The sequence below is a fragment of the Cherax quadricarinatus genome, chromosome 7 (assembly GCF_038502225.1).
Source record: "Cherax quadricarinatus isolate ZL_2023a chromosome 7, ASM3850222v1, whole genome shotgun sequence".
NCBI classification, from domain to species: domain Eukaryota; kingdom Metazoa; phylum Arthropoda; class Malacostraca; order Decapoda; family Parastacidae; genus Cherax; species Cherax quadricarinatus.
Genome location: NC_091298.1, coordinates 15,692,047 through 15,836,225, shown reverse-complemented (window position 1 = coordinate 15,836,225; position 144,179 = coordinate 15,692,047). Strand labels below are relative to the sequence as shown.

Genomic DNA, 144,179 nt, shown 5'->3' with positions numbered 1-144,179 from the left:
TGCGTTCTTCACAATCAAAAGGATCCGGGTTCAATTCCCGGGTGGGTCCAGAACGGAACTTATAGACCATCTGTCGTTTCCTCCATTAAGGAAGAGAAACTTTGCTTACCGACACTGACTGGTTACCTGGAGTATAACTAGATGGTATTCCGCGGCCCGGTCCATGACCAGCCCTCGTGGTGGATCAGAGCCTGATCAACCAGGCTGTTACTGTTGACCACATGTAAACTGACGTACAAAGCACAGCCCGGATGATCAAGTATTGGCTTTCGGTGCCTGTCCAAAGCCTTCTTGAAGACAGCCAGAGGTCTGTTGGTAATCCCTCTTATGTATGCTGGGAGGCAGTTGAACAGTCTTGGGCCCCTGACACTTATTGTGTTGTCTCTTAACGTGCTAGTGCCACCCCTGCTTTCATTTGGGAGATGTTGCATCGCCTGCCGAGTCTTTTGCTTTCATAGGGAATGATTTTCGTGTGCAAATTTGGTACTAATCCCTCTAGGATTTTCCAAGTGTATATAATCCCGTATCTCCCGCCTGCATTCCAGGGAGTACAAGTCGAGGAACTTCAACCTTTCCCAGTAATATAGGTGTTTTATAGTACCTGTGGAAAATACTGTATATATTTTCCGGAAATACGGTAATTTATAGGTAAATAGATGCCCTATATTGTATTTTTAAAAGAAGTATGTTATCGAAAAAAGTAGAGACACTCGCCATCTTGGTTTTGAATTTTGTACAAACGTTTACCTGGAGAGAGTTCCGGGGGTCAACGCCCCCGCGGCCCGGTCTGTGACCAGGCCTCCTGGTGGATCAGAGCCTGATCAACCAGGCTGTTACTGCTGGTTGCACGCAAACCAACGTACGAGCCACAGCCCGGCTGGTCAGGAACCGACTTTAGGTGCTTGTCCAGTGCCAGCTTGAAGACTGCCAGGGGTCTGTTGGTAATCCCCCTTATGTATGCTGGGAGGCAGTTGAACAGTCTCGGTCCCCTGACACTTATTGTATGGTCTCAACGTGCTAGTGACACCCTTGCTTTTCATTGGGGGGATGTTGCATCGTCTGCCAAGTCTTTTGCTTTCATTGTGAGTGATTTTCGTGTGCAAGTTCGGTACTAGTCCCTCTAGGATTTTCCAGGTGTATATAATCATGTATCTCTCCCGCCTGCATTCCAGGGAATACAGGTTTAGGAACCTCAAGCGCTCCCAGTAATTGAGGTGTTTTATCTCCGTTATGCGCGCCGTGAAGGTTCTCTACATTTTCTAGGTCAGCAATTTCACCTGCCTTGAAAGGTGCTGTTAGTGTGCAGCAATATTCCAGCCTAGATAGAACAAGTGACCTGAAGAGTGTCATTATGGGCTTGGCCTCCCTAGTTTTGAAGGTTCTCATTATCCATCCTGTCATTTTTCTAGTTAGTTTAATATGTTTATTATGCACTCCATACCCATCCTGTGGGCGGTAGTCAAAAGATTACAGAGGTACATAATTGGTCCAGGGACTGGACTCCAAAGTTTTGATAGCTGAGCAAGTTACAATGGTAATGAACTAGATCTGGTCATAATCATGACCAAGTTACAAAGGTAATGAGCTCCAGGTAGAGCTGGTCACACTCATGAATAATTGCAAAGGTAATGAATCATAAACACATTAATCATGAGAATTTACAAAGGTAATGAGCTCCAGGTAGAGCTGGTCAAAATCATGACAAGTTTCAAAGGTAATGAATGATAAACACGTTATCACATGATTACAATCATAGACAAATTACAGAGTAATGAGCAGTTAACAAACATAGCAGGGAATTCATCCATTGCCCCAACAACAGATGTTGCTAGGTGCCTGTCTTTCCTCGGTAGACAGCCATTGCAAACAGCAGCAAGTTGCCCCGGGATCTGCTGCTTGCACGAGCACCATCGACCCTCCCCAAGAGGTCCAAGAAGCCAGTGACTCCGTTAGCAGCCCGATGGAGAGCTGTCCTAGGGACATGTCAGCGTCCTGGTGGACGCCAAGTTGACTGAAGATCCCAGGCCCTCGTGTGCACGGATGTTGAAGCTTGAGGAACTGAGTACACACTGCCTGTGGCACACCTGACAGCTGCCTCGCGGTCGAACTCCACGATGCTGTCCCTGTAGTGGAAGTTCCTGTGAGCCCGGCACTCCCTGCAGTGCCATCGCTGACATCGTGGGTTAGGGGAGAAGTACCCTCTACAGATGGGGTGGCGCTGGGAGTTGGGTGGGTGAGGCGGGGGAGACGCGCAGGTGTGAGGCGTTATGAGAGGGTCACTGTTTACTACACACGCCCTCCCCCCCAGCGGAGAGGGGGGGAGGCGCTGACTGGTCCTGACTCGACAACACCAAATCCTCTGAAACTGCACAACACTTCAACTATTTACGCTGAAACGATGCACTGGGATGTCCGTTCGCTGCTCTGGTATCTTCTCAAAGCATTCACACTGAGTTCTGTTAAGTAGGGACCTGGTCAGCCTCTTTGACCAGGAGCTATCCTTGAAAATCCCGCAGCTAGCCCGCTACACAACCTGCCATGTCGGCCATGTTGAGCCCTGCATTTTTCTAGCAGATGCGATTGATACAATGTTATGGTCCTTGAAGGTGAGATCCTCCGACATGATCACTCCCAGGTCTTTGACGTTGGTGTTTCGCTCTATTTTGTGGCCAGAATTTGTTTTGTACTCTGATGAAGATATAATTTCCTCGAGTTTACCATATCTGAGTAATTGAAATTTCTCATCGTTGAACTTCATATTGTTTTCTGCAGCCCACTGAAAGATTTGGTTGAGGTCCGCCTGGAGCCTTGCAGTGTCTGCAATGGAAGACAGTGTCATGCAGATTCGGGTGTCATCTGCAAAGGAAGACACGGTGCTGTTTATCTGGAGTTTACCTGGAGAGAGTTCCGGGGGTCAACGCCCCCGCGGCCCAGTCTGTGACCAGGCCTCCTGGTGGATCAGAGCCTGATCATCCAGGCTGTTGCTGCTGGCTGCACGCAAACCAACGTACGAGCCACAGCCCGGCTGGTCAGGAACCGACTTTAGGTGCTTGTCCAGTGCCAGTTTGAAGACTGCTAGGGGTCTGTTGGTAATCCCCCTTATGTATGCTGAGAGGCAGTTGAACAGTCTTGGGCCCCTGACACTTATTGTATGGTCTCTTAACGTGCCAGTGACACCCCTGCTTTTCATTGGGGGGATGTTGCATCGTCTGCCAAGTCCTTTGCTTTCGTAGTGAGTGATTTTCGTGTGCAAGTTCGGTACTAGTCCCTCTAGGATTTTCCAGGTGTATATAACATGTATCTCTCCCGCCTGCGTTCCAGGGAATACAGGTTTAGGAACCTCAAGCGCTCCCAGTAATTGAGGTGTTTTATCTCTGTTATGCGCGCCGTGAAGGTTCTCTGTACATTTTCTAGGTCAGCAATTTCACCTGCCTTGAAAGGTGCTGTTAGTGTGCAGCAATATTCCAGCCTAGATAGAACAAGTGACCTGAAGAGTGTCATCATGGGCTTGGCCTCCCTAGTTTTGAAGGTTCTCATTATCCATCCTGTCATTTTTCTAGCAGATGCGATTGATACAGGCTCGGTGGCCTGGTGGCTAAAGCTCCCGCCTCACACACGGAGGGCCCGGGTTCGATTCCCGGCGGGTGGAAACATTTCGACACGTTTCCTTACACCTGTTGTCCTGTTCACCTAGCAGCAAATAGGTACCTGGGTGTTAGTCGACTGGTGTGGGTCGCATCCTGGGGGACAAGATTAAGGACCCCAATGGAAATAAGTTAGACAGTCCTCGATGACGCACTGACTTTCTTGGGTTATCCTGGGTGGCTAACCCTCCGGGGTTAAAAATCCGAACGAAATCTTATCTTATCTTATCTCTTATGGTCCTTGAAGGTGAGATCCTCCGACATGATCACTCCCAGGTCTTTGCCGTTGGTGTTTCGCTCTATTTTGTGGCCAGAATTTGTTTTGTACTCTGATGAAGATTTAATTTCCTCGTGTTTACCATATCTGAGTAATTGAAATTTCTCATCGTTGAACTTCATATTGTTTTCTGCAGCCCACTGAAAGATTTGGTTGATGTCCGCCTGGAGCCTTGCAGTGTCTGCAATGGAAGACACTGTCATGCAGATTCGGGTGTCATCTGCAAAGGAAGACACGGTGCTGTGGCTGACATCCTTGTCTATGTCGGATATGAGGATAAGGAACAAGATGGGAGCGAGTACTGTGCCTTGTGGAACAGAGCTTTTCACCGTAGCTGCCTCGGACTTTACTCTGTTGACGACTACTCTGTGTGTTCTGTTAGTGAGGAAATTATAGATCCATCGACCGACTTTTCCTGTTATTCCTTTAGCACGCATTTTGTGCGCTATTAAGCCATGGTCACACTTGTCGAAGGCTTTTGCAAAGTCTGTATATATTACGTCTGCATTCTTTTTGTCTTCTAGTGCATTTAGGACCTTGTCGTAGTGATCCAATAGTTGAGACAGACAGGAGCGAAATTTTGTCAAATTTACGTTAATATTTATGTTACAAAATTATTAAATTATATTTTTCCTAATATTTAGTATTAAAATGCATAAAAATTTATATATTGCAATGAAAAAAGACAAAAAAAATAAAAAAAAAACGCAAATTTATGGGGATTTCCGCAAACAATTACAGTGGAACCTCGGTTTTTGTATGCCTTAGTTTTCGTACAGTTTGTTTTTTGACAACTTCTTTTGTCAAAATTTTGTCCCAGTTTTGTACATCGCTCGGTTTTCTTGCAGTTGAAAACTGTCTATACCAAACTCGTCCGCTTGCTCGTGTGACTTGACCACTCATTTCCTGGAATCGAGCACCAACACAAAGCATCCCTTGCATACGTGATTTTGAAGGGTTTGAGGCTGACCCTGATGACCCTATGCCTGTTGTGGAATCTGATTTGTCTTTGGGGAAGTTCATGGGGTTGGATGTGAGTGGCCAAGATGTGGAAGAGTTGGTGGATGACCACAGGGAAGAGCTAACCACTGAAGAGCTGCAAGACCTTCAACTAGAACAGCAACAGACTGCAGCTGAGGAAATTGTTTTGTGGAGAAAATATCACCCTAACAAAGCTGTTGCAAGCCGTATCTGCACCATGCTCAATGACAGTGCCTTGTTCCATTTTAGGAAAATCCTAAAGAGATGCCAGAAACAGACCTCTCTGGACAGTTTTTTTGTGCAACAGGGGTCCAGTGACTCACAAGCTCGTCCTAGTACCAGTATAAGACAAAGAAGGTATGGAAAATTTTGTAGGGTGTTACCTGTATGTACCTCAACATTACATGCATAAAAGTAATCTCATTGGGAGACAGCCATATTGTTTACCGTAGTCACCCCGTGTAGACATGTGAGAAAACTTAACCACCCCTGGTCACGGCAGGTGGTTCCTTCGACCTCACAATCTTATCCATATCTATCCGGGACCAGTATAAATTGGATAGCACCCACAAGTACGGCGCTACTAATTAATTGTGGACTGTATAGATTATATTAGTTTAACTGAATGATGGGGGGATGGGGTAGGTTACAACTGGATATATCCATCAAGGAAAAACACTTGTACATAATCCCATCACTTACCAGATATTCTCTGGTGGTCACTTGATGTAGCTGGATCACCCATAACCTATCCAATTACAACATACCTAACTGGCCAGTACCAGTCTGCTATAACTGGAAGGGTTACTTAACTGTGGGCGATTGATACTCCTATTTCCTCCATTCACCATCTCATTTCGATGTCCTGCTACACCGACACAGTTCTTATTCCAACAGGACGAGGTATTCGTTGGTTTATCCCGGTTTAGAAGTCGTAACTCCATAAAACCTTCACTATCCTCGAGACAGGAACACGAGATAAACAGATGCTCACTCTGAGAACGGCGACTCATTTCACTTCACATATTCTCTTAACTTAGTGTTATTATCACTGATTACATTACAATTCACAAGATGATTTAATGTCTCATAATTATTATACACATTAGAGGTCACTCCATTAAGATCTGAGACCGATGAGTGAGGATTAACTCACGGGTATTTCCCCTGGACACACACCATGGCCACGCACCAGTCACCCCCGGTTGAACCATTATTCACTAATTTTACCACCCTTTTACGGTGGTCCCATAAATCACGTTACCTCACTCTTCACCAGGAACAGTTACGACACTTCCTATTATGAAGAGAGGCCTATATTATTCCTTAGGCCGCCGTGAACGCCAATTTCCTGGTCCCATGTTTTCACAGCCTCCTCACTACATTCAAAACACTCCCGCCTCTCTCTGCCCTGACTCAACCTCTCTCCCCCGCACATCCGCGCAGGCGCAGGGCGAACCCGGTTGGTTCTATTCAAAATGCAATTTAGAACAACAGTAATGCATTAATCATGTATATTTACATTATAAAAATATATACAGTATATGGGAATTTATTTTCCACAGAAGGGAAGTAACCCTGGATAAGGCCTTAATACCTGAATTCCTTATGGACGGGGATTCCCCTTCCAAACAAAAACCTCTACTCCTCCCTCTCCCCTCCTTGCCATCTTCCATATGCCAACAAGAGTCTTCAATAAATGTAAAAGTGATATTAAATGTTCATTTTCCATTTCATTAGTCATTTATATTAATTTCTCATTGTTTTCTGTATGTAAAACTATAGTTATTCTCTATAAAATATATCTTTTGTTAATATTTTTGGGTGTCTGGAACGGATTAATTGGATTTACATTATTTCTTATGGGAAATATTACTTCAGTTTTCATACAATTCGGTTTACGTCCGACTTTTTCGAACGGATTAATCACGAAAACTGAGGTTCCACTGTATCAGTTAGGTTCTAAGGAAAAATCTGTGAATTACTGAATCCGCGAATTTGGAACCACGAATTTGTGGGGGTCCACTGTATTTGGGTCAGTTAATGTGTCTGGTCAATTACAGCAAATGTAAACAAAGACACTCCAGTTACATTTCTGCTGATGACAGATTGTTAGGTTCTGCTACTTGAAGTTATGTTGGATTATATAATTTTAGGTAAAGTTTCATTAGGCTTTTCCAGTTGCACAGTACCCACTTAATATTGGACATCTTAAACTTTATTTCATCACTAAAGATCAGCATTCACTTATTACCCTGAATGTACTAAGTATGGATACCTAGGGATACACACATCCACACTTACAAATGGGGCACTTCAAATCAGTTAAATTTTTAGTTAGTGAGTTAATTTTACAAACTTCTCCTTTACTCTCTTGTACAATTTATTTCCAATAAAAGAATGTGGGTGTTTGGATGAAGAATAAGCAGAGAATACAGCCAGAGTTTATCATGTTTGTCAGTCACATGTTCCAGATGTATGAAGCGAGGCTTGACTGAACTGGCCAGATGCCTGGCCATTGCCCAGGACCTGTCCAGTGTATTGTGCCACATATGCCCCCTTTCAGCTGGCATAGTACATTTTTTGTTAACTAATAAACTTTGGGTAGGCAAAATACATACTAACTGGGTTGACTTTCTTTTCCTCTGCTGTACTCTTCTGGTGATGTTGCAATTATTGGGCTGTCACTCTTTAGCTGTGAAAGTTCACCTACACCTGAAACTGCTTCTGTTGTCCCACAATGAATATAGTAGGCCAAGAAGCATGTGTGGGCTTCAGATAACGGAAATTCTTGAGTGTGATTGTATACTACCAGAACTTTGCAGCCTCAATAATCACACCTGTCCTATGCCAATATTGATAAAATTTATTTATATGAAAAAAAGCCCATATTTATAAAAGGCAGCATGATCATATTTCTCTTTGATCTCATGGCCTCCACCATCTATGCCTCCCTACAATGCAGTGTTATCCTCCTGTGTTGGTTCACACTGTGGTACTGCCTTTCAGTGACAACAGCTGGCTTGGGAGACTTGTCTATGTATTGCAGGTGTACCGAGGTACTGCAGGAACAACTTGGAGACTGAGTCAGTCAGTGGGTTGCCTTTTTCCTTGTTATTGTCATGGACTTTCCTCTTGTCGCAGAAAATATCCATTAGACTGAGGGTAATGGGCAGTTGTTAGCCTGATGGTGAAACCTCACTTCTTGAGAAATTCATGCATTTTGGCACTAGGAAGGTTGGTACTTCCATCTATGGAGGCATCCTTGGGATACCTTCACCTGGTAAAGTAGCCCCTCAGCTTCAGAATGAAAGTGGCTGATGAGGTACTACTGGGCAAATGTGATACCTCCACACAGCCTGTCAGCCTACTCACACAGGCAATATACACCTGACCATCAAGCTGGAAAAGGTCTCCCACCACCTGATGAAACTAGTATACAGGGGATGGAGTTTGGAGTAGTGGCTCCTAGTACTAGGAGGTAGCATGCAATTCACATCTCACAAGATGACCAATGGTACTGCAAATCAACTTCCAGTCCTGGTCAAAACGCTTCCTGCCATATTGCACATATAGTCGACTATTTCCTGATGGCCTGTATGCAGGTTGGTTGGTTGCAGCAGTTCTGGGATAATCAGGTGTACACTCCCTTGCCCATAGGTGTAGGTCAACAACTTGTTCACATTGCCCAACCTACCCCTCAAGCAAAAGGGCTTGAGGCGGGTCAGCTACTGGGTCTGAGCAATGAGCTAGTCACCTATCCTGACTGTTTATTAGCAATTAATATTCAGAGTGAGCTGCTGCTGCACTCACCACCATATTCTAATCAAACACTACTCCATTCTCCACTGCTATGGGTACAATAGTTGCCAAAATGGGGTGACTGCTAGTTCTATTTGCACAGGGGCATTTCAGCACAGGATAATGAGACAGGGTGTCTGGTGACCAGTTCTTTTTACTGGGAAGATATTTAATATGTAAGTACTATGGCATTGTCTGCAAGCAAAACAGCCTGGGGTTTGCAATATTGTTTAATGCCTTGTCCCCAAACCAAGCTAGGGAGATGGCAGTCAGTCACAGGTTGAGATTTGGACATACTAGCAGGAAAAAGAAGTCCTTCCTTAAGCCCCACATTACTGCGAGTGCCTCTCCATCAGCTACCTGCCTCATCTGACATTAAATGGTGGCTTCCACACAGGGCCAGCAGCCAACTGCTTGGGGAAACAAAATGGAATGTTGACCGTGAAGAGCAGTGCCATTTCAGTAGCATGAATCCAATGCTCTCTCTACTCCAGTCAGTGACTTCTGCTGTTGGTGATTTTCTGTTGCAGCTGCTCATTCCAGTAAACCTTTCTCATGGGCTTTTTCAGAAAATCCCTGAAGGGTTTCCTGACAGGTGCTGAACCATGAACGATCCAAGCTGGTTGACCAGCCCACACCATGATGGCAGAAAATCTGTACCCTATAGTATGGATATAATAATAAAGGGGGAAGCGCTAAACCCGTAGGATTATACAGCGCCTGTGGGGGGATGTGGAAGGTATTCAGGTTTAATTCAGAAAACTGGAGCACAGATCCAATTCCCTTGATCAAGAGCCCCTCACCAGCATCAAGGAACCTTCCTTGAGGAGTCCCTAAAGCATGGAATCCTTCCCATGTTAGGTGGAAGCCTACAGTTCCACTCCTCACTGTCAGAACTTGGAACTTCACTGGCTGTAGCGTTAATCCATTTTAGCCATATATCTTGAGGAAGTCTTATGTACCCAAATGACTGCTGAACCCAACATCACAGAGTGGTGTATCAACATCATTTTACTTCCTGGTGATTCCCACTGAGCCTCTTTATGAGGTCAGTGGGAATCATCAGGAAGCAACACAATTGCCCATATGTGTGCAGCAATACTGATATTTTTCCCATGGAATAGTGCCTGTCAAATGCCAACTTGGCCTGTCCACCTCCACCTGTTGTGACCCCGAATATGCATCAGTTACTGTTCTGTATGTGGAGGGAATGTTGTAGACCATGTTGAATAGTGCAGGCATATAGTGGGGTTGGCAGTAGCAATAAGCATTAAATAACTGAATATCTATGATTCACTGGGGCTAACCCTTTTTTTCTTAGGGACCACCCTCATCTTGGCACACTACAGTCTCTCTTCACTTAATGACAGAGTTCTATTCCTAAGACCACATCTATATATGAATTCATCGCTCAGCGAGGAGCATACTATAATGGTAGTGGGTTTATGTCAAACATCTCTGATATTATTTTAATGTTACCTTTACACCATTTATAAAACTTTTAGTATATTTTTAAATGCTTATACAGTAGTGTACTGTACAGTGGAACTTCTACTTACGAGTGTCCCAACGTGCGAGTTTTTCAAGATACGAGCAGTTGCTCGGTTGATTTTTTGCTTCTGGATGCGAGTGAAATTTCAAGATGCGAGCAGGCCTCGAGGGAGGTTCCATGAGGTTGGTGAAGGGCTCTTGCTCTTGATCTAGGGAATTGGATCTCAGTTGCTTGTCGGACTATCTTACTGAAACTTGGGCAATATATGATGGAAAGATGCTTCTTAATGTATACCAAAATTGAAAGAAATCAAACCATAAATAACTAGAGTTCACTTCACAGCCATTAGCCGCCTGTTAGCGGTATATTTTCGTATGGTTTTTATGGTTGTATTCTCAGTTTTTTGGTCTCATTTGATAGAATGTAAGATATATTACAGAAATATATTACTGTACATTAATGGCCCCTTGAAAGGGGCCGTTAATGAACTTGCAAAATCCTAGAGGGACTAGTCCCAGATCTGCACACAAAAATCACTCCCTATGAAAGCAAAAGACTTGGCAGTTGATGCAAAATCCCCAAATGAAAAGGAGGGGGTGCCACGAGTACACTAAGAGACAAGACAATAAGTGTCAGGAGATCAAGATTGTTCAACTGCCTTCCAGCATCCATAAGGGGGAATTACCAATAGACCCCTGGCTGTCTTCAAGGAGGAGCTGGACAGGTACCTAAAGTCAGTCGGTACCTGAGCAGCCAGCCTGTGGTTCATATATCGGTTTACGTGCAGTCAGCAGTAACAGCCTGGCTGATTAGGCCCTGATCCACTGCAAGGCCTTATCATGGACTGGGCCATGGGGGCACCGACTCCTGAAATCCCCTTCTCCCCATTCCCGAAGAGTAATCTCATACAAATATTCTCAAGGATAGAACCTGGTTCATGAAACTACTTGCTGGCTAATTTCAGCCTCTTTTTCCACAAATGAGATTAAAGAAGTGTTATTCAAGAGGTCAGATGTAAGCACACCAACTAATATGCCTAGCTGCCCATCAGTAGAACAATCACACTGGTAGCAGCTCCACACAGTGCATTGTAGATGTCTCAGGCACAGGCAGGAGACCACTAAGGTACACCTTTCTGATGGGCAGTACCATGAGGGGGCAAGGGGGCTAAAGCCCCCAAAATTCCATTAGCCCCAATAAAAAAATAATCCTCTTCCAATCAAACTGCCCCTTCTGAGCCCCTCCTATGTGGAACTTCTAGAGCTGCCCCTAATATGTGCCAGTAGTTGAGAGAAAAAGAGTTGAAGAGAACATGCAGCTCATCAACAAAATTATCAAATTAAAGAATGGTAGAGCGGCAAGAAAATTCTTATAATCAAGGGGAAACTAAATCTGCATGGAACTTGGTGTCTGTGTAATGGGAGGCTCTCAGGACTGATCCAAGGAAGTAGAGGCCAGCTTCACTTATTTGAGCAAGTGTCCTTTGCCAGTTGCAAGGCATTTCACCTCATTTGAAAAGTGTAGTATGCAAAGAGTTTTTAATCTGTATGTGTACATTGCCACAAAAGCAGTGATGAAGTCTGGTATAGAAGTGGGATGCAATGATGGAAAAAATGGTCATGGTTATGAAGAACAGTTTACAACTGTCGAACCGAGTTTCAGTGCTTTGCTGACTTTATAAGTGAGTACATGTCGGCCATCGGGATTCAGGGAAACCGGCAGGCCGGACTTGAGTCCTGGAGATGGGAAGTACAGTGCCTGCACTCTGAAGGAGGGGTGTTAATTGCAGTTTAAAAACTGTAGTGTAAAGCACCCTTCTGGCAAGACAGTGATGGAGTGAATGATGGTGAAAGTTTTTCTTTTTCGGGCCACCCTGCCTTGGTGGGAATCGGCCAGTGTGTTAATAAAAAAAAAAAAAAAAATGTCGGCCATCACTAATCTGGCAATCAGTAATCCAGTTCCATCAGTAATCTGACACTAATTTCAGCTAGCATCATTTCAAATTTCTGGGATTGCCACACCAACCTGCTGCTACTGTTTGGTGGTGCTACTTGCTGCACAAGTCATTCCAATTCCTTTTTTTCCATTTATTGTTAAAACCTGCTCACTTTTAGCCCTAGCCATAGTTCCAATGAATAAAAGAAATCCTTCTTGTTGTGTAAAGCACATACACCGTACATTGTCCATAAAAGATAAGGTGGCTTTGAAGCCACTGTTGGTCGCCATGAGCTCAGCTCAGCTCAGGTAAGCCGTGACCGGTAAATTTGGGCCTACATATAAGAAAATAGATCTGTGTATTAAGTGTGCACTAAATAAAAAAAATCCTCCAGCATGCAGTGCATAATGAGAAAAAACTGAGATCGAGTTTTTGGTGTAAAACAGCAACTTTGCGGTGTATTTTTGTATGGGTTTTATGGATGTATTCTCATTTACTTGGTGTCTTTTGATAGAATGGAAGATACATTACAGAAATAAATGTGATTTTGATTGGTTTCACAATGGAAAGTACCCTGAAACTGAGCCCAAAGTAGCAGAAATGTTCGATTTTTACTGATGTTCAAGAGTAAACAAAAACGTCACCGTCCAATCCATGTCCAACTGGCTAGTCTAATATGCAGTCGTAAATGGGTTGACATTATTTATACAATTATTACAATAATGCAGTAGTCTGCATAACAATAAATCTTCTATTTTTTGTGTGAATAAAAATTCAAAATGGAAAGCAAGTGTAATATAAGAGAGGCCTGGAGACATGATTAACGAACAGAGAAAATGTTATTTTAGTGCCAAGAATGTCTGCATTGTTTATTCTGGACCCTATTTTGAAATTGGCATCTCTTGAAATTTGTGTGAAATTGCCCAAATTACTGAATTCTGACCACTTTATTGGGTAGTTGAAATAGGTAAATGGATGGTTTCTTGTACTCAATCAACAGAATAGAAGGAATATTAGGGAAATAGCTGAGTTTGGAAGACTGGAACAATGAAATGGGCCAAAAATAGGGCATAAAGTGAGTGAAATCGCTGATGCATATCGCCGTTGGGTTAAGTGTATTCTAACCTAACCACTCTGTAATCTTGGTAAATCACTAATCCGCCACCCTTCAGGTCCCAATGATGCGGGATTAGTGATGGTCAACCTGTAGTATGTTTGCAATTTCACTGGTTGAGGGTCAAGAACTTCGACAGTGTTTGTGGGCAGCTTACATAAAAGAAAGAAGATTGTGTCCAAGGATGGAGAGGGTTCCCTGGATTATAATGATGAGGCCGAAGATCATGAGTGGTGTTTCAAGCAATTATAAGAAGACGATATAAAAAAATCACCCCTGCATTGAAAAATCATTACGAATATGTATTTATAAACCACAGTAGACCCTTATATTATACGGATTTATTTGGCACATTTTGGTTATTGCACTACAGCCTCTCTTCACTTAATGACGGAGTTCCGTTCCTAAGACCACATCGACAAACGAATTCATCGCTAATGGAAGAGCATACTATGATGATAGTGGGTTTGTGTCAACCATCTTTCATATTGTTTTAATGTCACCTTTGCACCATTTATAACATTCCTGGTATATTTTTAAATGTTTATACAGTAGTGTACTGTATATTGTAATAAACAGAATAGAGGAAATCAGCTCTAATATACATTATTTAAGTATGCATACTGGTCAGAGAGTGCGTCGTAAGTCTGAGTCATTAGTAAACGAGTACGTTGCTAAGTGAGGAGAGGCTGTATTGAAAAATGTGGCATAATTTTATACAACACTTCATAAAATTAATTTAACACGGTTAAGTTTGTGGGAGGGAAAAAAATTTGGATGGACTCTAACTCAACCTGGCAGTACCAAGCTTCTGGAATAAATTTAACATTGAAGATGCCATCAGCTATACTAGAAGTGCATGGAATGAAGTGCCCCAATCAACATTAAATGTAGGCTGGGGAAAGTTATGGCCTTCTGTAGTTAATTCTTTCACTGGTTTTCCCTTGCTTGAGAGTCAGGCTCAGGAAATTGTTCAGCTAGCAAGGAGATTACCAGGTGATGGCTTTGAAGATATGAAGGAAGATGTGGATGAGCTCTTAGAAGATGATGATGAAGACAGGAGTCCAGAGGAAATGTTGCCAGAGTTCAATGCACAGATACAAGGGAGCCAGATAACAGATGATGATGATGAAGAACCTGAAGAAAAGCAGTTAACATTGCAGCAGTTACGTGAGAAGTTCTGTGTTGCTGCTAAACTAGCAGACTTTTTCACTGAAGAGGACATTGACAAATCTTGAAGCAGTGCTTTGAAATGGGGTCTAGAGCAGCTGATGATGCCTTACTGTCAGCTGTATAATGTACTGCAGGGTACAAGATGCCAGAGATCCACTACAGAATTCATGCACACTCCAATGCAACCATCAACTTTAGTACCAGAACCTCAACCATCCACTTCTGCCAACAACCAACAACCATCCACCCCAGCCCAGTAGGACCACGCCATGCATCTCCACTCTTTTCACAATCACTGACATACACCAGTAACCACAATTTAAGGTAAATAATATTTTTTCTGTTGCATTTGTAATCTTAAGCAACAAAAACATTATCATTTTTATTTTTGCAAGATCTGGATGTCTAAAAAAAAGTTATTTGGCTTTTTTGGTGGGCCCTAGGAATGTAACCCTATATTCCCCCACAAGTTCTTCAGTTTATATAAAACGGATTTATCTAACATCTCATTTTCAGGAACATAACTAGTGTAATATAAGGGTCTACAGAAACCTGTAATTGTTTTACATGATGGTAGGATTGCTGGTGTCTTTTCTGTCCCATAAACATGCAAGATTTCAAGTACATCTTGCTACTTCTACTTACACTTAGGTCACACTACACATGTACTACACACTACACAAGCATATACGTATAGGAGGGGTGTTAATGTTGCAGTTTAAAAACTGTAGTGTAAAGCACCCTTCTGGCAAGACAGTGATGGAGTGAATGATGGTGAAAGTTTTTCTTTTTCGGGCCACCCTGCCTAGGTGGGAATTGGCCAGTGTGATAATAAAAAAAAAATAAAAAAAATATATATATATATATATATATATATATATATATATATATATATATATATATATATATATATATATATATATATATATATATATATATATATATATAGTAGGTTGGTAGACAGCAACCACCCAGGGAAGTACTACCGTCCTGCCAGATGACTGTGAAACAAAAACCTGTAACTGTTTTGCATGATGGTAAGATTGCTGGTTTTCTTTTTCTGTCTCATAAACACGCTAGATAACAGGGATATCTTGCTACTCCTACTTACACTTTGGTCACACTTCACAGACACGCACATGCATATATATATATACATACATCTAGGTTTTTCTCCTTATTCTAAATAGCTCTTGTTCTTTTTTATTTCTTCTATTGTCCATGGGGAAGTGGAAAAGAATCTTTCCTCCGTAAGCCATGCGTGTCGTATGAGGCAACTAAAATGCCGGGAGCAATGGGCTAGTAACCCCTTCTCCTGTATACATTTACTAAAAAAGAGAAGAACAAAAACTTTATAAAACTGGGTTGTTTAAATGTGCGTAGATGTAGTGCGGATGACAAGAAACAGATGATTGCTGATGTTATGAATGAAAAGAAGTTGGATGTCCTGGCTCTAAGCGAAACAAAGCTGAAGGGGGTAGGAGAGTTTCAGTGGGGGGAAATAAATGGGATTAAATCTGGAGTATCTGAGAGAGTTAGAGCAAAGGAAGGGGTAGCAGTAATGTTAAATGATCAGTTATGGAAGGAGAAAAGAGAATATGAATGTGTAAATTCGAGAATTATGTGGATTAAAGTAAAGGTTGCATGCGAGAAGTGGGTCATAATAAGCGTGTATGCACCTGGAGAAGAGAGGAATGCAGAGGAGAGAGAGAGATTTTGGGAGATGTTAAGTGAATGTATAGGAGCCTTTGAACCAAGTGAGAGAGTAATTGTGGTAGGGGACCTGAATGCTAAAGTAGGAGAAACTTTTAGAGAGGGTGTGGTAGGTAAGTTTGGGGTGCCAGGTGTAAATGATAATGGGAGCCCTTTGATTGAACTTTGTATAGAAAGGGGTTTAGTTATAGGTAATACATATTTTAAGAAAAAGAGGATAAATAAGTATACACGATATGATGTAGGGCGAAATGACAGTAGTTTGTTGGATTATGTATTAGTAGATAAAAGACTGTTGAGTAGACTTCAGGATGTACATGTTTATCGAGGGGCCACAGATATATCAGATCACTTTCTAGTTGTAGCTACACTGAGAGTAAAAGGTAGATGGGATACAAGGAGAATAGAAGCATCAGGGAAGAGAGAGGTGAAGGTTTATAAACTAAAAGAGGAGGCAGTTAGGGTAAGATATAAACAGCTATTGGAGGATAGATGGGCTAATGAGAGCATAGGCAATGGGGTCGAAGAGGAATGGGGTAGGTTTAAAAATGTAGTGTTAGAGTGTTCAGCAGAAGTTTGTGGTTACAGGAAAGTGGGTGCAGGAGGGAAGAGGAGCGATTGGTGGAATGATGATGTAAAGAGAGTAGTAAGGGAGAAAAAGTTAGCATATGAGAAGTTTTTACAAAGTAGAAGTGATGCAAGGAGGGAAGAGTATATGGAGAAAAAGAGAGAGGTTAAGAGAGTGGTGAAGCAATGTAAAAAGAGAGCAAATGAGAGAGTGGGTGAGCTGTTCTCAACAAATTTTGTTGAAAATAAGAAAAAGTTTTGGAGTGAGATTAACAAGTTAAGGAAGCCTAGAGAACAAATGGATTTGTCAGTTAAAAATAGGAGAGGAGAGTTATTAAATGGAGAGTTAGAGGTATTGGGAAGATGGAGGGAATATTTTGAGGAATTGTTAAATGTTGATGAAGATAGGGAAGCTGTGATTTCGTGTATAGGGCAAGGAGGAATAACATCTTGTAGGAGTGAGGAAGAGCCAGTTGTGAGTGTGGGGGAAGTTCGTGAGGCAGTAGGTAAAATGAAAGGGGGTAAGGCAGCCGGGATTGTTGGGATAAAGATAGAAATGTTAAAAGCAGGTGGGGATATAGTTTTGGAGTGGTTGGTGCAATTATTTAATAAATGTATGGAAGAGGGTAAGGTACCTAGGGATTGGCAGAGAGCATGCATAGTTCCTTTGTATAAAGGCAAAGGGGATAAAAGAGAGTGCAAAAATTATAGGGGGATAAGTCTGTTGAGTGTACCTGGTAAAGTGTATGGTAGAGTTATAATTGAAAGAATTAAGAGTAAGACGGAGAATAGGATAGCAGATGAACAAGGAGGCTTTAGGAAAGGTAGGGGGTGTGTGGACCAGGTGTTTACAGTGAAACATATAAGTGAACAGTATTTAGATAAGGCTAAAGAGGTCTCTGTGGCATTTATGGATTTGGAAAAGGCGTATGACAGGGTGGATAGGGGGGCAATGTGGCAGATGTTGCAAGTGTATGGTGTAGGAGGTAGGTTACTGAAAGCAGTGAAGAGTTTTTACGAGGATAGTGAGGCTCAAGTTAGAGTATGTAGAAAAGAGGGAAATTTTTTCCCAGTAAAAGTAGGCCTTAGACAAGGATGTGTGATGTCACCGTGGTTGTTTAATATATTTATAGATGGGGTTGTAAGAGAAGTAAATGCGAGGGTCTTGGCAAGAGGCGTGGAGTTAAAAGATAAAGAATCACACACAGGGTGGGAGTTGTCACAGCTGCTCTTTGCTGATGACACTGTGCTCTTGGGAGATTCTGAAGAGAAGCTGCAGAGATTGGTGGATGAATTTGGTAGGGTGTGCAAAAGAAGAAAATTAAAGGTGAATACAGAAAAGAGTAAGGTTATGAGGATAACAAAAAGATTAGGTGATGAAAGATTGAATATCAGATTGGAGGGAGAGAGTATGGAGGAGGTGAACGTATTCAGATATTTGGGAGTGGACGTGTCAGCGGATGGGTCTATGAAAGATGAGGTGAATCATAGAATTGATGAGGGAAAAAGAGTGAGTGGTGCACTTAGGAGTCTGTGGAGACAGAGAACTTTGTCCTTGGAGGCAAAGAGGGGAATGTATGAGAGTATAGTTTTACCAACGCTCTTATATGGGTGTGAAGCATGGGTGATGAATGTTGCAGCGAGGAGAAGGCTGGAGGCAGTGGAGATGTCATGTCTGAGGGCAATGTGTGGTGTGAATATAATGCAGAGAATTCGTAGTTTGGAAGTTAGGAGGAGGTGCGGGATTACCAAAACTGTTGTCCAGAGGGCTGAGGAAGGGTTGTTGAGGTGGTTCGGACATGTAGAGAGAATGGAGCGAAACAGAATAACTTCAAGAGTGTATCAGTCTGTAGTGGAAGGAAGGCAGGGTAGGGGTCGGCCTAGGAAGGGTTGGAGGGAGGGGGTAAAGGAGGTTTTGTGTGCGAGGGGCTTGGACTTCCAGCAGGCATGCGTGAGCGTGTTTGATAGGAGTGAATGGAGACAAATGGTTTTTAATACTTGACGTGCTGTTGGAGTGTGAGCAAAGTAACATTTATGAAGGGATTCAGGGAAACCGGCAGGCCGGACTTGAGTCCTGGAGATGGGAAGTACAGTGCCTGCACTCTGAAGGAGGGGTGTTAATGTTGCAGTTTAAAAACTGTAGTGTAAAGCACCCTTCTGGCAAGACAGTGATGGAGTGAATGATGGTGAAAGTTTTTCTTTTTCGGGCCACCCTGCCTTGGTGGGAATCGGCCAGTGTGATAATAAAAAAAAATAATATATATATATATATATATATATATATATATATATATATATATGGGAGCAAGGGGCTAGTAACCCCTTCTCTTGTATATATTACTAAATTTAAACGGAGAAATTTTCATTTTTCCTTTTGGGCCACCCCGCCTCGGTGGGATACGGCTGGTTTGTTGAAAGAAAGAAGATATATATATATATATATATATATATATATATATATATATATATATATATATATATATATATATATATATATATATATACGTATACATACATGTACACGTTTATTTATACACACTCATCTGAGTTTTCTTTGATTTTATCTTAATAGTTCTTGGTCTTATTACTTTTCCTTTTATATCCATGGGGAAGTGGAATAAGAATCTTTCCTCCGTAAGCCATGCGTGTTGTAAAAGTCAACTAAAATGCCGGGAACAATGGGCTAGTAACCCCTTTTCCTGTAAAGATTACTAAAAAGAATAAGAATAAGAAAATTGTCAAAGTGGGAAGTCTGAATGTGCGTGGATGTTGTGCAAATGATAAGAAAGAGATGATTGTGGATGTTATGAATGAGATGAAACTGGATGTCCTGGCTATAAGTGAAAGAAAGCTGAAGGGGGTGGGAGAGTTTCAATGGAGAGGAATAAATGGGATTACCTGGAGTTTACCTGGAGAGAGTTCCGGGGGTCAACGCCCCCGCAGCCCGGTCTGTGACCAGGCCATCTGGTGGATCAGAGCCTGATCAACCAGGCTGTTGCTGCTGGCTGCACGCAAACCAACGTACGAGCCACAGCCCGGCTGGTCAGGAACCGACTTTAGGTGCTTGTCCAGTGCCAGCTTGAAGACTGCCAGGGGTCTGTTGGTAATCCCCCTTATGTATGCTGGGAGGCAGTTGAACAGTCTCGGGCCCCTGACACTTATTGTATGGTCTCTTAACGTGCTAGTGACACCCCTGCTTTTCATTGGGGGATGTTGCATCGTCTGCCAAGTCTTTTGCTTTCGTAGTGAGTGATTTTCGTGTGCAAGTTTGGTACTAGTCCCTCTAGGATTTTTCAGGTGTATATAATCATGTATCTCTCCCGCCTGCGTTCCAGGGAATACAGGTTCAGGAACCTCAAGCGCTCCCAGTAATTGAGGTGTTTTATCTCCGTTATGCGCGCCGTGAAGGTTCTCTGTACATTTTCTAGGTCAGCAATTTCACCTGCCTTGAAAGGTGCTGTTAGTGTGCAGCAATATTCCAGCCTAGATAGAACAAGTGACCTGAAGAGTGTCATCATGGGCTTGGCCTCCCTAGTTTTGAAGGTTCTCATTATCCATCCTGTCATTTTTCTAGCAGATGCGATTGATACAATGTTATGGTCCTTGAAGGTGAGATCCTCCGACATGATCACTCCCAGGTCTTTGACGTTGGTGTTTCGCTCTATTTTGTGGCCAGAATTTGTTTTGTACTCTGATGAAGATTTAATTTCCTCGTGTTTACCATATCTGAGTAATTGAAATTTCTCATCGTTGAACTTCATATTGTTTTCTGCAGCCCACTGAAAGATTCGGTTGATGTCCACCTGGAGCCTTGCAGTGTCTGCAATGGAAGACACTGTCATGCAGATTCGGGTGTCATCTGCAAAGGAAGACACGGTGCTGTGGCTGACATCCTTGTCTATGTCGGATATGAGGATGAGGAACAAGATGGGAGCGAGTACTGTGCCTTGTGGAACAGAGCTTTTCACCGTAGTTGCCTCGGACTTTACTCTGTTGACGACTACTCTCTGTGTTCTGTTAGTGAGGAAATTATAGATCCATCGACCGACTTTTCCTGTTATTCCTTTAGCACGCATTTTGTGCGCTATTACGCCATGGTCACACTTGTCGAAGGCTTTTGCAAAGTCTGTATATATTACATCTGCATTCTTTTTATCTTCTAGTGCATTTAGGACCTTGTCGTAGTGATCCAATAGTTGAGACAGACAGGAGCGACCTGTTCTAAACCCATGTTGCCCTGGGTTGTGTAACTGATGGGTTTCTAGATGGGTGGTGATCTTGCTTCTTAGGACCCTTTCAAAGATTTTTATGATATGGGATGTTAGTGCTATCAGTCTGTAGTTCTTTGCTGTTGCTTTACTGCCCCCTTTGTGGAGTGGGGCTATGTCTGTTGTTTTTAGTAACTGTGGGACGACCCCCGTGTCCATGCTCCCTCTCCATAGGATGGAAAAGGCTCGTGATAGGGGCTTCTTGCAGTTCTTGATGAACACAGAGTTCCATGAGTCTGGCCCTGGGGCAGAGTGCATGGGCATGTCATTTATCACTTGTTCGAAGTCATTTGGCGTCAGGATAACATCAGATAGGCTTGTGTTAACCAAATTTTGTGGGTCTCTCATAAAAAATTCATTTTGATCTTCGACTCTCAGTCTGGTTAGCAGCTTGCTAAAAACTGAGTCATATTGGGACTTGAGTAGCTCACTCATTTCCTTGCTGTCATCTGTGTAGGACCCATCTTGTTTAAGTAGGGGCCCAATACTGGATGTTGTTCTCGACTTTGATTTGGCATAGGAGAAGAAATACTTTGGGTTTCTTTCGATTTCATTTATGGCTTTTAGTTCTTCCCGCGATTCCTGACTCCTTAAAGATTCCTTTAGCTTGAGTTCGATGCTTGCTATTTCTCTGACCAGTGTCTCCCTACGCATTTCAGATATACTGACCTCTTTTAGCCGCTCTGTTATTCTTTTCCGTCGCCTGTAAAGGGAGCGCCTGTCTCTTTCTATTTTACATCTACTCCTCCTTTTTCTTAGAGGAATAAGCCTTGTGCATACATCGAGTGCCACCAAGTTAATCTGTTCTAGGCATACGTTGGGGTCTGTGTTGCTTAGTATATCTTCCCAGCTTATATCAGTTAGGACTTGGTTTACTTGGTCCCACTTTATGTTTTTGTTATTGAAGTTGAATTTGGTGAATGCTCCCTCGTGACTAGTCTCATTATGTCGGTATGGGGCTCCATGCATACATATCTGAACCTCAATTATGTTGTGATCTGAGTATATTGTTTTTGATATGGTGACGTTTCTTATCAGATCATCATTGTTAGTGAAGATGAGGTCTAGTGTATTCTCCAGTCTAGTAGGCTCTATTATTTGCTGGTTTAAATTGAATTTTGTGCAGAGATTTAAAAGCTTGTGTGAGTGAGAGTTTTCATCAGAGCTGCCTCCTGGTGTTGTTACTGCAACAATATTATTTGCTATATTCCTCCATTTTAGGTGCCTTAAGTTGAAATCCCCCAGGAGCAAGATGTTGGGTGCAGGAGCTGGAAGATTTTCCAGACAGTGGTCAATTTTTAACAGCTGTTCCTGGAATTGCTGGGATGTTGCATCCGGAGGCTTGTAGACTACCACAATGACTAGGTTTTGGTTCTCGACCGTTACTGCTAAAACTTCCACTACATCATTTGAGGCATTTAGCAGTTCTGTGCAAACAAGTGACTCTGCAATGTACAGGCCAACCCCCCTTCCCTTTTTGCCTGTTCACTCTGTCACATCTGTATAGGTTGTAACCTGGGATCCATATTTCGTTGATCAAGTGATCCTTTATGTGGGTCTCAGTGAAAGCCGCGAACATTGCCTTTGCCTCTGCAAGCAGTCCACGGATGAAAGGTATTTTGTTGTTTGTTGCTGGCTTTAGACCCTGTATATTTGCAAAGAAGAATGTCATCGGACTGGTGGTATTGTTGGTACTGGGGGGGGGATTTTTTTTCCGGCATTAGTATCTGTATCTGTTGGTTTGGAGTGGAGGCCATCGACTGTGGTTCCACTCCAGGAATGACTGGATTTGGAGTACGATTTCTGCCATTTCCTGCCAGTTTTTTTTCCTTCCTGGCACTAAAAAACCTCTCCCTCTTGAGTGGCTGTGGCTACCCAGGTTTTCCCATGGCCTGGATGTTTTGTATCTTTTTGTACCCTTTAGATGGTGCGCCTGGCAATTTAAGTTATAGCACAGTCTTTCCTGTACTGAAGAGGTACACATTTCAGGGTGAAAAAGCTTACAGGAAGGGAGTTTGCATTTTCCTGTTGTCATATGGGCATGGCAATTTCTAGGGTGGTCATAGTTGCACGTCCCGTCTGTTTTTCCAGATTTCCCATGTCTGCAGATACCAAGTGCATAGTATGTGCACAGGCTTGGTTTCCGTTTGCCTTGGGTTTCTGTGACTGTATTCCCTGTTGGTGCATGTTTCCCTGTCTTATTCCTATCCTCCCTAGCACCAACAATTGAGCTCCCACCAGTTGTTTTTGGTAATATATCCTCACTATAGCTAGTGGAGTCCTCTTGTTTGCTATTTCCTGTGGTATTTCTAGTTTGCAATATTGGTTTTATCTTATCTTTGACTACACTTGTTTCCCCACTACGGTTCCTGTCCCCTACGAGGTCATTTATATGTATTCCTTCCTGCGTATAATTCCTGACTACCTGGCCAAAATCTCCAGCTTCACCATTACTGTCTCCCAGGACAGCACCTCCAGCTTCACCATTACTGTCTCCCAGGACAGCACCTCCAGCTTCACCATTACTGTCTCCCAGGATAGCACCTTCAGCTTCACCATTACTGTCTCCCAGGACAGCACCTCCAGCTTCACCATTACTGTCTCCCAGGACAGCACTATCAGCCCCACATTTACTGACTACCAGGACATCACCTCCAGCCTTACAGTTTCTGGCTACATGGCCAGTATCAAGGGCAGTACCATTCAGCCCAGACTTTTTATGTTCCCATCAGGGGTTTCAAATAGAGTTAGAGCTAAAGAAGGAGTAGCAATAATGTTGAAGGATAAGCTATGGCAGGAAAAGAGGGACTACAAATGTATTAATTCAAGGATTATGTGGAGTAAAATAAAGATTGGATGTGAAAAGTGGGTTATAGTAAGCGTGTATGCACCTGGAGAAGAGAGAAGTGTAGAGGAGAGAGAGAGATTTTGGGAAATGTTGAGTGAATGCGTGGGGAGTTTTGAATCAAGTGTGAGAGTAATGGTGGTTGGGGATTTCAATGCTAAAGTGGGTAAAAATGTTATGGAGGGAGTAGTAGGTAAATTTGGGGTGCCAGGGGTAAATGTAAATGGGGAGCCTTTAATTGTGCTATGTGTAGAAAGAAATTTTGTAATAAGTAATACATATTTTATGAAAAAGAGGATAAATAAATATACAAGGTATGATGTAGTTTGTTAGATTATGTATTGGTCGATAAAAGGTTGATGGGTAGGCTCCAGGATGTACATGTTTATAGAGGGACAACTGATATACCGGATCATTATTTAGTTGTAGCTACAGTTAGAGTAAGAGGTAGATGGGAAAAGAGGAAGGTGGCAACAACAAGTAAGAGGGAGGTGAAAGTGTATAAACTAAGGGAGGAGGAAATTCGGGTGAGATATAAGCGACTATTGGCAGAAAGGTGGGCTAGTGCAAAGATGAGTAGTGGGGTGGTTGAAGAGGGTTGGAATAGTTTTAAAAATGCAGTATTAGAATGTGGGGCAGAAGTTTGTGGTTATAGGAGGGTAGGGGCAGGAGGAAAGAGGAGTGATTGGTGGAAAGATGAAGTAAAGGGTGTGATAAAAGAGAAAAAGGTAGCTTATGAGAGGTTTTTACAAAGCAGAAGTGTTATAAGAAGAGCAGAATATATGGAGAGTAAAAGAAAGGTGAAGAGAGTGGTGAGAGAGTGCAAAAGGGGAGCAGATGATAGTGGGAGAGGCACTGTCAAGAAATTTTAATGAAAATAAGAAAAATTTTTGGAGTGAGTTAAACAAGTTAAGAAAGCCTAGGGAGAGTATGGATTTGTCAGTTAAAAACAGAGTAGGGGAGTTAGTAGATGGGGAGAGGGAGGTATTAGGTAGATGGCGAGAATGTTTTGAGGAACTTTTTAAATGTTGAGGAAGGGAGGCGGTAATTTCATGCACTGGCCAGGGAGGTATACCATCTTTTAGGAGTGAAGAAGAGCAGAATGTAAGTGTGGTGGAGGTATGCGAGGCATTACGCAGAATGAAAGGGGGTAAAGCAGCTGGAACTGATGGGATCATGACAGAAATGTTAAAAGCAGGGGGGGATATAGTGTTGGAGTGGTTGGTACTTTTGTTTAATAAATGTATGAAAGAGGGGAAGGTACCTAGGGATTGGCGGAGAGCATGTATAGTCCCTTTATATAAAGGGAAAGGGGACAAAAGAGATTGTAAAAATTATAGAGGAATAAGTTTACTGAGTATACCAGGAAAAGTATACGGTAGGGTTATAATTGAAAGAATTAGAGGTAAGACAGAATGTAGGATTGCGGATGAGCAGGGAGGCTTCAGAGTGGGTAGGGGATGTGTAGATCAAGTGTTTACATTGAAGCATATATGTGAACAGTATTTAGATAAAGGTAGGGAAGTTTTTATTGCATTTATGGATTTAGAAAAGGCATATGATAGAGTGGATAGAGGAGCAATGTGGCAGATGTTGCAAGTATATGGAATAGGTGGTAAGTTACTAAATGCTGTTAAGAGTTTTTATGAGGATAGTGAGGCTCAGGTTAGGGTGTGTAGAAGACAGGGAGAATACTTCCCGGTAAAAGTAGGTCTTAGACAGGGATGTGTAATGTCACCATGGTTGTTTAATATATTTATAGATGGGGTTGTAAAAGAAGTAAATGCTAGGGTGTTCGGGAGAGGGGTGGGATTAAATTATGGGGAATCAAATTAAACATGGGAATTGACACAGTTACTTTTTGCTGATGATACTGTGCTTATGGGTGATTCTAAAGAAGCATTGCAAAGGTTAGTGGATGAGTTTGGGAATGTGTGTAAAGGTAGAAAGTTGAAAGTGAACATAGAAAAGAGTAAGGTGATGAGGGTATCAAATGATTTAGATAAAGAAAAATTGGATATCAAATTGGGGAGGAGGAGTATGGAAGAAGTGAATGTTTTCAGATACTTGGGAGTTGACGTGTCGGCAGATGGATTTATGAAGGAAGAGGTTAATCATAGAATTGATGAGGGAAAAAAGGTGAGTGGTGCGTTGAGGTATATGTGGAGTCAAAAAACGTTATCTATGGAGGCAAAGAAGGGAATGTATGAAAGTATAGTAGTACCAACACTCTTATATGGATGTGAAGCTTGGGTGGTAAATGCAGCAGCGAGGAGACAGTTGGAGGCAGTGGAGATGTCCTGTCTAAGGGCAATGTGTGGTGTAAATATTATGCAGAAAATTCGGAGTGTGGAAATTAGGAAAAGGTGTGGAGTTAATAAAAGCATTAGTCAGAGGGCAGAAGAGGGGTTTTGAGGTGGTTTGGTCATTTAGAGAGAATGGATCAAAGTAGAATGACATGGAAAACATATAAATCTATAGGGGAAGGAAGGAGGGGTAGGGGTCATCCTCGAAAGGGTTGGAGAGAGGGGGTAAAGGAGGTTTTGTGGGCGAGGGGCTTGGACTTCCAGCAAGCGTGCGTGAGCGTGTTAGATAGGAGTGAATGGAGACGAATGATACTTGGGACCTGACGATCTGTTGGAGTGTGAGCAGGGTAATATTTAGTGAAGGGATTCAGGGAAGCCGGTTATTTTCAAATAGTCGGACTTGAGTCCTGGAAATGGGAAGTACAATGCCTGCACTTTAAAGGAGGGGTTTGGGATATTGGCAGTTTGGAGGGATATGTTGTGTATCTTTATACGCATATGCTTCTAAACTGTTGTTTTCTGAGCACCTCTGCATAAACTGTTGTATTCTGAGCACCTCTGCAAAAACAGTGATAATGTGTAAGTGTGGTGAAAGTGTTGAATGATGATGAAAGTATTTTCTTTTTGGGGATTTTCTTTCTTTTTTGGGTCACCCTGCCTTGGTGGGAGACGGCCGACTTGTTGGAAAAAAAAAAAAAAAAAAAAAAAAAATTATATATATATATATATATATATATATATATATATATATATATATATATATATATATATATATATATATATATATATATATATATATATATATATATATATATATATATAAACACCCTCTGTGTTTTCTTCTATTTTCTTACTAGTTCTTATTCCTGTTTATTCCCCTCTTATTTCCATGGGGAAGTGGAACAGAATTCTTCCTCCACAAGCCATGCATGTTTTAAGAGGCGACTAACACACCTCTAAAGTTAAAAAGAGAAACTTTTGTTTTTCTTTTTGGGCCACCCTGCCTTAGTGGGATACGGCCAGTTTGTTGAAAGAAGATTTATAAACTAGCATATCCTTACCTATCACTGAGCCAAAGGCACTAAATGCAAATTAACAGCTTCAGAGCTAATAGAGAGATATACACGATATACACAGGTGATCAGCAGCAGCCAGCTTGGTAGCACTTACTTGATCAATAAGATCCCCAGCTAATGTTTGTTTCACCCTATCATAATAGCTTGTTTCACTGCAGACTTAGTCCAAGTACCCTTACCATTCAAATAAGCTTGATATCCATAGGGTAGACAGCTAAAACCCACGAGCAGAGTCTTGGTAGCAAAAACACTAGGGGACCAGCCTGAAGCTCACTGCCAGAAAGTTAGAGAGCTATGTAAGACCAAACAACTGATTCAGCCAGGCAGGCAGAAACAAGACATATATACAAGTCTCCATGCATGGTAAATACAAAGGGGTAGCATACTGTTAAAGGAACTGCCATTAGGGGATCTAAAAGATTTAGAAACTGAATACTGCTGTAAGGCAGAGGTGAAAAAGATGGCAAAAAAAAAAAAAAAAAAAAAAAAATTCAAGGGGAAGGTGAGTGGTGGATGTACTGAGAGGATAACTGCACAAAGAAAGGAAGAAGGATCACAGGTGATGTAGCAACCCAGAGGCAGTCTGTATTAAAAGGAACATCAGCAGTATCAGAGGCAATAACCAAAAAGAAATTTTGATAAATTGGGGAAATGTCCTCACAATTTAGGCAAAAACAACTGAAATGAGTAGAGGTATTCAATTGCCATAGTGCTTTCTAAAAACAACTAATATAAAAACTAAACTATTATTATTATAATAAAAAAGAGGCACTAAACCACAAGGGCTTATAAAAACTAAGTGTTACCCTAATTACCAGAAAAGTGCCTGCAGAGCACAATTTTTATCAATGTCAAAGCTTATGCAGGTATGAAGTAAATAATCTTTTCTTACTTTCAGGATAGGACATATTATCAATAGTCTTGAAATAGCCAGGGAGGACCCAGTGTAATTCAGACAGGTCATTTATCAGAAAACTATATATGAAATGCTTATTTTCATGACTATTATTTTAATTATATTCACAAAAAACCTATGTAGTAGGTTGGTAGACAGCAACCGCCCAGGGAGGTACTACCATCCTGCCAAGTGAGTGTAAAACAAAAGCCTGTAATTGTTTTACATGATGGTAGGATTGCTGGTGTCCTTTTTTCTGTCTCATAAACATGCAAGATTTCAGGTGCGTCTTGCTACTTCTACTTACACTTAGGTCACACTACACATACATGTACAAGCATATATATACACACCCCTCTGGGTTTTCTACTTTCTTTCTAGTTCTTGTTCTTGTTTATTTCCTCTTATCTCCATGGGGAAGTGGAACAGAATTCTTCCCCAGTAAGCTATGCGTTTTGTAAGAGGCAACTAAAATGCCAGGAGCTAAGGGCTAGTAACCCCTTCTCCTGTATAAACTACTAAATTTAAAAAGAGAAACTTTCGTTTTTCTTTTTGGGCCACCCTGCCTTGGTGGGATACGGCCGGTTTGGTGAAAAAAAAAAAAAAGCGTGCAAGATTTCAGGTATGTCTTGCTACTTCTACTTACACTTAGGTCACACTACACATACATATACAAGCATATACATGTATATACACACCCCTCTGGGTTTTCTGCTATTTTCTTTCTAGTTCTTGTTCTTGTTTATTTCCTCTATCTCCATGGGGAAGTGGAACAGAATTCTTCCTCCGTAAGCCATGCGTGTTGTAAGAGGCAACTAAAATGTCGGGAGCAAGGGGCTAGTAACTCCTTCTCCTGTATAAATTACTAACTTTGAAAAGAGAAACTTTTGTTTTCCTTTTTGGGCCACCCTGCCTCGGTGGGATACGGCCGGTTTGTTGAAAAAAAAAAAAATCACAAAAAAGTGGGTAAGCTCGCACTGGTCATTCAGCACTATGTTAATGTGGCCAGAAAATTATCACTTGCTGAGAATAAGGATTATAACCAAGTATATGGGCATCATAGGCTTCCATTCCCATTGCAACTACAATCAATGCCATGAAATTCCAATTTAGAGAATTTTGGGTCCCTAATGAGGCTAACAAAGCATTTGCCAATAGACATGTTCTTTATCTTTATACCTCTTTTTGTCACATATGCTTAAATGTTTAATTATAAATGTTTCACACAGTACACCCAATGATATAATACATTTTCATATTACTTTTGTGGTTACTGAATAAAGATACACAGATCTAGCTTTGTAGAATACTGTACTAGTACTTCAGTTTCAGGGAGGGCCGTTGGAAAACAATAAGTGCAGTACTTGTGAACGATTAAGTCTCACAAGAGCTCTTGGAAATAGGAAAAAGGTCTTTTCAAATGTAAATGTTTCAAGTGAAGCAACATGAATACAAAATTTCATGAACATCAAAATGGTATACAATACCGACAGGTTGGTAGGTAAGACACATAGGCAACAGTTAGGCAACTTTATTCCGAAACGTTTCGCCTACACAGTAGGCTTCTTCAGTCGAATACAGAAAGTAGATAGTTCCTGACTATGGAACTGAACTTCTCCAGGCCGAGGGACTGACAACCTCAAATTCTACGACTTCAAGGGTGATGGACTGATTACATCGTCTTCACATCTCTACTGTTCCTGCCTACTTTCTGTATTCGACTGAAGAAGCCTACTGTGTAGGCGAAACGTTTCGGAATAAAGTTGCCTAACTGTTGCCTATGTGTCTTACCTACCACAAAATTTCATGTACTGATATCTGACTCAACTGATTACTTTAGGTTGATACACCTGATATCAACAAGTTTGCACATTTAATGCAAGGCTTGGATATAAAAGTTGATCAAACTATGATTAGATCTTGCAGTCCATTTAGTCCTATATTAATAACCTTGTGAATACTCACCTAAGTTAAGAAACTTATGGTATTTTTTTTTTATTTAGAGTAATGATACTAAAACATGTTATTGCCTTTAAATTGTGACCTAATTAAATCTTAGTGTTTTCCATTTACTTCCAATGTAAAGCACCAGAATTCAGAGCTACACACCATTAATTATTAAATTTGTTTTGCACATTGTTGTAAGTGGTCTGAAAACCTCATTTTCACATAAAATATCTTTAATTAATATAATTAACAATTCTTCTACACAAAATTTTACAAGATAAATCTAGTTGTAATTAGTAAAACATATCCGCTACCTATTTAAGAAATTTACAAATAACTGTACAAATAGGTAAATACAACTGACTTTCATCCCAGGGCACCGTACCTTTAAATATCTGCCAATAATTCCTAAGAAAATTGAATGCAGCAGCAATTATACGATAGCCCTATCTGACTCAGTAGGATAACTTTGAGGAACAACTTATTTGTCACAAAATCACAAACCTCAAACTTTCCAATTAAGGTCAGGCACATGAGAAAGGTGTGTGTAGGGCTGGGAGGCAAGGAATGACTGTCTCGTATATTAACTTGTGTTACAAAGCATTTGGGACAGAGCAGGCACTATTGCCCTCACTAACAAATCTTGGAAATAACAGTAATACAATATACATTGCTAATTACAAGAATAATACAGATGAAGTATAGAAAACCTATAACCCCCTTTTTTCCCCATCCCCAGTTGGAGCTATCATGTACTGTGTGAGAGATGGTTTCCTTTAGGAACCTGTCTAACTGTAACAGCAGTATGCAGTTGACAAGCTTGTGGGATTGGTTGGTCAGATTTAACTTCAACAGCGGTATTCCTTAAGGCGGTCAGATAGAAGACTCCTAAGCTGTATGTGCCAGGACTAGTGATCAAAACACGAACAGGAACTGTACTGCATCCCCAGGGTAAGAGGGAAACCTTGCGTACAGTTCCTCCTACATATAACAGCTGAGTACTGGCTTGTGGTGAATACACATGGTTACTCACACCTCCATTACTGAAATACAAGAACAATTTCAATTAAATTAGCTTGATTTATGTTTTAATTATTTAACTCATCTTTCTTCCCACTTTTTTCTCTTATTCATACATACCCTTTCTTAGCTTTTCTCTAATATTCATTTAATTCACTCTCTTCCTTAATTTTCATTTTTTCATTATTTTGATATCCAGAGGCAAAACTTGCAGCTAATCCCCTCCCCCTATTCCCTATTATTATTATAATCAAAAAGAAGCGCTAAGCCACAAGGACTATACAGCCCCCTATTCCCTAAATGCATATTACCAGTGACACTGAATAGCCTTCAAGTACAGTTTCACCATTACTTCCTGCTAATTTTGTGAAACTTACCCTCCCAAATATCACTTATCTTTACCTATTCAGGAACTGTTGTTGAAATTTAGCAATATTCTACTTTGCAGAATGGAACAGTCTCAAACTGATGATTTGACAGTAATAATTAGCATCTAAGAGTAAGAACTGTGATGTAAAAAGAAACCAGTTCAAAGGCTCATTTATTATGAACTTCACTATTCCACAAATGACCCACACTTTTGGAAAAAAAAGCTTTAAATAGTGTTTTCTTCATAGTGAACCATTATTAAATGACCCAATAATGATCCAGGACACATCAAAATGACTAAATTTTCCTACGTAAATTATTGATTATTTGTGAATTCTTCCAGCCATTGTATTGTGACTTATTCTTCATGAAAGGGATGATTTATACACTGAATTGTGAGTTTATCTAACAATTTAGTTACTGATATGCAGCATATATTTAAGAATTATTAAGGTTATTATAAGCTTAATATGAAGCTTTGTACATTATGTAATTTATTTTACAGAAAGCACTAAATATGTATACCCTCAGCCTGTAAAGATGGATGAAATGAAAGGACGTATTTTTTTTTCTTTTAACTCAGCGACCATCACACAGCAAGAAGGGTGACCCAAACAAGAAAACACATTCACCATCATTCATTCAATTGCTCTTTCCAGAAGTGTGCTGACATTACAATCAGATTACCCTCTGACTGCAACATCCCATCCCTCCTCCAAAGTACAGGCATTGCTCTTCTCACCTCCAATAAACAACAGAAAGAAATTTATTTTCCATTGTGTATGGCTGCTACATGATCTATTTACAGTAAATCTCTCGCCTTTTAACACTTCACATTATCTCCCTCATCTTCATTCAGTCACTTTTCAATAATTATTATTCTTCCCTCCTTTTTTATTATATTTTGTTAATAATGTTACACAATTACTTCCACTAAGTAAATGTGTGACAATACATAGGAAAAGTCCTGCAAATACTGTGACTTTGGGTATTCAGAGTAACATGAATTTTATATCCCAATACTTGCTAACTTCTCTCTCTCTTGCATTTTAGTCTTCAATGAAACAATATAAATAGTAGGTCCACCTCCAAATAGGAAAAAATCAAATGAAAGTAAATCTTATATAAAAAAAAAATCAAGTTGCAAATTGAGAAAAAGTGGAGCCAAAAGGATACTAGAATTTTTTCTTCACAAATAATGGTTAACTAATGAAACAATTTAAAAGAGAAGGTAGCAAGTGCTATAAGTATAGGAAATTTAAAAAATAAATAAACAGTGGACTCCCGGTTTACGATCAGCTCCCAATGCGACCAATTATGTAAGTGTATTTATGTAAGTGCATTTGTATGTGTATGTTTGGGGGTCTGAAATGGACTAATCCAATTCACAATATTCCTTATGGGAACAAATTCGGTCAGTAATGGCACCTGAACATACTTCTGGAATGAAATAATATCGTAAACCGGGAGTCCACTGTACAGTGGACCCCCGCATAACGATTACCTCCGAATGCGACCAATTATGTAAGTGTATTTATGTAAGTGCATTTGTACGTGTATGTTTGGGGGTCTGAAATGGACTAATCTACTTCACAATATTCCTTATGGGAATAAATTCGGTCAGTACTGGCACCTGAACATACTTATGGAGTGAAAAAATATCGTTAACCGGGGGTCCACTGTATATGATTAATTACTGAAGATGGACACCATGAGCATAGCTTTTTTTTTTTTCCTGTAGCTACAAATAGTTAATTGTATCTCTGCAGCTTACAGTATTTCAATACATCTTACCTGCCAGAGAAGCCTTCTGGGCACAGATTGAGAAATGTTGTAAGTTGGCAGGAACTACAGTTGTGCAAACACAGCTCATACTCGAGACTGCATAATCTGCTGAGCAAAAATGATATTCACTACTTCTTAAATTATAAAGCCCGGTATGGCAGCAATATTACTAAATAAAACCACAATAAATCCATCCCACAATGACACAGATCAAGGCAGGCAAATTAAGACTATGTTATTTCTTAACAGCTACTCTGAATTATCAGTAACTTTCCAATTCCTATTCAACTTAACTTTTATCTGCAGTTCTTCTCCACAGTTTGTAATCTCTATACTCTTACTTATATAAACTACCGATATTCATTTTTTTAAACTCACTGGCTGCCTCCCACCGAGGCAGGGTGACTCAAAAAAAAACAGTCACCATAATTTACACTATCACTGTCTTGCAAGAGGCGCACAGATACGACAGTTTAGGCGTCACTCTAAACAGCAAATATCCCAAACCCCTCCTTTATAGAGTGCAGGCACTGTACTAATTTAGTTCAAGCTAATTTTAAGAGGTGGGAAGTACAATGCCTGCACTTTAAAGGAGGGGTTTGGAATATTGCCTATCTGGAGTGACATCTAAACTGTTGTATCGGGGCACCTCTGCAAAGACAATGAGTATGTGTGAATGATGGTTATAGTGCTGAATGATGATTAAAGTTTTTTCTTTCTTTTTTTGGGATCACCCTGCCTTGGTAGGAAACGGCCGACGTGTTAAAAGAAAAAAAAATAGTATTTTAGCCTAGAACTTTTAACACATTCACTAAATTCTTTTATCAGTTTAATGAAATTCCCCATAATAGATAGTTTTCAAGTGATGCTTCAAATAATTAATGTTTGCTTTCTCTTTCCACAGAGGAAATTAGTACATATACTGTACTGTCTAGTGGCAACTGTTTACTGAAAGAGCCAAATCAGCCATTAGTTTTTTTCAGTAAATGTTTAAAATACATATATACCATACATACCTTTTCTGTGTACTACTGTATATATATTTATTGACACTTCATTACATCAGTTGGTCCAATTTGTAAAGGATTTGCCTAATGTACAAGCTTCTTCACATATCCTACAGACCTATGACCTATGGGTGTTGAGCACATATGAAGGAGCACTCAAAACATTTGATAAAGATTTAAAGATATTCACTGTCTTAAATACAAATGCAAAGTTCAAAGAGTGTTCACACTGAAAAACAATTTTATGTTTGGATAGGTTAAAGCTACTTGTTGTACAAGTGTAGGTAAAAAAACACAAGACTGGACACACATCAAAGAATAAGTCTCACAAGTGAGAAGTGCAGCAGGCAATTATATGCGGTGAGGAGCACAGTCACAGAAAAGACACATATTGAGTGAAAGAAAATATTTTTCCCTGATTGCTTATAACAACATTTAACAAATTTTGACATACCTTTAACTGAATTTATGAACAACTTAATTTCTTTTTTTTAAACACTTTGGCCGTTTCCCAACGAGGCAGGGTGACTCAAAAAGAAAGAAAAAACTTTCATCATCATTCAACACTTTCACCATCACTCATACATAATCACTGTTTTTGCAGAGGCGCTCAGATATGACACCTTAAACATCCCTCCAAACTGCCAATATCCCAAACCCCTCATTTAAAGTGCAGGCATTGTACTCCCATTTTCGGGACTCAAGTTTGGCTAACCGGTTTCCCTGAATCCCTTCACAAAATATTACCCTGCTCACACTCCAACAGCTCATCAAGTCCCAAAAACCATTCGTCCCCATTCACTCCTATCTAACATGCTCATGCATGCTTTCTGGAAGTCCAAGTCCCTTGCCCACAAAACCTTTACCCTCTCCCTTCAACCTTTTCGAGGATGACCCCTACCCCGCCTTCCTTCCCCTACAGATTTATACGCTCTCCAAGTCATTCTACTTTGTTCCATTCTCTCTAAATGACAAAACCACCTCAACAGCCCCTCTTCAGCCCTCTGATTAATACTTTTAGTAAATCCACACTACATGTTAATTAGAAGAAGGTTCGAAATTACCAAAACTATTATCCAGAGGGCTGAGGAGGGGTTGTTGAGGTGGTTCGGACATGTAGAGAGGCTGGAAGAAACAGAATGACTTCGAGAGCGTATAAATCTGTAGTGGAGGTAAGGCAGGGTAGGGGTCGGCCTAGGAAAGGCTGGAGGGAGGGGGTAAAGGAGGTTTTGTGTGCGAGGGGCTTGGACTTCCAGCAAGCATGTTAGATAGCGAATGGAGACAAATGGTTTTTAGGACTTGACATGCTGTCGGAGTGTGAGCAAGGTAACATTTATGAAGGGATTCAGGGAAGCCAGCAGGCTGGACTTGAGTCCTGGCGATGGGAAGTACAGTGTCTACACTCTAAAGGAGTGGTGTTAATGTTGCGGTTTAATAACTGTAGTGTAAGCACACCTCTAGCAAGACAATGATGGAGTGAATGATGAAAGTTTTGCTTTTTCGGACCGCCCTGCCTTGGTGGGAGATGGCCGACGTGTTAATAAAAAAATAAAATAGAACTCTCTGCATAAAATTTACACAACACACTGCCGTTAGATAGTGGCATTGCTAGGGTTGGTGTCGCCCAGGGCGGTATCTTTGGTGTCACCCCCATGAAATCCAAGGGTGGGGGAATGGAGGGAGTAAACTCCCAATACATCACTACTGCATGCCCAATGACTAATGTTTAGCAATGAGAACATTTAAGGGCAATAAACCTAACAGGAGAATACTTCTCAACTTTATTAATGATAAAATAAATAATCATAGTAATATTGAGGAAACAAACTCAAATACCACTTTGAGTACAGGCAACAACAACAGATCTTACATTTATTCATCTTCAACAACGCAAAAAAAAAAAAAAAAAAAAAAAAAAAAATTGAAAAATAAAGAAAAACAGCAATATCAGAGAAACGCTAGTTTCGATTTGACCTTAAGTGCAGGTAACATCTCAGTGAATCAGATCTTACATTTGCTTGCCTTCAATCCTGCAGAATCATCTATCACATCATCACAATCAATGCTGTCAACTGACCCATTTTCTATGGATAACGCTGCTAAGTCAGAGATTCTGGATTGACTTATTGTGGACTGTAAATAGTTTTTAATCAGCTTCAACTTTGAGAAACTTCTTTCACAAGAAGGCACAGAAATGCATAGTAAGGAACAACCTCAGGCAGAGTGTGAGAGTTGGGAGAGATTCAATGAAATTCCATTCAGTTATAAATGTTAGTTCATCCAATGCAGTGCAGTGCTTAACTTTTTCAAGATCAACATCAGCAGCTTGCAGGTGCCTCCTTAGTCTTGGTATTTCAAGCATGAGCTCATTCTTGTATATTTCATTATAGAAGACTGAGTCTTGAAGCCATCACCTCTAATTCTTCTTCAGTAGCTTGCACAAGATCCTGCACTTGAATGACCCCAAACATGGCTGCCACATCCTTGATTGTTATATATAAACAAAGGATTTTTATCTTATGTTGCTGAAGCACTGTTTTGAGCATTAGTGTCACCTTCAGAGGCTCTATGGTGTCACCCCTTGATGGTGTAACCCAGGGCAGCCCCTCCCTTAGGATGCCACTGCCCTTCAACACATCTCCACTGCCTCCTTGCTGCAACATTTACAACCCATGCTTCACACCCATGTAAGAGTGTAGGTACCACTATATTCTCGTACATTCACTTTGTCTCCATAGATACCTCAATGCATCACTCACCTTTTTTCCTTCATCAATTCTATATAGAGGTTAACCTCGTCCTTCATAAACCCATCTGCTGACAAGTCAACTCTCAAATATCTGAAAACATTCACTTCTTCCATACTCCTTCCCTCCAATGTGATATCCAATTTTTCTTTATCTAAATCACTTGATACCCTCATCACCTTACTCTTATCTATGCTCACTTTCAACTTTCTACCTTTACACGCCCCCCCAAACTCGTCCACTAACCTTTGCAACTTTTCTTTAGAATCCTCCAAAAGCACAGTATCATCAGCAAAAAGTAACTGTCAATTCCCATTTTGTATTTGATTACCCATAATTTAATCCCACCCCTCTCCCCAACAACCTAGCATTTACTTCTTTTACAACCCCATCTATAAATATGTTAAACAACCAGGTGACATTACACACCCCTGTCTAAGACCTACTTTTACTGGGAAGTAATCTCCCTCTCTCCTACATGCCCTAACCTGAGCCTCACTATCCTCATAAAAATTCTTTACAGCATTTAGCAACATACTACCTATTCCATACAGTTACAACATCTGCCACATTGCTCCCCTATCCACTATCATATTCCTTTTCTAAATCCATAAATGCAATGAAAGCTTCCCTACCTTTATCTAAATACTGTTCACATATACACTTCAATGTAAACACCTGAGCTACACATCCCCTATGCATTCTAAAGCCTCCTTGCTCATCTGCAATCCTGCTCTCTGTCTTACCTCTAATTCTCTCAATAATAACCCTACCATACACTTTACTTGGTATACTCAGTAAGCTTCTTCCCCAATAATTTTTACAATCTCTTTGTCCTCCTTCCCTTTATATAAAGGAATTGTACATGCTCTCTGCCAATCCCTAGATACTTTCTCCTCTTCCATACATTTTTTTTTTTTCAACAAGTCGGCCGTCTCCCACCGAGGCAGGGTGACCCAAAAAAGAAAGAAAATCCCCAAAAAGAAAATACTTTCATCATCATTCAACACTTTCACCACACTCACACATTATCACTGCTTTTGCAGAGGTGCTCAGAATACAACAGTTTAGAAGCATATACGTATAAAGATACACAACATATCCCTCCAAACTGCCAATATCCCAAACCCCTCCATTAAAGTGCAGGCATTGTACTTCCCATTTCCAGGACTCAAGTCCGACTATATGAAAATAACCGGTTTCCCTGAATCCCTTCACTAAATATTACCCTGCTCACACTCCAACAGATCGTCAGGTCCCAAGTATCATTCGTCTCCATTCATTCCTATCTAACACGCTCATGCACGCTTGCTGGAAGTCCAAGCCCCTCGCCCACAAAACCTCCTTTACCCCCTCTTTCCAACCCTTTCGAGGACGACCCCTACCCCTCCTTCCTTCCCCTATAGATTTATATGCTTTCCATGTCATTCTACTTTGATCCATTCTCTCTAAATGACCAAACCACCTCAACAACCCCTCTTCTGCCCTCTGACTAATGCTTTTATTAACTCCACACCTTCTCCTAATTTCCACACTCCGAATTTTCTGCATAATATTTACACCACACATTGTCCTTAGACAGGACATCTCCACTGCCTCCAACCGTCTCCTCGCTGCTGCATTTACCACCCAAGCTTCACATCCATATAAGTGTTGGTACTACTATACTTTCATACATTCCCTTCTTTGCCTCCATAGATAACGTTTTTTGACTCCACATATACCTCAACGCACCACTCACCTTTTAAACAAAAATACTAACCACTCCAACACTCTATCTCCCCCTGCTTTTAACATTTCTGTCATGATTCCATCAGTTCCAGCTGCTGTACCTCCTTTCATTCTACATATTGCTTCACACACCTCCCCCACTCACATCCTGCTCTTCTTCACTCCTATAAGATGTTATACCTCTCTGGCTAGTGCATGAAATTACTGCCTCCCTTTCTTCATCGACATTTAAAAATTCCTCAAAATATTCCCACCATTTACCTAATACCTCCAGCTCCCCACCTACTAACTCCCCTACTCTGTTTTTAGCTGAGAAATCCATTCGTTCCCTAGGCTTTCTTAACTTGTTTAACTCACTCCAAAATGTTTTCTTATTCTTAGCAAAATTTCTTGACAGTGCCTCTCCCACTATCATTTGCTCTCCTTTTGCACTCTCATTACTCTCTTCACTTTTCTTTTACTCTCCACATACTCTGCCCTTCTTGTATCACTGCTGCTTCATAAACACCTCTCATAAGCTACCTTTTTCTCTTTTATCGCACCCTTTACCTCGTCATTCCACCAATTGCTCCTCTTTCCTCCTGCACCTACCCTCTTGTAGCCAGAAACTTCTGACCCACATTCTAATACTGCATTTTTAAAACTATCCCATCCCTCTTCATCCCCTCCCCCCCACTACCCATACTTACACTAGCCCACCTTTCTGCCAATAGTTGCTTATATCTCACCTTACCTTCCTCCTCCCTTAGTTTATAAACTTTCACCTCTCTCTTAATTACGGTTGCCATTTTCCTTTTGTCCCATCTACCTCTTACTCTACCTGTAGCTACAACTAGATAATGATCCAATATATACATTGCCCCTCTATAAACATGAACATCCTGAAGCCTACCCATCAACCTTTTATCCACCAATACATAATCTAACAAACTACTTTCATTATGTGCTGTATCATATCTTGTGTACTTATTTATCTTGTTTTTCATAAAATATGTATTACTTATTACCAAACCTCTTTCTACACAAAGTTCAATTAAAGGCTCCCCATTTTTATTTACCCCTGGCACCTCAAATTTACCTACTACTCCCTCTACAACATTTTTACCCACTTTAGCACTGAGACACATGAGATCCCCAACCACAAGTACTCTCACTTGGTTCAAAACTCCCTATGCACTCACTCAGCATTTCCCAAAATATCTATCTATATCTCTCTCTCTATCTCTCTCTATCTCTATCTCTCTCTCTCTCTATCTATCTCTCTCTATCTCTCTATCTATCTGTCTATCTCTCTATCTATCTCTCTATCTATCTATCTCTCTATCTCTCTATCTCTCTCTCTCTCTCTCTATCTCTCTCTCTCTATCTCTCTCTCTATCTATCTATCTATCTCTCTATCTATCTCTCTATCTATCTCTCTCTCTCTCTATCTCTCTATCTATCTCTCTATCTCTCTATCTCTCTATCTATCTCTATCTCTCTCTCCTCCAGGTGCATAAACACTTACTATAACCCACTTTTCACATCCAACCCTAATTTTACTCTGTGTAATCCTTGAATTTATACATTTACATGCCATCCTTTCCTGCCATAACTTATCCTTCAACATTACTGGTACTCCTTCCTTAGATCTAACTCTATTAGAAACCTCTGACCTAATCCTATTTATTTCTCTCCACTGAAACTCTCCTACCCCCTTCAGCTTTGTTTTGCTTAGAGCCAGGACATCCAGCTACTTTTCATTCATAACATCCACAATCATCTCTTTCTTATCATTCGCACAAAATCCACGTACATTCAAACATCCCACTTTGATGGTTTTTTCTTTTTCTTTTTAGTAGGCTATACAGGAAAAGGGGTTACTAGCCTGTTGCTCCTGGCATTTTAGTTGACTTTTACAACAAGCATGGCTTATGGAGGAAAGACTGTTATTCCACTTCCTCATGGATATGAAAGGAAAAGTAATAAGAACAAGAACTATTAAGATAAATCAAAGAAAACTCAGATGAGGGTGTATACAAAAATGTGTACATGCATGTGTAGTGTGACTTAAGTGTAAGTAGAAGTAGCAAGATGTATTCGAAATCTTGCATGTTTATGAGACAGAAAAAAGACACCAGCAATCCTATCATCCTGTAAAACAAATGCTGTACAGACTTCCGTTTTACACTCACTTGGCAGTACAGTAGTACCTCCCTGGTCAGTTGCTGTCTACCACCCTGTCATCCTTAAATGAGTCATGACCTTAAACGAGTCATGAAATTATATAATCTAGGTAGTAGGTTGGTAGACAGCAACCGCCCAGGGAGGTACTACCGTCCTGCCAAGTGAGTGTAAAACTGAAGCCTGTAATTGTTTTACACGATGATAAGATTGCTGGTGTCTTTTTTTTATCTGTCTCATACACATGCAAGATTTCAGGTATGTCTTGCTACTTCTACTTACACTTAGGTCACACTACACATACATGTACAAGCATATATATACACACCCCTTTGGGTTTTCTTCTATTTTCTTTCTAGTTCTTGTTCTTGTTTATTTCCTCTTACCTCCATGGGGAAGTGGAACAGAATTTTTCCTCCGTAAGCCATGCGTGTTGTAAGAGGCGACTAAAATGCCGGGAGCAAGGAGCTAGTAACCCCTTCTCCTGTATATATTACTAAATGTAAAAGGAGAAACTTTCGTTTTTCCTTTTGGGCCACCCCACCTCGGTGGGATACGGGCGGTGTGTTGAAAGAAGAAAGAAATTATATAAATTGATATATTAACCCTTTCACTATCAACGCCTCCCAAATCGAAAGCCTCTTTTTGGCCAGTATTGTTCAAAAATTAATAATTGTATCCTCTAAAATGATAGAGAATCTTTAACCATCAGTAATAACACCAAAAATGGTAATCGTTATGTAATAATTATGGAATAATAGAGGAGCAAAGTTTGAAGTCAGGGAATACAGTGATTTCCCTAGTATACCTTCTGTACTATACACTGATTGCAAGTAACTGCTCATTCAATTACTGGAACCACCTTAAAGTTAGTAATTTGGTGAATTTTACACTATTTTCAACAAACTCCAATTTAAAAACAGAGCCCAAAACAAATACTGTTGGGATTCAGCCACAAAAGCAACCTTCCCTCTGTTCATTAATTACATCCCCAGGCCTCTTCTATACAACACTTGTGTTCCATTTTGGATCCATTACCACACAAAAAAATCAGTGTACATGTATATCCCTATTTCTTTGCTAATAATATATAACCAAGAATTCCTAGTTTGTAATTGAAGCAAATCCCCCCCCCCAAAAAAAACATAAAATGGACTGGATGGAGGCCTATTTCAGGTAACATCCAGTCTGAAACTGGCCAAGTTCTTTACCATTTCACTAACACATCTACTGGTCTATCAACTGGCACCAAGAAACCGCCAATAAAACTATGAAAATAACTCTAGAGAACACCCCCAAAGTCACTATTTTAACCCAAACACAACGTTAAAGGTTAGCTGTTCCCAACGTGCATTGCATGGGGAAGGATTTTTTTTTATACTGTGCAAACCCTTAAGGACTCATTCTCTTATGTCTAGGCCAAAATTTGTTGCTCACAACATTTTTGAGGTCACTATGATTTACATATAGAGTTATTTCTACAACACCGATCCAACCAACTTTGATCTACGTGAGTGACGGTAAAAGGGGTTAATTTTTTAACTCGATGGCTGTTTCCCACCAAGGCAGGGTGATCAAAAAAAAAAAAAAACTTTCACTGAATCACTGTCTTTACAGAATTGTTCTGACATCACAATCAGATTGCTCTTCAGTTGCAACATCCCCACTCATCCTCCAGAGTACAGGAACTACTCTTCCCACCTTTCCATTTTCTCTGAATCCCTTCATAAGTTACTTTGCTCACACTTCAACAGCATGTCCATTAATAACCACCTGTCTCCATGTATTCATACCTATCATACTCACATATGCCTGCTGGATGCTCAAGCCCTTCAAGCTCAAATCTTCTTTTACTCTCTCTCCAACCATACCTGGCACAACCCCTTTCCCTCCTACTTTCCACCTAAAATTTATACACCCTCTTTGTCAAGCTATCCCTCTTCATCCTCTCTACATGCCCAAACCAACTCAACAAGCCTTCCTTAGCCCTCTGAATTATACACATCACCTTTTAATTTCTGTGCTCCGAATACTCTGCATGATATTCACACCACGCTTTGCTCTCAAACATGACATCTCCACTGTCTCTAGCCTCCTTTTTAATCCAACATTCAAAACCCCTGCCTCACATCCATATAAAAGTGTTGGTACCATTATACTCTGGTATATTCACTTTTTGCCTCCAAATATGCCACTGCACATACTTCAACACAGCACTACCCTTTTTTCCATTATCTATTCTATGGTTCACGTCATTTTTCACAGACCCATCTGCTGACATGTCCACTCCCAAATATCTAATTACATCTGCTTCCTTCATACTCCCTCCTCTTAAGTAATATTCAGTTTATCAATGCCCATGACTTTTTATTATTCCCTTCACCTTACTCATTTCTAGATTTAATTTTAATTTCCTTCTTGTACATGCCCTTCCAAATCTGTCCAACAACTTATGTAATTTGTCTTCAGAAAAGAATTGTGTCATCAGCAAAGATTCCATAATTTGTCTTACCTACTGAGTCATGAAAGACTAGTAATCATGGAAATCCAAAATCATGCCCTCATCTCCATTCGTTCATGAATATGCATTACTAAATGCATATACTAGTTTAATAAAAAAAAATCTTTCCACACCTCATAATTTAATAGATAACAGTAATCATACAAAAAAATTTCAATTACTACACTTACTGCAATATTATGAAATGGACATGAAAAATAACAGAACACCTTTCAATATTACATAAAAAGGCACTACAGTGAAAACTGACAGCTTATACATAGTTTCCCAAATTATCAGGTGACAAAATCCTAATGCATTACATATCTGCAAGCAAACCCTGAATATCAAACAAAATACTTATATTCATTTATATTTATAATATGAAATTTCCTTTAACCCTTTGACCGTCGCAAGCCCCTTTCTGAAATTGTCATTCTATGTCGCAAAATTTTTTGGGGGGAAAAAAAAACTGAAATGATAGAGAATCTTTTCCCGATGGTAATGACACCAAAACTACGAAATTTGGTCGAAAACTCGTGGAATTATGCTCCTGCGAAGTTAGCGGTCTCGGCGACATATACGTATCGGCGATTTCGCCGACTCTGAGCCCTGTTTTTGGCCAATTCCGTTGTTCCAGTTGACCAAACTCATAGCTATTTCTTTAGAACTCCATTTTTTCTATCAGTTGAGTACAAGAAACTGCCCATTTACCGATTTGAACTACCCAATAAAGTGGTCAGAAATTGCCAATTTGGCCAATTTCACACAAATTAAAAAAGATGCCAATTTCAAAATAGGGTCCAGAATAAACAATGTAGACATTCTTGGCACTAAAATAACATATCCTCTGTTCATTAGTCATGTCTCTAGGCCCCTCTTATATTACTATTGCTTTCTATTTTGATTTTTTATTCATACAAAAAATACGAAATTTAATGTTATACTGCATTATTGTAAAAATGGTATAAATAATATCAGTGCACTAGTGAAAGAATCTTAGACTCCCCAGTTGACGTGTATTGGACGTGTGGTGTGATTTGCTTACTCCTGAACACTGGTAAAAATTGAACATTTCCGCTACTTTGAGCTCAATTTCAAGGTCGTTTTTGTCGTGAAACTAATCAAAATCATCTCTATTTCTGTAATATGTTTTCCATTTTATCAGGCGAGACCATGAAAACGAGAATACAACGATAAATACTACACAAAAATACACCTCAAATTCAGCGTTTTAATCCAAAAAACGGTCAGTTTTTTTTTTTCTCATTATGCACTGCGTGCTGCAGGATTTTTTTTATGTGGTGCACACTGACCACACAGACCCATTCTCTCATATGTGGGCCTACCAGCTTTCTCCTGCTTGATTTGAAGCCGCTAGAATTTACGCGTATAAATACGTCCGAAACAGTGGCGCGTAAGACGTATATATACGACCAAAACAGTCAAAGGGTTAAAGAAAGTAGCAGGAGACAGAACCTATGGTACATTTAAGGGTGTAAATGTAAAAGATATCATTTACTTACCTATTAGAAATAAAATCATGTTCCAAGCATTTAGGAAACTGAGCAGAGATCTTGACTAAGTGTTTTAGCTTGGAAGCTTGAGGAAGAGGGGATTGCAATGGTTGTAGGGAAGTTTCTGGAATGATTCTTATAGGGGGTTTCTCCTCTTCTCCAGCTTGACACAGAGGTGAGCTAGGTATGCTCACACCATCTCCAAGATTTTTCAGATAAATGCTATGTTGTCCCCATATTTCCCGTCCACCTCTTTCACCCTGTCACAAAAAAAAAAAATCAGATTTTAAATACAGGTGTATAAATGGTGCAGAAATGTTTTCAGTAAGAAATCAGACATGATAACTCCCTTTGCAGATTTGCATAATTTGGTAAATCATTAAATACAAAACAGGAATCTGGAAACAAAATAAGAACCAAAAAGAATAGATTATAATACCCTAATATCCACTAAGTCACTATTTACATTGTCATCAATGAGACAGTCACTAAGAAAACATTATGACAAACTTTTAATACTATCATTCAATTGTCCTGCCCAATTGTCATAGCTTCTAGGTTTGTAGGACATAAGTGATGTTTATATGACAGAAAGTGGTATTTACTTTGTACAGAAAGAAACAATGAGCACACTCTTGACTGAACTAGAGGAAGTGTTCTGGATGAGGTAATTTCAACCTGCTACTGCAGGTCACAAAGCTGTGTGTACTTGTTGACAGGAATATAATTGAATCATTGTTTCACAAAAAGCACCACCAAAATTCTTTTTAGTGTTGAATGATGAAAGTATTTTCTTTTTGGGGATTTTCTTTCATTTTGGGTCACCCTGCCTCGGTGGGAGATGGCCGACTTGTTGAAAAAAAACAAAATGAATATATCTTTTGTCTTATATACATTAGATTCACTTATAATTAATAATCTACTGTACAACAATGATATAATTCTTAGTGTTAAGTAATCAACAAGCCAATAATGTTAAGTCGGCCCATAATGCCTAGGCATAATAGAGGCTCTCTTTGCATTGCAACCCATTATTGTAAATACATGATCTCAATGTACTATTTGCAAAGACATAAATAAATAAATAAATAAATAAATAAAATAAATAAAATAAATAAATAAATAAATAAATAAATAAAGTTGACTGTTGTGGGTTGCATCCTGGGCGAAGAAGATTTAAGGACCCCAATGGAAAGAAAACACAGTCCCCAATGATGCACTGACCTCAGTGGATTATCCTGGGTGGCTAACCCTTCAAGTTAAAATTCCGCTCTTGATGCACCTAACATAAAAAGATACATGAAAATAAATAAACCAACACTCACTCACTAACTTACTTTCTCTAACTCTCTCTCACACTGGCCATTGCCCACTGAGGAAGGGTGACCCAACAAAGAAGAAAACACTTTCAGTATCACTCAATCAACCTTGCCAAAAGGGCACCAACATCACAATTCAGTTGACCCTCCAAACTGATATATCCCCAGCTGTCTTTCAGAGTGCAGGCCCTGTACTTCTCACCTCCAGACTTAAGTCCAGCTAAATGGCTTTCCTGAATCCCTCATAGTTCTTAGCTTAATAACACTCCAACATCAAGTCAAATCATAAAAACCACTTGCCTCCATTCACTCTTATCTAACAGGCTCACACTAGTCTGTTGGATGTCTAAGCTCCTAGCACTCAAAACCTCCTTTACCCCCTCCCTCCAACCTTTCCTAGGATGATTCCTATCCCTCCTTCCCTCCATCCTACATTTGCAAGCTCTCCTAGTCATCCTATTTTTCTCCATCCTCTCTAAATGTCCAAACCATCTCAGCAACCCCTCCTCTGCTCTCTTAATACTTTTGGTGACTCTATATCTCCTAATCTCCAAACTCTAAATTCTCTGTATAATATTCATGCCACACACTGCCCTCAAATACGACATCTTTACTGCCTCCAGCCTCCTCCTCATTGCAACATTTAAAACCCGTGCTTCACTCCCATACAACTATGTTGGTGCAGTTATACTTCCTTCACACTCTCTCCAATGTAGTATCCAATTTCTCACTGCCTATATTTTTTTGATACTCTCATCACCTTGTTCTTTCCTATGTTTACTTTTAATTTCCTTCTTTTACATACCTTACCAAATTAGTTTACCAACCTTTGCAACTTCTCTTCAGAATCTCCCAGAAAACCTGTGTGGAATCAGCACAAAGCAACTTTGACAACTCTCACTCTGTACCAGATTTACTCTTTCAATCCCATACCTCTTCCTAACACCCTAGCATTCACTTCTTTTACAACTCCATCTGCAAATATATTAAACAACCATGGAGACATCACACATTCCTGTCTAAGACCTGCTTTTACTGGAAACTAATCTCCCTCTCTCTTACACATGCTAACCTGCACCTCACTATCCACATAAAATCTCTTTACTGTTCAAGTAACCTACCACTTATTCCATACATTTTGAACATCTGCTACCATGGAAACAAGTGGTTTTAAACCATACCACGGGCGGGATTTGAACCCGCAGTCAGAGAGTCTCAAAACTCCAGACCATCGCGTTAGCCACTGGAGTTTTGAGACTCTCTGACCACGGGTTCAAATCCTGCCCGTGGTATGGTTTGTTTGCAATCGTGTCATTACGATTTCGTGAGTCAAGTGGTTTTAAGGCAAAGAACATACTACAACCAGACAACTTGAATATTTTATTAATTGATAAGGGCTTTTCTTGGGCTCTTCTCTATGAAGGCACTGACAAAACAGGTAAAATCTAGTTTTCATGCCATGTCACAAACGATGTTCAGCACGATGAGTCCATTCAAATGTTCTTATTCCATAGTGGACTTGTGATAATTCTTTATCTGCTTCAACACATTTAAGGTGCATTCACCTGAAGCCCTAGATGCTGGTGAACTGACAAAAATACATGATGAAATTCTGATACAGTATTAGAATATATCAGCTGAGAATTCAAGACCAGGCATTTCTTGATACAAGTCCTCTGATTTGCATTACAATTTAATGTTTGTTGAATATATTTGCTTGAAGATGACATTTTCACTGAGACCTCCCACTGCTGTAATGTTACAAACTGTTCAACTGCTAAGAGTAATCTTCATTACTCAGACTGTTGAACTGCTAAAGAAACATAAGAACATAAGAAAGAAGGAACACTGCAACAGGCCTACTGACCCATGCGGAGCAGGTCCATGTCGTCCCCCCCGGATTAGACCAATGACCCACCCACCCCAGATTAGCCCAACGACCCACCCAGTCTGGTCACCTCCACTCAAGGATGGAGCACTGCACCAGACCCAGTAGAACAAGCTAGTCTGAAATAATAGTCAAGGATTACAAAGACACTGTTCCTATAATACTGCTCAGTCTCAGAATCAGTAGGTAAGTTGCAGTTTGTTGAAAACTCAGATGAAATTCTGCAATTCTGCCCTACCATCTTGCCAATAACTTCATCCAACAGTACAGAAAGCAATAATCATTGTAGAGATTTAGACTAGAGAAATCGTAAAATCATGCACAGTAAGTGTACCTCTGTGGTTATCAATGTGGCTTGATGTCCAATATGGCTGACAATATAATATTCAGTAACCTGTGATGTCTCATGTAAAAACCTCAATAAAATGGCACGAGGGCCTTCAGGCCACCATATACCTTTCCATCTTCTCTATATATTTTGCTTCCTATTAGTAGACAATATGGCTGTTGAATGAGTGATGGTGAAATGAGTTTCCTTTTTTTTTATGGGTCACCCTACCTCAGTGGGGGATCGCCTGTGTGCGCTAAAAAAAAAAAATCACAAGATTTACCACTCCTGCCATTTAGTTTTCATATTCACTACTAATTTCAGACCTAGATATTCAAGTGTACTGTTGATTAGGACATGTGCCAGAAATGTTTTTTCCTTGCACAGAGAACATCACTAAGACTGCTGACTTTGTTGTAATGACTAACTGATCGGAGTCCAAATTGTAATAAGTGGACAGGAGATCCAGCCTCCAACACTCCTTGTGCTGAAAGGCACTGATGGGTTTAAACACTTCATGAAATGTAATAATCACGTCCATGTTTTAATGTCTCTCTCTCTTCCAGATGGTAAGGATGAAAAGAAATAAAGCATAAAATTTTTTGATAATTATTAACTTTGCCCCATATATTCTTTTTTTTTTTTTTTCAACAAGTCGGTCATCTCCCACCGAGGCAGGGTGACCCAAAAAAGAAAGAAAATCCCCAAAAAGAAAATACTTTCATCATCATTCAACACTTTCACCACACTCACACATTATCACTGCTTTTGCAGAGGTGCTCAGAATACAACAGTTTAGAAGCATATACGTATAAAGATACACAACATATCCCTCCAAACTGCCAATATCCCAAACCCCTCCTTTAAAGTGCAGGCATTGTACTTCCCATTTCCAGGACTCAAGTCCGACTATATGAAAATAACCGGTTTCCCTGAATCCCTTCACTAAATATTACCCTGCTCACACTCCAACAGATCGTCAGGTCCCAAGTATCATTCGTCTCCATTCACTCCTATCTAACACGCTCATGCACGCTTGCTGGAAGTCCAAGCCCCTCGCCCACAAAACCTCCTTTACCCCCTCTTTCCAACCCTTTCGAGGACGACCCCTACCCCCTCTTTCCTTCCCCTATAGATTTATATGCTTTCCATGTCATTCTACTTTGATCCATTCTCTCAAAATGACCAAACCACCTCAACAACCCCTCTTCTGCCCTCTGACTAATGCTTTTATTAACTCCACACCTTCTCCTAATTTCCACACTCCGAATTTTCTGCATAATATTTACACCACACATTGCCCTTAGACAGGACATCTCCACTGCCTCCAACCGTCTCCTCGCTGCTGCATTTACCACCCAAGCTTCACATCCATATAAGAGTGTTGGTACTACTATAATTTCATACATTCCCTTCTTTGCCTCCATAGATAACGTTTTTTGACTCCACATATACCTCAACGCACCACTCACCTTTTTTCCCTCATCAATTCTATGATTAACCTCATCCTTCATAAATCCATCCGCCAACACGTCAACTCCCAAGTATCTGAAAACATTCACTTCTTCCATACTCCTCCTCCCCAATTTGATATCCAATTTTTCTTTATCTAAATCATTTGATACCCTCATCACCTTACTCTTTTCTATGTTCACTTTCAACTTTCTACCTTTACACACATTCTCAAACTCATCCACTAACCTTTGCAATTTTTCTTTAGAATCTCCCATAAGCACAGTATCATCAGCAAAAAGTAACTGTGTCAATTCCCATTTTGAATTTGATTCCCCATAATTTAATCCCACCCCTCTCCCCAACACCCTAGCATTTACTTCTTTTACAACCCCATCTATAAATATATTAAACAACCATGGTGACATTACACATCCCTGTCTAAGACCTACTTTTACCGGGAAGTATTCTCCCTCTTACCTTCCATAAAATAGAGACTACCATGTCTAAACTATTTGCATCAATTATGTGGTTTGCATCTTGCTGAGTTGGGGTTGGTGGTGGAGGGATGTGCTCTGATGATGGGTTTGGAGGAGAAGGATCAGCCACAAGGTCTTGAAGATTTATACGTTCTCTTAGTGAAAAGCGCCACCAAGAGTTCAGAGGTACCTTGAAAATATTAAACAATGAAGTACTGTATATCACTATTACTGCAATATGCAACTCTATATTGACAAAAGTAATTCACTCAGGACTCTGTAAGCTTTTCTCATAATTCACAAACTAAATAATAAATAGTACAAGGGTCATACAGCTTTGCATTAATTTTCATAAAAGCAAATGTTCAGAAAGAAATGAATGTACTGTCTATTTTATTTAAACTAGGCATACTTAAGAATCCTGGTATTTACACTATATACATAATCAGTATTGCCCAAAGTCCATTTTTTTTATAATAATTATATACTAAAGCTTTAATTTTAACAGTTCTCGAGTCACATCCAACAACATGATTTCAACAAGATAAATATTCACACCAAATGACTATATTCAAACTTAGCATTTATGCATCAGCTTACCTGGCAACTTCCAAAGTGAAGCTGTGAAATAATCAGCCCATGTTTTTGTGTGTTCAAATGCTGAATGCATTTAACACAAAGATGGCAAGACTCTCCTGATTTGAGCTGTAGACCTTCATCAAAAAGTAAAACCCAGTTAGAAATTCCAGTATTCTCCAATTTATGTCAAATTTACAAATAAAAAATTAATATGCAGCTTGCCTGATAAAAATTGCACTGTTACCAAGCTTGAAATATTACATATATATTGGGGTGAAAGATATCATTCCAATATTGATAAAATCTTGAGGTAAGTAAATTAATAAAAGGAAGAAGCAATTATAATAAACAAATTGGCTAAATGAATGCAAAATATTTTATTAGAACAATAAGGGTAGAAGTACAAAAATCCAATCATTCACAACTTCAAGTCTTTGTTCAACCCTTCCTCTAATTTAACTGTACTGGTCATATTCTGCAATTATTATAATTTAATTTCAATTGAACAGTTCCTAAGACAGTCTACATTCTCTTGTATTCACTGTAAACTCACCTAATGACCATATGTACAAATTTACTTCACTATTATTGCCTTATTAATCTTAAGTTTGCCCAAAATGCTCTGCATATAAAGGGGCTCTTGGCATGTACACTAAACTGTTAAACTCCTTTGTACAAACATGTATCATGCTGATATAAAATTCTTATTCTTAATAGTTGCTTAGCTACCAAAATTTAATATCGTTCACTCAATATGGTAGCTGTCTTGAAAGAATGCACAGATGTCACAATTAGAGTGACCCTTCAAACAGCAACATCCTCACCAATCCTTCAGGGTGCAGGTACTATACTTCTTTCCTTCAAGACTAAGTCCAACTAACAGTTTTCCCTGAATCCCTTCATAAATGTCGCCTTGCACACACTCCAACAGCACTTCAAGCAATAAAAATTACAGTCTCCACTACTTCAGTCTAACATTCACACAAGCTAGCACCTAAAACCTCTTTTATCTCCTTCCTCCAAATCTTCCTAGGATGACCCTTACCTCTTACTTTAACAATCAGATTACTCCTTAGTCATACTTTTCTGCTCCATCCTTGATTTTCTTTAATAAAAAAAAAAATCTAAGAAATATGCAACTGGCTGTTCACTTCCATAAAGAGATTTTTGCAAGGTCTAAACCTTCAAGTTATTTATGGCCCTTCATGAACTGTTTATTGTAATATTTAAAAATTACTTAGTAATATCATTTATAATTCTTTTTGTTTTAAATAAAACTGAAGTGTTTAATAATTTATTGTGGTACAAAGCATGTCAGATAACTAAAAAAAAAAATGGATTAAGAATTACAGCAATAGCCATCAACAACTCTAGAATTAAGAAATATTTATTCTCTCCACTTACTGCCATATTTCTTTTTAAATAACTAAGAACAAAAGTGTGAATTTCTTAATCTGAGTTGTTTCAACTGGCAATAAACATGCAAGACAGTAGATGCAATTACAAGTGCCTACTTGGTTAACACAAATCAGACCTCTTCTTACACATCACTAATGGACCAAATGGCCCTTGATATTCAGTTATCATACAGGAATACTGATTGTATAGCAAGGTTTACTCTTAATAATATTCTTCTTTCAACAAACCGGCTATATCCCACCAAGGCAGGGTGGCCCCAAAACAAAAACGAAAGTTTCTCTATTTAAATTTAGTAATACATAGAGAAGAGGTTACTAGCCCTCTTAATAATATATATAGTACATATACTTTTTTTTTTTTCAACAAGTCGGCCGTCTACCACCGAGGCAGGGTGATCCAAAAAAGAAAGAAAATCCCCAAAAAGAAAATACTTTCATCATCATTCAACACTTTCACCACACTCACACATTATCACTGCTTTTGCAGAGGTGCTCAGAATACAACAGCTTAGAAGCATATACGTATAAAGATACACAACATATCCCTCCAAACTGCCAATATCCCAAACCCCTCCTTTAAAGTGCAGGCACTGTACTTCCCATTTCCAGGACTCAAGTCCGACTATATGAACATAACCGGTTTCCCTGAATCCCTTCACTAAATATTACCCTGCTCACACTCCAACAGATCGTCAGGTCCCAAGTATCATTCGCCTCCATTCACTCCTATCTAACACGCTCATGCACGCTTGCTGGAAATCCAAGCCTCTAGCCCACAAAACCTCCTTTACCCCCTCTTTCCAACCCTTTCGAGGACGACCCCTACCCCTCCTTCCTTCCCCTATAGATTTATATGCTTTCCATGTCATTCTACTTTGATCCATTCTCTCTAAATGACCAAACCACCTCAACAACCCCTCTTCTGCCCTCTGACTAATGCTTTTATTAACTCCACACCTTCTCCTAATTTCCACACTCCGAATTCTCTGCATAATATTTACACCACACATTGCCCTTAGACAGGACATCTCCACTGCCTCCAACCGTCTCCTCGCTGCTGCATTTACCACCCAAGCTTCACATCCATATAAGAGTGTTGGTACTACTATACTTTCATACATTCCCTTCTCTGCCTCCATAGATAACGTTTTTTGACTCCACATATACCTCAACGCACCACTCACCTTTTTTCCCTCATCAATTCTATGATTAACCTCATCCTTCATAAATCCATCCGCCGACACGTCAACTCCCAAGTATCTGAAAACATTCACTTCTTCCATACTCCTCCTCCCCAATTTGATATCCAATTTTTCTTTATCTAAATCATTTGATACCCTCATCACCTTACTCTTTTCTATGTTCACTTTCAACTTTCTACCTTTACACACATTCTCAAACTCATCCACTAACCTTTGCAATTTTTCTTTAGAATCTCCCATAAGCACAGTATCATCAGCAAAAAGTAACTGTGTCAATTCCCATTTTGAATTTGATTCCCCATAATTTAATCCCACCCCTCTCCCAAACACCCTAGCATTTACTTCTTTTACAACCCCATCTATAAATATATTAAACAACCATGGTGACATTACACATCCCTGTCTAAGACCTACTTTTACCGGGAAGTATTCTCCCTCTCTTCTACACACCCTAACCTGAGCCTCACTATCCTCATAAAAGCTCTTTACAGCATTTAGTAACTTACCACCTATTCCATATACTTGCAACATCTGCCACATTGCTCCTCTATCCACTCTATCATATGCCTTTTCTAAATCCATAAATGCAATAAAAACTTCCCTACCTTTATCTAAATACTATTCACATATATGCTTCAATGTAAACACTTGATCTACACATCCCCTACCCACTCTGAAGCCTCCTTGCTCATCCGCAATCCTACATTCTGTCTTACCTCTAATTCTTTCAATTATAACCCTACCGTATACTTTTCCTGGTATACTCAGTAAACTTATTCCTCTATAATTTTTACAATCTCTTTTGTCCCCTTTCCCTTTATATAAAGGGACTATACATGCTCTCCGCCAATCCCTAGGTACATATATTTATTAAACAAAAGTACCAACCACTCCAACACTATATCCCCCCCTGCTTTTAACATTTCTGTCATGATCCCATCAGTTCCAGCTGCTTTACCCCCTTTCATTCTACGTAATGCCTCATGTACCTCCACCACACTTACATTCTGCTCTTCTTCACTCCTAAAAGATGGTATACCTCCCTGGCCAGTGCATGAAATTACCGCCTCCCTTTCTTCCTCAACATTTAAAAGTTCCTCAAAATATTCTCTCCATCTACCTAATACCTCCCTCTCCCCATCTACTAACTCCCCTACTCTGTTTTTTAACTGATAAATCCATACTTTCCCTAGGCTTTCTTAACTTGTTTAACTCACTCCAAATTTTTTTCTTATTTTCATTAAAATTTCTTGACAGTGCCTCTCCCACTCTTTCATCTGCTCTCCTTTTGCACTCTCTCACCACTCTCTTCACCTTTCTTTTACTCTCCATATACTCTGCTCTTCTTATAACACTTCTGCTTTGTATAAACCTCTCGTAAGCAACCTTTTTCTCTTTTATCACAGCCTTTACTTCATCATTCCACCAATCACTCCTCTTTCCTCCTGCCCCCACCCTCCTATAACCACAAACTTCTGCCCCACATTCTAATACTGCATTTTTAAAACTATTCCAACCCTCTTCAACCCCCCCACTACTCATCTTTGCACTAGCCCACCTTTCTGCCTATAGTCGCTTATATCTCGCCCGAACTTCCTCCTCCCTTAGTTTATACACTTTCACCTCCCTCTTACTTGTTGTTGCCACCTTCCTCTTTTCCCATCTAACTCTTACTCTAACTGTAGCTACAACTAAATAATGATCCGATATATCAGTTGCCCCTATATAAACATGTACATCCTGGAGCCTACCCATCAACCTTTTATCCACCAATACATAATCTAACAAACTACTTTCATTACGTGCTACATCATACCTTGTATATTTATTTATCTTCTTTTTTCATAAAATATGTATTACTTATTACCAAATTTCTTTCTACACATAGCTCAATTAAAGGCTCCCCATTTACATTTACCCCTGGCATCCGAAATTTACCTACTACTCCCTCTACAACATTTTTACCCACTTTAGCATTGAAATCCCCAACCACCATTACTCTCACACTTGATTCAAAACTCCCCACACATTCACTCAACATTTCCCAGAATTTCTCTCTCTCCTCTACGCTTCTCTCTTCTCCAGGTGCATACACACTTACTATAACCCACTTTTCACATCCAATCTTTATTTTACTCCACATATACATATACATAATATATACATATATACATATACATAATACATTTATCAAAAATGTATTATGTATTTTTAATTTCTCAGCTAATAAAAGACTACATTCCTGGTATTTCAACTTACAACTATAATCTCTCTGCTTCCACTTGCAAACTACTGCATTCTGGTGTTTCAATTTTAAAGCATGTTGCATTTTTTTTATTAACAAGTCGGCCGTCTCCCACAGAGGCAGGGTGACCCAAAAAGAAAGAAAATCCCCAAAAAGAAAATACTTTCATCATCATTCAACACTTTCACCACACTCACACATAATCACTGTTTTTGCATTTATAGAATGCCAATGTGAAAAGGATATACCTTTGAAGAGTTTCGAGAGTTTCACTACTCTTGGAGCCCGGCCATGGGCCAGGCTCATCTGGTGTTTGCCTGTCAACCAGGCTGTTGCTGCTGAAGGCCTGCTGCCCCACATATCTATCACAGCCTGGTTGATCTGATACCTGGTGAAGATACTTGTCCAGTTTCCTCTTGAAGGCTTTTGGTTATATTTCACACACATTTGTACTGCAAATCAGCTGTTGCAAAAATTAAATTGTTTCGTAACTGCCCCACTCACAAGTGCCAATGTTTGTAACTTGGAGACTTCTTGTACACTGACCTTGCAAACGTGAATGAGGTACAACTGCCCATTTCTCACTGTTACCACTCAAGCCAATGACTGTGTATGTGCTGCAAGTGCTATCTATCTGCAAATACAGTACAAAATAAAATAAGAAATAAACTGGCCTTCACATCTTATACTTTATTTCTCTTTCATCCCTTTCTTACAAGTGGGTTATCAAAGATTTGTATATTGTAGAGGGACAAATATGACCTAGCAGAGATGAATGGCCAAGATTCATAATATATTATTTCTGTATAGTAAATATTTTTATAATTAAAAGAATAATACAAAAATAGTCAATAAAAATTGCTTAAATGAGTAAGGAATCATATTATGACAAAAAATATATTAAGGAGATATAGTATTGAAAGGAAAATGTAATCTCTGAATATGAAGTAGACAGGTTGAACTAGGTTGCCCATGTGATTAATGCTAGAGTTTTCCCTGTCTCCCCCTGATGATTTTTTTTTCTTTAACTATGCTAACAATGAAGTACTATTGGACTTGATTACATACTTGATTTCCTTCACAACATAACTTTCTTAATGACCTTTATTTTTCTTCATTTACTGGTTCCTTGTCTTTACATGTCACTTTCTTTCTATATTTTCCAAGTAGAATGCTAGCTGAAGCAGTCCCTCACTCCTAAACATTTTGGTTTCAAGTGGAGAAGTTGAATGAAAGAAAACAAGTACATGTATATCTAGAAAAAATGAAAGAGTAATATCAAGGGTGAGTAAATTCAGTCGACCACCATTATAATCATAGCAAGTCCTCGATTTAACTAATATGGGTTAGTGGGTGACTGAAAATGGTGACTGTGGTATATAAAGATGAGATAATTTTGTTGTGATCATAACAAAACAGCCATTTCTTTAACCAAAGCACTTTGTTCATTGATTCTAAATCACTTGACTCAGCAGATTTTGTTCCAGATTTCCAAAGTTCATTAAGTTGAAGTCTGTTACATTGAGGGTTTTCTGTAGTTAAAAAAAAAAAAAAAAAAAAAAAAAAGTTATTTAAAAATTGGGGTACAAAATACCCCCAATGCTAGAATCTTTTTTAATTTTCCATTTCAACAAATGAATGACAAATTTATGCATCCCCAAGTAAGCTAAATGTATTCCCTAAGCCATATCTTCAATGCCTTGCTTGCCCTAAAAACTTCCCACCGTTGAGAATACTCCCCAGACATTTCAAATGCCTTCACCTGAAACATTTGTCGAGTTCCCCATGCTGGTTTGGTTATCACATAAAGGAAGCAGGCACCACATGCTTGCACTGAAAAAACAAGAATTTGTCGAAAGCATAAGAATTGTCTCAGTAAGAATATACTCTATGTGGGAAAAGGAGGAAACCACAGAAGATATAATTTATTCTAAGACTGATTCTTTTCAAATGGTTCAAAAATGTTGACCCCCCTTTAAAAATTAATAGTTTTCCTAAACCTCCAATTTTCATTACTGTATAAGCTTATAATTAAGATAGTGAAATATAATTAATTGCAACCAAGATAAAGAAATATAAGGATTTTTTATAATATTTTTGTGTTAAAAATCCATTACCCCCTAGGAATAGAAACCTGTCTATATAACCTCTATAACACCAATAACATTCTTATCACTTTACTCACTCTTAAATCAAGACCTCTTGTCAACATTAAGAATGATCATCATTTACTGTATGTGGATATCCAACTTGCTCCTTGTTCCTGGAGGACAGTGATCTCCTCACTCCCATACAATTACATACGTCAAACCGGAACTTAATCTCACTAAACTAAACCTAACAAAAACTAATGCTATAAATAAAAATACTAATCCAACTAAACGGGAGATTTTTTCTACAGTGAATTTTAGTAGGGACTTGCACCCCAGAGTTTCACAAACATTGCATGAGTCCCTTGTGATTAATAAGGGAACTATGGATGTGGAACTCTTCCCTGCATGAAAGAAGTGCAAGCTTCTAGCATCCGTAATATCCTTTACCTGGCAACACTTTGTTATGGTGAGTAAAATCTGAAACCTTGCCTTTCATCTAATATTGCCCCTACTCTTGTTTCAGCCTTCCTTCAACTCTCATTTATTACTAGAAAGGCTTTTTTTCTTGCATCAATTCAGGTACCTATCTTCATCCTTAACGTATTTTTAATTAGAATTTTTATTAAATTACCGTAAACCTTCAATATAATACAAACTAAGTATTCTCATTTTCATGTACTATGTGTGTGTCTCACTGAATGGTAATCATTAGTTAGTTTTAAGGCTACCCAAAATGCTTTGCATAACTAGAATTTTTTTTAACACACAAGCTGTCTCTCACTGAGGTAGGATGACGTGAAAAAAGAGGAATTTAGTAATGTATACAGGAGAAGGGGTTACTAGTCTCTTGCTCTTGGCATTTTAGTTGCCTCTTATGATGCACACATGGGTTACAGAGGAAGGATTCATAAAGTAGTTTATACATGTCAATTACCATAATTGTATAATGTACAGTATACCACTTTATAGAAATAAAGTTGTTTGTTTTGCCTAACCAGTTAACACATGAAAGACCCAATGCTTCTGAGCAGAACATCATTTCACATCGCCTTCCTCTGGTGCTTCTGTCTGAATGTGATGACCTACAGTTATGAGTTGAGTTGATGTACATTATCATTGCTATAAGAAGACATCTCCATCCTTTATTCCCAACCTTTCGAAATATGGCGGTGGTGGTTCTCCATCTGTAACCCAACACACTTTTTATTACAAATTAATAGACAGCCTCTGTTTAATCAGCAAGCAGATTTCTGTGTATGGCACTATAATCTTTGTCAGCAAGGGCCAGACTCAAGGATCAGAAGCTAGTCCTCCATGTCCCACATTCTGCTACTCTATGAGCTTCTCTCGCAGATTCAAGATTTTTTTTTACCGGAGGATGCATGCTTCGTATACAAATGAACTGGGCTTCCACACAACATTGGTGTCTATATGAAAAGCTTCCCAGCTTTTTTAAGGTAATACTAGCATTCACTTGTGATGTCCACTCACTTTGGGAACATCAAGTTCCTCATATATTTGATGCAATTAATTTGTGTTCTCCATCTTGATTAGAAGCAAAGATATAGCCTATTGAAATTGGGAGTTCTGGCTAAGTCCTGTTGAATCACTTGGTTAATTGAGCTACAATTTTATAAAAAATTAAGATACATAATTGAAAAAAGTGAAAATGATAAAAATTTTTGCATATTTGCTTTGGAATTCCTCTCATACTAAGTGAAAGTAGAAAAAGAATGATAAAACAATAATTAAAATAGGGACATATATACGTGAAGGTGGAGAAAGAGAAAATATAGCAAAGCACCAAGTGGAGGTGTATGAGCCAAAGAAATGAACTATCAATGGAAGAAACAGTGATCTCTATTCTTCCCTATCAATAGTTTCTTTGATGTCACTGAGATTTAGTGGTCTGTTGTCTCTTGTTATTTTATCATATTAATAACTAAATGAAAAATATGTATCCTAAAAATACATCATGAATGTAGTTTGGATAACCTTTGTAAATGCCAATTTATTGTCACATTTAAAATTTTCTCATTCCATTATCAGAACAGCAGCAATGCTATCCTATGTTTTTAGACAGACTCTCATTTATCATTCATATTCTTTAGACTTCATTAAGTTTTTACCAGATATTACCGTCACAAGATGCGTATTACTGTACTACACATTTCAAATGATCCTCTGAACTGAAATATCACAGCTGTTTCTTTTCATTTTGTGCTTGAACTGTTACCATTCTTAGCTCACTCCGCTCGTTAATCAATATATTTTTTCAACACATCGGCCATCTCCCACCGAGGCAGGGTGACCCCAAAAAAATAAAGAAACACTTTAACCATCATTCACACAAAATCACTGTCTTTGCAAAGGCACTCAGATACGACAGTTCAGATGTCACTTCATACAGCACATACTCCAAGCCCCTCCTTTAAAGGGCAGGCATTGTTTCCACCTCCAGCTAACTGGTTTCCCTTAATCCCTTCACAAAATATTACCCTGTTCACACTCCAACCACTTGTCAAGTCCCAAAAAACATTCGTCTCCATTCACTCCATCAAACACGCTCACGCATGCTTGCTGTATATCCAGGCCCCTTGTACACATTATTATTATTATTATTATTATTCTTTCTTTCAACACACTGGCTGTATCCCACTGAGGAGGGGTGGCCCAAAAGGAAAAACGAAAGTTTCTCCTTTTACATTTAGTAATATATACAGGACAAGGGGTTACCAGCCCCCTGCTCCTGGCATTTTAGTCGCCTCTTACAACACACATGGCTTACGGAGGAAGAATTCTGTTCCACTTTCCCATGGAGATAAGTGGAAATAAACAATAACAAGTAAGAAAAACAGAAGAAAACCCAGAAGGGTGTGTATATATATGCTTGTACATGCATGTTTAGTGTGACATAAATGTGAGTAGTAGCAGCAAGACATACCTGAAATCTTGTATGTTTCTTTCAACACACCGGCCGTATCCCACCGAGGCAGGGTGGCCCAAAAGGAAAAATGAAAGCTTCTCCTTTTACATTTAGTAATATATACAGGAGAAGAGGTTACTAGCCCCTTGCTACCGGCATTTTAGTTGCCTCTTACAACATGCATGGCTTATGGAGGAAGAATTCTGTTCCACTTCCCCATGGAGGTAAGAGGCAATAAACAAAAACAAGAACTAGAAAGAAAATAGAAGAAAACCCAGAGGGGTGTGTATATATATATTTCTTTCTTTCAACACACCGGCCGTATCCCACCGAGGCGGGGTGGCCCAAAAGGAAAAACGAAAGTTTCTCCTTTTACATTTAGTAATATATACAAGAGAAGAGGTTACTAGCCCCTTGCTCCCGGCATTTTAGTTGCCTCCTACAACACGCATGGCTTACAGAGGAACAATTCTGTTCCACTTCCCCATGGAGGTAAGAGAAAATAAACAACAAGAACAAGAACTAGTAAGAAAATATTAGAAAACCCAGAGGGGTGTGTATATATATGCTTGTACATGTATGTGTAGTGTGACCTAAGTGTAAGTAGAAGTAGCAAGACATACCTGAAATCTTGCATGTTTATGAGACAGAAAAATGGACACCAGCAATCCTACCATCATGTAAAACAATTACAGGCTTCCGTTTTACACTCACTTGGCAGGACGGTAGTACCTCCCTGGGCGGTTGCTGTCTACCAACCTACTACCTATAATATATATACAGTGGACCCCCGGTTAACGATTTTAATCCGTGCAAGAGGGCTCATCGTTATGCGAAATAATCGTTATGCGAATTAATTTTCCCCATAAGAAATAATGGAAATAAAATTAATCCGTGCAAGACGCCCAAAAGTATGAAAAAAAAATTTTTTTACCACATGAAATGTTAATTTTAATACACACAAACTGAAAAAGGCATGCACAATTACATGACACTTACTTTTATTGAAGATCTGGTGATGATTGATGGGATGGGAGGAGGGGAGAGCATTATCTTCTTACTGTTTAGAAGGGGAATCCCCTTCCATTAGGACTTGAGGTAGCAAGTCCTTTTCTGGGGTTACTTCCCTTCTTCTTTTAATGCCACTAGGACCAGCTTCAGAGTCACTGGACCTCTGTCGCACAACAAATCTGTCCATAGAGCTCTGTACCTCCCGTTTCTTCAAGACTTTCCTAAAATGGGCCATAACATTGTCATTGAAATAGTCACAAGCACGGCTTGCAACAGCTGTGTCAGGGTGATTTTCATCTATAAAGGTTTGCAGTTCAAACCACTCTGCACACATTTCCTTAATCTTTGAAGTAGGCACAATGGATTCCACAACTGGCATAGGCTTCTCAGGGTTAGCCCCAAACCCTTCAAAATCTTTCTTAATTTCCATACTAATTCTCACCCTTTTTACCACAGGGTTGGCACTAGAAGCTTTCTTGGGGCCCATGGTCACTTATTTTCCAGAAACACCACCGAAAACACTGTAATAATACGAAATATTCCGAGTGTATGCTTGGATGTTACCGCGGAGGCTGGCTGGTAAACAATGGGACGGCCGGCACATGTGAGGGCACATTGGACGCGTCTCGGACGAAAATCGGTATGCGGGTTTTTAATCGGTATGCGGGGCAAAAATTTTGCGATAAAAGTAATCGTTATGCGGAAAAATCGCTATGCGATGCCATCGTTATGCGGGGGTCCACTGTATATATGCTTGTACATGTATGTGTAGTGTGACCTAAGTGTGAGTAGAAGTAGCAAGACGTACCTGAAATCTTGCATGTGTATGAGACAATAAAAAGACACCAGCAATCCTACCATCATGTAAAACAATTACAGGTTTTCGTTTTACACTCACTTGGCAGGACGGTAGTACTTCCTTGGGTGGTTGCTGTTTACCAACCTACTACCTAGGATTATTATTATTATTATTAAGGAAGAGCTAGACCTTTAGGGGCCACACAGCTCCTGGGGAATGAGAAATAATTAGGGTTGACATGAGGAAGGGAAGGGTAATTCTAATTCCTTGGAACAATAGCCTTTTACTACCATCAAGAGTTTTCCCCTTGAAGGTTGATCTGATCAGTCAGTAAAAATTCAAATTTAGGCACTCACTCACTTGCTCACTTATCATCTGGTACCTGTTCTTACCTCAGAGTTATTTTGAGCTTCTACAATGAGATTAGAGGTGTAACTGCAAATTCTCTTATTCTCCTGTTGGTCTCCTAGTGACTCTTGAAGATTCTGACTTATTGTGGATGATACCTGAAAACTTAAACTTCTTTCTACGTAAATACTGCTGTAGTGCCGCACCAACCTATATCTGAAAATCATACAGTAAAATGGTAAAGGATAGGAAATATAAACTGGACCAAATTCATAATACTCGCATGACTGGCTATAAAAAAATTTAAGTGCAATTTTAAAAGCATAAATTATTATGGTCCAAGGGAAGATAATTCCAAAATCCTTATCCAGTATATGGAAAGAATTTGAAAATGAAAATGAAAAGGTAAACACTGGGTAAGAAATGACATACACTCAAACCAGTAGATTCTGAATAAAAGAAAACATGAGAACTTCATGTCTAAGTTATACAGACATCAGAAAATACTTCAAGACAACAGTAGTAGAATGAGCTGTCAATATGAGGGCTAAGTTACCTCCAAAAAGTATTAATGAAGAGACCAAAGAGGTAATTATGCGCACCTCACCCTACAAACTTAAACAGGTAATTAAACATACGGCACAATTTAATTACAACAAATAGTAAAGTATTAGCCAGAAATGAAAAATGTGTTAGATCTAAATGGAAATTGTAGTTAATTTAGTAATTCATACAGGAGAAGGGATTATTAGCCTCAAAGGAATACATTTTTTTTTCTAACAAGTCGGCCGTCTCCCACCGAGGCAGGGTGACCCCAAAAAAAAGAAACCCCCTCCCCCCCAAAAAAAATACTTTCATCATCATTCAACACTTCCACCTCACTCACACACAATCACTGTCTTTGCAGAGGTGCCCAGATACAACAGTTTAGAAGCATATATAACATATCCCTCCAAACTGCCAACATCACAAACCCCTCGTTTAAAGTGCTGGCATTGTACTTCCCATTTCTAGTACTTAAGTCCGGTTATATAAAAATAACCGGTTTCTCTGAATTCCTTCACTAAATAACCCCTTTTCCTGTATAGCCTACTAAAAAGAAAAGAAAAAAAAGGAATACATGTAATGAAATAACTTTTTTTAACACCACACCAACCATCCCCCACCAAGGTAAGGTGATACAAAATACAGGAAACTTTTACCAGCATTAATTCAATATCAGCAACAATGTATGACCCTTAAAGGGTATAGCACTTAATTTGATAATATTGTAGTAATAATTCAACATCAGTCATGTTAGATATGTGCAGACCTCACAATCTGAATGACCCTCCAAACTGTAAAATCCCAATCCTTCCTTTAAAAGCACTGCACCTCTCACTTACACATCTGAAGTTCAGCTAACTGGTTTCCCTGAATCAATTCATGAATGTTATTTTACTCACACTCCAGCAACATGTCCATTAAAAACCACTTGTCTCCTTTCACTCCTATACAACACATTCACACAAGCCTGACAATGCTTAACCCTCTACAAATCCCATTCCTCTAACCATCCTAGGGGACAAATTATACAAGCAAAAACAAGTATTTGTTTGCAAGCAATAAAAGTTTTATAAGCAACAACATTTAAGTTCCATAATCATAATATAATAGAGACAAAAATACAGTAAAATAATCATATTGTATATACTAACTGGCTTCTCCCTGGTGAATTTAGAGTTTCATAGTAGAACAGCAGTTCCACATCAAATGCTCCTGGTGTCATGGGTGCATGAAGCCACAGTTTGGGTTGTATAACATCACCAGAATTTAACACACCATTAGGTAGTGCTACTGTCGTAGTCCAATTGGCAATTTTGCTATCTGCAGTCTCAAGATCAGAGAGGACGCAAATGGGCTTAGCAGGTAACAGTGTTTCTTCTATGTCCAGGTACACATGATTAGGATCTGACACAGCTAGTAGAAGCTTACTTACTGGGGCTGGTCCTATGTTTGTTATCAACACATCTATGCTGCAGAGCTCACCACAACTGAGAATCTGAGGTATATCATGAAATGTCACATTTATTCTTGACATTGGTGGCACAACAGTTATTTCTAATCTTTTATCACATGCATAGATGACACTGCACTTCTCCGCTGAAGTGTTATTCAGTCTTGGTCCCTTGACTTCAATCAACTGCTGACCTTCAATAATTACTGGAGATGATGTAGACCCAGGAGGGTGTCCTGAGGTTATATCAGGTGTAAGGCAAAGTTTATATATAACCCCTTTTATTAATAGTTTTCCTGTACACTGGGGATGTAATTCTAGTCTAACTTTTTCCTCAGCACCAGCTGGAAGATTGAACCCAGAATATAAAAAATCTTTTACAGGAGCATCATTAGCTTCTACATGTTTGGCTGGCTCAAATGAAAAAACTAAACGAACATCACTTATCATTAAACTTACTGCTAATGGATTTTTCATTAAAATTTCGACTAACACCGGTTCATTTACTGGAACAATTGGACTCTGTGTATTTGGAGTGTCACAATTGAGTAACTGCAAATTTGGCCGAAATACCAAAGATGAACCATGACTTGTCTCAACCAAGTTTCGCTCTAATGAATACCACCGTTCATTATTAGTCATATCACTGTCCAAGGATACATAAGATGCACATGTCCATTCAGAACTTGTTGGGGGATCCTGAGGAGCTCCCAATAAGACACTAGTAGACTGAGAGTCAATTAAAGGAAGTGGAAGACAAGGGAGACTAGTTGATGAATCCCATTCTTGCTGGATATACTGATGGAAGGTATTAATGAACTCCCTCACATAAGCCGTCTGTTGGGACAAAGACTGTTGGCTTGAAGCATTCTTCTTTAGTCTTTGGTCCACAAGATGAGTGTAAGCTTCCAATCCCTCTGTAAGCTGCTTCAAATGGTGAGCTTGCTTCCCCAAGGTAAAATGAATGTGATCCTCTGCAAGTACCCAACCTCGGCTTGCATAAACCTGTAATAACAAATATTTTTCTAGATATATCTCTTATAGCATGCTGAAAATTTAAGGTTTATAGTCATAATATTTCAAAGAAAATACATTTGTGGTACAAGTGTAATACTCTGACAATTTATACTGAGAGATTTATACCTATAACAGATATTAACAGATTTTTTTTTTTTTCAACAAGTCGGTCGTCTCCCACCGAGGCAGGGTGACCCAAAGAGAAAGAAGATCCCCAAAAAGAAAATACTTTCATCATCATTCAACACTTTCACCTCACTCACACATAATCACTGTTTTTGCAGAGGTGCAGATGTACTATACATAATGAAAAGGCTGAAAGTGGATATTTTGCTAACATGCAGCAATATTAGTATGGAAGGTGACATGAAAGTTTAACTAACTCTGTATATCTATATACATTTTCTGTCTTTTTCTGGTAGGTGCCCACCTGCACTACAAACAGGGCAGAAAAAGGTGGTATCTTATCAATGAGTTCTACATTACTTTACTTTAAATTAAAATAATTCAAATATGTGTTATTTGAATCTATGTCAACAAAGTAATTAATAAAAATGTTCATATTTCTCTAATACAAGAGAAGTTAATGAGTTTCCTCATCCCTAGACTCGTGTAAGCACACATGCATACAGATTAGTGATACTTAAATAGGATCCAAAACTGCAACTTGTTCCCTGAAAACTTAGGTCAGTACATGTCCTTAACTGTCCTTTGATACTCTTCCTCAACTTTCTTATGTTGCTCACATACATATTAGCACAAAAATGACATTATTCTTGACTAACAGCTAAATTGAACAAACCTCAATGAATAGTTAATGCAGACTTTTTAAAATTAATAAATATGGCACAATTCTGTTACTGCATAACTGCAGCATACTGACCACTAAAAATCATAAAATGTAGTAAATTCCAACAGTAGCACATTACCAATTTTGATCATAAAAATTTTTGAAGTATACCTGGAAGGATTGTTTATATGCTCTTAATGAATGGGATCGCTGTCCAGCCTTGCTAAATCTGTGTCCTGCAAGAGTCATATGGAAAGCGTACTTCCTTGGCAGTGGTCTCTGGGAGTTAATGAAACAGTGAGCTGCTTGCTCTAACATAAGAGCAGACAACAGGTCACTCTCCTCTGAAGTGAGCTTGATAAACATCATTGCAGCTTCTCCATATTCTCCACAATGCTTCAAGACTTCAGAACTGAGTAATGTTGATCGTATTGCAAAGTTATACACCTGATGGAAGAATACATGTATTATTTTATTAATTTTTTCTATTAAAATAATAAGTGATTTAGATTTGTGGAGGAAAATGTTAATATACTTTATACAGTAATATAATATACTATACAGTATTGAGGCAATGTGGTCACATAGGCAGGGTGGTTGCAAGTTATGGTTGCTGAGACTGGAAGTGGTCACAGAGGTATAGTATAATTAAGGAACAATGGTGTGATTGCATACTCAGTACGTGGTCAGGGAGGTAGCGAATGGCTGAAGAGATAGGGCATGGTCAAGGCGGTGGGGCATCATCAAGGTGAGGCATAGTCAAGGCGAGGCAAGGTCAAAGTGCGGCATGGTTGAGAAGGTAGGGTATGATATTGAAACAATGTGAAGGTTATGGTACTGTATTTTAGCTGAAGACATTTTATCCACCAAAGACTTTAGCAATTCATACAGAGACAATTACAATCTGAGGTAATATATAGATGAACAAAGGCCAATGAGGTGTAAAGAAAGTTCACCATAGTCTGCAGCGAGGAGGAGGGGTGAAGTTACGTATGTGTGAACAAAGTCCCAGGTGATAGGTGTGTTGGTTGTTAGGAAGAAATGGTTTTGCTAAAACCTGGAGATGGTGAAAGACCCCAAATTTTGTGAAATGGTGATGGTATTGATGATTAAAGCTGATTCCAAACACAGTTGCTTATATCAGTCTGCACCAAAGAAGTTCATCAGGTGGTTATAAGTATTGCAGAGTACTGCACACTTGTTGCTAGTGTCATCTTTATGACAAACAAATTTTTCTTGATTCCAGTGTGTCAGTCCCTGGAAGCCTTACCCGAAGTCCCTTACCAGGCCTTCCAGTGGATGGCATGTTCAACCAGTCTGTTGGTGCTAACCACAAAAAGTTCAACATAAGCACCCAGTCCAGCTGAACACACATTGACTCAAAAAACTTGTCCAGTTCCTTCTTGAAGACAATCAGGAGTCTACTGGTAATCCCCCAACCTTTCCTAGGATGACTTTTACCTCTCCTTCCCACCATCCCAGATTTATATGCCCTCCTAGTCATCCTGTCTTTCTCAGTCCTCTCAACAACCACTCCTCAGCCTTCGTAATAATACTTTTTGGTAACCCCCATCCCTCCACTTAATCTTCAAATTCCAAATTCTATGCTTAATATTCACACCACACATTGTCCTCAAACATGACATCTCCACTACCTCCAGCCTCCTTCTCACTGAAATGTTTAAAACCTAGGCTTCACACCCATACAACAATGTTGGTACCATTATACTTTGGTACATTTTCCTTTTTGCCTCTATAGATAAAGTTCTTTTTTCTCCACAGATGCCTCAATGCACCAACCCAGCATTTTTACCTTTGTAAACTCTATGGTTCACTTCATCTCTCATACGACCATCTAATGACAAGTCCACTACCAATTATTATTATTACTATATCTGTGGGGAAGTGCTAGACATGCAAGGTCATACATACAGCAAAACTGCAGAATGTAAGCTAATCAAGCTCAGTCCAAGCCACAATTCTTTGGATCCATAGCCCTTCACAAGCATCAAGGCACCTTCCTTGAGGGATATGGCATAGTCAAGAAGGCAGAGAGAGGATTTAAGAATACAGTGCTAGTGTTTGCAACAGATGTTATACGAGGGTGTGTGTAGGAGCAAACAGGAATGCCTTGTGGAATGAAGAGGTAAAAAGGGTGCATGTGTGTATGACAGACTTAACATTACATAAAAGTAAAAAGAACTGAGCTTACCTTACAAACATTGAGGTAGGTCTGCAAACTGTTTTCCAAGTAGCGCTTGGGATAATCTGAGCTGTTCTGCATAAAAGCAGCAAGTGCAGCCATTTCCTGTGCACCAGCAAAATATAGCCAAGCCTGATCACTCTTGAAGTCATTTTTTGCTGTGTGATAGAAACTATATGCTAGTTCATAAAGTCCAAACATGAAACATAAATCTGCAAGCCTTCTTGTCTGAAGTTCAGTGGCTTCAGGACTGTATATGACAGAATTAGTGGCACTGCCAGGACTCTTGTTCCCAACAAGCCAACGTCGTGTGGCACTCAACAGAGATTTTGATCGCGATCTATTTGTCACTACCTCATTCAAGTACCTTATCTGTCTCTCCACGTGAGGAATTAATGATCTTACACAAAATTCATGAACAAAAATACGTATACGGTCAACATCAGAAGAAGTTAAACAGCCACCATGATGTTGAACTGTACCAGCAGGTAAACTAGGTCTATTCACCATCACAGGTACATCAGCTGATATTTCTACTCCAGGCATGATGTCAAAAGTCCCATTTTTTTCATCCACTGGAGGTACTGTAGGAGAAAGAGGATGTATTGATTCACAACAATCTGTAGTATCACCTTCAGTAACTCGTGATGGAAGACCACTCACATCCTCACGAGGAGTCCCTGTTCCACTGCTGGCCTCGGAACTGCTACCGCCACTGCTGCAAATGCATTTTATATAATTAAGCAACTGATTCAGCAGAGTAAAAACTATGCAAAAATAACCTATAATAAAGGCTGTTAGTGTTAATAGATCACCAATTTAATCTGGTATCAAACACAAGTGGTTAATAAAACTGTAATACAAGTCCGTAACATATTCATATTCTGTACGTATATCTCAGTAACTACCTGTAAAATTTTTTAAGAGATTGGCAAATTTGTTTGTAAACCTCCATAGATTTAATATCCATGCCATTATAAAAGGATATGAAAGAAATGCAAGAGAAAAAGTTAGCATGTGAGAGGTTTTGCAAAGCAGAAGTGATACAAGGAGGGAGGAGTATATGGAGAGAGAGAGAGTTTAATTAAGAGAGTGGTGAACAAATATAAAAAGGAGAGCAAATGAAAGAGTGGGTGAGTTGCTATCAACAAATTTTGTTCAGAATAAGAAAAAGTTTTGGAGTGAGATTAATAAGTTGAGAAAGCCTAGGGAAAGAATGGATCTGACAGTTAAAAATAAGCGAGGAGAGCTATTAGATGGAGAGTTAGAGGTACTGGGAAGATGGAGGGAATATTTTGAGGAGCCATTAAATGTTGATGAAGATAGGGCAACTGTGATTACATGCACTGGGCAGGGAGGTATAACATCTTGTAGGAGTGAGGAAGGGGCTGGTGTGAGTGTGGGGGAAGTGATCGAGGCAGTGGGTAGAATGAAATGGGGTGAAGCAGCTGGAATTGATAGGATAAGAACAGAAATGTTAAAAGTAGGTGGGATATAGTTTTGGAATGGCTGGTTCTTTTATTTAACCCTTTGAGGGTTTTCGTCGTACTAGTACGTCTTACGCGTAGGGGTTTTTGACGTACTAGTACTCATAAATTCTAGCGGCCTCAAATCTAGTGGGAGAAAGCTGGTAGGCTTTCATATGAAAGAATGGGTCTATGTGGTCAGTGTGCACAGTCTAAAAAAAATCCTGCAGCACACAGTGCATAATGAGAAAAAAAAAACTTTGACCATTTTTTTTAATAAATCAGCGAATTTGCAGTGTATTTTCGTATGGTATTTATTGTTGTATTCTAGTTTTCTTGGTCTCATTTTATAGAATGGAAGACATATTACAGAAATTGAGATGATTTTGACTGGTTTTACAAAGAAAGGTGCCTTGAAATTGAGCTCAAAGTAGCAGAAATGTTCGATTTTTACCAAACTTCAAAAGTAAACAAATCGTGCCAAGCGTGCAATACACGTCAACTGGTGAGTCTAATATTCTTTCACAAGTGCACCAATAATATTTATACCATTTTTTACACTAATGCAGTTGTCTGCATAACAGTAAATCTTATATTTTTTGTGAAAATAAAAATTCAAAGTGGAAAGCAAAAGAATATAAGAGGGGCCTTGAGACATGACTAATGACTAGAGGAAATGTCATTTTAGTGCCAGGAATGTCTTTCTTGTTTATTCTGGACCCTATTCGGAAATTGGCATCTTTTGAAATTTGTGTGAAATTGGCAAAATTGCTAAATTCTGACCACTGTACTGGATAGTTGAATTTCATAAATGAGTGGTTTCCTGCACCCATTCGATAGAAAAAATGGAGTTCTAGCGAAATATTCATGTTTTTTGTCGACTAGTACAGTGAAATTGGCCGAAAATGGGGCTCAAAGTGGGCAAAATCGCCGATGCGTAAACATCGCCGAGACCGCTAACTTTGCGAGAGCATAATTCCGTAAGTTTTCTATCAAATTTCAAACTTTTGGTGTCTTTATGATCGGGAAAAGATTCTCTATCTTTTCATAAGAGAAAATAATTTTTTTTTTTTTAAATTTGGCCGACCCTGAGAACGAGTTTCGGAGAGGGCCTGTCGACCCTCAAAGGGTTAATAAACGTATAGAAGAGGGGAAGGTACCTAGGGCTTGGTAGAGAGCATGCATAGTTCCTTTGTATAAAGGTAAAGGGGACAAGTGTGTATGGTAGAGTTATTATTGAAAGAATTAAGAGTAGGATGGAGAGCAGGATCACAGATAAACAAGGAGGCTTTAAGAAGGGTATAGGGTGTGTAGAAAAAGTGTTTACAGTGAAACATATAGGTGAACAGTATTTAGATTTCCAGGTCACTATCTGCAAAAGATCCAGGCCGGGACAACACTGTCAAACTTACTACGTACATGTACTACTAGTATTTAGATAAGGGTCAAGAGGTCTTTGTTGCATTTATAGATTTTGAAAAGGCATATGATAGGGTGGATAGGGAGGCAATGTGGCAGATGTTACAAATGTCTGGAATAGATGGTAGGCTACAGAAAGCAGTGAAGAGTTTTTATGAGGATAGTGAGGCTCAAGTTAGAGCATGTAGGAGAGAGGGAGATTATTTCCCAGTAAAAATAGGCCTTAGACAAGGATGCATGATGTCACCATAGTTGTTCAATATATTTATATATGGGGTTGTAAGAGAAGTGAAAGCTTGAGTGTTGGTAAGAGGTGTGGGATTAAAAGATAAAGAATGTAACACAAAATGAGAGTTGTCCCAGCTGCTTTTTGCTGATGACACTGTGCTTTTGGGAGATTCTGAAGAGAAGTTGCAGAGGTTGGTATTAAAAGTGAACATAGGAAAGAGTACACAAATAACCTGCACATAGAAGAGAGGAGCTTACGACGACTTTTCAGTCCGACTTGGACCATTTACAAAGTCACACTAAGGAGAAATAGAACAGGATGGGTATATATGGGAAAGGAGGAGGAGGAGGAGGAGGAGGAGGAGGCAGAGGAGGCGGAGGAGGCGGAGGAGGCGGTGGTGGCGGTGGTGGTGGTGGCGGTGGTGGTGGAGGCAGCAGTAGTAGTAGTAGTGGAGATGGAAGGAAGTAGTAATGGGGAAGTAAGGAGGAGGAGCCAGTCAAATACAAAGAAAAGGAAGCACTGCAAGGAAGCTAGGTGCCCAGAGGGAGAGCAAGAACACAGAGGTTGGGGGGGAGGGGAAATAAAATAATAATAAAATAATGAAAGAACAGAAACACAAGACAGAAGAAAGAAAGACAACCCAGAAGAGAAAAAAGGAAAGAGAAAAGGGGAAGAGGGAGAAGCAGAAAAAAGGAGGAATCAGGTTAAGTCATGGGTGTTCTGAAGTTTGGAGCATTTTGCAGTGTAGTGGGAGAGGAAGGCATCTATAGAGACGAAGCCAGAACTAAGATTCATACAATGGTGATACTCCTTAAATCTCTTGCTCTCTCCAGACTGGATTAGTGCTTTATACTAATGGCCCTCTTAATGACAGGTAAAACTGCAGTGCTGGAGTGCATACAAAGAACCTTTATTGCTTGTATAAATTCAGTCAAGTACCTGAACTACTGAAAATGCTTCAAGTCACTCAAACATAGGTGAGGAAGATGCATTATAATCCACACCTGGAAAATTCTTTGGGAATTGGTCCCAAACCTACAGACTGAAGTTACTTCATGTGAAAGAGGGGAAAGCTCTGATCAGTACACTAACACAAAACCATTTTAATATTCACTCTGTCAGACACTGCACCACAATGGTATCTTGGTACAGAACAGAAAACACTTTAGACAACTTCTATGAATGAGAAAGGTTGGATTTGAGAGGAACGTGACCTCTCAATGATTACATGCTTTCTTCTACTAGTGGTGTACATCTCACCTCCTGACAGTATATAAGGCTCCATACAGTCACTTCAACTTCACATTGTTTTAGACTATGAAACATATACTCTTCTCCAGGCTGAGGGGCTGAACACCTCAAAACTATGTCATCAAGGGTGATTGTACTGATTACATCGTCTTCACATCCCTTCTGCTTCTACCAACTTTTCTGTACTCGGCTGAAGAAGCCTACTGTGTAAGCGAAACATTTCAAAATAAAGATACCTAACTGCTGCATGTGTGTCTTACCTAACAACCTGTCGGTATTTTATACCATTTTAATATTCAACACAAAACGTATTAAGTGCAAGGAGACAGACACTTCAACTCCCATTCTTCATGTTGAAGGGAAAATTACCAATAAAACCCTATCTGTTTTCAAGAGGGAACTAGGCAAGTTCCTTAAGTCACTTCATGATCAGCATGGCTGTGGTGCATATGTTGGTCTGTGTGTGAGTGGCACCAACAGCATGGCTTCTGTATAAATTACTAAATGTAAAAAGAAAAACTTTATGAAGTGTTTTTCCTATTTTTTTTGGGGTCACCCTACCTTGGTGGGAGACAGTTGGTGTGCTATATGCAATATTTAATCGATGTTACATACTATTAACATCAGACAAAAATGAGACTGTGTAACAAGCCATAAGTTTCCTTCACCATCAAGGACACCAGATATGAGCTACTGTGATGGTTAGCAAAAGCATATTGGAAATAAAGTGTAAAACCTACTCTAAGTAGGGCTGACTGATTAGCCTGAAAACTGAGAAAAATCATATCAGTATAAGTGAAAGCAGCATTTAATACAACACCAGAAAAAGTTTTAAGTAAAATATGAATGAAGAATACTATTCCATCAGATTCATCGGTGTTTAAGAAGACTAACTTTCATATTACAAATATTTTTAGTAAATGTAAAAAGAAAAACTTTTGTTTTTCATTTTAGATCACCTTGCCTTGGTGGGAGGGGGCCAGTGCATTAAAAAAATTACAAACAGTAGCCCTGTTATTAAAAGTGAATACACAGAAAATAAGGACAATACTTACGGATCACAGGACGCTCTCTGAATGAGGAACTGACTCCAGGGGTCTGGTAGGTGAACATCAGTTTGGCCAATGTGACGAGAGTTGATTTGTAACATGTGACAATTGCTGCTTCCATACATGCTAGTCATCTGTTCAAATACTTGTTCTGATCTGCAGAATTTAAGAGTTATATTACCAGTTCCTTATAGTAAAGTGAATAATATACAGAACTGCATAATAAACTCAATACATAATAGAACTGCACAACATGGTATGAGAATGTTAGTCATATTCACAAATCCATGTAAGCAAAGAGGAAAATGTATGAGAGTAGAGTGGCACCAACACACTTATATGGGTGTGAGCTTGGGTTGTGAATGTTACAGTGAGGAGGAGGTTGGAGGCAGTGGAGGTGATGTGTCTGAGGGCAATATGTGGTGTAAATATTATGCAAAGAATTTGTAGTTTGGTGATTAGGTGGTGGTGCAGAGTTACTAAAAGTATTATCCAGAGGGTTGAGGAGGGGTTGTTGTGGTGGTTTGGTCATATAGAGATGATGGAGGAAAATTGAATGACTTGGAGGGTATATAAATCTGTAGTGAAGGAAAGGCGGGGTAGAGGTCATCCAAGGAAAGGATGGAGGAGGGAAGGTAAAGGAGGTTTTGTGTGCATGGGGCTTGGACATCCAGAAGGCATATGTGAGTATGTTTGATAGAAGTGAAGACAAATGGTTTTTGGGACCTGAACTGTTGTATCTGTGCACCTCTGGCAAGACTGATAATGTAAATGATGAAAATGTTTCTTTTTCAGGTAACCATACCTCAGTGGGAGATGGCAGGATGATAGTTTACAGAGATGTTAGATTCTTAAAGCAAGCAAGCATTCTGTGAAAGAGTGCCACATCTAAATAAGAGATGCTCCTTCCCCTGGTCACAAACTCCATCACTTAATTTTAGTGATCCAGCCAAGGAAAGCACCATGCTAGTGACTGGCAGTTTACCAAAACAGCCTCTCCTCACTTAGCAATGTACTCGTTTAATGATGTCTCAAATGTATGACGGGCTCTCTGACCAGTATTCATACCTAAATAATGTATATTAGAGCTGATTTCCTCTACAGTATTCTGTTTATTTCAATATACAGTACATTACTGTATAAACATTTAAAAATATACCAGAAATGTTATAAATGGTGCATAGGCAACATTAAAACAATATCAAAGATGGATGACACAAACTCACTACCATTCTAATATGCGCCTCATTAGCGATGAATTCATTTAACAACGTGGTCTTAGGAACGAAACTCCGTCATTAGGCGAGGAGAGGCTGTATAGTACTGTGCTTACTGAGTGTGTTTAAACAAATCTTTATAAGGACTTTGAACTTTTTCCACTTCCTGGAGTCTTATTCTGCAATACCTACATATAGCTAAATCCATCTGTTCAATATCACCAGATTTTCACTTAAGAGGTGTAGAATGTAGCAGTGTCATCCAGAGAGAAGTCTTCTTGGCCACCAGATGCCTACAAAATTCATAATTTAATGTTTTTGTCTGGTAGCTTGCCATTCCCCATTTCAAGAAACACATTAAAAATTAAAATACTTCCTGAATCCAATGTTTGTATTCTAGCTATAGATCCTTTCTAAGAGCATTTAAATTCCTTGACCCACATAATAATATTCTATACTTAGTGTTGGGGGGGAAGTCTACTATTTCTTTCTGGTCTAATAAATTATGACTAGAATTTATTTCATTGTGTACATTCTCCTAGGTAGTAGGTTGGTAAACAGCAACTGCCCAGGGAGGTACTACCATCCTGCCAAGTGAATGTACAACGAAAACCTGTAATTGTTTTACATGATGGTAGGATTGCTGGTGTCTTTTGTCTGTCTCATAAACATGCAAGATTTCATGTCTTGCTACTTCTACTTGCACTTAGATCACACTACACATACATGTACAAGCATATATATACACACCCCTCTGGGTATTCTTCTATTTTCTTTCTAGTTCTTGTTCTTGTTTATTTCCTCTTATCTCCATGGGGAAGTGGAACAGAATTCTTCCTCCGTAAGCCATGCATGTTGTAAGAGGCGACTAAAATGCTGGGAGCAAGGGGCTAGTAACCCCTTCTCCCGTATAAATTACTAAATTTAAAAGAGAAACTTTTGTTTTTCTTTTTGGGCCACCCTGCCTTGGTGGGATACGGCCGGTGTGTTGAAACAAAGAAGAAGTGTACATTCTGTACTGTGCACAAATATTTACCTTCCCAATTGAAAGCAGTAAACTTTGGTGAAAGTTACCTACAAATTTCAACACTACTGTACCTATTCATTCACCTAAAAGAACAATATGCACTTTTGTTTGCTGTTACAGGGGTTATCATTAATGAAGGGTTCATAACAAAATTTTTGCCTTTGCTGATACCAATGTTCAACTTTAGGGTGATACTGATGCAATCAATATAAGCCGTTACTGATAACATCAAAATTAGCTGATACCAATTGATACTAATGCTCATTTTTGACTGATAAGAAAACTGTTACTTTGACATACCCTAATCGTCACCCCCACAGCCAGGTCTTTGACCAGGCCGCTATCTTTTAAACTGGAAAGAAATATCACAGAAGTAAGACTTATCATTACAAAAAGAAAGAAAGAAAACACGTATTGGTTAACCCTTTGAGGGTCGACAGGCCCTCTCCGAGACTTATTCTCAGGGTCGGCCAAATTTAAAAAAAAAAATATTATTTTTTCTTATGAAAAGATATAGAATCTTTTCCCGATCATAATGACACCAAAAGTATGAAATTTGATGGAAAACTTACGGAATTATGCTCTCGCAAAGTTAGCGGTCTCGACGATGTTTATGCACCGGCGATTTTGCCCACTTTGAGCCCTATTTTCAGCCAATTCCAGTGTACTAGTCGACAAAAATCATAACTATTTCTCTAGAACTCAATTTTTTCTATTGAATGAGTACAAGAAACCACCCATTTACTGATTTCAACTATCCAATACAGTGGTCAGAATTTAGCAATTTTGCCAATTTCACACAAATTTCAAAAGATGCCAATTTCCAAATAGAGTCCAGAATAAACAAGAAAGACATTCCTGGCACTAAAATAACATTTCCTCTGTTCGTTAGTCACATCCCCAGGCCCCTCTTATATTTCTTTGGCTTTCCACTTTCAATTTTTATTCTTACAAAAAATAGAAGATTTACTGTTATGCAGACTGCTGCATTAGTGTAGAAATGGTATAAATAACATCAGCGCACTTGTGAAAGAATATCAGACTCACCAGTTGATGTGTATTGGACGCTTGGCATGATTTGTTTACTTTTGAACTTTGGTAAAAATCGAACATTTCTGCTACTTTGAACTCAATTTCAAGGTACTTTTCATTTTAAAACCAGTCAAAATCATCATAATTTCTGTAATATGTCTTCCATTCTATAAAATGAGACCACGAAAACTAGAATACAACAATAAATACCATACGAAAATACAGTGCAAAGTCGCTGTTTTATTCCAAAAACATGGTCAAAGTTTTTTTTTTTTCTCATTACGCACTGTGTGCTGCAGGATTTTTTTTATACTGCGCACACTGACCACATAGACCCATTCTTTCATATGTATGCCTACCAGCTTTCTCCCACTAGATTTGAGGGCGCTAGAATTTAGGAGTGCCAGCAGTCACCGGCTCTTCAACACGCAAGTTATACTTTTGTATCAATCAAATCACATATTACTCGGGTAGATAATTTCCAGTAGATCCTTCATGTGTTAGCTCAAATCACCGACCAGTATGGTTTAAATAAATGACCCACTGATCAGATCAGACAGACTGGTCCGAACCCTTGACTGGTCCGAACCCTTGACTGGTCCGAACCCTTGACTGGTCCGAACCCTTGACTGGTCCGAACCCTTGACTGGTCCGAACCCTGGACTGGTTTCAAACGGTTTCGTTGTGCACTACCTAGCAGGTTATTAATAGATTATTCAAGAGGTTGCTAGTAGAATTGCAGTAAATCAACCATTCAAATCATTATGAAGCTGTGTGTAGTCTGTGGTCAGTCAAACAAACGGGCTTCCACATGCATAAATTGTCATTTTTGTGGAAATTGGTGTCACGCCCCTTGTGCAGATATCCAAGAACTAGCTACAAGCAGTATTAAAACAGGGAAGTGTTTTTGGGTATGCCCAAATGAGATAAATCTGTGGACTAAAATCACAAGGGTATTAAAAGAGGTCAACATCAAAGCTGCTTTCATAGAAAACCTGGAAGCTTTCTACAACAGATGGGAACATAAAAAGTCTGGGGTGAATGGTACTGCCCTTGATACTGGCCATGTAGTCAGAAACTGTAAGGCTGGAGATGATGTCCTGGTAGTCAGTAAATGGGGGACTGATAGTGCTGTCCTGGGAGACAGTAATGGTGAAGCTGGAGGTGCTGTCCTGGGAGACAGTAATGGTGAAGCTGGAGATGCTGTCCTGGGAGACAGTAATGGGGAAGCTGGAGATGCTGTCCTGGGAAACAGTAATGGTGAAGCTGGAGATTTTGTCCAGGTAGTCGGGAATTATACGCAGGAAGGAATACATATAAATGACCTCATAGGGGACAGGAGCCATAGTAGGGAAACAAGTGTAGTCAAAGATAAGATAAAACCAATATTGCAAACTAGAAATACCGCAGGAAATAGCAAACAAGAGGACTCCACTAGCAATAGTGAGGATATATTACCAAAAACAACTGGTGGGAGCTCCATTGTTGGTGCTAGGGAAGATAGAAGTAAGACAGGGAAACATGCACCAACAGGGAATACAGTCACAGAAACCCAAGGCAAACGGAAACCAAGCCTGTGCACATACTATGCACTTGGTATCTGCTGGCATGGGAAATCTGGAAAAACAGATGGGACGTGCAACTATGACCACCCTAGAAAATGCCATGCCCATATAACAACAGGAAAATGCAAACTCCCTTCCTGTAAGCTTTTTCACCCTGAACTGTGTACCTCTTCAGTACAGGAAAGACTGTGCTATAACTTAAATTGCCAGGCATACCATCTAAAGGGGACAAAAAGATACAAAACATCCAGGCCATGGGAAAACCTGGGTAGCCACAGCCACTCAAGAGGGAGAGGTTTTTTAGTGCCAGGAAGGAAAAAAAAACTGGCAGGAAATGGCAGAAATCGTACACCAAATCCAGTCATTCCTGGAGTGGAACCACAGTCGATGGCCTCCACTCCAAACCAACAGATACAGATACTAATCCCGGAAAAAAAATCCCCCCCCAGTACCAACAATACCACCAGTCCGATAACATTCTTCTTTGCAAATATACAGGGTCTAAAGCCAGCAACAAACAACAAAATACCTTTCATCCGTGGACTGCTTGCAGAGGCAAAGGCAATGTTCGCGGCTTTCACTGAGACCCACATAAAGGATCACTTGGACAACGAAATATGGATCCCAGGTTACAACCTATACAGATGTGACAGAGTGAACAGGCAAAAGGGGGGGGTTGGCCTGTACATTGCAGAGTCACTTGTTTGCACAGAACTGCTAAATGCCTCAAATGATGTAGTGGAAGTTTTAGCAGTAAAGGTCGAGAACCAAAACCTAGTCATTGTGGTAGTCTACAAGCCTCCGGATGCAACATCCCAGCAATTCCAGGAACAGCTGTTAAAAATTGACCACTGTCTGGAAAACCTTCCAGCTCCTGCACCCAACATCTTGCTCCTGGGGGATTTCAACTTAAGGCACCTAAAATGGAGGAATATAGCAAATAATATTGTTGCAGTAATAACACCAGGAGGCAGCTCTGATGAAAACTCACACTCACGCGAGCTTTTAAATCTCTGCACAAAATTCAATTTAAATCAGCAAATAATAGAGCCTACTAGACTGGAGAATACACTAGACCTCATCTTCACTAACAATGATGATCTGATAAGAAATGTCACCATATCAAAAACAATATACTCAGATCACAACATAATTGAGGTTCAGTCATGTATGCGCGGAGCCCCAGACCGACATAATGAGATTAGTCACGAGGGAGCCTTCACCAAATTCAACTTCAATAACAAAAACATAAAGTGGGACCAAGTAAACCAAGTCCTAACTGATATAAGCTGGGAAGATATACTAAGCAACACAGACCCCAACTTATGCCTAGAACAGATTAACTCGGTGGCACTCGATGTATGCACAAGGCTTATTCCTCTAAGAAAAAGGAGGAGTAGATGTAAAACAGAAAGAGACAGGCGCTCCCTTTACAGGCGACGGAAAAGAATAACAGAACGGCTAAAAGAGGTCAATATATCTGAAATGCGTAGGGAGACACTGGTCAGAGAAATAGCAAGCATCCAACTTAAGCTAAAAGAATCCTTTAGGAGTCAGGAATCGCGGGAAGAACTAAAAGCCATAAATGAAATCGAAAGAAACCCAAAGTATTTCTTCTCCTATGCCAAATCAAAATCGAGAACAACGTCCAGTATTGGGCCCCTACTTAAACAAGATGGGTCCTACACAGATGACAGCAAGGAAATGAGTGAGCTACTCAAGTCCCAATATGACTCAGTTTTTAGCAAGCCGCTAACCGGACTGAGAGTCGAAGATCAAAATGAATTTTTTATGAGAGAGCCACAAAATTTGATTAACACAAGCCTATCCGATGTTATCCTGACGCCAAATGACTTCGAACAGGCGATAAATGACATGCCCATGCACTCTGCCCCAGGGCCAGACTCATGGAACTCTGTGTTCATCAAGAACTGCAAGAAGCCCCTATCACGAGCCTTTTCCATCCTATGGAGAGGGAGCATGGACACGGGGGTCATCCCACAGTTACTAAAAACAACAGACATAGCCCCACTCCACAAAGGGGGCAGTAAAGCAACAGCAAAGAACTACAGACCAATAGCACTAACATCTCATATCATAAAAATCTTTGAAAGGGTCCTAAGAAGCAAGATCACCACCCATCTAGAAACCCATCAGTTACACAACCCAGGGCAACATGGGTTTAGAACAGGCCGCTCCTGTCTGTCTCAACTATTGGATCACTACGACAAGGTCCTAAATGCACTAGAAGACAAAAAGAATGCAGATGTAATATATACAGACTTTGCAAAAGCCTTCGACAAGTGTGACCATGGCGTAATAGCGCACAAAATGCGTGCTAAAGGAATAACAGGAAAAGTCGGTCGATGGATCTATAATTTCCTCACTAACAGAACACAGAGAGTAGTCGTCAACAGAGTAAAGTCCGAGGCAGCTACGGTGAAAAGCTCTGTTCCACAAGGCACAGTACTCGCTCCTATCTTGTTCCTCATCCTCATATCTGACATAGACAAGGATGTCAGCCACAGCACCGTGTCTTCCTTTGCAGATGACACCCGAATCTGCATGACAGTGTCTTCCATTGCAGACACTGCAAAGCTCCAGGCGGACATCAACCAAATCTTTCAGTGGGCTGCAGAAAACAATATGAAGTTCAACGATGAGAAATTTCAATTACTCAGATATGGTAAACATGAGGAAATTAAATCTTCATCAGAGTACAAAACAAATTCTGGCCACAAAATAGAGCGAAACACCAACGTCAAAGACCTGGGAGTGATCATGTCGGAGGATCTCACCTTCAAGGACCATAACATTGTATCAATCGCATCTGCTAGAAAAATGACAGGATGGATAATGAGAACCTTCAAAACTAGGGAGGCCAAGCCCATGATGACACTCTTCAGGTCACTTGTTCTATCTAGGCTGGAATATTGCTGCACACTAACAGCACCTTTCAAGGCAGGTGAAATTGCCGACCTAGAAAATGTACAGAGAACTTTCACGGCGCGCATAACGGAGATAAAACACCTCAATTATTGGGAGTGCTTGAGGTTCCTAAACCTGTATTCCCTGGAACGCAGGAGGGAGAAATACATGATTATATACACCTGGAAAATCCTAGAGGGACTAGTACCGAACTTGCACACGAAAATCACTCACTACGAAAGCAAAAGACTTGGCAGACGATGCACCATCCCCCCAATGAAAAGCAGGGGTGTCACTAGCACGTTAGGAGACCATACAATAAGTGTCAGGGGCCCGAGACTGTTCAACTGCCTCCCAGCACACATAAGGGGGATTACCAACAGACCCCTGGCAGTCTTCAAGCTGGCACTGGACAAGCACCTAAAGTCAGTTCCGGATCAGCAGGGCTGTGGCTCGTACGTTGGTTTGCGTGCAGCCAGCAGCAACAGCCTGGTTGATCAGGCTCTGATCCACCAGGAGGCCTGGTCACAGACCGGGCCGCGGGGGCGTTGACCCCCGGAACTCTCTCCAGGTAAACTCCAGGTACGTCAAAAACCCTGGGTCGTAAGCCGTACTAGTACGGCCGAAGCCCTCAAAGGATTAACCCTTTGACTGTCGAAGGGCCAAATCCTGAAGTTGCTTCTGGTGTCGCAAAATATTCGAAAAAAAAAAATATTATTTTTTCTTATGAAATGATAGAGAATCTTTTCCCGATTGTAAAGACACCAAAAAAACGAAATTTGATGGAAAACTGACGGAATTACGCTCTCGCGAAGTTAGCGACTTCGGCGATATTTAAAAATCGGCAATTTCGCCCACTTTGAGCCCTATTTTCGGCTAATTCCGTTATTCCAGTCAACCAAACTCATAACTATTTCTTCAGAACTCTATTTTTTCTATCGATTGAGTACAAGAAACTGCCCATTTACCGATTTCAACTACCCAATAACATGGTCAGAAATTTGCAATTTGGCCAATTTCACGAAAATTAAAAAATATGACAATTTCAAAATAAGGTCCAGAATGAACAATGCAGATATTCCTGGCTCTAAAATAACATTTTCTTTGTTCATCAATCATGTCTCCAGGCCCCTGTGATATTACTCTTGCTTTTTATTTTGAAATTTTATTCAAACAAAAAATAGAAGATTTACTGTTATGCAGACTACTGCAATACTGTAATAATTGTAAAAATTACATCAACCCATTCATGACTGCGTATTAGAATGGCTATTTGGACATTTATTGGACAATGACATCATTTGTTCACTTTTGAACATCGGCAAAAATCAAACATTTCCTGTACTTTGTGCTCCATTTCCAGGTTCTTTTTATAGTAAAATTAATCAAAATCACCTCCATTTCTATAATATAGTTTCCATTCTATCAAATGAGACCAAGAAAACGAGAATACAACCACAAATACTATACGAAAATAGACCACAAAGTCGGCATTTTAATTAAAAAAAACGGTCGGAGTTTTTTTTTTCTCATTATGCACTGCGTGCTCCAGGATTTTTTTTATGTGGTGCACACTGACCACACAGACCCATTCTCTCACATGTGGGCCTACTAGCTTTCTCCTGCCTGATTTGAAGCCGCTAGAATTTATGAGTATATATACGTCAAACACGGTACCTCGCAAACGTATATATACGGCCGCGACAGTCAAAGGGTTAAACACCACGTCATAACTTTGTTTTTTGCTAATTTTGTACCTATGAAATCCCCAAAATTCTCATGTACATGTTACTTTCTTACAAAATGCTTTAAAAATTTTTTTTTTTCAATAAACTGGCCGTATCCCACCAAGGCAGGGTGGCCCAAAAAGAAAAACGAAAGTTTCTCTTTTCAAATTTAGTAATTTATACAAGAGAAAGAGTTACTAGCCCCTTGCCCCCGGCATTTTAGTCGCCTCTTACAACACGCATGGCTTACGGAGGAAGAATTCTGTTCCGCTTCCCCATGGAGATAAGAGGAAATAAACAAGAACAAGAACTAGAAAGAAAATAGCAGAAAACCCAGAGGGGTGTGTATATATATACTTGTACATGTATGTGTAGTGTGACCTAAGTGTAAGCAGAAGTAGAAAGACGTACCTGAAATCTTGCATGTTTTCTTTCTTTCAACACACCGGCCGTATCCCACTGAGGCGGGGTGGCCCAAAAGGAAAAACGTAAGTTTCCCCTTTTACATTTAGTAATATATACAGGAGAAGGGGTTACTAGCCTCTTGCTCCTGGCATTTTAGTCGCCTCTTACAACACGCATGGCTTACGGAGGAAGAATTCTGTTCCACTTACCCATGGAGATAGGAGGAAATAAACAAGAACAAGAACTAGAAAGAAAATAGCAGAAAACCCAGAGGGGTGTGTATATATATACTTGTACATGTATGTGTAGTGTGACCTAAGTGTAAGTAGAAGTAGAAAGACTTACCTGAAATCTTGCATGTTTACGAGACAAAAAAAAAGGACACCAGCAATCCTACCATCATGTAAACAATTACAGGCTTTTGTTTTATACTCACTTGGGAGGATGGTAGTACCTCCCTGGATGGTTGCTGTTTACCAACCTACTACCTAATTAAAAATTATTTATGGATGTAAAATTAATTAAAAGACTTTTCTTAATTTTTTTTTAATTTTATAAGGGCACAAACTGTTTTATGGTATTGCTTCCAAAATTCGGATGTTACTAATTGTAATGCCTCCTATATTCATAAGGATTCACTGAAATTAGGAAAAAAAATGAAAATCTATTTCTTTAAAACACACTGCATATGGAAGTTAAAATGAATGGGCTTCTAGTTCGTCTGGTTATGGCTCTGATGTCAGCATGATTACAATTGGATATAATTACTACTTTACAATCAAAACAAAGCCACTTATTAATCAAAGCATTCAAGCAAGCTACCATAATTCTAAAACTTACATCTTTTATCTGGCTAATCAGGAAACAAATAAAATTCAGTGTATCTAATTCTCCGTGAACCCTTTCTAATTACCCGATTCCTTGACCTCAGGTTAAGAACCCCCCCGTCATACTGGAATAAGAACTGTTAAGAAATACATAGGAATCTAAAGGTAAGTGCACACTGAATACAATTAGAAATTTGAAAGATTTACATGTCATCTTACATGGATCATGAAACAAAAAGGATAAACCATCAATCCTGCAAGTGTATAAAGAGAGACATATGTGCTCACCAGTGAACATATCATCTGCTGCTTGTGTCTTCTTTATACACCATATGTAATGTACTAAGTACTCTGTGTGAATTGCAAATCCTCTAGCTTGATGGTATTGTATATCTTTTGTCTACAACTGGAAATTGTTTAATGGGTTCCTGTTTCACATTCTGAATATGTCAAAATGGTAGTGCTTCTCTTCATGGTTACTATCTATCTGCATACTATCTATGCAAAGGTCAATTATGTATTAATGACTTTTCTGTGATGCTAAATTTAATAAAGTATTACATAAAAAAGTTATCTGGAACATTACTAACTTGGTTAAGTCTCCAGCTGTCACATCATGTATGAGAAGATAAAACTTGAGAATATTTGGAGAAAACCACTTGGGGAAACGTGCAGGTGTCTGATGAAGTTGCTGGTGTTGGTACTGAGACAGTCGGTTAAGTTGGTCCATCGGATTTTCACTTGTTGATGCTACTACCTGATTAAAACAAATACAAATAGCAAATATATATATAACATAACTCAAACTGCAATTTTACTTAGTGTGGAAGCTGAGCTCCAGCTCATAGGCTCACCTCTGTGTTAAATTAATTTGAAACCTTGTGAATTTTAGTAACAGGTTTCACGTAACAGGTTTCACAAGCACACAAAATTTGTTATGTTAAAAAACATAGTAGCTGATGTTTGTAAAAAATAATGAATTGAGTACCATGATAATAAGTTGTCTGTCATAGAAAAAAATAAAATACATATGAAGTACTGTCCTCCAAATGGTAAAGGCATTTGCCAAAGAGTTAGAGAGAGTCAATTTTGAAATGGTCTGAACCAAGGTCATAATTAAATGAAAAAGGACGTGTGCAAACGTTTGGGTCCTGGGACCTTGTTCACTACTATGATACTAAGGTTACAAGAAATACAGTAAACAAAACCATGATTCATATGAGGGAAGAGACCAGGTCAAATATAATCAGCAGTTAGGTCAGGTTTAAGCCAAGTAGAAGTTTTTTTTTTTTTTAACAAGTTGGCTGTCTCCCACTGAGGCAGGGTGACCCAAAAAGACAGAAAATCCCCAAAAAGAAAATACTTTCATCATCATTCAACACTTTCACCTCACTCACACATAATCACTGTTTTTGCAGAGGTGCTCAGAATACAACAGTTTAGAAGCATATACGTATAAAGATACACAACATATCCCTCCAAACTGCCAATATCCCGAACCCCTCCTTTAACCCTTTGACTGTTTCAGGCCCCTCTCTGAAACTGTCATTCTATGTCGCTCAATTTTTGAAAAAAAAAAAAAAAAAAAAAAAAAATTTTCTTATGAAATGATAGAGAATCTTTTCTCAATGGTAATGACACCAAAAGTTCGAAATTTGGTCGAAAACTCATGGAATTATGCTCCCGCGAAGTTAGCTGTCTCGGCGACATATGCGTATCGGCGATTTTGCCGACTTTGAGCCCTATTTTCAGCCAATTCCACTGTTCCAGTTGACCAAACTCATAGCTATTTCTTTAGAACTCCATTTTATCTATCAGCTGAATACAAGAAACCTCCCATTTACTAATTTAGACTACCCAATATGGTGGTCAGAAATTGGCAATTTGGCCAATTTCACGCAAACTAAAAAAGATGCCAATTTCAAAATAGGGTCCAGAATAAACAAGGTAGACATTCGTGGCACTAAAATAACATATGCTCTGTTCATTAGTCACATCTCTAGGCCCCTCTTATATTATTATTGCTTTCTATTTTGATTTTTTATTCATACAAAAAAATACAAAATTTACTGTTATGCAGACTACTGCATTATTGTAAAAATGGTATAAATAATATCAGTGCACTAGTGAAAGAATATTAGACTCCCCAGTTGACGTGTATTGGACGTGTGGTGTGATTTATTTACTCCTGAACATTGGTAAAAATCGAACATTTCCGCTACTTTGAGCTCAGTTTCAAGGTCGTTTTCATCGTCAAAGTAATGAAAATCATCTCTAGTTCTGTAATATGTTTTCCATTTTATCACCTAAGACCATGAAAACGCGAATACAACGATAAATACTATACGAAAATACACCTCAAAGTTGGCGTTTTATTCTAAAAAAACGATCAGTTTTTTTTTTCTCATTACGCAATGTGTGCTGCAGGATTTTTTTTATGTGGTGCACACTGACCACACAGACCCATTCTCTCACATGTGGGCCTACCAGCTTTCTCCCGCTTGATTTGAAGCCGCTAGAATTATTGAGTATATATACGTCAGAAACATTGGCTCGTAAGACGTATTTATACATCGAAAACAGTCAAAGGGTTAAAGTGCAGGCACTGAACTTCCCATTTCCAGGACTCAAGTCCGGCTATATAAAAATAACCGGTTTCCCTGAATCCCTTCACTAAATATTACCCTGCTCACACTCCAACAGCTCGTCAGGTCCCAAATACCATTCGTCTCCATTCACTCCTAACACGCTCACGCATGCTTGCTGAAAGTCCAAGCCCCTCGCCTACAAAACCTCCTTTAACCCCTCCCTCCAACCTTTTCAAGGACGACCCCTACCCCGCCTTCCTTCCCCTACAGATTTATACACTCTCCATGTCATTCTACTTTGATCCATTCTCTCTAAATGACCAAACCACCTCAACAACCCCTCTTCAGCCGTCTGACTAATACTTTTATTAACTCCACACCTCCTAATTTCCACACTCCGAATTTTCTGCACAATATTTACACCACACATTGCCCTTAGACAGGACATCTCCACTGCCTCCAACTGCCTCCTTGCTGAAGCATTTACAACCCAAGCTTCACACCCATATAAGAGTGTTGGTACTACTATACTTTCATACAGCCCCTTCTTTGCCTCCACAGATAATGTTTTTTGTCTCCACATATACCTCAACACACCACTCGCCTTTTTTCCTTCATCAATTCTATGATTAACCTCATCCTTCATGAATCCATCCGCTGACACGTCAACTCCCAAATATCTGAAAACATTCACTTCTTCCATACTCCTCCTCCTCCCCAATTTGATATCCAATTTTTCTTTATCTAAATCATTTGATACCTTCATCACCTTACTCTTTTCTATGTTCACTTTCAACTTTCTACTTTTACACACACTCCCAAACTCGTCCACTAACCTTTGCAATATTTCTTTAGAATCTCCCATAAGCACAGTATCACCAGCAAAAAGTAACAGTGTCACTTCCCATTTTGTATTTTATTCCCCATAATTTAATCCCACCCCTCTCCCTAACACCCTAACATTTACTTCTTTTACAACCCCATCTATAAATACAGTGGACCCCCGCCTTACGAACGCATCGCGTTACCTTAATTCTGCCATATGAAGCATTTGAACGCAAAAATTTTGCCTCGCCTCACGATAAAAAACTCGCCTTACGTGATTCGTCCAGGACGCTTCCCACGTGTGACCTCAGCTGCCCCGTGGGTGACAGTGTTTATAAGCCAGCCAGTGCGGTCGCAATTAAGCATACATTCAGTACATTTCATATTATCACAGTGTTTTTAGTGCTTGTAACTGCAAAATAAGTCACCATGGACCCCAAGAAAGCTTCTAGTGCCAACCCTGTGGTAAAAAGGGTGAAAATTACTATGGAAATGAAGAAAGAGATAATTGCTAAGTACGCAAGTGGAGTGCGTGTCTCGGAGCTGGCCAGTTTGTATACCAAACCCCAATCAACCATCGCTACTATCTTGGCCAACAAAACGGCAATCAGGGAAGCTGTTCTTGCCAAAGGTGCAACTTTGTTTTCGAAACAGAGATCGCAAGCGATAGATGTTGAGAGACTGTTACTGGTGTGGATAAACGAAAAACAGATAGCAGGAGATAGCATCTCTCAAGCAATCATATGTGAAAAGGCTAGGAAGTTGCATGACAATTTAATTAGAAAAATGCCTGCAACTAGTGATGTGAGTGAATTTAAGGCCAGCAAAGGTTGGTTTGAGAGATTTAAGAATCATAATGGCATACATAGTGTGATAAGGCATGGTGAGGCTGCCAGTTCAGACCAAAAAGCAGCTGAAAAGTATGTGAAGGAATTCAAGAAGTATATAGTGAAGAATTGAAACCTGAACAAGTGTTTAATTGCAATGAAACAGGCCTGTTTTGGAAGAAAATGCCAAGCAGGACCTACATTACTCAGGAGTAAAAGGCACTCCCAGGACATAAACCTATGAAAGACAGGCTTACTCTTTTGATGTGTGCTGATGCTAGTGGTGATTGCAAAGTGAAGCCTTTATTGGTGAATCACTCTGAAACTCCCAGAGCGTTCAGGCAAAACAATGTCCTCAAGGCTAATTTGTGTGTGCTGTGGAGGGCAAACAGTAAGGCATGGGTCACTAGGGACTTTCTATGATTGGTTACACCATGCATTTGCCCCCACTGTGAAAAATTACCTAATGGAAAAGAAATTGAACCTTAAGTGCCTCCTGGTATTAGACAATGCTCCTGGTCATCCTTCAGACTTGGCAGAGCGACTTTCTGGGGACATGAGCTTTATTAAGGTCAAGTTTTTGCCTCCTAATACCACTCTTCTCCTGCAGCCCATGGACCAGCAGGTCATTTCAAACTTCAAAAAACTCTACACAAAAGCTATGTTTCAAAAGTGCTTTGAAGTGACCTCAGACACTCAACTGACTCTCTTAGAGTTTTGGAAAGACCACTTTAGTATCCTCAGTTCTGTAAACCTTATAGGTAAGGCTTGGGAGGGAGTGACTAAGAGGACCTTGAACTCTGCTTGGAAGAAACTGTGGCCACAATGTGTAGAAGAAAGGGATTTTGAAGGGTTTGGGGCTAACCCTGAGAAGTGCATGCCAGTTGTGGAATCCATTGTGGCATTAGGGAAGTCCTTGGGGCTGGAGGTTAGTGGGGAGGACGTGGAAGAGTTGGTGGAGGAGGACATTGAAGAACTAACCACTGGTGAGCTGCAAGATCATCTTCAACAGCAAGAGGCCAGACCTGAGGAATCTGCTTCAGAGGAGGGGAGAGAGAAATTGAGGAAGTTGCCTACTTCAAAGATTAAGGAAATGTGTGCAAAGTGGGTTGAACTGCAAACCTTTACGGATGAAAATCACCCTGACACAGCTACTGCAAGCTGTGTTGGCAACCTGTACAATGACAATGTTATGGCCCATTTTAGGAAAGTCTTAAAGGAACGGGAGGTACAGAGCTCTACGGACAGATTTGTTGTGCGACAGAGGTCCAGTAACTCTCAAGCTGGTCCTAGTGGCATTAAAAGAAGAAGGGAAGTAACCCCGGAAAAGGACTTGCTACCTCAAGTCCTAATGGAAGGGGATTCCCCTTCTAAACAATAACTTCCATACTCCCCCCTCCTCCCATCCCATCAATCATCACCAGATCTTCAATAAAGGTAAGTGTCATGTATTGTATTCCTAGTAGAGTAGTAATTGTGTATGTCTTCTTCAGTTTGTGTGTATTACCTCTTAAACTGTCCAAACATTTTGACGTTCAAATCCGTAGTGCTCCAAAAGTAGATCTACGTTTTTTTTTACATATTTTCAAATATAACAAAAAAAAAAATGTAGATAAAAGTTTTTTACACGTTTTCAAATGTAAAAAAAAAAAAAAGATCTACATTTTTTTTACATACTTTCAAATGTTCACACATCAACTCCCAAATATCTGAAAACATTCACTTCTTCCACACTCCTCCCCAATTTGATATCCAATTTTTCTTTATCTAAATCATTTGATACTCTCATCACCTTACTCTTTTCTATGTTCACTTTCAACTTTCTACCTTTACACACATTCCCAAATTCGTCCACTAACCTTTGCAATTTTTCTTTAGAATCTCCCATAAGCACAGTATCGTAAGTAAAAAGTAACTGTGTCAATTCCCATTTTGTATTTAATTCCCCATAATTTCATCCCACCCCTCTCCCGAACACCCTAGCATTTACTTCTTTTACAACCCCATCTATAAATATATTAAACAACCATGGTGACATTACACATCCCTGTCTAAGACCTACTTTTACCAGGAAGTAGTCTCCCTCTCTTCTACACACCCTAACCTGAGCCTCACTATCCTCATAAAAACTCTTTACAGCATTTAGTAACTTACCACCTATTCCATACACTTGCAACATCTGCCACATTGCTCCCCTATCCACTCTATCAAATGCCTTTTCTAAATCCATAAATGCAATAAAAACTTCCCTACCTTTATCTAAATACTGCTCACATATATGCTTCAATGTAAACACTTGATCTACACATCACCTACCCACTCTAAAACCTCCTTGCTCATCCGCAATTCTACATTCTGTCTTGCCTCTAATTCTTTCAATAATAACCCTACCATACACTTTTCCTGGTATACTTAGTAAACTTATTCCTCTATAATTTTTACAATCTCTTTTGTCCCCCTTCCCTTTAAATAAGGGACTATACATGCTCTCCCCCAATCCCTAGGTACCTTCCCCTCTTTCATACATTTATTAAACAAAAATACCAACCACTCCAACACTATGTCCCCCCCTGCTTTTAACATTTCTGTCATGATCCCGTCAGTTCCAGCTGCTTTACCCCCTTTCATTCTACGTAATGCCTCATGCACCTCCCCCACACTCACATCCTGCTCTTCTTCACTCCTAAAAGATGATATACCTCCCTGACTAGTGCATGAAATTACTGCCTCCCTTTCTTCGTCGACATTTAAAAGTTCCTCAAAATATTCTCGCCATCTACCCAAAACCTCCATCTCCCCATCTACTAACTCCCCTTCTCTCTTTTTAACTGATAAATCCATTTGTTCCCTAGGCTTTCTTAACTTGTTTAACTCACTCCAAATTTTTTTCTTATTTTCATTAAAATTCCTTGACAGTACCTCTCCCACTAACATCTGCTCTCCTTTTGCACTCTCTCACCACTCTCTTCACCTTTCTTTTAATCTCCATATACTCTACTCTTCTTATAACACTTCTGCTTTGTAAATACCTCTCATAAGCTACCTTTTTCTCTTTTATCACACCCTTTACTTCATCACTCCACCAATCACTCCTCTTTCCTCCTGCACCCACCCTCCTATAGCCACAAACTTCTGCCCCACATTTTAATACTGCATTTTTAAAACTATTCCAACCCTCTTCAACCCCCCCCCCCCACTACTCATACCTGCACCAGCCCACCTTTCTGCCAATAGTTGCTTATATTTCACCCGAACTTCCTCCTCCCTTAGTTTATACACCTTCACCTCCCTCTTACTTGTTGTTGACATTTTCCTCTTATCCCATCTACCTCTTACTCTAACTGTAGCTACAACTAGATAATGATCTGATATATCAGTTGCCCCTCTATAAACGTGTACATCCTGGAGCCTACCCATCAACCTTTTATCCACCAATACATAATCTAACAAACTACTTTCATTACGTGCTACATCATACCTTGTATATTTATTTATCCTCTTTTTCATAAAATATGCATTACTTATTACCAAACCTCTTTCTATACATAGCTCGATTAAAGGCTCCCCATTTTCATTTACCCCTGGCACCCCAAATTTACCTACTAATGTTTATAACATACAATATCTAGAGTATAATTGCTTATCACCCCAGGAGAGGTCTATCATGACTCACGAAATCGTAATGACATGACTGCCCACAAACCATGGTACAGGTGGGGCTTGAGCTTGCGACAAATCCCACAAGCATGGCTGTGACAAACTTAGCACAAGCCTCAAAGCCATCATCATGACTTACAAAACTGCAATAACATAACTGCAAACAAACCATGGTGCTGCTTGAACTCATGGCAAGTGAGTCATACTGTAAATCTTCAAGCCACTTGCCACAAGTTCAAGCCCTACCCATATAGTGGTTTGTTTGCAATTGTGTTATTACAGTTTCATGAGTCATGATGATGGCTTTGAGGGGACTTGAGCTAGTTTTGTCACAACCACACTGACGGGAGATTCATCTATAAAAACTTGCATTTATGGTCACAGTGAGGAGATCCATGCGAACCTCCCTATGGTGTATAAATATACCTAGTTGGATGAATCTTATTGCAGCCAGCCAGTCCAGTCGCTTATACACTGGCCTGGAGTTTTACAACTCACTTGCTGCGAGTTCAAGCCCCATGGCAGGTCTGATCACTTCTAAGAGTGATGTAATAGAGTACATGTACAGTCTCTCCTCACTTAACAACAGGGTTCCATTCCTAAAAGAAGGTTGGTAAGTGAATTAGTCATTAAGCGAGGAACATACTATAATGGTAGCGGGTTTGTATCAACCATCTTCAGATATTTTTTAATGTCACTTTTGCAACATTTATAACATTTGTGGTATATTTTTAAATGTTTATACAGTACAGCCTCTCCTCACTTAGTGACATGCTCGTTCACTGATGCCTCAGACTTACGACGGGCTCTCTGACCAGTATTCATACCTAAATCATGTATAATAGAGCTGATTTCCTCTATTCTGTTTATTACAATATACAGTACACTACTGTTTAACATTTAAAAATATATCAGAAATGTTATAAATGGTGCAAAGGTGACATTAAAACAATATCAAAGATGGTTCACACAAACTCGCTACAATTGTAGTATGCTCCTCATTTAGCGACGAATTCGTTTAACGATATGGTCTCAGGAATGGAACTCTGTTAAGTGAGGAGAGGCTGTAGTGTACTGTATATTGTAATAAACAGAACATTATGTAGGTTTGCATACTGGTTGGAGAGCTGGTCATAAGTCCAAGTTGTCGGTAAACGAATACATTGCAAAGTGAGGAGAGGCGGTATTACATAGTGTACAGAGCATTCAGTCCTGGCAAGATCTAATATTATGCTTGCACAGTACATGTATATTAATTTTTTATCACATTTTATTTAAGAGATCTTATAGATGCAAGCATTAACATTGGAAATTCATAATCAGAATGGTTTTAATAACATTTTTGAATCCCTCCCTTCACCAGAGATGAATCCTTTGTTTTTTAAAAACATGGTGTTATACCCCCGTTTTATGAGTGCATAACACAAAACTATTGATGGGTTGAAAGGCTGAGATGGTCTAAGGGTCTTCTGTACTTGGGATGCCTCAAAGCACTTGGAGTGAGTTTTTTGGAACAGAGAAGAGAGATGTATACCTGACAATATACATATACTCAGAAGATAACGGAAGAACCCCAAATTTCCACACTACCATAAATTACTAGACTGAAAAGTATGGTAGAAAGTGTAAAATAAATCTTGTAAAAAAGGAGGAGTACTACAGGCAGAGTAAGTGAAAACTATATTAACACCCATGTTGGACCAAATGTAACATTTTTCAAGAGGAAACTTGATCACTACCTTTGCCAAGTACCAGATCAACCATGATGAGATGGATACCTGGGTCAGCAACAGCTTGGTTGAAAAGGCAATCACAAAACTACAGGTTACACATACAATTAAACCTCAGTTCAGTGAGCCCACATTGGCCCTCTTCACATTCTTTCATTTCAAGACGAGAGTACTACCAGAATGCACGATAAGTTATAATGTACAGTACTAATTTGTAAAAGTGTCTTTAATTACTGGTACATAAACTTACCACAATGCATGCGATGTAATGCTTTGTAAATTCATGGTCTGAGGGATACTGAACATGAAGAAATGTATCACGCCAAGCTTCAAACCAGGGAGTTGTTGGTTGCAATTCTAGATCCAAAGCTTCACGAGTTCCAGAGGCCCCTACAGTCCTATAAGTAAACACTGTTGTATACTCTATACAATATTTAAGTATAAATACTAGAGTAATTGTATTTAAATAAGTAATAGAGTCTAACTGAAAAAAATTTGTCATGTACAGTAGATCGTCATTTAACATGGTTTTGTGTGGCAAGTTTTGGTTATAGCACTATTGAAGAACTGCAGCATATTTTTGTATAACACTTCATAAAATTAACTTAACACGGTTCAGTTTGTGGGAGGGGAAAAAATATGGAGCACGCGTACATCCCAGACACTCCCACCACCCCCATCCCAGCATTCACTCACACGTGTCCAGTTCCATTGTGTTAGGAACTAGCTGTGTTTGTGAATATTATTTTGATATTTTAATTGTCATATCCTGCATCTGCCAAGCAATCATGGCACCCAGTAGGCAAATCAGTGTTGCTGAAAGTGGCAAGAAAAGGTATAAGCATTTAAGTCTTAAGAGTTAACGAAGAAATTAGAGATATTAGACAAGAGATAGCCTGAGGTCTTAATGAAGTGACAGTTTGTACAATTAAAAAGAATAAGGTAAATATATACGGGTTTGTGTGATGAATAACTAACTGACTTGACTGGCTGACTTACCTGACTCTGAAACACTGTCTATTGCAGCTGATACCTTATCATCACCTGTATAATGTACTGTAGGGTAAAATAGCCCAGAAATCCATTACAGAATTTATGCACACTCTAGTACAACCATCAACTTCAGTACCAGAACCTCTACCATCCACCTCAGCCCAGTAGGGCCACCCCATAATTCTCCACTCTCTTCACAATGATCGACAAACACCAGCACCCACAATTTAAGGTAAGAAATACTATTATTTCTGTGGCATTCGTAGTGTTAAGCAGTAAAAACATAATATATCATGACAATGAACTACAACTACATATTTACTTTTATTTTTGTAAGATCTGTTGGTCTAAAATTAGATCTAACAAAAATGATCCCAAATGGATGAACAATAGATTAAAACATCTCATTTGTCAAAAGAGAGGCATTATATATGCATATCAAAAGAGGGGATGGGCAGTTAAGAAATCAATATATTCAATTAAAGAGAGAAATAAGAAAAGGAATAAGAAAAGCTAAAAGGGATTATGAGGCTAAGGTCACAAGGGACTCGAAGACTAACCCAAAAGGGTTCTTACAGGTACACAAAAGTAAGATTAGGGACAAGATATGCCCACTTAAGAATAACTCAGGTCAGATCACTGACAGTGATAAGGATGTGTGTGAAATTTTCAATACTTACTTACTTCTCAGTTTTTACCCAGGAAGATACTAGCGAAATTCCAGAAATAATAAATTATGTAGAAGAGGCTGATAACAAACTATGCACGACTGGGGTAACTAGTGACATGGTCCTCAGACAAATAGATAAATTAAAACCTAACAAATCCCCAGGCCCTGATGAATTGTTTGCACAAGTTTTAATGGAATGTAAAAAGGAACTTGGCAAACCCATGGCTAATCTTTTCAACATATCACTACAAAATGGCATAGTGCCTGATAAGTGGAAAATGGCAAATGTAATACCTATTTATAAGGCAGGTGACAGGTCCTTAGCTTTGAACTATAGACCAATAAGCCTTACCTCCATAGTGGGAAAATTTATGGAATCAATAACTGATGAAACAATTCACAGCCATCTTGAAAGGCATAAATTGATTAATGTATCTGAACATGGTTTTACAAAGGGGCGTTCCTGTCTTACGAATTTACTAACTTTTTCACTTAGGTGTTTGAGGAGGTAGATTATGGTAATGAATATGATATTGTGTATATGGACTTCAGCAAGGTTTTCGATAGAGTTCCACACCAGAGGCTATTGAGGAAACTTAAGGCACACGGAATAGGAGGAGATATTTTTTCCTGGGTAGAGGCATGGTTGACAAATAGGCAGCAGAAAGTTTGCATAAATCGGGAGAAATCAGAACGGGGGCACGTCACAAGTGGTGTTCCTCAGGGGTCAGTGTTGGGTTCGTTGTTGATCACAATTTACATAAACAACATAGATTAGGGAATAAATAGAGACATAAGCAAATTTGCTGATGACACCAAAATAGGCCATCCAATTTATTCTAATGAGGAAATCAGAGCACTCCAGGATGATTTGAATAGACTGATGCAGTGGTCAGAGAAGTGGCAGATGAAGTTTAATATAGACAAATGCAAAGTTCTAAATGTTGGACAGGAAAATAACCATGCCACATATAAACTAAATAATGTAGATCTTAATGCTAATGATTGCAAAAAGGATTTAGGAGTTCTGGTCAGCAGTAATCTAAAGCCAAGACAACAGTGCATAAGTGTTTGCAATAAAGCTAACAGAATCCTTGGCTTCATATCAAGAAGTATAAAAAATGGAAGTCCTCTATATATCCTTGGTTAGGAATCTTTTAGATTATGCTGCACAGTTCTGGTCACCATATTACAGATTGGATATAAATGCACTGGAAAACGCACAGAAGAGGATGACGAAGTTGATCCCATGTATCAGAAATCTTTCCTATGAGGATAGACTAAGGACCCTGAATCTGCACTCTCTAGAAAGGCGTAGAATTAGGGGGGGGATATGATTGAGGTGTATAAATGGAAAACAGGAATAAATAAAGGGGATGTAAATAGCATGCTGAAAATTTCCAGCCAAGACAAGACTCGCAGCAATGGTTTCAAATTGGAAAAATTCAGATTCAGGAAGGATATAGGAAAGCACTGGTTTGGTAACAGAGTTGTGGATGAGTGGAACGAACTCCCGAGTACCATCACAGAAGCTAAGACGTTGTGTAGTTTTAAAAATAAGTTAGATAAATACACGAGTGGGTGTGGGTGGGTGTGAGTTGGACCTGACCAGCTTGTGGTACTAGGTCTGATGCTGTGCTTCTTCCTTAAGTGGAAGTGACCTGACTAGGTGGGTCATTGGTCTAAGCTGGGGGGTGACATGAACCTGCTTTGCATGGGTCAGTAGGCCTGTTGCTGTGTTCCTTCTTTCTTATGTTCTTATGTCTAAAAAAAAAAGTTGTTTGGCTTTTTGGGGGGTTCCCAGAAATGTAACCCTATTTTTCCCATAATTTCTTCAGTGTGTCTAACACAGTTTTAACTACCACGGCGTTTTCAGGAACATAACTAGTGTTAAATGACGGTCTACTGTATTTATATCAATAAAATATGGGTATTAAAAAATACTGTGCTTCAGTGTAGAATGATATTCAAATCATTTATTTGTGCTCATCTAAAATACTGCAGTGTATCCAAATGATAAACTTGAAAAATTGCTGAGCTGTTACAAATACAAAAATCATTCCCTACCTCTAACAATGTAAAAAAAGCACCTTAATTATGGGAATACTTCACAGTTCTCAAGCATTAATTACTGAAATGCTGAAGATTGCCAAAATATACATATGAGTTTGGAAAAACTGGTTCTCAATTTACACATTATAAAGAATTCTTATTGGAATGACATGTATGGCTAGATGTGCACAGCAATTCTTACAAAAGCTTGCTAGGCACTATTATCTAACACCATCATACATTAGCAGGAAAATGCATACATACTAGGAAAACACCCAAAGTAAGAAATAAGAAGTCAACATCAACAACCAATAGCAAAACATATGCTGCAATTGTCAGGTTGCAAGAAAACACCTGCTAAACATAAGCAAGCCTATTTATGTTATTTGTCTATTGTTGAGTAACTATAGATAAACAGTAAGTTAATTTACATTAATGTACCCTAGAATAACAAATATTAAATTTTGGAGATGTTAAAATCAAGCAGAAATTAATGTGTAATTAGTACAAAAATAGCTAGTGTATTTGGATCACAGGTTGTATAAGTCAACATGTTGGCATATGCAGCAGTATTACACGACATGCCTGTGCTAGAGTAGAAAATAAACTATTGCATTGTACAGATAATGAAATGAAGTACCTGGTGATTGGTCTGTCCCAGGGTGTTGTGCTCACTACCTCACTCAGTAGTTTCTTGCCTAGGGTGGGCTGGGGTGGTCGTCGGTTCATATCTTCAAAAACCACACGAAGAGACCGAACAGGCACAGTGTTGCCAGATGGATCAGCAATACGTACTATAGAAGAACAAAACATACAGTACTGCACCAATAATTTCTTGGTTTAATCAATGGCATTAATTTTTCTTGAGCCTCTTTTAATTTCTTTGGGGACCACGTAATTTAATGAATCATCTGAGGTGACTGAGATTTTGTCTCCTCCAAGCTGGCCACTGGTGAAATGAGGATCAAATGGCCACTTCTGTGACATGATATATTGCAAGTGTGACTTTTTTTTAGCCATACAAAGGGATGACTGACAGTATAATGTTTTAAAATGAAACCCTATTTTTCTCTTTGCACCAAGCAAAAGTGATACATACAATAGTACAGTATTATCAAAGTATAGTGTATTTTACACAAAAAACACCTAGGTTTTTGGGAACAAACATTTATTCAAATTCTAATTTAACAGACAAGTGTTAATTTCCATCGTTTTAGAATTTGCTATTACGAGATGTCCTACTTCTATTGGTCATTCAGTACTGTATGTACTGTGTCTGATATACATTCTCTGTATGTAATCAGTATGGTTGGCAAAGAACATTAAAGCTTCTTTATATTAAGAATTCAGTGTTTATTGCCCGACTGAGCTTAGTGCAGCTGTTATGAGATTGGAACATGTTTACAGCATAAAACAAGGGACCCTTGTAAAGTATAACAACAGCTGTTGTTTATGTTGTGCAAAAAGCAACAGAATACAGTGATGCCTCAGGATATGAATTTATTTTGTTCCAGAAGGCTGTTCGAGTGCCGATACCAAACGAATTTGTTCCCATAAAGAATAATGTAAATTAGATTAATCTGTTTCAGACCCCAAAAAATACACTTACAAAAGCACTTACATAAATACACTTACATAATTGTTTGAGTTTTGAGCTGTTCGTATCCCAAGGTACTACTGTAGTTTCACACACTGTTCAAATTTAATAATGAGTTTCTGGAAACTTCTCAGCGTAAGTGGTTGGCTAACAGTATACAGAATACCACAACACCAAGGGGCAAATTTCAAATAGTATAGTAATACTTAGAGCCATGTAATTTTAAAGTAAAAGCTTAAATTTACTCTGAAGCAAGCAGGATCTGGCAGCTCATGCTCACTCTAATAACAGTGCTTAAAATTCTGGAAATTTAACTTAAATGCTTCTTCAGCATATCAAAAACTTGTAGGTCAATACAAATATGGGCACTGTACTGTACGTGGGAAGGCTTTATGCTATTTTCCTAAAATTACTAATTTGTAGTTGCAGGAGCAGAGATATACTCATGGTGTCCTGTCTTTATCAATATGTTCAACATAATTTACATTTTCTTAAGTTACCAATGGTGGTAGCTAGGGCTGTGGAGTTGGCACACAAAACCTTTGCCTCTGACTCCTATTCCTTTATTTATGGCACCTCCAACTCCTTTAATTACATTTTACCAATTCCATCTGTGACTCCAGTAACCCAAGAATTGCTTCCAGCCCTAGTGGTAACACTTACTACCTTCTCTCTCAAGTTTTTCCATTCTTCTACCACTCTATTTGTAAAGAAAAATTTTCTCGTATACCTTCAGCTCCATTTTTTCTTTATATATACATATATCTGTGGTCTTTCATCATAACTGTTTTAAGTAGTACTTAAAAACTTGTTTATTTATTCTTTAACATCCTTTTACAACCTTATATGCTGCCATCTCTTCCTATCAGACAGTATGGGCATCATTCTAAGCTCTTGGATTCATTGTGTACCTCTTATCTGGATTTTTTCTTATATGATCCATTTTTTTTAGATATGGCCAGCACACAGCAGCTGCATATTCAAATTTTGGCCTAATATATAATGAAAAAAGCTTTTTCAACAATTCTATATGCATATATTTTAAAACTAATTTACTGTTAGTAAGTGGAGCATATGCATTATTCACACATTTAATTATCTGACCTGCTAGTGACAATTTTCCATTAATAACAACTCCCATATTGCTTTCTTTGTATGATATTCCCAAAGTTCTGTCGCACAATTGATGGTCTTTATGTGGTCTAATTTCATTTTCTCCCATTTCCATTACATTATATTTATCAACATTAAATTGCCTCATGCACCTGCCAGGCTATTTGCTCAATTTAACCAAATCATCTTGTACAGATTTAGGCATTTTTATTGCTGATTTTGCACAAGATTTCTGAATGTGTAAATTCAAGAATTATGTGGATTAAAGTAAAGGTTGGATGCGAGAAGTGGGTCATAATAAGCGTGTATGCACCTGGAGAAGAGAGGAATGCAGAGGAGAGAGAGAGATTTTGGGAGATGTTAAGTGAATGTATAGGAGCCTTTGAACCAAGTGAGAGAGTAATTGTGGTAGGGGACCTGAATGCTAAAGTAGGAGAAACTTTTAGAGAGGGTGTGGTAGGTAAGTTTGGGGTGCCAGGTGTAAATGATAATCGGAGCCCTTTGATTGAACTTTGTATAGAAAGGGGTTTAGTTATAGGTAATACATATATTAAGAAAAAGAGGATAAATAAGTATACAAGATATGATGTAGGGCAAAATGACAGTAGTTTGTTGGATTATGTATTGGTAGATAAAAGACTGTTGAGTAGACTTCAGGATGTACATGTTTATAGAGGGGCCACAGATATATCAGATCACTTTCTAGTTGTAGCTACACTGAGAGTAAAAGGTAGATGGGATAGAAGGAGAATAGAAGTATCAGGGAAGAGAGAGGTGAAGGTTTATAAACTAAAAGAGGAGGTAGTCAGGGTAAGATATAAACAGCTATTGGAGGATAGATGGGCTAATGAGAGCATAGGCAATGGGGTCGAAGAGGTATGTGGTAGGTTTAAAAATGTAGTGTTAGAGTGTTCAGCAGAAGTTTGTGGTTACAGGAAAGTGGGTGCGGGAGGGAAGAGGAGCGATTGGTGGAATGATGATGTAAAGAGAGTAGTAAGGGAGAAAAAGTTAGCATATGAGAAGTTTTTACAAAGTAGAAGTGATGCAAGGAGGGAAGAGTATATGGAGAAAAAGAGAGAGATTAAGAGAGTGGTGAAGCAATGTAAAAAGAAAGCAAATGAGAGAGTGGGTGAGATGTTATCAACAAATTTTGTTGAAAATAAGAAAAAGTTTTGGAGTGAGATTAACAAGTTAAGAAAGCCTAGAGAACAAATGGATTTGTCAGTTAAAAATAGGAGAGGAGAGTTATTAAATGGAGAGTTAGAGGTATTGGGAAGATGGAGGGAATATTTTGAGGAATTGTTAAATGTTGATGAAGATAGGGAAGCTGTGATTTCGTGTATAGGACAAGGAGGAATAACATCTTGTAGGAGTGAGGGAGAACCAGTTGTGAGTGTGGGGGAAGTTCGTGAGGCAGTAGGTAAAATGAAAGGGGGTAAGGCAGCCGGGATTGATGGGATAAAGATAGAAATGTTAAAAGCAGGTGGGGATATAGTTTTGGAGTGGTTGGTGCAATTATTTAATAAATGTATGGAAGAGGGTAAGGTACCTAGGGATTGGCAGAGAGCATGCATAGTTCCTTTGTATAAAGGCAAAGGGGATAAAAGAGAGTGCAAAAATTATAGGGGGATAAGTCTGCTGAGTATACCTGGCAAAGTGTATAGTAGAGTTATTATTGAAAGAATTAAGAGTAAGACGGAGAATAGGATAGCAGATGAACAAGGAGGCTTTAGGAAAGGTAGGGGGTGTGTGGACGAGGTGTTTACAGTGAAACATATAAGTGAACAGTATTTAGATAAGGCTAAAGAGGTCTTTGTGGCATTTATGGATTTGGAAAAGGCGTATGACAGGGTGGATAGGGGGGCAATGTGGCAGATGTTGCAAGTGTATGGTGTAGGAGGTAGGTTACTGAAAGCAGTGAAGAGTTTTTACGAGGATAGTGAGGCTCAAGTTAGAGTATGTAGGAAAGAGGGAAATTTTTTCCCAGTAAAAGTAGGCCTTAGACAAGGATGTGTGATATCACCGTGGTTGTTCAATATATTTATAGATGGGGTTGTAAGAGAAGTAAATGCGAGGGTCTTCGCAAGAGGCGTGGAGTTAAAAGATAAAGAATCACACACAAAGTGGGAGTTGTCACAGCTGCTCTTTGCTGATGACACTGTGCTCTTGGGAGATTCTGAAGAGAAGTTGCAGAGATTGGTGGATGAATTTGGTAGGGTGTGCAAAAGAAGAAAATTAAAGGTGAATACAGGAAAGAGTAAGGTTATGAGGATAACAAAAAGATTAGGTGATGAAAGATTGAATATCAGATTGGAGGGAGAGAGTATGGAGGAGGTGAATGTATTCAGATATTTGGGAGTGGACGTGTCAGCGGATGGGTCTATGAAAGATGAGGTGAATCATAGAATTGATGAGGGGAAAAGAGTGAGTGGTGCACTTAGGAGTGTGTGGAGACAAAGAACTTTGTCCTTGGAGGCAAAGAGGGGAATGTATGAGAGTATAGTTTTACCAACGCTCTTATATGGGTGTGAAGCATGGGTGATGAATGTTGCAGCGAGGAGAAGGCTGGAGGCAGTGGAGATGTCATGTCTGAGGGCAATGTGTGGTGTGAATATAATGCAGAGAATTCGTAGTTTGCAAGTTAGGAGGAGGTGCGGGAATACCAAAACTGTTGTCCAGAGGGCTGAGCAAGGGTTGTTGAGGTGGTTCGGACATGTAGAGAGAATGGAGCGAAACAGAATGACTTCAAGAGTGTATCAGTCTGTAGTGGAAGGAAGGCGGGGTAGGGGTCGGCCTAGGAAAGGTTGGAGAGAGGGGGTAAAGGAGGTTTTGTGTGCGAGGGGCTTGGACTTCCAGCAGGCATGCGTGAACGTGTTTGATAGGAGTGAATGGAGACAAATGGTTTTTAATACTTGACGTGCTGTTGGAGCGTGAGCAAAGTAACATTTATGAAGGGGTTCAGGGAAACCGGCAGGCCGGACTTGAGTCCTGGAGATGGGAAGTACAGTGCCTGCACTCTGAAGGAGGGGTGTTAATGTTGCAGTTTAAAAACTGTAGTGTAAAGCACCCTTCTGGCAAGACAGTGATGGAGTGAATGATGGTGAAAGTTTTTCTTTTTCGGGCCACCCTGCCTTGGTGGGAATCGGCCAGTGTGATAATAAAAAAAAAAAATAATTTCTGAATCATCCACCAGGTCATTTATATAAACTAAAAACATTATAAGGGAAAATACCTGTGGATACCACAGACGTGGTACCCACTGGTAACATTTCTCTTGCAGATATTTTTTCCTCTACTAATCATACATTGTACAGTAACAGTTTGTATGCTATTCCTCCTATGCTCTTAAGTTTCCAAATTAGTCTCTTATGGGAAACCCACCAAAAGTTTTCTTAAAATCTAGATAAACACAATCTGCCCATCCAATTTTTTCTTAAACAAATTAACTTGATAAAGGTCCAGGATGGACTAAAACCATCATCTAAAGTTTCCTTTCTAAGTGTGGGCCATTTGTGAATTTCTCCAGTTATGGCACTCTGACTTTTATAATTCTACATATTTTAATGTCACTTAATACACAAATGAAAACAAATACTGTACTTCAATGTCACATAATAAACTGATGAAAGAAACATTTAAGTATAGAAATGCAGAAATAACTTGGCTCAGGTGATAAAGAATGAATACCTCCTGTACACGATATTATTCATAAAGTATGTATAAACTGTAATTATAAATGGATAATATAATCCAGTAATTAAGACTGACATATTTGCTATGAGTAATATTGTGAGAATAAATAATGATGATAAATCACATTATAAAACAATTAATATATTAACAAGAATTTTCTTAATTTATATACAGAAAAACTGCTAAAAGGAAAATATTGGAGACTTTTCCTGTCCTATTGGTAATTTGGGAATTTCCATGAGATCACTGGCATTTTCTGTCACACCAAACTAAAGCAGAAAAGCTTACAAGCAACTCTATAAAAATAATAGTCCTTCTGTCTATGCTAATTCCCTTATGCCCACAGAGGACCTTTCCTGTATGTCTCCACCTTATCATGCCATGGTGTTAGTTGCCTATCACAAAATAACTACTTTCATTCTTGTGTATTCCTCTTGCAATCTAATCATTCATATCCTTATGATCAAGTGATAATAAAGTATAGTACTGTAATGTATATCTCTTGATGTACTCGATTACAAGGGGTAGTAGGCTCTACAACCAGTGGAAATTAAAAAAAATGATTAACAGGGAGATGAGCAGTGTTAAAAAAAGTGAAGACAGGACACCATAAGCATAGCTCTGCTCCTGTGGCTACATCAACCTATTACTTTAAACCATTATTTTCTGCCAACCAAGTTCTTCTATACACTTAACTATATACTACACATTTAAATATTCCATGCAAGTGCCGAATCAATGTCCTTGCCTCTTGAACGTCTGCTCATCACCCCGTGACGTTTCTCACCTATTATGAATGTAAAATAGTGAATTATTTTCAAATAATACTCTGCAACACCATGACTGCACAAATGTCAAAATCAAACATCTTAGTAGTCACTATAGCTCCAAGACACTCGATTTCTGTCCAAACAAATACACCAAAGTATACATCTACTCCAAAATTACTAACCCTCATTATTAAGCCTGCAGAAGGGTTGTATTAACTCTACAAATCTTAAATTATTCTTCAAGCAGAGATTATCTGCATCCTCACTGCACAGGATGGCCACCTGAGGAGCGAAGGCATTCTGAATATACTCGTGAGGGGTTAGTTTACACTGAGCCATTTTCAGGGCTTGCCACAGTGATCATTAGGTGTAGACTAAGGCCGCGTGTAGCGCTGCTAGGACACCTCTACAAGAACATCTCATTGACAGCTTCTCGTCCACCCTCCGCCTTCGCCCCTTGTAAACAGATGATCTTGTGTCATGGTGTCTATATTAACAAGTGAGCGTCACACTCGCTACCACAGATCCTCTTCTGTCATGGCGTCTATAGTAACAAGTGAGCACTGCATCTCCCCATCTCTGCTATAATAATAACTAAGTAAGTAAGTTTATTCAGGTATACATAAATACAGTTACACAGATTATCATACATAGCAGCATATGTGTAGAGAACCTAGGATAACCCAAAAAAGTCAGAGTGACTTATTTCCATTGGGGTCCTTTTACATTATTATTATAATATAAAGGTTATAATATCTTATTATTATTCTATAATGAAGATAACATCTTATTATCATACTAAAAAGGCTATCTACTACACGAGGGTCATTAAGACTATCTACAATACGAGGGTCATTACTAGGAATAAAGTAAAATTACACGTGTGTTAGCTAAAAAATAAAAAATCATTCCCCTCATTTTCTGTTTACCTGCAGTTTACCTGGAGAGAGTTCCGGGGGTCAACGCCCCCGCGGCCCGGTCTGTGACCAGGCCTCCTGGTGGATCAGAGCCTGATCAACCAGGCTGTTGCTGCTGGCTGCACGCAAACCAACGTACGAGCCACAGCCCGGCTGATCAGGAACTGACTTTAGGTGCTTGTCCAGTGCCAGCTTGAAGACTGCCAGGGGTCTGTTGGTAATCCCCCTTATGTGTGCTGGGAGGCAGTTGAACAGTCTCGGGCCCCTGACACTTATTGTATGGTCTCTTAACGTGCTAGTGACACCCCTGCTTTTCATTGGGGGGATGGTGCATCGTCTGCCAAGTCTTTTGCTTTCGTAGTGAGTGATTTTCGTGTGCAAGTTCGGTACTAGTCCCTCTAGGATTTTCCAGGTGAGACTAGTACCGAACTTGCACACGAAAATCACTCACTACGAAAGCAAAAGACTTGGCAGACGATGCACCATCCCCCCAATGAAAAGCAGGGGTGTCACTAGTCACTGGCACTCTTCTTGAACTGGTTCATGCTATGACTGACTTTGACATGTGCGGGCAGTCTGTTCCATTCCTTTATTGCTCTATTATAATAATAACACAAGGCACAGATCACTCTTTGATGTTCCTCGTGTCCATCTCACACTATGTAATAACGAAATGCACATAAAAGGCCCAGAAATCTGGAATTCATTACCTGTGAATATAAAAGAAACACTGTTTATCAATTCAAGGCTCTTCTTAAAAATCACTTACTCAACCACAACTAAATAAATACTGAATAACTGTATCTCATAAATGTATAACCTGTGACCCTATCAAACTTTTTTTTTTTAATTACATTACCTAACAGAATTGTGGAAAATTGCACTTATCTGAATGTAACTCATTGTATACATAACAGAAAATGATAACAAAGATAATTATTATTTATCAATGTTACATAGACAAGTAGGAATTTGGGACACCTAGGTCGCAAAAAATGTCCCCCTTCGATACCTACCACTGTCATAACCACAAGTTGCTCTGGACCTATTAATTAAATGAAATATACATACACCAGGAATACTGGTAAATATATAAATTTGTGGACTGTATATTAAAAATAAGAAATGGTTATATATATACACAATTACATAACAGAAGGAAAATATATCTTAATATCACTCACCAATTTGACTGGATATTAAGTTGTATCATACTCAGAAAAACCTCACTAAATTTATGAAAACACTGGCCAGAATTACACACAAATCTAGAGAGCTTATCTGAGGTTTCTGGAGCTGTCTTGTCCAGTCGTCTGATATCTCGAGTTATGTCAAGGTGTCAACACAATTTTAACCTCTAGAGCACGAAAATTCCTTCCCATTACACTAACGTTGTATCCAATTAAAAACCAAGATGGCGAGTCTCGTCTGCCCAGACGCAGGCTTTCCGTTTTCTTTGACATAAATATTATTAAATACAGTATGGCCATCTATTTACATATAAATACTGAATTTCTGGAAAATATATACAGTAATTTCCACAAGAATACTCCATTCTATTGAATGCACAGCAACTCAGCAAGTGACCATATGACCTGACTTTGAAATACTCATTTGTGCTTAATTGTTATTTGTTTACTATCATTTTTACCACAATATATCATTGCTTAGTTAATCTTAAGTTAATTTTAAGCCTGCCCATAATGCTCTGCATACAAGGGGGTTTTGGCATGTTACGCTTAACCACTGTGGAAAATACTGTATATATTTTCCAGAAATACAGTAGTTATATGTAAATAGATGGCCATACTGTATTTAAAAGAAATATATTATGGAAAATGAGAAACTGGACCTGCGCCTGCGCAGACAGCAGAGACTCGCCATCTTGGTTTTGAATTTTGTACAAATGTTGGTATAATGGGAAGAATTTTTCGTGCTCTAGAGGTTAAAATTGTGTTGACACCTCTCAAATAGGAGGCGAAATTGGTGGATGTGCATTCCTGCATAACTTGAGATATCAGACGACTGGACAAGACAGCTCCAGCAACCTCAGATAAGCTCTCTAGATTTGTGTGTAATTCTGGCCAGCATTATTTTCATAGATTTAGTTAGAGTGAGGTTTTCTGAGTATGATACACATTAATCTCCAGTCAAATTGGTGAGTGATATTAAGATATATTTTCCTTCTGTTATGTAATTGTGTATATATATAACCATTTATTGTTTTTAATATACAGTCCACAAGTTTATATATTTACCAGCATTCCTGGTGATGTATTTTTCATTTGATAATTAATAAGTCCAGAGCAACTTGTGGATATGACAGTGGTAGGTATCGAAGGGGGACATTTTTGCGACCTAGATGTCCCAAATTCCTACTTGTCTATGTAACTCTGATAAATAATAATTATCTTTGTTATCATTTATTGTTATGTACATAATGAGTTACATTCAGATAAATGCAATTTTCCACAACCACTGTATTTCTTTGTACATCTATGTATCATGTCCAAATTGCTGTACAATAAAAGGTGTTTGAAGCCTAGCCACTGATTGTGGGTACTACAAAGTTGTGTTCTTTCCCCCAAGTACTATGATTGCTTTGGTTCCCAACCTTGACAAAATCGACAGCAAGATAATCTGAACAATGTGAGCAATTTTATAAACATGATTTAGCTTCAGTTGTTTTACTGTCTTCAACATTCAGCATATCCAACTGCTGTAATTCATTCTGCCCTACATGCTCTCTTGGACCCAGGCCCAGGATGAACCTTGCTATTTTGTTCTGGGTGATTTGCAGTCCATCTTTAAGTTTTTTTGTCAAGGCAGAGTACCATGAAGAGCAAGCGTAATCCCTATGCCACTGTATAAGGGCTAGACATAGGGTCCTGCGAGCCTCAGTAGGTAGACACTGTGCTTGTCTATAAGGAACTTCGGTCTGGCATTCGATTTCTCTACTACACTGTTTCCTGTCAATTCTCCTTATATGCATGGGTCAAAGGGGATTCCCAGATATTTTACTGAGGAAACTGAAGTGATGGGCTCCCCATTACACTGGACATTCAAATTATTTACCCTTCTCGGTTTATGTTTCGTGCCAAAGAGAATGGCTTCAGTTTTCCCGAGGTGTAATGATAGTTTGTTGTCTACTAACCATTTTCTGCAGGACTCCAGTTCCAGTGTTAATACATTAGCTATATCTTGTGGGTCTTTACCTGACACTAACAGAGCACTGTCATCTGCATACAGTAGGAGTTTGCACTTGACACTGATAGGCATGTCATTAACATAGCATAGGAATAATAAAGGACCCAGAATACTACCTTGGGGAACCCCACATGCTATCGGCAGGGGTTCTGATTCTACAGTTACATGCACAACGTATACAGGCCTAGCTAACATCAGTGACATACTACTATACAGAAAGCCCCTTTTTATGCAGAGAATTTCGAGAAAATTAGGTCAACTTAGTCCCAGGATGCGACCCACACCAGTCGCCTAACACCCAGGTACCTATTTTACTGATGGGCAAATATGATAACAGGCGTCTTATGGAAACACGTCATAATGTTTTCGGGCAGTACCGGGGATCGATCCCCGGACATCAGTGTGAGTCGAGTACACTAGCAATCGAGTTACGTAAGTAAATTTTGTTCGGGTACAGGTACACATAAATACAGTTACATAAATTATCGTACATAGCAGCATGTATAGATTAATTACCTAGAATAACCCTCCCCCCCAAAAAAAAAAAAAAAAAAAAAAAAGTCAAAGTGACTCATTTCCATTGGGGTTCTTGTAATAACTTATTATTTAAACCTTAAAAGTTAAAACAGGTAAGTAACCTTGCTATGTGAAAAGCAGTTACAATAAGGTAAACTGAGTTATTTACATCAACATCAAGATTTTTTTTTAAATTTTGCCACCGAAGTGGCTAGTTTATTGTGCACCCCATATCCATCCTGTGGACGGTGGCGCAAGAGCATATGGATACACGAAAGCCCTTGGAACTAGGCCTCAAAAGGGTTAACAGGTGTACATATGGATTTATATCTACATATCTATAGTTCACTTATCTGTTACAAGCAAATTTAGGAAATTTGTTTAGTATATCTGGTATCTTATTTTTATTAATGAGACGTCTTGACATGTCACATAGGTTATTATACTGTCTATCTCTGTATTCCTCAATAAGTGGACAATTAATTAAGCATATAGTGTTCAAGACAGTGGCCATATGCCTGATCACATAAATAAACTTACTTATTTACTCTTATGCTGTAGAGATAATGTAGTTTACATGACATAAAACACTGTTAGGCACAAAAGAAAGCCACTAGTATACGTATGCATATCGGGCAAACTAAGTTACTTTGACTTTCGGTCATCCTAGGCAATTTACACATGTGTTCAACGATGTATGATAATTGTTGTTATGTGTACTTATACCTAAATTAACTTACTAAAGACTACTAAAGAATTAGACTATTTAGTAGGATTTTTTATGCAATGCTTGCCATTATTTGTACAATAAGAAAGGTAGCTAAATGAACAATGATATAATGTGTGGAAAATAATTTCCCAAAATTATGCTGTGTAAATAAACCTGATTAATACGTTACTATTGTTCTGTTGAGTGCATTTTAAATAAGAGAACCAGCAAGGGAAGCTGGCGCCTGCGCTGAGGAGGAGGGCACCCGCCATTGTGTTTTTGAATGAGCCAAGAAAACGTTAGTGAAAATAAGAAGAATTTTCGTCACTCTAGAGGTTATATTGGGCTTACACCTCTCAAATAGGAGCCGAAATTGTTGGATGTGCATTTCTGCATAATCTTAGCATTAAATCGATGTACAGGACAGCTCCAGGAACCTCAGATAAGCTATCTAAATTATGTTTGTAATTCTGGCCAGTATTATCATCATAAATTTAGTTAGAGGGAGGTTTTTGAGTATTATACACAGTAATCTCCAGACTAATTGGTGAGTGTTATGATTATAAATTCTCCTTCTCTTATATAAATGTGTATATGTAATCATTTATTAATTTTAATATACAGTCCACAAAAATTATAATAATTTTACCAGAATTCCTGGTGTGTATGTACATTTCATTTGCAATTAATATAGGTCTAGAGCAACTTGTGGAGAGATAGATGGTAGATATCGAAGGGGGACATTTTTGCGACCTAGGTGTCCTAAAAATTCCTACTTGTCTCTGTAACTTTGATAAATAATAATTATCTTTGTTACCATTTACTTGTATGTATGTAATGAGATTCATCCAGGTAAATGTAATTTTCCACATAATGTTTAAAAGTATGACTTATTATGTCAGTCTGATTCAATGGTTTCCAGTTAACCCTTTATCGGGGTGGGCCGAAATAATTCGGTATTGATTACGTGTTTTTGGCGCGTGTCATACTTCGCGCCCCGCGCAGCCAGCTTCCCGTTCTTTAGTTCCAACCAATCACAAGCCTTCCCTGAGTCTCTTCAGCTAAGTACAGTTCGCTTCTGCCGCCTTCCCATTGGTTGAGAGATCAAAATATAAACACTAGCGGCTTTGCTTCGAACACACGCGCATTTTTCCCTCCACCCTTGCTAATCTACTCTTGGATTATATATTCTACAATGTCGGTAAGTACTGATTGTTGTGTTTAGTGCTTACATGAATAGTTTAGGCATATTTTGATATATACCTAAAGTCCGTGTGAAGCATAATATGAGTGTAGCATGCAGTTGAAAAAAGTGCATGCATTTTAGTCCGAATTATTTCGGTATTGCGCGAGTTTCCGGGAATGTCCAATTTTAGTCAAATAAATATTTATAAAAAATTTTCAATTGCATATATGAACTCTGTAGTGGTCTGGATTTATACAGGAGGTTTCTATTGTCCTTCCAGTTCCATGAGAGGCTGTTTTATGGGGAGCAGTCGACCAGCAGGTCGAGGTATATCTGCGTTTCTGAAGACAGTGACTCAGAACCAGAGGTAGACGAACCAGAATTGCTGGATAGTGGTGATGAATACTTGCCAACGGATGCACAGGATGCAGAGATGTCAACTGATGATGAGGAAGAAAGGGAAGAAAGGCCAGCCAAAAAGCAGAAAGTAATGAGGAAAAAGAAAACTTTTAGGATTGAGGAATACCCGGATGAGGAAGAGATCCATGAGAATATTGCTCTTCAAGTTTCATCTGAGTGGACCGTAGATGACATTGAAAATGATCCTTTGCCGGCATATGAACATGAAAAGCCTCTTGCAATTAGGTCTCCATATGAGTATTTTCGTATGTTCGTTACTCCAGCCATGATAGATAACATAGTATATCAAACAAATTTGTATACAAGGCAACAAGACGTAAATAGTACTTTTTCAACAGATTCTGAAGAGATCATGAGGTTCATAGGTATTTTGTTGTTCATGGGTATTAATTCACTACCATCCCTCGAAGACTATTGGAAAGCTGGTTTTAGGAGCCAACAGGTTGCAGAGAGCATGGCGTCTAAGAGGTTTAGGTACCTTAGAAGTCATATTCATTTCAATGACAACACAAAAAAGGATAATGACAGATTCTACAAAGTAAGGCCTCTTTACACTGAACTAACTAATGCTTGCTTGAAAATTCCAGCTACACCCAAGCAATCTATTGATGAAGTCATGGTTGGTTTCAAGGGTAAAACTGCTGGAAACCTAAGGCAGTACATCAAAACAAAACCAGATAAGTGGGGTTTCAAACTTTTTTGTCGTGCAAGTCAAGATGGACTCATACATGATATACTCATGTATCAAGGCACAACAACTTTTGACACACATCCCATACAGCTGCCACAGGAAGAATGTAAACTTCCAATAAGTACAAAGATTGTTCTGGTACTTGCACAAACTATGAACAAGACAAACACATCAGCAATCTATGCTGACAATTTCTTTTCAAGTATGCCTTTGGTCAAGCTACTAAGAGATAAGTATAACTGCAGATACACTGGAACAGTACGTGACAATAGATGTGGTAAGCCACATCTGGTGCCTATCAAACAAATGGAAAAAAACAGTGTGGCCAGGGGCAATTTTTGCTTCAACAACAATGATGGTGTCCTTGTTGTACGATGGAAGGACACCAAAGTTGTGACTTTAGTGACAACTGATATTGGGGTCGAGCCCATGAGTCTTGTTGAGAGATACAACAAGGGTACAAAGAGGAAAGAGAAAATATCGTGCCCTGCAGTCATCAAGAACTATAATGCAAACATGGGAGGTATTGACAAAAGCAACATGTTGGTGCATCTCTACAAAACACCAATGAAATCAAAACGTTGGTACATGCGGCTATTTGCCTATATTATTGATCTTGCTGTTGTGAATGCATGGGTGCTTTATTGCCGTGATTCTCGAGCAATAAAGCAAAAGTGTATGCAACTGAAGTATTTCAGGAATTCTATCTCTGAAATTGCAAGGTCTAAAGGACAAAACCTTAGAGGGAGCAGCCTAAGAACAACTCCAAGACCTTCACCAACTAATTCACCATGTACTTCCAATGGTGTTGGCATAGTGAAACCTGGGAGGGGAACACGTGCAGAATTGCCTGATGACAGTGTTAGGAAAGACATGACTCTAATGCACTTTCCAATGGCAGGGCAAAGGCCGTTTACTTGCAAGTATTGCAGCACCTCGAAAAAAACGGTAACATCGTCATTCGTCTGTAGTGTATGCAAAGTAAATCTGTTCATAAAGACTGATAGAAATTGTTTCACAGACTTCCATCTTGCCAATTAGCAATATAGAATCATTGGTCTTCCAAATGAATCTCAGGAATATAGGGATTGAAACTTGCATCACTTTGCAATTTGGCATTGTTGATATTTGCTTCCTTTTTATATTTTTGTAAGTATTAAAAAATGTTTTGATAAAAGTTCCATTTATGTTTTTTATATTGTCTGTTTGTATATTAAATTTAAAAAATTGTTTTGGTGTGTTTTATTAACAATTGCAAGTTTGCAACATAGAATTTTTTAATCACTTTGTCGGGGGCGGCCTAATATTTTCGGTCTTCGGAGATTGGCAATTGCTCGAAAACTAACCATCAGAAATCAATTTATATGGGATCAGTGACCTTGTATTGAGTTACTCTATCCACCATAGGGAGTTCAGTTCGAATTTCAAATTTTCGGACCAATTGCGCGATGAAGGGTTAAATATGATTTCTTTAGCAGTTAACTACACTTCTATGCACTACAATAAGTGTTGCTAATGTAAGAAAGGTAATATTGTTTCCATGATTCTCGGTTCTGTGGAGTGATTGAACAGAGATCGTGAAGATGGCGAAATTACTTAGTTACAATATAGGTATAATAGGACACGATGCGTAGTTAATTTTCTATAGGAGTTGGAAGGAGACTGGAAAAATAGGGACAGGGTTAGATGAACTGGTTTTGTTTGATGTAACATGTTGCAGGTTCAGTTATCTTTAGGAAGATGAGATACTTTTTAACAATAGCTCTGAATCAGTTGACAGAGGGGACCTACCGATGGTTTAGGCAATGAATTCCTGATCTTAGGGCCTTTTATGAGCATTGAATTTTTGCACAGGTTGAGTCGGACACGGGATGTCAAAGAGGAGTTTTGTGTCTTGTGTTATGCTTTTGTGTTCTGTTGCAGCTATCAAGGAAAAGTCTCAAAGGAGGGTTTATGTTGGAGTTTAATGTTAAATGTATACAGTAGGCATAGTAGTATGAGTGCATATTTGTTATATGTATTGAAGAGTGAGGGAGTGTGTTGTCTGGCACTGACGGATTTTGTTGGGTTATTAATGGTTTTAGGTAATTTGGTGTAGTAGGTCCCCATGTACAAACATTAGGTATGCAAAGGTATTTTATCTGACCCCATAATGTTCTAGTTTAAGGTGCGGGATGTTGTGGTTTATTGTATCGAAAGCTTTCCGCAGGTCTGTGAAGAGTTCCAGACGATATTATTTTTTTTTCAAGAGCTACATACAATAGTCCAAGCATTTTTACAAATGCATCATTTGTACTTATTTTCTTAGGCCTAAAGCCAATCCGGTAGGACTTGAGTATGTTGTGATTTGTTATTTTAGTTTTTTAAGACTATTTTTTTCCATTTTTAATAAGAAATTTGAGTTTCATTTTTGCTAATCTGCATCACTAATAAATTGGACTATCAAGTTTAAAAATTAAACAGACCTTAAAAATATTATTATTATTATAATCAAAACTCAACGCTAAACCACCTCAGACCTTAAACCATTTTAAAACTACATGTAAATTTCTATGCAGTTCCTTTAACCCAATACTGTCCATCTTTATATTTGACAGTGTCCAAATATTGGTTATAAGTCTGAGACTCTTGTGGGCTTGGTTTATTTACATCAATACCTATCGCATCTAAATCCCACAACTTATCAACTGGTTCATTCATTTCTTCCAGTAATGATAATTTTTGCTGTGGTACATGATCAGCGGTTATTCTCGTAACTAGTACATTTTCCACTGAATCAATATCAGCTTCTTTCCCACTTTGAGAGGGAATGGGACCACATATCATGTGGCCTCCTGCTGTTTTCAGCAAGTGAACATCATGTTTACTTACTATATTTTGCACAAAACAGTGATAATAATCACTTCCAATGATTAAATCAATTGGACTAATTGTGTCCGTCTGTATGTCAGGACAGGCTAACTTGACCTTAGCTGCTTTCAGTGCTGCAACTGTTTCTTTTAATCCCTGGATCTGCACAGACTTAGGCAAATCATCTACTACCACAGCTTCTACTGTCTTTTTCCTGTTTCCTAGACCAACAGTGATTCTGGCTAGGTCATATGTCTGTTTACCAGAATTGTGGAAAAAACCAGCTATATCTAACTGTATTTTGGCATAGGGTTGTTTATTCAGTTTCTGCAACACTGATCTTCTTATGAAGGACCTTTGTGAGCCTTGATCAAATAGTGTTAGCACACTGGTTTTGTGTAATTTATTAGATAACTCAACTCGAGCTATCGGGAGAGCAGTTGCTTTAAACTTATCTCTCACATTTAATGCTGTTGCTTGTTGACTTCCTGATTCTGTGGAAGTCTGCTGCTGTTCAGCAAAAGTATTTGGGCATAATGCTGAATGATGCATACCCTTGCATTTAAAACACTTCTTCAGTGAGCATTTTCCTCCCTTGTGTTCACCTAAACACTTGATGCACCTTTTCAGCTGATGAATACGTTGTTTACGTGCCTCCATTGATGTGTATTGAATACAATACTGTGCCCAATGTGTTCCATCACAAAGTACACATTTTGGAGTACGTTTATGTATGACAGTCTGTTTACTGTCTATTGTATTCACAGCTTGATAAATGCCTATATGGGATTTCCCATTATGTGGTTTAGTGGGAGTAGTTATACTCTTTTTATACTGAGTTGAAGGTTTATTATCCACGGGATTTGTGGATTTTTCATCTTGTCTCGTTGCTTGCATGCATGAAACTATTGTTTGTAAACCATTGCTAATTTCTTCACAAGTGAAATAGCGTTTATTGAACATAATATTTAATCGTTCAATAGTTTGTGGTGACAACTTATCTTGTACAACACCACTGATAAACCAATCACATTGCCTTAGGTCATATTTAGCACCTAGAGATCTAAGACTATTGTCTAATGTAATTCTAAATGCCTGTAAGTCTGAAAAACAATGTTTGGGTGGCTTCAAGCTTGATATTAAGACTGCATGTCTAACTCTAGCCTTGTCATCATCAAAGTAATTGTCTGCTAAGACACGTAAGGCTATTTGATAATTGCCTTTAACCACCGGAAATGACTTAATCAGTTCATAGGGTTCTCCCTTCACAAGACATTTAAGATAATTAAACTTAGCAATCTCATCTATGTCAGTTCGTGAATTTACTATGGATTGAAAACCACTAATGAATTCTTCATAATTATGACCTTGGAAAATAGGTAATGACAATGTAGGTAAGCTTGGTAATGGGACACTTGTTGTTGTTACAGGTGTAACAGGTGTTTGACCACTAGTAGTAGGTCTCTGTGACAGAGTTTTACGGCAGATAGCCTGTACTCCTGTCCACCTTAATTGTTGATCACTAAAAGTATCCAAAACATTTTTAATTTCATCTTCAGATGGATCTGATTCAAGAAATTTATTTTCATAATGTGTATAGTCTGAATTAATTATTTCCATACGTTGTGTAAATAATTCAAACTTGACCTCAAGATCATCAAAATCTATGTTTGTATCTTGAGTTAATCCTAGACAGACTGAAATTAGATTTTCTAATTGTGTAATCTTAGTCTGTAAAGACTGAAACTGAGTTTTCAAACAAGCCATTTTAATGGTATACTGAAAATTCTAGCACCACACTTAGAGTGTTTATAAAACACAGTACTGCTATAGACAGCTGAGTTTTTGTTATGCTTAAGTCAGCAATAATTGAGTCAGACACTACTGACCCACTAAGCTTAACCTCAGGGTCAATGACCATGAAGGGTACACCGTACATGTGGCTGATGTTTACGGCTCGAGTTTGCTGTGTCAGCCTGCCCACGATGATTAATCGTAAATAACGATGTTATACACTTCATTCACTATACACTATAAATGTCACTGTATAACTGTAATCACACGTGAATATTACTTACACAAATATAAATTTCACTGTTAATATATATTTGAAAGCTTACACTTTATATATAAGTTCCTTTAATATAACAGGTAAATCTATAAGAAACAAACTTTAACACAATCTTGTCTCTTAATTTCTGTCTATAAACATTATAAACACTATGTGTATATATACACTCAGACAAACATCATCACTTGGTGGTGTTGTTGTCTTTAGTCAGCAATTTCTCGAGATTGGAGCAGTGGGTGCAGGATGTGGGTGAGTCACCCAGCTCCCGTTTTCTTTGGGTGTCCGCTGGGTGAGCGCCCGTTTTCCTTTGGGTGAACGCTGGGTGAGCGCCCATTTTCTTTTGGCTGCCCATTCTCTGTGATTGAGTCTGGAGGGACTCATTAATACTGATTTATATTGTAAAACACTAGTTTTACAGCTTTTTTCGAAGGACCTTGGCTCATAGGTTATTTGTGCACTGTAGTACAACATATTTGGACCACAGTGTGGTCTTTATCCGGTTCGAGCACGACCAAAACTCTATTGAGAATTTGGCCTTACCAGCTAAGATATAATTATATAATGAACACTTAGCTGATAAATGACAGCAAATCGTCTACACAGCCGCCCCTGCAGACGAGGTCTAGAAGCTGTCGAAACCATCACAACAGTGGGCTGTCAAGAGATACAATTTGTAAGTATAAATTACCCCTAGGGGGTGTTATGTCAGCATATTTCATTCGATGATGGCTGACAAAATACTTACTTGTTTGGACTCAAAAGTCCACACCTTACTGCCGATTATAGGTTGATTACAAACTCCTTGTGACTCAAGAATTGCGCAATCCCCCGATCTACAAGAAATTCGTAACATACCTTGCTCTTTGTAACGTGAGCTATGGTGTTCTCAACACCTTCGACAGGTATCGGTGACTTGATAGAAGCTGAAGTGTCTTTGGATGTCCACGTCTTCCATTGTCTAGGAAACGCACACTGGTACACTATGTTCTACAAGATTTGTCTTTATTGTTCACAATGTATCACAAGAGAAGCTGATCACACTTCTCTTAAGAGTTTATTGTGTTTTGTGAGACACTTTATTCACACTAACGCACAGATCAGTGTCCTTTGCTGGTTATCCTGGCGTCAGTGTGACTCTCTCCAGAGTCAAAAGTAATCTGGCCAGACGCCACAGTGCTCCATGCCGTCACTGCCCCCAGCACAAAAAAAAAAAACGCTGACCTAGTACCTTGCATCCTTGTCACCTCCTCGATGAAGCAAAGCAGAATGTTTGTTTCTTGCTGTCTTAAGCATAAACAACAATGTACACTATTTTTACTATGGTAATAAAGTGGGAGCAGGATTTTCCTTAATTGTCCTGCTAAGTAAGAGATGTATTGTCTCTTATAAAATTACACTTTGCAACACCTCTGCAAGGAGCAGAGGTCATTTGACCACGCATAGCATCTGTGATCAATTACTCACTCTAGCAGTAAACAAGACGCTCGCCCCTTCTGAGTGGCCCCTCAGGGTTGAGAGGGCTTGGCCCCTCAGGGCTGAAAGTGCTGAAGGGGGCTGATACCCCCCTCCTGGAGAAAATTTCTCCACATATATAAATATATATATATATATATATATATATATATATATATATATATATATATATATATATATATATTTATATATATACTCATTTTCACGTATACATACACGTGTTATAAGTACAAATACACACACAAGTATATGGTCGCATACATAAGTAAATAAATACAATTATGCACGCATAAATACACACGCATGTATATGCACAAGTATACATACTTCACATATACACATGCACACATAGTTATACTACGTTGCTGACACTACTTTTTCAGCTGAGTCTTCAGGGGGCCGTCGGGCAGTTTTCCGCCTCTCAAAAAAAAAAAAAATCGAAAAATTATGGAAATTGAGTTATTTATACCGAAAAATAGCTTAACTCTTTGGCAACACAATGGTACCAGAATCAATGTTAGTAAGTAAGTAAGTAAGTAAGTAAGTAAGTTTATTCAGGTATACACAAATACAGTTACATAGTATTATCATACATAACAGCATATGTGTAGAGAACCTAGGATAACCCAAAAAAGTCAGACAGAGTGACTTATTTCCATTGGGGTCCTTTTACCTTATTATAATATAAAGGTTATAATATTTTCTTATTATTCTACAATGAAGATAACATCTTATTATCATACTAAAAAGACTATCTACTACACCATGTCATGAAGGGGGGTGATGATTGAATAGGATATAAGTGGGGAATATGGGAGTAAGGGATTATGTAGGCAGGGGAGAGGCAGGCGAGGTGGTAGGAGTGAGGTATGCGGAGGTAGGTAGGTAATGTCAGGTCAGTGGTGACCACCACCACACTCTCATTAACTCTACGCTACTCACTAACATATGCCTCGCCCACTCTTCACTCATAAACATAAATAAATGGAAATAAGAATAAATGACGGGGACAGTGAATATTACTATTCTACTCAAACACGGTTTATTATTAAGTCCTTGTACAATAATATATTTGGGAACAGGAGTACGTCATTGGGGTTCAGATAAAATGGGGTGGTACACATAAGCAGTGAGACAGGGAACACAATCAACTTGACCAAAATGAATATAACTTACAATATAGCACAGAGGACAGTTCACTACAGGAACTAAGCCACAGGTCCCAAGACCTACACAGCACGAGTAATGCGCCAAGCCAGTACTCTGCCCAATGCCTCCAACAGTCTCCTCCAGAGACTTCAGCAGCCTTCTCCCGAGCCCTGCACCCCAGCAGCAGCTCCGCTCGAAGTCTCTGCTCAGGAGCTCTGCACCCCAGCAGCAGCTCCGCTCGAATCTCATGATCATGCTCTTCCTTGGGCTTTTATGGTGGTCCAAGCACCCTCCACAACCACGTGTTGCGACCTGACGCCGAGCTCTGACGCTGCTAAGAACAAAAGACCTCAGACGTGGGCGTGGCTACAGACGTTTCCCAAGGCAAGGTGTGACCATATAATTGGTCAAATTAGGTCTCCCCAGAGACCTCACAAGCCCAGCTGGACTACATCACATCCCCCTTTCTCCCCCAATTTAAAATATCTGAGAACTAGGACAATTTGTCCTAGTTATTAGACTATTTTAATCCTAATCCCTTAAATCTATTACAATACAAAGACAAAATTATACATAATACAATTATTCAACTACATATATTTCCCTCAACCTTCTCATCTACCACAAGGCAGCATAATCAGTACACCTGGCAGTTGGCCAGCATAACAGTCGCTCTCTGGTGCAAAGCCTCCTTACCCGTCATTTCTCCTTAAACCTAAATATCGGGCTCCAGTGCCTTCCCTACTTCTACTAGAAATGCACTAGCCAATGCTAGTCACCCTCGCACGTTAACCATTGGGCCAAACCTCTCTAGGCTTCTATGGCGTGGAAAACTGCTCCAACGGGTTGCATTCTTTCAAGTAACTGCAACTGGACCACTTCACGACCACCAAGGTCGCATTTTCGGCACACTTCACATGCACACTACAACATCTGAAAATCGAGACAGGGCAGGCATCGCAGCTAAGACCCTCCATTATCCTTTGCCACTACTAGGATTCACTGGCCTCATAAAACAAGGCGGCCATAATCACTGGACCGTTTTCAAGGTCACCTTATTCCACACAGGTAACACTAACACTTCTGGCAAATCAAAGTAGGCTGGGGACATCTCACATTCTTAATTGTCTCTCATGGCTGGCAGGGCATCCCCGCATACCTGTCGCACAGGTCGACCAGCAAGGCAGGACACACCTCCATGCCGCCCTTGAAAGCAGGCTGGTCCCAGCAGCTGGAGTCCATCTCCGCGGCTCACGTCCTTCCACATCTCCGAGGATGGCAACTCCTTCATAGTAGATTCTCCTGTCCTGGCACACCAGCCAGAATCCCTCACACACCACTGCAGCATCACCGCCATCTCCTCTTGAGCTAGGCAGCATCGCAGCATCACAGCACGGCCACAGCATATCCATCATCACAGCACGGCCGTATCACAGCAGCACATAGCACGGCCGTACCACAGCAGCACACAGCACGGCCACAGCATCGCAGCACGGCTACAGCATCGCAGCACGGTCCCAGCATCACAGCACGGCCGCAGCGTCTCAACATCACAGCACGGCCGCAGCATCTCAACATCACAGCAGCACACAGCACGGCCACAGCATTGCAGCACGGCTACAGCATCTCAGCACGGCCACAGCATAGCAGCACGGCTACAGCATCTCAGCAGCATCACAGCAGCCGACATCAGCAGTAGCAGGCTATGGTCAGTTGCTCGAGGTGAGGTGAGGTCACTTCAGGTCATCAACAGCAGGTGCGGTCACCCATCCCTGGCAACTGCGAGTAACTGGCGGTTCGTGGGTGATGGTCACAGAGGCTGGGTGACGCAGACAGACACCCACTACACTGGATGACAGACCAGGGCAGCAATACATCTACTGGGGCACATCAGCTGGGTGACTGGGCATATCAGCTGGGTGACTGGGCACATCAGGTGGACAGCAATCATAGGCAACTCTTCAATGGGTGACAGTTGTGGGTGAGTCTTCCAAGGCGGGCTGGGTGACTTCTCATTCCTCTGTAAATATTCAATTTCGGCCAGTAATTGCTTCCCCCAAAAGTCTCACCCAAATACTGATATTCTCCACCATTTATCTCAAACCAACAATCAACTCCACCAAATATAATATTACACCCAAACAATTATTCAGACCCACCGTCAAAAAAGGACAGTTAAGGTCACTAGGATTATAATATCATACAGATATTCACTTTAGATTTTACACACACAAGAAAAAAAAAAAGTGGTAGCAAGTGGTAGCATAAGTATAACCGAGCAGTCAAAAATAAGGCACATGGGACTGGTTCCTACTATAAAAATAATAAGAACCACCACCGCTTAGACACCATGTCATGAAGGGGGGTGATGATTGAATAGGATATAAGTGGGGAATATGGGAGTAAGGGATTATGTAGGCAGGGGAGAGGCAGGCGAGGTGGTAGGAGTGAGGTATGCGGAGGTAGGTAGGTAATGTCAGGTCAGTGGTGACCACCACCACACTCTCATTAACTCTACGCTACTCACTAACATATGCCTCGCCCACTCTTCACTCATAAACATAAATAAATGGAAATAAGAATAAATGACGGGGACAGTGAATATTACTATTCTACTCAAACACGGTTTATTATTAAGTCCTTGTACAATAATATATTTGGGAACAGGAGTACGTCATTGGGGTTCAGATAAAATGGGGTGGTACACATAAGCAGTGAGACAGGGAACACAATCAACTTGACCAAAATGAATATAACTTACAATATAGCACAGAGGACAGTTCACTACAGGAACTAAGCCACAGGTCCCAAGACCTACACAGCACGAGTAATGCGCCAAGCCAGTACTCTGCCCAATGCCTCCAACAGTCTCCTCCAGAGACTTCAGCAGCCTTCTCCCGAGCCCTGCACCCCAGCAGCAGCTCCGCTCGAAGTCTCTGCTCAGGAGCTCTGCACCCCAGCAGCAGCTCCGCTCGAATCTCATGATCATGCTCTTCCTTGGGCTTTTATGGTGGTCCAAGCACCCTCCACAACCACGTGTTGCGACCTGACGCCGAGCTCTGACGCTGCTAAGAACAAAAGACCTCAGACGTGGGCGTGGCTACAGACGTTTCCCAAGGCAAGGTGTGACCATATAATTGGTCAAATTAGGTCTCCCCAGAGACCTCACAAGCCCAGCTGGACTACATCACAACCAAGGTCATTAAGACTATCTACAATACGAGGGTCATTACTAGGAATATGGTAAAATTTACACGTATGTTAGCTAAAAAATAGAAAATCATTCCCCTCCCTTTCTGTAGCTACATTCATCAGACACCTTTTGGCACTCTTCTTGAACTGGTTCATGCTATGACTGGCTTTGACATGTGCGGGCAGTCTGTTCCATTCCTTTATTGCTGTACAATAAAAGGTGTTTGAAGCCTGTCCAATTACTTACTTACTTACTTGCTTGCTTGCTTGCTTGCTTGCTTGCTTGCTTGCTTGCTTGCTTGCTTGCTTGCTTGCTTGCTTGCTTACTTACTTACTTACCCAAGAGTTGCACATGTGTCTAATTTATCAACATGTCGGTTCTCTGAACCATTCATCTACAAACCTGTCAGACGACGTTTCTACAAGAAATTATAGTCATTTATATCAGGTATGGTGACGGCGATATGGGTAGCGAGTCTGCTCACAGCCCATATATATTTTGGATTTTTTCCTTGTTTTTTATCGCTTTTTCTTGCATTATTCTTTCTAATATAATAACTGACTATTTGGCATCATAAAACAGTAGGCGGAGCTTATCAGGCATCATCTGGGAACACTGCAGTGTTCCCGCTCCAGAGAGCCAGGAGAAATCACTTCATTATTACGCTTATATCAGCTTATATATCAACTCTACGGCTTATTTATCTATCAGAATTGATCTAATATGATATAATAAACGCTATAAATAGCATACAAACATGTTATATACTCTAGACTGAATAAAATAAGCCATAATAAAACGAGAGACCACCGGGAATATTTCGATATCAATGAGTGAATCCTCTCATGTCGTCTCCATGTCGTATTCTTTGGTCTCTGAGTAAGAGAAAACGATGTTTTGAAGAGGATAACTGCACTAGAACATCAGTTTACTAAGAAATACACCCAAACAAACGCGATTTTCGCGAAAAAAAAAAAAAAAATCGAGACGGCGGGCCGGCCGGCATTCTAGGCCAATATCTCGGAAGTAACTTATTCTTATTTTTATTTTTTTTTATATTATCACACTGGCCGATTCCCACCAAGGCAGGGTGGCCCGAAAAAGAAAAACTTTCACCATCATTCACTCCATCACTGCCTTGCCAGAAGGGTGCTTTACACTACAGTTTTTAAACTGCAACATTAACACCCCTCCTTCAGAGTGCAGGCACTGTACTTCCCATCTTCAGGACTCAAGTCCGGCCTGCCGGTTTCCCTGAACCCCTTCATAAATGTTACTTTGCTCACACTCCAACAGCACGTCAAGTATTAAAAACCATTTGTCTCCATTCACTCCTATCAAACACGCTCACGCATGCCTGCTGGAAGTACAAGCCCCTCGCACACAAAACCTCCTTTACCCCCTCCCTCCAACCTTTCCTAGGCCGACCCCTACCCCGCCTTCCTTTCACTACAGACTGATACACTCTTGAAGTCATTCTGTTTCCCTCCATTCTCTCTACATGTCCGAACCACCTCAACAACCCTTGCTCAGCCCTCTGGACAACAGTTTTGGTAATCCCGCACCTCCTCCTAACTTCCAAACTACGAATTTTCTGCATTATATTCACACCACACATTGCCCTCAGACATGACATCTCCACTGCCTCCAGCCTTCTCCTCGCTGCAACATTCATCACCCATGCTTCACACCCATATAAGAGCGTTGGTAAAACTATACTCTCATACATTCCCCTCTTTGCCTCCAAGGACAAAGTTCTTTATCTCCACAGACTCCTAAGTGCACCACTCACTCTTTTCCCCTCATCAATTCTATGATTCACCTCATCTTTCATAGACCCATCCGCTGACACGTCCACTCCCAAATATCCGAATACATTCACCTCCTCCATACTCTCTCCTTCCAATCTGATATCCAATCTTTCATCACCTAATCTTTTTGTTATCCTCATAACCTTACTCTTTCATGTATTCACTTTTAATTTTCTTCTTTTGCATACCCTACCAAATTCATCCACCAACCTCTGCAACTTCTCTTAAGAATCTCCCAAGAGCACAGTGTCATCAGCAAAGAGCAACTGTGACAACTCCCACTTTATGTGTGATTCTTTATCTTTTAACTCCACGCCTCTTGCCAAGACATTCGCATTTACTTCTCTTACAACCCCATCTATAAATATATTAAACAACCACGGTGACATCACACATCCTTGTCTAAGGCCTACTTTTACTGGGAAATAATTTCCCTCTTTCCTACATACTCTAACTTGAGCCTCACTATCCTCGTAAAAACTCTTCACTGCTTTCAGTAACCTATCTCCTATACCATACACCTGCAACATCTGCCACATTGTCCCCCTATCCACCCTGTCATACGCCTTTTCCAAATCCATAAATGCCACAAAGACCTCTTTAGCCTTATCTAAATACTGTTCACTTATATGTTTCACTGTAAACACCTGGTCCACACACCCCCTACCTTTCCTAAAGCCTCTTTGTTCATCTGCTATCCTATTCTCCGTCTTACTCTTAATTCTTTCAATAATAACTCTACCATACACTTTACCAGGTATACTCAACAGACTTATCCCCCTATAATTTTTGCACTCTCTTTTGTCCCCTTTGCCTTTATACAAAGGAACTATGCATGCTATCTGCCAAACCTAGGTACCTTACCCTCTTCCATACATTTATTAAATAATTGCACCAACCACTCCAAAACTATATCCCCACCTGCTTTTAACATTTCTATCTTTATCCCATCAATCCCGGCTGCCTTACCCCCTTTCATTTTACCTACTGCCTTACGAACTTCCCCCACACTCACAACTGGCTCTTCCTCACTCCTACAAGATATTATTCCTCCTTGCCCTATACACGAAATCACAGCGTCCCTATCTTCATCAACATTTAACAATTCCTCAAAATATTCCCTCCATCTTCCCAATACCTCTAACTCTCCATTTAATAACTCTCCTCTCCTATTTTTAACTGACAAATCCATTTGTTCTCTAGGCTTTCTTAACTTGTTAATCTCACTCCAAAACTTTTTCTTATTTTCAACAAAATTTGTTGATAACATATCACCCACTTATTCACCTAATGTAAATAATTCTTCCTTTATTACTTAATTAAATGGAATAATATTCACAGAAATTTTAAAATAATTTCTCTATTTACTTGTGGTATATTTTGGGAAATATTCCAATTATTCTGGGATTTATGTGGGAGTAAAGGGCAGATATTTTGCAACATTCCAAGAACTAGCAAACTTTATTTTTTTTGTGAAATAAAGATAAGACATTTAGAGAACATTATGCTTTTAGAAAGTCGCATTAACATTGTTCTCTCGGCACCAAGTGTCCAAACAACCTTTCGTCGTCCCACATAGGAATAAATTTTTACACAAGGGCATTTTCAGTAAATCAATCTTTTCTCAGTTGTTGTTTGAGGTATATTTTTGATAAATATTTTCAAGAAAGAGTGAAAACACTTTGTCTTGTGCACTAAAACTGGAGGTAATCGGACGGTAAATAAACGAGCTACAATTTTTTGACCGACGGCCCCCTTCAGTCAGTCAGCTCTCTGGTTCAGCTGACTGACTGATGAAGCAACGAATTATAGCTTCAGTGGAACACCACATGTCTCTGCATATACAAGCACTGGAAGTGAAACAATGGTAGCCAAAGCAAATCCTGGTGCCGCATAATGCAGGACAGGTTTAGAGCGTGCCAATGTATACGTCAGTAGTAAGGTTGTGATGAGCGTTGTGCTGTTGAAAAGAGTGATTATGTTCATTGTGGGGGATGGTGATGAAATTGATGAGTGTAGTAATGATGTTGATGATGGTGGTGGTTGTAATGCGACTGGAATTGCGCAGAGTGCGGCATAAGTTGATAATGTAGTTAAATATTAGAGCTGAAGATGTCATGGAAATCAGAAGAGGCATTCACAAGTCATCATATCGAAACTAGTATTCAAATTTCTTCAATAAAAATGGTAAATTAAGTAACGCACAGACCAAATTTAATATAAAATTTCACAGTTGTATTCCTTCACCATTCACACTGACACAAGCACTGTTGTATTCCTCCACCATTCACACTAACACAAGCACTGTTGTATTCATCCACCATTCACACTGACACAAGCACTGTTGTATTCATCCACCACTCACACTAACACAAGCACTGTTGTATTCATCCACCATTCACACTAACACAAGCACTGTTGTATTCATCCACCACTCACACTAACACAAGCACTGTTGTATTCATGTACCACTCACACTAACACAAGCACTGTTGTATTCATGTACCACTCACACTAACACAAGCACTGTTGTATTCATCCACCATTCACACTAACACAAGCACTGTTGTATTCATGTACCACTCACACTAACACAAGCACTGTTGTATTCATGTACCACTCACACTAACACAAGCACTGTTGTATTCATGCACCACTCACACTAACACAAGCACTGTTGTATTCATGCACCACTCACACTAACACAAGCACTGTTGTATTCATGCACCACTCACACTAACACAAGCACTGTTGTATTCATGCACCACTCACACTAACACAAGCACTGTTGTATTCATGCACCACTCACACTAACACAAGCACTGTTGTATTCATGCACCACTTACACTAACACAAACACTGTTGGTAGGTAAGACACATAGGCAACAGTTAGGCAACTTTATTCCGAAACGTTTCGCCTACACAGTAGGCTTCTTCAGTCGAATACAGTCGGTATTGTATACCATTTTGATGTTCATCTTGTCAGACACTGCAACACATGGCCTCTTGGTACAGAAAACGCCTTAGACAAACCTTTCAAGTGAGAACTGTTGGATCTGAGAGGGACCTGACCTCTCAGTGGCTACATTCTCACTACTACTACTACTCTGCACCTCTCCTTCCGACAGTATTTAAGTCTCCGCACTGTCGCATGATCTTCAGATAGTTTCTGACTATGGAACTGAACTTCTCCAGGCCGAGGGACTGACAACCTCAAATTCTACGACTTCAAGGGTGATGGACTGATTACATCGTCTTCACATCTCTACTGTTCCTGCCTACTTTCTGTATTCGACTGAAGAAGCCTACTGTGTAGGCGAAACGTTTCGGAATAAAGTTGCCTAACTGTTGCCTATGTGTCTTACCTACCAACCTGTCGGTGTTGTATACCATTTTGATGTTCACAAGCACTGTTGTATTCATCCACCACTCACACCAACACAAGCACTGTTGTATTCATCCATCACTCACACCAACACAAGCACTGTTGTATTCATCTACCACTCACACCAACACAAGCACTGTTGTATTCATCCACCTCTCACACCAACACAAGCACTGTTGTATTCATCCATCACTCACACCAACACAAGCACTGTTGTATTCATCTACCACTCACACCAACACAAGCACTGTTGTATTCATCTACCACTCACACCAACACAAGCACTGTTGTATTCATCCACCACTCACACTAACACAAGCACTGTTGTATTCATGCACCACTCACACCAACAAGCACTGTTATATTCAATATACTAAAATACACGGGCACATTAGGCTTGAAGCCACTCAGGTGTTGCACTGTCAAGTAATCAGCATGGAATAATTGAAGCTAATCAGATGCAACACTCAGAATTTATTGAATGAAAAGAAGTATTTTAATTTCTACATTTTTTTTCGAGAATAAGCAAATTGGAACCTACCCTGACTAGCTTTTAAGAAAGTAAGTTTTATGTAAGCTTAAGGTAGATAACATAAACATTTTAAACAATGGTCTTGAGGGATCACTTATGCTATAGACACATATAAGAACATTAAATTGCTTTAACCTAAGATAACCAAATGAATTATTTGGCAGAAACCAGTTTGATTTAATAAACTTGGCAAGTGATGACTTAACCTAATGTCACGAGATTGTTTCCACCGAGGAAAACACATCAGAACATTACATATTCCAGTTAATGCACAAAATGTAACAAAATTCGTGCCTAGAGGGACTAGTACCGAACTTGCACACGAAAATCACTCACTACGAAAGCAAAAGACTTGGCAGACGATGCACCATCCCCCCAATGAAAAGCAGGGGTGTCACTAGCACGTTAAGAGACCATACAATAAGTGTCAGGGGCCCGAGACTGTTCAACTGCCTCCCAGCACACATAAGGGGGATTACCAACAGACCCCTGGCAGTCTTCAAGCTGGCACTGGACAAGCACTTAAAGTCAGTTCCTGATCAGCCGGGCTGTGGCTCGTACGTTGGTTTGCGTGCAGCCAGCAGCAACAGCCTGGTTGATCAGGCGCTGATCCACCAGGAGGCCTGGTCACAGACCGGGCCGCGGGGGCGTTGACCCCCGAAACTCTCTCCAGGTAAACTCCAGGTACCCAGCCTACTACACTCATGACAACTTCCATCCATTTCATACGATGCATCAATCATTGAAGATTAATGTCGTTCACAATCGCTACATTTTAATCAAAGGAAAGCGCTAAACCATTAGGGGTCATACAGCGCCTGTGGAATGGAAAGCATTTAAATTCGATTCAAACAAGGAGGAGATAAGTCCAGTTCCTTGGATCAAGAGTCCCTCACCAGCATCAAGGCGAAATAATGCAATAAGGTCAAGTAATACTATACCACTTCGAGAGTGAAAGTGGCAGAATGGTATCTATACACTCCACTAAATATAACAACCTTCTTCTGAGAGGGATCCACCAGTGTTGCATTTTGAAGCCGATCAGAGGAGCCTGCCTCAGCCTATTACATGGAAACTAGATTTTTAACCAGGAGGGTTAACCATCTAGGATAACCCAAGACAGTCAGTACATCAACGGGGAATATCTGACTTATTTCTACAATGGGGTCTGTCAATCTTGTCCCCCAGGATGCAACCCACACCAGTCAGCTAACACCCAGGTACCTACTTACTGCTAGGTGAACAGGGATAGGAGGTGTAAGGATGCATACCCAACGTTTCCACCCGTGTCGGGGATTGAACCACGGATATAATCAGTGTGTGAGGCGAGAGCGTTGCCAGTGGAGCCACGGGACCTATCTAACATTGTGCATAGGTCACCCACGCGTACAAATAGACTCATGAATCCTACCCACGATACATTACAAATGCGATGAAAATTTGAAGCCGATCGAATTTGGCGTTCTCAAGTAATAAACGAAAATTTGTGAGGAAAACGAAAATTTTGCTGAGAATATTCTGAAAAATAGGAGTTTGCTTATTTTTCCAATTTTCTTTCCTCATTTTTATTCTATTTAAATTTATCTGCAATCCTGTAAGAAATAATATTTAATTTTGATTTATTAAAATCCAATTTGATAAAATTAGCCAAAAAAATGGCAAATTAACATACAGCCCAAAATAGTACAAAATACTTCCTTAAGAGACATCGGCATTTAGAGTTTGAAGCTGATCAGAAGAGGCATTCTCTAGTTATTACATGGAAAACAATTTGCTTAATAAAGTATGGGAATTAAAATTTACATAGCTCAAATCGAGTGTCGAGCTGTGTTTTAATTTTCAAGGCGATGGTGAACCTCTGAAGTAGACCAGGAAAGGCATTCTCCGGTAATTGATCTGATTCCAACGATTCCAAGTTTTTTTTTTTTAACTATTTCAGTGAAATTTCAGATCTGCACCTAGAATGCATCTTGAGTGGTCGTATCCAAGCTGAGAGGCTACTTCACGAGATGATTATTGTATTCATGCGGAAGCACTAAACCCACAGGATCATACAGCGTCTAGGGAATGAGTGGTAATTAAGTCTGATCCAAAGAGAGATTAGCTCATATCCATTGAATTAAAAGCCCTCCACAAGCATGCAGTATTTACCTCCGACGTCGTCACCGTTCTAACACCTTTACTTCATCTTACCTCCTCGCTGACGGCCCCGCCTTTGACTCACACCCTGTGTTTGACTGTTTGACAGAAATTTATTTATTACACAAACTTCGATAATCCTTCCTTTAGCACCCATCACAGCCCTTTCTAATTCTACCTCTCTTATCCTCTCCACCCTTGCTACTTTATGATCCAGCATCACCCCCTGCCCTGCAGCACTGTATGACCCTAGTGGGTTTAGCGCTTCTTTTGATAATAATAATGATAAAAACCCTTCACCAACTTCAAATCACCTGCACTATAGTGTAGGGAGAGCAGGTTATGATGATTACATGTGTGTCTATGTAATTATTTCTCGATTAATTATTGTTCTTCACGTTTATTATTTTGTGCATTCTCTACCGTATTAAAGGAATACGTTGCTTTTACAGTGTATATAATGAGGAACAGTTGCTGTATTCATTGTGACTCTTCAATAATGTTGGGTAGTATAGTCTCAATGACTTACATTCATCAACCTGTTAACCTGTCTCCAAGCTATATAATAATAATAATAATAATAATAATAATAATAATAATAATAATAATAATAATAATAATAATAATAATAATATTTTTATTTCTACATGTACAAGGTATACAGTCCTAGCTGACATCAATGACATACTACTCTATAGAAAGCCGCTTGTTATGCTGAGCATTTCGGGCAAAATATGTCAGTTTTCTCCCAGGATGCGACCCACACCAGTCGACTAACTCCCAGGTACCCATTTAACTGATGGGGAACATAGACAACCGGCGTAAAGAAAGAAGCCCAACGTTTCTACCCTCACTGGGAATGGAACCCAGACGCTTACCGTGTGAATTAGGAGCTTTAACCACTAAGCCACAGGGCCGGTACATATTATTGCAGTGGCGATACATTTTAGTCTGTCAGTCAATATCTTTCTGGGCGAGGCCATCTAAGTGATACACTCAAGATTAACTAAGATAACAGCTGGGTTCATATCCATTAGCAACGCTATGTTTGGCTGTCCATGACATTACAAACATACAGACATACTAGAGGTTTTGTCGTATGTACAATATTATGTACAATATTATTATTATTAGAAATGAATTTATAATTGTTTTAAGTTTTATTTATCATTTATGGTGGATTATCAACATGTTCATAGAAAGCAGGTGTGATGAATGATAAGGGCCACAGGTGCCAGTGCCAGCCAGTACAGCACTGGCATCGGAGGTGTCGCGTTTTCCCTGCATAATACACTACCTGGTTGTCTTCTTAAATCTTTCCTCTGACACCTTGTAAAAGGTATTTAGCGGTTTATTTTGGTTTTGTTCGTATTACTATAGTAAATATGTAGTGTACGGTGTGTGGATATTGTTCAGGAGTTGTAACTGCTGGCATCACCCAAACTTTAGAATTGCATTATGTAACCATGAATATTATTGCTCAAATAATATTCATGGACCCGGTCACGGTGCCCCGTGACCGGGTCCAGTGCGAAAGGGAATCCACCAAAATTGTACTATAACTCCACTGTTTATTACAGTTCTGTCACTCCTGTGTCTGGCATGAGCATATCGCAGTTGACGCAGTGTTGTTGTTTAGGGGGAAGCGCTAAGACTGCAAGGGTCATACAGTGCCTGGAGGGAATGGGAGGCATCGGGTTCGATCCCACAAATTGGGAGAGAAACACCAGGTCTAATTCCTTGACCAAGAGCCTCTCCTCTGCGTCAAGGAATCTTAAGGGGTTCAGATACTTATGGACTATGGGAATCACAGTTAATGTGTCATCTTCGGATACAGAGACAGAGTGTCAAGAGTACAGTAAACAGATGAGTTTGCAGTTAAAATAATGAATCCTGTGATACTCCAATACCGAAACTATGTACTGTGCCAAAACAAAAGCATTCACATTGCTAAACTCACAAACTAGTATTTAGTCACTTAGCCATAATACCAACTTACCTCATAATTTGTAATATTTTAAAATTAAGAATTAAACTAAGTCTGCCCGAAATGCCTAGCCATGCTAGGCGTTCTAGTGGTACACTCTGTAATCATTATTTAACTACATGTAAACCACACAATAACCAAATTCTGTAAACTCAGCATTGTAATCCTTATAGAGAATAAACTTTGAATTTGAATTTGAAAAGTGTTCATGCGTGCTCCAGGTTCTATACAGGAACTATAACTGTATAACAACAACACTACCGGCCACACCAGTTGGTTGAAGAGAATCATCAGCATACACAACGTGGACCAAGGCATCAGACCAGGCAGAAACATATTATATCTCAAAAAAGATAACGTGTTTCCACCTGGTCACTTTTTGTCTTCACAGCCAAACCATTTTACTGAATAAAAGTGCTTTCCGTGAATTTATGTATACAAAATATAGCAGTTTGTTAGGGGCTTGAAGTATTGATGGTGACCACTGCACTTACCACTATCACCATTTTTTTTACAATATCTGAAATGGATTCATTAGGAAGCTCCGAATCCGTAGGGGTCATAGCGCCTGAGAAATGGAAGTTAATCAAGTTTGATCCAAGCAAGGAGAGAGTAACTCAAATTCCTCGGATCACAGCCCTTCACCGGTTATCGCCCCCTTAAAGAATTTGCAACCACAAAAATTATTATATACATAAGCCTTAGAACCGCACGGGTCATGCGCACCTGGAAAAAGGAGAATGGGAGGCAATCAGGTTTGAGTTTGGAAAGTGTAAATTAGATCCAATTTCTTGAAGCACTTCCCTTCAAATGCCTTGCATAAGGTTGAGGCTTAGGAGCTGGCGCTTAGCCTCCATCTGAAGTATACCTGGAGGGTGTTCCGGGGGTCAACGCCCCCGCGGACCGGTCCATGACTAGGCCTCGAGGTGAATCAGGGTCTGATCAATCAGGCTGTTACTGTTGGTCGCATGCAAACCAACATACAAACCAAAGCCTGGTTGGTCAGGTACTGACTTTATGTGCCTGTCCATTTCGCTCTTGAAGACAGCCAGGTGTTTGTTGTATGTTGGGAGGCAGTTGAGCAATCTTGGGCCCCTGACACTTATTGTGTTGTCTCTTGGGGAAGTTGTATCACCTGCCGAGACTTTTGTTTTCGTAGGGTGATTTTTACAAGCAGTTATGCTTGACAGCAAATTGCATACCAGCTATCAAGTAAATCACAAGAGAACAACAAGATGGAATGGGAAAGGGAGTTGGATAGCGGCTCAAGGTCCTCCGGACTCTCCCCAGTGCTTCGTCAGGAGCTTGAAATGGGAAGAAAAGGAAAACTGAAGTGGAAAATCCGGGAGTCAGTCAGCTATGCCGACTGCACCTAGGTAGTTGACTCCTGGATATTTCACCTCAGGGGTTGGATAGCAGCTTGGAGCTGTTATCCAAACCCCTTGTGGCTCTGTTGTAATATATATATATATATATATATATATATATATATATATATATATATATATATATATATATATATATATATATATATATATATATATATATATATATATATATATATATATACATATATTAATGACATGGCCTGAATGCATGTGAAAGCTTCGTTCAAGCTTTTAGATAAAAATACAAATTTGAAAGAAGTATGATGGTTTTTTTTTTCAGTATCAAAATTAGTTACACTTCTTTGTGCGGCTAACCTAATTTCTACGATATTTTTTCAAGGCTAGAGCAAGGACTACTAAGTTTACCTAACACCCATCATACAAGATGATCACACAGAATGAGTTAAAAAGTACTGAAATCTATTAGAGTTGAAGACTTCATTGGGGAGATGTGGATTTCGCTAAGTATTTCACTGTGAGTACAGCAGCTTGTTACCTATAGTACTGAAGACAAGACAAAGGTTGTAGAACAAGCTTTTATTGTGACAATGTTTCGTTCTGAGAAGAGCTTTAAACAGAGTGAAACATCGTCATAATCAGAGCTTTCTTTGTATCTGAGTCATTTCCACAAAATAATGTGTGGTTGTTTCAGCCTGGTGATGCTACAAGGGTGGGTTGCGTGCGGCAGGTTCTGCCAGGAACAGTGGGACAGGGTACTAGTAGCCTGCGACAACGACCCTTTCAACGTCATCGTCTACGGTAGGTCCTCGACAGATCATCAGTGTCATCCTCTCCTCTTCTATAAACTAAAAAAATGGGGGGAAGGGGAGGGGACTACAAATGAGAAAGAGACGTTGGCCCTTTGCAACGGTTTTTATTTTTTTCTTTAGATGTACATTTGTTTCAGTGACAATCTCTGATGCTTGGGAGATCAAGTTCTTTTCGCACATTTAGCATTTTAGCAGTAAGTGGATATCCTAGACCGATTCTTATTCCTTCGTTGTGCAACTTTTCAAGTCCTCTAAGCTTGTGTCTGACAAAAAGAGCGAATAGGGAGCTGCACATTTGAGTAACGTAAACATAATACATCCTATTCACTTTTCTCACATTAACCGCATATCAGCCTTTCCTTGTATTAGCTACAAAGTCTGGTTGCAACGGAGTGGAAATTGAGGGGCTCCCAAATCTAAGACATTCCTGACTATGGTTACATACATGATGCTACTTCTATTATTATTATTATTATTATTACTACTACTACTACTATTACTACCACCACTACTACTAATAATAATAATATGCACCGCTGTTGTCTGGTGTGAGGTTCGCTTCCAATTTCTTTTCTTTCTCCAATCTATGTAGACCTTATATCCCAAGCTACATTATGCAGGAACTATGTATTTAGCATTGGTAAGAGTAAACAGTTTCGGGTAATGTATAAACAATGTGCTGGGTGTTGAGGAACAATGTACTGGGTGTTGGTAAAAGTACACAGTACCGGGTGTTGCAGGGACGACAGTACTGGGATTCTCAGTGTACTGGATGGCGGGTTGTGTGTACACCATTATGGACATGAGCGGGCGACCAAGGTGCGTCCAGCGTTACAAGGTTCAGCCTGGTACCAACCAACCAGTGCCTCCATGGGCCCTGTTCAAGGTAAACACAGAGGCTCCTTATATGCCTAACTAGTGAATATAATCTCTGATCTTGATCAGTCTGTCATATAAATTATGGTAATGTTTAATACACCGATACACACACACACACACACACACACACACACACACACACACACACACATATATATATATATATATATATATATATATATATATATATATATATATATATATATATATATATATATATATATATATATAATGCAATACATCCGCGAAAAGGTGACCTTAATTAGCTCTCCTGTTACTTGTTAGTAAAACTTGGTCCTACACAGGTATGACATAGTTCGCAAATATGTAATAAGTGTAGACTCATCTAACATGTTATTCTCTGGGTGGAGGAGGTGGATTCTGTGCACCTGCATAAGGTAACTTCAGTTAGCAGTTAGTGGTTCTGGAGACTGTCTTCCCCACGGCCCGGTCTCAGACCAGACTTCCTTGGTCGGAAAGAATATATTACAGAATTATTTAACTTTTAAGAAGGCCATAGGAAAGTAAACATAGGTAGATGCCTGTAAGATTTACCTGTCATCTTACCTGCTCACAAGACAGAAAGAAAAGATTAGCAACCCTGCCCGAGTGTAAAAAAAAAAAAACAGGTTTCAGTTTCACAATCATTTGACAGGCTTACACAAATGTCCATTACTAGTAGTAGTAGTAGCAATAATAATAATAATGATTTTCTCTAGTAACACCCATATTTTTAGGCATATACTAAAATCTAAATAAATAAGCCTAGGAACGTGACTATGCCGTTGAAATAGCCATTATTTTCTTGTTGTTTCGCTCGGACACAAAATATACTGGCCAACAGCCCCAAAGATGGCGTACGTGTGTAACACTATATATCTTCCTACAACATGGAAAACACATACTGAAGCAAGCATCACGCTCCACCCAGCTCCTTCTCACTGCAATTTTCCTGCATGACATACACTGTATTCACAATACCGACCCTGGAGAAGGAAAGCAACTTGAGACAACAGAAGAGCACTTTGACCATGGCTGTGGCATCAAGAGATAAACACGCTCTTAAGAACACCTTAAGTAAAACTAACAACAACAACAAATAAAATGTTGATAAAAAAAATACACTTAAAAGAAATTAATACTATTATATTTTCAGTGTTAATTGATTCACTTTAAAGGTATGTTTAGTGTGTGCAGGCACCTTGGTCCCTGGTAATTATAAAAAACAGTGCCAGCAAAAGTCATGAGCAAAATCAGAATGTGTTCCACAGTCAGTTACACACTACAAGTCACACAGAGAGGAAGGAGCACCTACAGACAGGTAGTTTAGATTAATATGTGTGTGTGTGTGTGTGTGTGTGTGTGTGTGTGTGTGTGTGTGTGTGTGTGTGTGTGTGTGTGTGTGTGTGTGTGTGTGCGTGTGCGCGCGCGCACGCACCGATCCTTAATCTGCGAAGAACATTTTGGACAGGAAACTTCGAACGACGTATCGGTGCCTCATGGACCACTGTCAATTTGCAAATGAGATTTTTTTTTTTTTTTGCCTCCATGATGGTTGGTGTTCCGGGTACTCCATAATCATCCGACGATAGAGTTTCCCCCCCCCCAAAAAAAAAGTCTTCAACTGAACCTACTGGGATTTTATTTTTTTATTATTAACACACTGGCCGATTCCCACCAAGGCAGGGTGACCCGAAAAAGAAAAACTTTCACCATCAGTCACTCCGTCACTGTCTTGCCAGAAGGGTACTTTACACTACAGTTTTTAAACTGCAACATTAACACCCCTCCTTCAGAGTGCAGGCACTGTACTTCCCATCTCCAGGACTCAAGTCCGGCCTGCCGGTTTCCCTGAATCCCTTCATAAATGTTACTTTGCTCACACTCCAACAGCACGTCAAGTATTAAAAACCATTTGTCTCCATTCACTCCTATCAAACACGCTCACGCATGCCTGCTGGAAGTCCAAGCCCCTCGCACACAAAACCTCCTTTACCCCCTCCCTCCAACCTTTCCTAGGCCGACCCCTACCCCGCCTTCCTTCCACTACAGACTGATACACTCTTGAAGTCATTCTGTTTTGCTCCATTCTCTCTACATGTCCGAACCACCTCAACAACCCTTCCTCAGCCCTCTGGACAACAGTTTTCGTAATCCCGCACCTCCTCCTTACTTCCAAACTACGAATTCTCTGCATTATATTCACACCACACATTACCCTCAGACATGACCTCTCCACTGCCTCCAGCCTTCTCCTCGCTGCAACATTCATCCGTGCTTCACACCCATATAAGAGCGTTGGTAAAACTATACTCTCATACATTCCCCTCCACAGACTCCTAAGTGCACCGCTCACCCTCTTCCCCTCATCAATTCTATGATTCACCTCATCTTTCATAGACCCATCCGCTGACACGTCCACTCCCAAATATCTGAATACATTCACCTCCTCCATACTCTCTCCCTCAAATCTTATATCCAATCTTTCATCACCTAATCTTTTTGTTATCCTCATAACCTTACTCTTTCCTGTATTCACTTTTAATTTTCTTCTTTTGCATACCCTACCAAATTCATCCACCAATCTCTGCAACTTCTCTTCAGAATCTCCCAAGAGCACAGTGTCATCAGCAAAGAGCAACTGTGACAACTCCCACTTTATGTGTGATTCTTTATCTTTTAACTCCACGCCTCTTGCCAAGACCCTCGCATTTACTTCTCTTACAACCCCATCTATACTGGGTATAGTTATATATTTTTAGATATTACGGAATCGAATGTATTAATTTTATCATATACTTATCTACTTAATGCAATATGTTAAACAATAAATAAGTCAAATATTGTACCATGAGCACTGAAAACATTGAATCATTTCATAGATTACAGTTCCATCATTTACCAATTATTTTATGTAACAGAAGCAAAGTGAGGGTGAGAATTAACGATCCGAACGGAGCAAAACGTTCTCTACTTTTTTCCACTCAACAATTTCCCATTATATTTAACGTCTGAAGAGTAGCTAATTTTTGTATGGGACCATACGGGAATGAACTGTTTATTATGCAGACCGGTAAGGGTGTTACAGAGAACGGTAGAAGGGAGAGTAACTTGTAGTCTGGTTGGCAGTGTATCCTGCTGGTGAATTTTAACCTGGTGGTCACGGCAGTGCCTTTCATGATGGTGAGCTACCAGGTCCTGGTGCTACGAGGTGCCCCGCTGATCTGCCCACACCTGCCTCCCCTTCACCGTGTTCTGGCCCACCTCCTCGTCTGCATCCTACTGGAGGAGGTCGCCTTCTACTACTTACACAGGTGATTACCAATTACGGAACAGGTGGAGTCTGAACCCGTGGCCAAGTGAGTCTTAAAATGCACTGGCCAGTGATTTTTAGGACTCACCAGGGGTTCAGACCCCATCCGTTCTGTGATTTGTTTGCATTCATGTTATTACGATTCCATGTTACTACGATTCCATGTTACTACAATTCCAGGTTACTAAAATCCCATGTTACTACAATTCCGTGCTATTACAATTCCATATTACTACAAATCCGTGTTACTACAATTCCATATTACTACAATCCATGTTACTACAATACCGTGTTAATACAATACCGTCTTAAAACAATTCCATGTTACTACAATTCCGGGTTACTACAATTTCGTGTTACTACAATTTCGTGTTACTACAATCCAATGTTACTAAAATTCCGTGTTACTACAATACCGTGTTACTACAATTCCGTGTTACTACAATTCCGTGTTACTACAATTCCGTGTTACTACAATTCCGTGTTACTACAATTCCGTGTTATTCCATCACTGGTTATCGTACTCATCACCAGGTTGTTCCATCACTGGTTATTGTACTCATCATCATCAGGTTGTTCCACCATTGGTTATTGTACTCATCATCACCAATTCCGTGTTACTACAATTCATGTTGCTACAATTCCGTGTTACTACAATACCGTGTTACTACAATTCCGTGTTACTATAATTCCGTGTTACTACAATTCCGCGTTACTACAATCCCATGTTACTACATGTTCCATCATTAGTTACAGTACTCATCATCACCAGGTTGTTCCATCATTGGTTACTGTACTCATCATCACCAGGTTGTTCCATCATTGGTTACTGTACTCATCATCACCAGGTTGTTCCATCATTGGTTACTGTACTCATCATCACCAGGTTGTTCCATCATTGGTTACTGTACTCATCATCACTAGGTTGTTCCATCATTGGTTACTGTACTCATCATCACCAGGTTGTTCCATCATTGGTTACTGTACTCATCATCACCAGGTTGTTCCATCATTGGTTACTGTACTCATCATCACCAGGTTGTTCCATCATTGGTTACTGTACTCATCATCACCAGGTTGTTCCATCATTGGTTACTGTACTCATCATCACCAGGTTGTTCCATCATTGGTTACTGTACTCATCATCACCAGGTTGTTCCATCATTGGTTACTGTACTCATCATCACCAGGTTGTTCCATCATTGGTTACTGTACTCATCATCACCAGGTTGTTACATCATTGGTTACTCTACTCATCATCACCAGGTTATTCCATCACTGGTTATCGTACTCATCACCAGGTTGTTCCATCACTGGTTATTGTACTCATCATCACCAGGTTGTTACATCACTGGTTATTGTACTCATCATCACCAGGTTGTTCCATCATTGGTTATTGTACTCATCATCACCAATTCCGTGTTATTACAATTCGTGTTGCTACAATTCCGTGTTACTACAGTTCCGTGTTACTACAATACCGTGTTACTACAATTCCTTGTTACTACAATACCGTGTTAATGCAATACCGTGTTACTATAATACCACGTTACTACAATACCATGTTAGTACAATTCCGCGTTACTACAATTCCGTATTACTACAATCCCATGTTACTACAATACCATGTTAGTACAATTCCGCGTTACTACAATACCGTGTTACTACAATTCCATCTTACTACAATCCCATGTTGCTCCATCACTGGTTATTGTACTCATCACCAGGTTGTTCCATCATTGGTTACTGTACTCATCATCACCAATTCCGTGTTACAACAATTCATGTTGCTACAATTCCGTGTTACTACAATTCCATGTTACTACAATACCGTGTTACTACAAGTCCTTGTTACTACAATACCGTGTTAATACAATACCGTGTTACTACAATACCACGTTACTACAATCAGGGCCAGATTACCGCATAGGCAAACGAGGCATTTGCCTAGGGCCCCGCGCATTTGGGGCCCCGCAGTCCAAGGGGTTCAGGGGCTCATCCAAGACTGCGCACATGGTGCAAGTGCAAAGGGGTCCCTACCTAAAAAGTTCAAGTGTTTGGAGAGTAAAATTGATTTTTAAAAATTAATCAAAACAAAAATAAATAATGAAATAAAATAAAATAAAAATAAATAAACCTAACCATAGATGGCAACACTCAACACGCCTTTGTTTACATCAGAACAGCTGTGTTTTCCCGCTAATGAGTGAGTATGGGAGATTCTTCTCCAATTTTCTGTAGTAATTACACGTTATCTAGACTTGTACTGTGACAAATTAACTGAAGTGTTGTTGATAGACATTGATGTGTATGGATAAATGTTTGTTTTCGCCTCTAAATGTTAAGGGAGGTACCTGATAGGGTTACTTGACCAGTAAAGACGCATGGACCAGTAAAGACGCATTTTTGGTAAAAAATACTATAAAGAAAAACCTAAAAACGCAAACTGACTTCCGTTTGTAGGTTTTAAAAGCACTTTGTCCTGTCTTTAAGTCTTTATCATTTCAATAACAGATCTCAATTGATTGATGTTCTACATCACTTCCATCGCAAATGCTTAGTTTTCAAGTTGCGACGGAAGTGATGTAGAACATCAATTAATTTACTACATATTTCCCCAGAAACACATAAGCCACATCAGAAAATCGTTGGTTGGGTGAAACTGAAAATTGTCCCTGCATTCTTTAATTCTCATGTCCTTATCTATGGTGGTAGGCCATATATCATGCAAAACATAATGATTAGTTTAGTTATGAAAATGGTAATATAAATACCATTGTGCATTGTTCTTGGACTCAGTATGATTTCTGTTTAAGTAAATTGGAGATCAAGGAGGATGAATTAGTAAAATATTCGTAGCCCAAATCACTAACCTAATCTATGGTAAAAGTTCTGTATATGACTCCTTTCTGGTAACGTTTTGAATTTTTAGATGCGCAGCCAGAGGAAAGGGGGCTACAAGGGCCATATCTCCCCAATTGACAGAAAAAAAAATAATAATAATTAAAAAATTAATAATAATTGATAATGAAAAATTTGTATTTGCATGATTACAGACAGTGATACATCCTCATTATGGCATCTCGTGAACGTGATGTTGGACGTTCTTATGCGAGTGGGTCACAGAAAAGAAAGAAGAAAATTCAAGAAGAAGAACAGAAAAAGAAAGATGTAGGAAGCTGCAGAAAGATCACAGACATGCTCACGAAAACAGTTTCTGATGTTACCAGTACAGTTGAATCTACAGATACGTCAGATCATACAGGAAGCCCTCCCTCCATTATTTCTCAGCCAACATCTACTTCTTTTGTGTCTCCTCTCAATGTCTCAACGGACATTTCATCCACAGGATTTGTCTTAAAAGATCCTGCCTCATGGCCAAATGTAATCCCAGATTCTCTACGTAATGCTTTCATTGCAGAAAACTTCAGTCAAACTCTGAACATTGACTTTAGGAAATCAGCAAGGATTTATAATGATGGAAGTCGTCGTTGTTTAAAGTCATCTATGTTTTATAGGAAGCTTGCAAATTCAGAAACTGTGAAAAGATCATGGATGGTATACTCTGAAAGCTCAGGAAAAGTGTACTGTTCAGCATGCAAGCTATTTTCTACCAAAGAAAATACCTTCACACAGGAGTTCAATGACTGGAAAAATTCCAAGCGTTTCGAGGAACATGAAAACAGCACCACTCACAGGAGCTGCATTTTAGCCAATGTATTTCGTGCACAGAAAAAAGGCTTATTGGATTCTCATTTGGAAAATCAAACTGAAAAAGAGCGCACTTATTGGAGAAAAGTTCTAGAAAGAGTTGTTGCTGTTGTAAAATTCTTAGCTCTAAGAGGACTTGCTTTCCGTGGAGAAAATGAGGTTTTTGGTTCGGAAAACAATGGCAATTTCCTAGGGATCATAGAACTGTTAGCACAATTCGATCCATTCTTAGCAAATCATGTGTCACGCCTTGGGAAT

General features: G+C 39.4%; 2 protein-coding genes across 5 annotated transcripts in view; one reads left to right on the top strand and one right to left on the bottom strand.

Annotated features, from left to right (window-relative positions):
- Positions 1–30,771: 30,771 nt before the first annotated feature.
- Positions 30,772–106,108, bottom strand: l(3)76BDm (trafficking protein particle complex subunit 8 homolog l(3)76BDm). Of its 2 annotated transcripts, none has more exons than XM_070082330.1 (15): positions 105,807–106,108; positions 99,092–99,245; positions 94,987–95,134; positions 85,700–85,866; positions 74,388–74,537; positions 68,977–69,685; positions 66,936–67,211; positions 64,659–65,962; positions 63,006–63,177; positions 56,331–56,418; positions 50,941–51,053; positions 50,342–50,530; positions 44,884–45,134; positions 33,219–33,317; positions 30,772–31,078 (listed from the first exon to the last, which is right to left on the bottom strand). In XM_070082330.1, the coding sequence occupies exons 1-15, from the start codon at positions 105,961–105,963 to the stop codon at positions 30,784–30,786; spliced, it is 4,272 nt and encodes a 1,423-aa protein (XP_069938431.1). In that variant the 5' UTR covers positions 105,964–106,108; the 3' UTR covers positions 30,772–30,783. The 2 variants fall into 2 exon arrangements, with proteins under 2 accessions (XP_069938431.1, XP_069938432.1); XM_070082331.1 differs by having other exon boundaries at positions 33,219–33,314.
- Positions 106,109–133,090: 26,982 nt separating this feature from the next.
- LOC128686827 (zinc finger MYM-type protein 1) overlaps positions 133,091–144,179 on the top strand; it is a 14,914-nt gene continuing 3,825 nt past the window's right edge. The window contains exons 1-5 of one of the 3 annotated variants that reach the window (XR_011391671.1): positions 133,091–133,212; positions 135,901–136,007; positions 136,759–136,904; positions 140,027–140,211; positions 143,267–143,648. The gene's annotated coding sequence lies outside the window, so the exon portion shown is untranslated. Of the gene's footprint in view, positions 133,213–135,900; positions 136,008–136,758; positions 136,905–140,026; positions 140,212–143,266; positions 143,649–144,179 lie in introns of those variants that run through there. The other 2 variants (XM_070082328.1, XM_070082329.1) reach the window with 2 other exon arrangements.